The sequence below is a fragment of the Anarhichas minor genome, unplaced genomic scaffold (genome assembly GCF_050575085.1).
Source record: "Anarhichas minor isolate MPS153535 unplaced genomic scaffold, ASM5057508v1 ptg000011l, whole genome shotgun sequence".
Taxonomy (NCBI): Eukaryota; Metazoa; Chordata; class Actinopteri; order Perciformes; family Anarhichadidae; genus Anarhichas; species Anarhichas minor.
Window position 1 is genome coordinate 17,277,962 of NW_027466457.1, and position 144,179 is coordinate 17,422,140.

Consider the following 144,179-nt stretch of genomic DNA (forward strand, 5'->3'; position numbering starts at 1 on the left):
TCACGTTGACAGAAGATAGATGACAGGCGATGAGGGGGGGGGGGGGGGGGTTGATGCAAGTAGTCAAAATTCATTTTCATAATTAATTAATTTTAAAGTCATTTTTCAAGCAAAGACACTCAACATTTACTTGTTCCAGCTCCTCAAATATGAATATATTTTAGTCCAAAATGTTTAATGATCTGAAACCAACGGCTGCAAAACAATACATAAAGGAGGGAGGTGATGACGGTTTCTAATAACTTCTCTACGTTAACGTCAAAGTGTTTTTCTTCTTCTCTGCTGTTTATGTTCGTGTGTTTTGAACGGCGGTTTCTCTCTCTACACAGCAAACAGCTGCCGAGCCATCAAGGTCCAGTCCATCATCCTCAGCTTCATGTTAACACACCGCCACTGCTGTGTGTCTGCGTGTGTGTGTGTCTGTGCGTGCGAGTGTGTGTCTGTGTGTGTCTGTGTGTGCAAGTGTGTATGTCTGTGCGTGCGAGTGTGTGTCTGTGCATGTGAGTGTGTATGTCTGTGCGTGTGTGTGTAGATGGAGGGTCTTTATCCCTCTGATATGGAGGGCTTAGATGAACAATGGTCGTATTGAGGAGGACGTTGCCCCGCGTGGCCTGCCGTGGATGGAGGGTTATGGAGGGGTTTGTGTGTGGGGGTGATGGTTTTGGGGGGGGGGGGGCCCTGATCCCTGCAGCTGTCGCCTGGCACGCTCCGGCCTCGGGGAGGACCGACAGCTCACGTCACCGCCGAGTGTCCCGCTGCAGCCGCCGGCGGGTTGAGATGGAACGTGTCACAGTTGTGAGCGTGGAGCTGTTTAATGCCGCTCGCGCCGAAGAACCAGCAGCTGTCAATCTCACTCGCAAAGTGGGCGACACATAAGCTCCTCCCACCTCCGAGATGGACGCTCATCAAGAGACTTACATCTTACCCACAATGCTTTGTGATCCCCTCTCATTGTATCTGTATGACAGCACTCAAGACATAAAGAACATGGTGACTGGCTCCTCCAGCTTATTGGCTGATCCCTCCACGTATTACATCACCGCCGTCCGGATCGCGTTGCTCAAAAGTCGGAATATTCACGGCGACATCTGTTCAATTAACAATCCGAGGCCTGATCGATGTGTGCCAAACCGCGAGTGCAGAGGTTTAACCCCCCTCCTCCTCCTCCTCCTCCTCCTCCTCCTCATGGCTTCTTGTTCTCTGTTCCTCGGCTCACAGTTGGTTTATTATTTATCTGCCGCCGTCGAGCCAACAGTTGCTGCTCGGCCTCTCGGCCTCTGTGACGCCACCTGTTACTTCACTTCACTTCACTGTTCGACTTATGAGAAGGTTCCTTGAAGGTGTGAAGGTTCCTCAGGTTGAACTGGACAACGTCAAACATTACTAGACCGTGGCCACAGAGACCCGTTCTGGTCTTTTTTTAGGAGGAGATAACGAGTAAACAGTAGACGCCACAATCTGAAGATTGATTTGAGATGCAGCTCAACAATGTGAGTCAAGTTAAAACGAGAGTTGTGAGAGGATGGGGGGTCCCGGGCTTTTGTTTACGAGCCCCCAAAAAAAAGACAAGCAGAGAAAAGCCGCCATAGAATCAATGGGGAGGAGAATATCTGACCCTTTGGTTGATTGTCACTTCTTCTGTTTGATGAACCAGAACCGGATCTTTTCATCGCCGGTTTCCTAAACTTAACCAGAAGATAAAACTCTCTCGCACGAGTCTCTTTGGACGTCCTGACCGAAGAGGAAAAGGTCACTCCGGCTCTGACGACCCGATGAGTTTTGACTTCCCTAACAGCAGCAGTTGTCCTTCTGTTAAAACCTTAAACATCACCACAGAGACGCCAACATCTACCTGATCCTCATACCCATCTCTTCGTCTCGGTGTCTTCAGAGGCCGTAAAGCTTCCTCCCTGTGTGGTCACTCGTAAACTCGTCCTCGTGTCGGCCACTCGCCCAGCGTGTTAAAACACATCTCGTTAAAAAATAAAAGGCCGTTAGCTTTGGGACGGCGTGGCGCTCAGAGAAAACAACATGTCTCAAACACACAAACAGATGGTTTCCACTTGTGGGGCGAGTCCTCGATAAACAAATCAGCAGGAAGACAAAGAGCTTTTCACAGCTGACGAGGTTTCATTCGCCCGTTAAAGAAGCCAGAGCGTGTTGCGTTTCAGTCGGGACACATAACGTCTTTGCATCCTCACTAAAGGAGTCTTCTTCTGTGGTGGTTTCCCTTTTAATGGAAACCAAAAGCGTGTGGAGGTTTAAGAGGACGAAGGAGAGACCAGATCACTCCACCGTGTGTGTGTGTGTGTGTTTTTATATAAATAAAGTTGTGAGTCTTTGAACAATAAAGAGGCTGAAGTGTGTTGACCACATGTCGTCCGTCCTCCTCAGATTGCTGCAGACTGAATCAGAGGTTCAGTTCACTCACGGAGGCGATGACTCGGTTTCACTGTTAGAATGCTTCTTGTGTTTGTCACGTTTTGAACGTTTGAACCGGACACTGAATGGTTCAGCTGTGAGACATCATGAAGAGGTCATGTGATCGACATAACTGACCCCACACACAGGAAACAAAGATGATCAGGAGGAGTGGGAGGCGGCTGAGGAAAAGGCTTCTGAATACTTGTGTCAATCTGATGTTTTAATAAATGAGCAAAGAAAGTCTAAAGTAAACTATTTATTTATTGTTCGTACCATAACAGTCTATGGTTTACACACACATGTATACACATAGTTTCGTCCGGTCTCTACTGATACGAGGTATCGTAGAACACAGACGGCTATGACATTATTTTCCTCCATAGTTTCAGATTCAACCACGTCAGTGATGACAGGAGGAGAATCTCAACGCTGATGCTCAAGTTTTGTGTATTTGCGTTACTTGCGTTGCGTCATTCGCCTCATTCGCTCTGTCCGGCGTGATCTCGCTTCCATTTGCATCTTTGCATTGACTCTGTAGGTAATCTCGACGTAAATTAAGGTTGCGTGTGGTGTGAACACAGCACAAGGATTTCCCTCATTATTAACGGTCTGAACAAACTGAACCAGATCTGCTGACTATACTATTATTTTAAAGTAGAGTTGGTCCATTTCTGGGTTTGCCGGGTCCAGTCCGGTCTTAAACCGGTTTGATTAAAACCTTGTAAATTATAACATGTTCTGACAAATGAAAGAAAGCAACCTGTCCCCACGGCCTCACAGCTGTACATCCAGGTGGAGGTGATCTTCACCGTATCGAGCTGAACAGAGACGACAACAAGACATTCCTGACTCCATGACCCCCCCCCCCCCCCAGAGGCAGAATAAACGGACCACATCGAGCTCTCTTTCTTCAAACTGTCACTCGAAAGGATTCCGACTCGGCCCGACGCTCAGACTCTGAACTCACTGAAGGAAATAAAGCGAATCCTGAGCTCAGAGACTTCAATGTGCTCATCATCACGTTAAACGCTGAATCACTGAAACGTCTCTCCGTACAGATGTGTGACATCGTGTGATTTGTCACAATAATCCGACACAGGAAGTGATGTCACTGCAGCAGCACTAAAAAGCTGAACAAGAATTGATGAAGGGAATAGAAATGCCTCTGAATGTGGAGTCGTGTTGTTGGCTCTTCTGCCTCTTTGGTTTCTTCTTATCCTGATGGATTTGTATGTTCTGTCAGACGTCACATCATCTCAAACCCGCTGGATCAAACATCACAATGAGCTCGATGATCCCGACAAAAAGATCAGAGAACCGACGGGTTTGTTTGATTATTCTGAGATCTTTTGATTTCATCTTGATCAAAGATATAAAATCATGTAGCATGAAGTTGAGGTTGTTATGAAGTCACACCGATCAACATGAAACGTTTAACTTCTTCTGTTTGAATGTTTCAGAGCTTCTCTGCGTCCTGATGAAGAAACACGTTCTTCTCTTTCTATAACTTATTCTCCCAAACGTTTACTAAGTTTACACATAAAACTACACAAATGTGTGTATTTCATGAACTCTCCACAGCTGCTGTGTTTAAGTGAACTGACTCTGGAGAAGCTTCACTTTAAACACAATAAACTGACTCAGACAGTTTGTGGAACATGAAGTCATGAAAAGTGACTTTGAATGGAAGTCAATGAGCAGAACTTCTTCTTTAGTTTTTGTCTTTTCAGTTTGGTAAAAAGATAAAAGTAATGTTTAAAGAGTTAGAAAGACAGTTAAACGTTCAGATCCTGGTCCAGGACCTGGAGGACCTCTGACTGCACGGGGTTAACGCGTCCCAGGACACACACACACACACACACACACACACACACGCACACACACACACACACACACACACACACACACTTCAGCCGCCTAATCCCCCCAAAAAGCAGCAGCTTTACTGTAATTCACGCCGCAGCTGTCCGCTGCTGGAAGAATCGAGAAATTGTCCTGCACATGTTCAGCTGCAGGAACAAATGTCACGGAGCGAATGAAAAAACAAGATGGACTCCTGAACACACACACACACACACACACACACACACACCAGTGTTGGCATGATGTGCAATCGGGGGGGGGCAAGTGGAGGCTGCCAGAGGTTTTATAGCAATGTGTGTGTGTGTGTGTGTGTTGGGGTTGTTGAGGTCGTGTGGCTTGTTATCAGTTGACTGCCGTTGAAAGTAACTTCTGTCCAATCAGATCATTAGATTTGAAATGACATCACAGAGGTAACTCAAAGATCTCCTCTGGAGGATCAGGTAGAAACCTATATCCTGGTTTCACAGGAGGTTTGATGTAGAATCAGTGAAGAGACCATCAGAGAGAAGATGGTCTGTTTCTATAGAGTTATTCTTAATAAGACCGGTCCACCGTGGACAGACCCAGGTCCTCCAGCAGAGAAAATGATTAGAGTAGATGCTACTTCATGATTTATAGAAAGTCTGAATAAAAACACACATCATAACTGCAGGTCAGGCACCAGAGTGACGAGACGTTCAGGTGTCTCAGCTCAGACAGGATTCTTTAAATTTAAATTCAGACAAAACATTTCGTCCTCGTGTCTCGGACTGATAAACCCAGAGAGAGGCCTGCAGAGTGTGTGTGTGTGTGTGTGTGTGACACATTCCCAGCATGTCCTTGGTCTTACTGAGCATTAGTGGACACATTTACCAGCATGCCAGAGGACTCATGAAGCCGGCTGCAGTGCTCGGCTCCTCCTCCAGGGGGAACCACTGAGCTGCTACTGAGTCTCTGGATTCAAACTGTGAGGGTGTTAAAGTCTAAATAAAGCTTCAGATAACAGTCTACAAAAGCATGTCTGAACATGTTTGTGTTTTCCAGGCACAGAAGAGGGTCTAACAAAAAGATGCATTATGGGAAATGTAGAATCCAGTGTTTGTTGAGTTTGAAAAATCAGGATGTTTTGTTTTGCATTTCAAACGCCCTCTAAACCTCATTTTAAAGATGTCACCAGAACCGAAGCTTCTGCCCCAAGTCGATGCCAAATGTTCTGAAAACGTGATGGTACTCGTTTTTCTACGGTAGATCCTGAGGATCGGGATCAGGACTTGAGACGATACAGAAAACTTCCTTTATAATGTTGTGAACAACAAATCACAACATTATAACTCGTTCTCAATAGTGGAGGAACTAATCCTGGGACAACCAGAGAAACTCATTCCAACACTGGTTACCCTGTTAAGTGGGGCCATCTCAATCCCAACCGACAAAGCCGAGGCTATAGTGAGCTGCATGGCCACCACAAAGCCCAGCATACAGCATGGACGCCTGAGAGTAGGCCAACATGACATTGTTATTCCCGCTGGCCAGGTCGCCTGGATAAAGTGCAGAGTTCCATCCAACATAGATCCATCTGACCGCCTTGTCTTGTTTGAACCAGATGAAGACAGCGTATCATTAGAACAGCTAGATGTGGGTGAAGGCTTGCTTGAAGTCCAAAACCAGAAGCGACCATATTTGGCTGTGCCAGTAGGGAACAATACAAAACATGACATCACCCTGCCACGAAAGACAGCTCTGGGTAATATTCAACCAATCGCTAAAGTAGTTGAAACTTACTCACCTTGCCAGGACTCAAAAGACCACTCGAAACAGAATGTGACAATCAACAGTGCCACTGCTCCATCTACTGGTGAAAGCCCATCATTGTGGCACCCACCAGTTAATTCCAGCGTGAGGTCCGTTACGTGGGACGACTGGTATCTGCGGAAGGAGTGAAAATTGACCCAAAAGACCTGGAAGCGGTGCTGTTGCTCAAAACCAAGACACCACAGACAGTGGGTGATATCAGAAGGATCCTTGGTTTCCTAAGCTACTACCGATCCTACATTCAGGATTTCTCATGGATTGCAAAGCCTCTTTACGAGTTGCTGCAGGTGAAACATGGAATGTCAGGGACTCCAACACACAGAGGGAAATCCAAGGGTCCCCAACTGTCCTCTAGGGCCCCTGTGGAATGGTCGAAGGAACATCAAGCAACACTAGAGCGACTCGTGGACATGCTCACAAGCCCACCTGTGTTGGCATACCCGGACTTCAACTTACCGTTCGTACCGCATACTGACGCATCAGAGCAGGGCCTCGGGGCTATCCTTTACCAGCAGCAAGATGGGAAGTTGAGGGCCATTGGTTATGGATCGAGAACTTTGACACCGGCTGAGAAAAATTACAATCTACACAGTGGGAAGCTGGAATTTCTTGCCTTGAAATGGGCAGTGTGCGAGAAGTTCAGGGATTACCTGTACTATGCCCCGCATTTCACGATCTATACAGACAACAACCCCCTCACCTACATCATGAGCACAGCAAAGCTAAATGCTGTTGGACATCGTTGGGTAGGAGAACTCAGTGATTTCCGATTTGACGTGAAGTACCGGCCTGGGAAGATTAACATAGATGCAGATACATTGTCTCGCATCCCGCTGGATATGGAGAAATACATCACAACCTGCACTGAGGAGCTACCCCAAGATGTTGTGTGTACGACCTGGGAGGGAAACAAAGCAGCTCAGAGAAAGGATGTTTCCTGGATCGCTGCCTTGCATATCGCTTCTCTTAACACAAGCCAAGAGCCGCTTACACTCCTGCCAACAATAAGTCACGATGAGCTTGTTCGAGCACAGGGAGAAGACCCCACCATCGGAGAGGTCGTGAGGCTCAAGGAGACAAGCGCAGTCCCTACTGATGAGACACGGAAAGCAACAAATCTACTCACCAGAAAACTCTTACACGAGTGGAACAAACTACACCTGGAAAATGGGCTCCTGTACAGACGGACTGATGAAAGACAGCAGCTTGTCCTCCCTGCAAAATACAAGCATGTGGCATTGAAACATCTTCACGACGAGATGGGGCATGTGGGAACTGAGAGAGTGATCCACTTGGCTAGGGAACGGTTTTATTGGCCTTACATGAAGAGAGCGATAGAGGACTATGTCACAAGAAAGTGCCCATGTATAAAACAAAAAAAACCTGTCACCCACACGCGTGCCCCCATGGGTAGCATAACCACTAGCTCCCCTCTAGAGCTTGTATGTGTCGACTACTTACATCTTGAGACCAGTAGAGGAGGCTACCAATACATTCTAGTGGTAGTTGATAATTTCACACGATTTGCCCAAGCATACGCTACAAAGAACAAATCTGGACGGACTGCGGCAGAGCGCATATATAATGACTTCATACCCAGGTTTGGTTACCCATCGAAACTGCACCACGATCAGGGTCGTGAGTTTGAGAACGAGTTGTTTCGGACGCTTCAGAAGCTGTCGGGTTGGTCATTCCAGAACGTCGCCATACCACCCACAAGGCAACCCAGCTGAGAGGTTTAACCGCACCCTACTGCAGATGTTGCGAACGCTGGCAGACAAGGAGAAAGAGCGTTGGAAGGACCATCTCCCACAAATTGTACATGCGTACAATTGTACCCGACACGAGTCCACTGGCTACTCGCCCTACTATTTGCTTTACGGCCATCATCCACGCCTGCCAATCGATCTTTTATTTGGCCGGATGGGGGAGACAGACTTAGTCTCACCCAAGGGATATGCACAAAAGTGGGCAAAGAGAATGTCTGATGCTTATCAGATTGCAAATGAGAACAGCAAGAAGTCAAGTGCTAGAGGCAAGTCCTATTATGACAACAAGATGAAAGGAGCAGTCCTGCAGCCCGGAGACAGAGTGCTGGTAAGGAACCTCAACAAGCGAGGAGGGCCCGGAAAGCTAAGATCCTACTGGGAGAAGGCAATATACATAGTCAAGGAACAGGTATCTGAAAATCCTGTGTACGTTGTCTATCCAGAGGCTGGAGATAAGCTGAAAAGGAGAACTCTACATTGCAACCTGTTGTTACCTGTGAGCGACCTACCTGTTGAAACTCCTCTTTGTCCGGAGAAGTCAGCACCTGAGACACGACAGAGGAAAAGGCTGGCAAGAGTCAGTGATTTGGAGGAACAGACAGATAAGAGTGACAACTCAGATGATTCAGAGGATGAACAGAGCACTGGAGGCTATTGGCTACGAATACCAATGAGCAGAACACAACAGAGAGGTTCAGTCCAAGTGCCTGAAAGACCTGGTTCAATCCAGAGAGGATCAGCCCAAGGATCTGTAAGAGATGAAACCTGGGGTGAGAATGAATACTTACCTGATCCAGTTACAGTACCTACAAGGGAAGAGCAAAGACAAACACAACTCACTGAGAATGAATACTTACCTGATCCAGTTTCAGCACCTGCAAGAGACGAGGAAAGACATACAGAAAGAACGCATGAAAATGCACACTTACCTTGGTCAGTCCAAACAGAAGCAGGAAATGGACACGAAGAGAGACCAGTGACCCCACCTCCAGCAAACATACACACAGAGATTAGGTGATCTGCTAGGGAAAGAAGGCATGAACATGTTGACCTATGACACACTTGGCCAGCCTTCATTACAACCGAACCCTACAGTTAACACAGGGTGGTGCTTTTTGCTTTGATTTGGGCAGGCGTTACGACAGTAGAGTTAGATAGACTACAACGGCGCGATGCTGTTTCCTCATTCTGACGAGCAGGCGAGATGAACAGACGTGAAATTGCGCTGTGTCATTTGTGTGTCCTGTTTACAGGTGGGTGAGGAAGAATTGAATACTGAATGAGTCGGTTTAGATAAGCCTATTGTTAGCGGCTAGGTAGCTAGGAGATGGATGTCTGAATATATATGTGTTTGTGTGGGTGTCTAGCTTGATTGTCCGTTGTGCTGTGTTAGCGAAAATGGCGCGAAAGTATTGTTTGTGGCTCAGTGAACATTTCGTGTGTAATATTGTCTAAGACTGTTAAAATGTGTTTACCATATGTTTTGCACCTTGTGTTGTTTGGTAAATAAATAACTCATTCTGACGAGCAGGCGAGATGAACAGACGTGAAATTGCCCTGTGTCATTTGTGTGTCCTGTTTACAGAAACTTATCATCTGGCTATTTGGTACCAATCCTGGTACCTGTAACACTAACTTCCTGTTAGCCTACAAAAATACGTTTGCACTCTATTCTGGCTTCCACTAAACATACAGCATTTGTTATTTTGAGCACAAGAAGAGGAGGGTAACGCTCCGTGTTTATGAGAAGAGAAATAAGACCCGTGGAACAAAGGTAGTCGGTATTTTTTGATGACGCAGCTGACCCCCCCCCCCATAGATTCATCAAACTGGTCCTGACGCATCTCTTCCTGCCCCAACATACCCAGAGAAAAGGTCTCATACCCGGGCTGCCGGACCCTCGGTGTGATGCTCCAGACTGAAATAGCGTCACAGAGTAGGCCAAAGGGAAACCACAGAGATGAAACCCAACCCAGCGGGGAACATCCCAGAATACTCCTGGATCCACACTCGCACATTTTTTTGAAGTGTAAAGTTTTTTTCAGTTCATTTCTGCAAAGGTCGACCTTAAAAATAGATAATTACATTTAGTCAACTTCATTTTTTCTGTCTTAAATTACATTTTCAGATGGTGCGTTCAGGAACACTCTGACTTCTGAGGCCCCTTTAAAAGCAGTGACGTGATGTCAGTAAATCAAACCCAAGAGACAGAATATAAGTAAACATGTTTTGACGGGAATGATTTAGTTGTTTCTTCCATCAGAAAGGGTCAAAACTCAGATATCAGCGTGTCCTTGAATGCACCAAAACAAAGCCTTTGTTCACAGATGTGTATAATAATGGTAAACGATTAAGGCTAAAATGTTCCCTGTAATGAACCATGAATAAATTCACTGAACATGAGCAGAAGTCAGCAGACTACATGTCACTCGGTTCATGCGCTATAATAATCATTTAAATGCAGCACTATTTCTGGAGGTGTGTTCGAGAACACCACCCTGGCATCAGATATTTGGGGCTCCTGCTGAACAGCAAACCTTTAGAATTAAAAAAGAAGCTTTATTTATAACTAGTCTGTGCTGCTTATTTTTGTTTCTGTCTTCAGGGTTTGATTTTGACCTTCGCTAAGCCCCGCCCACTGTTGATAGGCCTGTCAATCATCACAATAAGGCCTTTTTTAACAATAGTAGTGAGAGATTTATCAACGGAAATAACGTCAAATTTCGAGGGATACTCCGATACCACTTTTTTTAAGTACTCAAAAAGACCACTTTTTGAGTACTTTCCACTACGTAGTACCAATACGAGTACTTAATAACTTTGTTCCTGACATCTCAACATTTAATAGTTGATATGAGTATTTTAATTTTTATTATTAATATTCTTATATTATTATTGTTATTTTTATTATGGTTATTATAATTATCATGATTGTTGTCATTGTTATTACTTATATCATTATTATTATTAGTCTTATTGTTGTTGTTTTTAACACTCTGGTATCAGATCGGTTTCTGTATCGTCCGCTGTTATAAAACGGTCTCTGAACTCTAGAAGCAGCTGGTCCAGGACCAGGTTCGGGTCCAGATGAGTGATTTGGGTCGGGTAGCATCGACTCTGACAGACGAACAGGATCACCGCTAAACACAGAACTCCATCTGCTTCCACTCAACTCCACGCTGTGAGAATCACCTCCTGACTTCAGACGCCTCAGAGAGAGAAGCTCCTCCCGTCTGAAACTGAGCCCAAAACAAAATGAAAACAAAACAAATCAGCAGACACTTCCCAGGCTCCATTCATAACCATCCCATAAGAAAATAACAAAGCTATTAGTGCTGATCATCAACCGTAAACATATCAAACAATCGGCGTGGCCCAGATGGGGAGGATTATGTGGCCTTAGAGTCATTACCATCACATCCTCTCCTTAAGCTTTCCAATTCCCTCCTCTCAGCTGCGTTGTAATTCCTCGTCTCGGATCCTTTTCCCCGTATTAAAACTCGCTTATTAATGCTTTTGTTTCGGCCCCCTCCACTCCCAGCGTGGTGAATCAAGCGGGTCGCAGCGCTGTGGAAACACGGCGGCTCTGGCGGGGTTTCTCCCTAGGTGGCGGTGTGACGAGTTGGGTTGTGTTCTGTCCTCCTTTGAAGTGAGGACAGTGCATGTTTCATGGTGAAAGTGGCTGTCAGAAGTTCGGGGCCCGGAGCTTATAGCAGGCCGTAACCTGAGAGCGAACAGGGGCTTAGGCTTCCCCCCGCCGCAGTTTTGATATCAATTAGATTTGTGGTCACCTGATACGGCCGAGGGCCCGGTGCTGAACATCTGCACGGGATAATGAGAGGAGGAGGAGGAGGAGGAGGAGAAGGGTCGGTGGTACCTCGGCACTGCAGCAGCACGAACATGAAAACATCAGCCCAACTTCTGTTCTCACAGAGATGAAAACAGAATGAACGATAAAAAGACGTCAGAAAACAGAGAAATAAAAAGTTAAAGGAGACGACGGCAAACTGCTCGTCTGACATCAGAAACCAGGTATTTGATAAAGAATATTGTGATATTTCATTTCATCCATAGCTCGCTGTCCAACACTCAAGATTTTCATTATTTTGAAGACCAAAACTTGCAGCCAACAGCATCCAGCTCTGTTATCACTCTTAATGAAAACAACAAAACAATCAAATTTTATTTAATCTAGTAAATGTGACACGCCAGGAAACTAGATACATCAGCAGGTGAAAGCTGCTGCCTTGCTCAGAGGCTCTCTGGAGGCGCTGCCTTGCTCAGAGGCGCTCTGGAGGTGCACGTTTGCTGTAATAGTCTCACGAGTGTTGACGGGAGGCAGGCGGAGCAGAGAACTACGTCTCCCAGCAGCCACCAGGAGAAACAACCACAACACATTCAACAGAAGAGCAGATTGTAGCAGCAACGTCCTCCTCTTCTGCTCCACTAGTTCTGGAAACTATGTTTTCACAAATGTCCCTCCAGGAATTTACAACCTTGTGAATGCAAATTATTCCAATTTAGTTTTTGCCAATTTTTGGAAATCCCCACAATTTCCTAATTTATCCTAAATGCTATAGTCAAGCATGCATCACTTTACATTTAAAGTTACCCAAATTGTGTGGGTGTTCGGTTTTTTTCCATTCTGGGATTCAGATCTTCGTTGTTGTTGTTTTTGAAACTCGTTATTACAAAACATACTTAAAACATAAAGGAGAATGTGTTTTATTCAATAACAAATACTAGTATTAAAAAAGCAATACTGCAAAGTAACAGTTCCCCTCATAATGAATGCCTTTGATTAAACACAAAGACGTATTTTATGCCGTAAACCTGTCGACAAACAAACAAACAAACAGAAGTAATAAAACTAATGAAATGATTTTGAAAACCAGTCCCATAATTAACGTCCTCCATGTTTTCTCTGCTAAAAAACACTCAGACGGTCTGCAAACAACTCAACGCCTCACGTTTCAAAGTCAAGTCCTCAACAACAGCTGGAGAGTTTTAAACTATCTAATGGTGAAAGAGAGAGAGAGAGAGAGAGAGAGAGACAGACAGACAGAGAGACAGAGAGAGAGAGAGAGACAGAGAGTGAGAGAGAGAGAAAGTGAGAGAGAGACAGAGAGAGAGAGACAGAAAGTGAGAGAGAGGGAGAGAGAGAGACAGAGAGAGAGACAGAGAGAGAGGGAGAGAGAGAGACAGAGAGAGAGAGAGAGAGGGAGAGAGAGAGACAGAGAGAGAGACAGAGAGAGAGAGAGGGGGAGAGAGAGAGAGACAGAGAGTGAGAGGGAGAGAGAGAGACAGAGAGTGAGAGGGAGAGAGAGAGAGGGAGAGGGAGAGAGAGACAGAGAGAGAGAGACAGAGAGTGAGAGGGAGAGAGGGAGAGAGAGACAGAGAGAGGGGGAGAGAGAGAGACAGAGAGTGAGAGGGAGAGACAGAGAGAGAGGGAGAGAGACAGAGAGTGAGAGGGAGAGAGAGAGAGAGAGACAGAGTGAGAGAGGGAGAGGGAGAGAGAGACAGAGAGAGAGAGACAGAGAGTGAGAAGGAGAGAGGGAGAGGGAGAGAGAGACAGAGAGAGAGAGAGGGGGAGAGAGAGAGAGAGACAGAGAGACAGAGAGAGAGAGAGACAGAGAGAGAGAGAGAGACAGAGAGAGAGACAGAGAGAGAGAGAGAGACAGAGAGAGAGAGAGACAGAGAGAGAGAGACAGAGAGAGAGACAGAGAGAGAGAGAGACAGAGAGACAGAGAGTGAGAGAGAGAGACAGAGAGAGAGAGAGACAGAGAGTGAGAGAGAGAGAAAGTGAGAGAGAGACAGAGAGAGAGAGACAGAAAGTGAGAGAGAGGGAGAGAGAGAGACAGAGAGAGAGACAGAGAGAGAGGGAGAGAGAGAGACAGAGAGAGAGAGAGAGGGAGAGAGAGAGACAGAGAGAGAGAGAGAGAGACAGAGAGAGGGGGAGAGAGAGAGAGACAGAGAGTGAGAGGGAGAGAGAGAGACAGAGAGTGAGAGGGAGAGAGAGAGAGGGAGAGGGAGAGAGAGACAGAGAGAGAGAGACAGAGAGTGAGAGGGAGAGGGAGAGAGAGACAGAGAGAGAGAGAGAGGGGGAGAGAGAGAGACAGAGAGTGAGAGGGAGAGACAGAGAGAGAGAGGGAGAGAGACAGAGAGTGAGAGGGAGAGAGAGAGAGAGACAGAGAGTGAGAGGGAGAGAGGGAGAGGGAGAGAGAGAGAGGGAGAGAGAGACAGAGAGAGAGAGACAGAGAGTGAGAGGGAGAGAGGGAGAGGGAGAGAGAGAGGGGGAGAGAGAGAGACAGAGAGTGAGAGGGAGAGAGAGAGAGACAGAGAGTGAGAGGGAGAGAGAGACAGACAGAGTGAGAGGGAGAGAGAGAGAGACAGAGAGTGAGAGGGAGAGAGAGACAGACAGAGGATGGAGGAACGATCAAGTTTGATAAACTTCAGATGTCCTGCAGGATAGAACATGAAGCCTCTCTGAGCATTAACAGCAGACGAGCTAACGGCTGACGGCTAACACACCTTCAGCGTGGTGGAGCTGAAGGTGTAGAAAGATGTGGAGGATTTATCTATCATAAATAACAGCTTTAATAGTTTCTGTTCTGTAAGACTTTTATAATCACAGAAAAAAAGTTACATTTAGTTTTAAACAATTTCAAAAACAAAAGAGTAAACCCAGAACCATTATCTCTTCATACATGTTACAAGTGACATGAGAACAAATAAGGCAGCGACTCATGATAATAGTCTTTGTTCGTTACGCAGATTATTTCCCTAATAATTAGTTTAATCATCTGGTCATCTGGAATAATGAACAACATGTTATTCACAGTTTTATTTTGTCCGACCGACAATCAAAAAGCCCAAACTAAAGAAATAGCAACTCTGGAAACCCCCAAAAAAATCAATCATCGAAAGGACTAATTGATTAATTGATTAACCATTAAAATAAGATAATCCTAATTATTATAAGTGCACAAACAAGAGACAACAGCAAAAACAAATACAAGTATAATTAATAAGTAAACAAACAATAAAGGTAAAATAAATAAGTAAACGTGAGAAAAAAACAACAGAAACTAAGATATAATCTAAGATATAAGACTGAATGGGTTTCACATTATGAAGTAGGAAATATGAAGTATTTAGATTGCAGCTCTAACTTAAAACACTATGTTAATAAAAAATACTTGTTCTTAATTAAATAATATTAGAGTCAAGCTGCCGATTAGCTGCTGAGTATTTAAACCAGATTGTAGTGTTTAGGAGCAGCCGGTCACTCTGCAGGTGTTTTGTTCCTCCTCACATCTTCCCTGACCTTTGACCCTCCCTCTCCTAATGAAGCTGTTCTCCGTCCCGGCGGCCATCTTAGCTCTTTTCCCCCTCTGATCATCTCAGCACATCTCTTTCCTCTCAGCGAGCCAATTAGAGGAGCCGAGGAGCTCAAACTGTGTCAGACGTGTCAACAGCTCTGTTTTGATCGGAGGGGATGAGAGCGTCTTGGTCTCCCAGCTTAAAGGGGATTGGTGAAGAATGTAAATTTCGGGTCAGCGAGGACAAAAGGGAGGAGGAGAAGGAGGGAGGCTAAGGTTACCAAGACAGGAAAACACCAAAGTCAAGTGTAAAGTCTGAGCCGGTAAAGTCTAAACGCAGCACGCAGATGTTTACGGTCTCTGAATGAACGTGCAGTTATCACCTTTGTTTCAGTTAGTCAGGTGCAAAGACGTATTTCTGTACCGAGGCTGTCAAATGAATATCTTGAATATCTATTTTTTGTGCATAATGTCCACGACTTTGTGTCCTAACTGGTTATGAGCTGAACTTTTATCAGACACCTCGCTTCTATTTCTTCCTGTCGCTCGGATCTGAGAGCGCTACAACGGCCGAGGAGCAGCTGATTGGTGGAGTCGTATCTGTACGATATCTCCTCATGTCACTACAGAAACCTAAACCACTGTCTGTGTCCACAGACCGTCTTCTCTGAGCGCCAGCGTCTGTTTTATGTTCCAATGAGGAGAGACAGACACTAACACCATAAAGATTCATATCTTTTGTTTCACAACATCATACTCTGCTCTTTAGTAAGTTGCATTGTGACATGCTGTATTGTTATACGTTGTTAACGTTAACCATCAGAGTGTAATAAAGTTTAACGTTAACCATCAGAGTGTAAATAAAGTTTAACGTTAACCATCAGAGTGTAAATAAAGTTTACCGTTAACCCATCAGAGTGTAAATAAAGTGTTACTGACTCAGTAGAACATGTGTTTCTAGTCTCTGATCTCTGATCATGTTTCTTTGTAAACAACCAATCAGTGTTTAAAGCAACAGGAGGAGAGCTAGTAACGTTAGCAGCACCGCTAACGGCTAAACCAACAGGAGGAGAGCTAGTAACGTTAGCACAGCACCGCTAACGGCTAACCAACAGGAGGAGAGCTAGTAACGTTAGCAGCACCGCTAACGGCTAACCAACAGGAGGAGAGCTAGTAACGTTAGCAGCACCGCTAACGGCTAACCAACGGAGGTTCACCTTCAGTTACATGATGATGCCTTCAGGCTCTGCTCAGTGAACATGAGTACTGGCTGAAGGTACATTATAACGTTATCATGATGTGTTCACATGTCATCTGTAAAATGTAGTTTTGGTGATAAACTTGAATAAATCCAGTAGTTTGAAGGAGATGTTTTCAGATATATAATCAAACAACAAAGGCGACAAAAGAATCGTGATCAGCAATCTAAAAGTCACGATGTGTGTCTCCTGTCGTGCGGTGCGTTCAGTGTCAGTCAAACAACACAAACCACAAGTTATCTGTTTGGATCTCAACTTGGTGGTTTTTCCTTTTGTAACTTCAACTTTCAGGTGGTTGCCAACTGGCTGGTGACCTCTGACCTCCCTGTGAAGAGTGGAAAAATAAAAAGTATGACATGAGATCCATGTCTGAATGATGACACTGATGAAGTATCTGAACTGAGAACTGCTCATCACATTGATATCAAAGCTATGACAGGGTTTCTCATTTCCAGCTTCTATCCAGAGGGATGAAGTCCTCTCTCTCTCTCTCTCTCTCTCTCTCTCTCTCTCTCTCTCTCTCTCTTCTCCTCTCTCTCTCTCTCTCTCTCTCTCTCCTCTCTCTCTCTCTCTCTCTCTCTCTCTCTCCTCTCTCTCTCTCTCTCTCTCTCTCTCTCTCTCTCTCTCTCTCCTCTCTCTCTCTCTCTCTCTCTCTCTCTCTCTCTCTCTCTCTCTCTCTCTCTCTCTCTCTCTCTCTCTCTCTCCAGCCAGGACGATGACGGCAGCAGCAGAAGCCTCAAAGCCTCTCTGAACATGAGGAATACTTAGCGAGGCGTCTAAACCACCAAACCTCAAATGCACCGTCACCTCTCTGTGTGTATCAGACTTGTTTCTGTTCTGGTTTCTAATATTAATGATACTACAGGGTTTCCCAGATATATATTTACGGTATCCAATGTACATGACTCAAGTTCAGAGCTGACATGATCACTCCATTAACTGGTGAGTGGACCGACAAACTATTTTGATCATATCACTTTGCTGTATTTGTGTGACTGAATATCTTCAGACCAAACATTATGTTTAAAGGCCAAACGATTAACCACCAATATAATCAGCTGATATTGTGTATGTGGTTCCACTTGGAGAAAAACTGGAATGCCCCGATCACACCGAGACGCGTCACTAAAACCCTGTCGCAAGAAACCCGATGCTAGAAACCCGGCGCTAAAAACCCGACGTTTAAAACCCGGCGCTAGAAACCCGGCGCTAAAAACCCGGCGCTGAAAACCCGACGCTAGAAACCCGGCGCTAGAAACTCGAGAAAAGTTTAAATATTCTCAACTTCTTAGCGCCAGGCCAGGAGTCGCAGCCAATCAAATCGAGCAAGAGGCGGGCTTTACTCCTTTACCACTGAGTTCTGGTTTTGATGGCGGTAGATGTGGAATATCATTTTTCTCCTCACTCAACAGCAGAGCAACAGCACCATGTCTGCATTGAATCCATCTTTTATTTACATTTGATCTCCTGGTTGTGGACGCACCCCCGCACCACAGGCTCATCAGCTGTTTTGTCCGACCCGCTTTTCCATAGGGGCGTTTTGTCGGTGTGATCGGGGCCTAAAACAGCATTTGTCCCCGTGAATGTGACCTTTCATCAGTGGATCAGAGGCTCAATCACTATTGTGGGAACTCCTTCACCGATGGGCCGTTACTTAACAGTCTCGTGATGGTGTACTCCGTCCTCTGTCCTCATGTAAAGTGTGTCCGGATCACGTTGTTACTGAGAGCTTCCGTCTGATTGGTGGCCTGGTGTCTGCGTGCTTGAGGCCTGACTGTCATAAAACTCACTCTAATCAATTAAAGCATACAGCTGTGGGGTGTTGAGCTGATCGTGTTTCCCGCTCGGAGCACCTGCTATCGGCCGTGATCGCACAAAAACACACTGACTCACACCAGCCAGTCCGCTGACAGGGCGTCCACACACACACACACACACACACACACACACACACACACACACACACACACACACACACACACACACCAACGTATCAGCTTACACCGCCGCGTGTGTGTGTGCGTGCCAACAGGCTAACGTGCTCACTTCACGCGCTGCCCTCGCAAACGTTGTCATTTTTATTTTCGTGCCCGTCACAATTTCACACGTCTTTTCCGGGCATGGTTGGATAATCCCTTCGTGGGCCTTCGAGCGCCTGCAGAGTGCCGGGCCGAGTCCGTCACGACTCCCAAAAAAACAAAACACTCAAAAAAAACCGTGTGAGCCGAGGTGAGGAACACTCGGCATTCTGGGTGCTTTCTTGGTGCTGCGACGAAACTTCATTTGACATTTCTAGGAGCTTTTTTTAGAGATTTAAAGAGACAGGAAATATGACACGAAGAGTCGTATCGATACATCATTTACAACAAGTTTTACCAAAACATGCATGAAACTGATACAGTAACAGTTTGATAGGGAACACTACCGGGGTGTTGTTCCATTTCCAGCTATAACATCTTTTTTCTTTTTTGTTAAATAGTAAGACAGTTGAGAGTTGCTGAATCTTGTTCTCAGAGTTTAAGTTGTTATGTATTGTTAAGACTATGGAGGATAAATATTAATAGTATCTATTAAACCAGGAATCTGAAGGTCCAGAGCATCTTGACATTGGACCACAGTGAGTCGAATTAATGCTGCAACAAGAAGTCAATAATTCGATTAGTGTATCGACAGAAAATAATATTTAGATTTATTGAGTCATCTTCTTTAATCACACTCTGGTTGCAGCTTCTCAAATGTGAGGATTTGCTGGTTCCCACTGTTTCATATTATTCTAAACTGACTTTTGGACTGTTGGTGGGACACGACATGACTTTTGAACACCTCATTTTAGACTCTGGGAACTTGTGATGGATGGATTCTACTGTTTCTAGAAACTACGAAGCAATTCGGTCACTTAATCCCAAAACATGTCCTGCAAATGGCAATAATTGTTGAAGTTATAGTGATTATGGCAGTTAAGTGTAAAAACTTTAATAAAGGCACCAAAAGTCATGAACAGTTTTTGTTTTTTTGCCAAGATGAAAAAAGAGCCCGTTTCTCACTGATAAAAGTAAATAAAAGCCTTAAAACTATTGTCAGGAGAAGATTTAAAGACAAAATTAATAACAGACAAAAGAAAATGGAACATAATGACGTGATTTTCAGACACCTCTCTACCTCTAACTTAAAGACCCCCCGACGCCCCCTAGTGGAGTACCCCAGTATGACTGCATGTACAGTGAATGCATGTTCTCTGCATGAATCACAGTGAAAGCCTCCCGTTTGTGGGACTCTGGAGAATCTGCTCCAGCAGTTTGTCTTTTTTTCCTCTGCCGTTACATCTCATCGCTGTGAAACGCGCTCCTGCTCGTTAAAAACAAAGCATTACCTCACCGATTGTGCGGTAAAGAGAGGCCGAGCGCTCCACAGAGACATTCTGTCCAGTTCAGTGCCGGGACGGGAATGAGCTCGATGAGCTCGATTTCAAAAGCCAGAAGATTTTAGAAGAGCCGGAGTTTAAAGATGCTGCAGAGACTGAAGCTGCTCTGGTGCTTCATTTGGCTCCTGATTCTGATTTAGTCTTTTTATGAAAATGTATTTTAGTTTTAGTCCAAACAAACTTCAAATTTCAGTCATTTAATTTTTGTTATTAGTCGATGGACAGTTCATCAGGGATTTGTTTAGTCTTGTTTTTATCATGTATTTTTAGTTTTCATGTCTCCTTAATATTCGGAGGCTACAGCTGTCGCCATCTTTGTTTTGTACGGTTATACTGGTTAGTTACTGGTTCACCCACAGACAACGTCTCTCTGCACTGAGCAATACAACAGACTGACTGTCCACAGTGAATCCAGTCATCATTAACAAGCTCTGGCTGTTCTGGTTATTTATTTCTATTTTGGTATCAGAAACAACTGTAAACAAAATGTACGCGGCTGAAAGCCATGTTATGTATTTAAAACGTCTTCTAGCTTTAGTAAAGCCTCTGTTCACGTCCTGCTCAGCAGCAAACAGCAGACGGACTCCGTTAGAGACCAGCTGGTGAACAAAGTGGAGCATAGCAGCTAAAGAGTCAGATATTTGGAGGAGGAGACCAAAAACGGAGCTAAAAGAGAGAATACTGGACCTACAGTCATCAGACACAAACATAAAGATAACATAGGTCTGTAACCGCTGGATGTAGAAGTTAGCAGCTAACATGTTAGCCAGAACAACGTGATAACATGATAACATGTCAGATGTTTTGTGTACTTAAAGCTGATATTGACATCATCGATGTATCACGACGTCTTTAGCAGCATCTCTACTGTAAGAAGTATAAACTAAGCTTGAACCGACGATCGACTGATGATCACTGATTGTTCTTTCCTACGCAGATATTAAAGCAAATTGAACTTAGTATCAGAACCTCGATGTTATAAATAAAATAATATCTACAATCTGCGCCTTGCTGTGCATTTAGAGATGTTTCTGGTTTTCTTTGCTGAACCCCGATAATCAGAGATTGAGTGATTTTAAATCCTTAAACCTGCTTTCTGTCTCTTTCTGCCCGCTCACCAAAGCTCTGTGCTCCTTACGTTTATTAAAGTTATGGATAAGAGTTGTGTTGGGATATTAAAAATTAGATAATAATGTTAGACGCAACATGATGCTGTTATGTTATCACACCAAGCACCGATTTATTTCATGGTTAAATATTTACAATAAAATGTTTTACGTAACTTTAACTGTATAGCCTGCAGAAATTATTTTAAAGATCTCACAATGATTATTCAAAATCCAAATGAAATCAACGTCAACAAAAGATAAAAACAATGCTTCTTCCCTGTGAAAAGTAAAGAATAAATAAGTTATACTTGTCATCACAGGGAAATGAAGACCTTACTGTACTGCAGTGTCTCCCCAGTGGAGTCACCATGGGGGTGAGTTGAGTGCACAGGTCACGGGGTGACTCGGGGGGGGGGGGCGTAAACAGCAGTAGCGTCCAGGTTATATTTATGAAGCTGCAGCCGGGCCTGGGTCACGGTTACCATGGGGGGGGGGGTCGTTGTTAACGGGCCCATGGGGATAGGAAGTTGGTCATAGGGTCAGGGGTCGAGGGAGTGGGGTAAGGGGTGTGTGTGTGTGGGTATGGGGGGGGGGGGGTCGGATCGACAGGTGGGACGTCACACCTGCCCCGCCTGTCAATCAACGTCCAGCCTCCAGTGTGTGGTTACAGTCAGTGTGTGTGTGTGTGTGTGTGTGTGAGAATGAGATGACAGAGATACAGATAAAGAGATACAGTTTTAATAAAGCGTGTGTGTGTGTGTGTCTGTGTGTGTGTGTGTGTGTTTGAGACTTCTTATCCGAGACATTTTGACTAAATCAAACCTTTGAACTCTTAATTTAAGGCTTTTAGCTTTTTTAGAGTCGCTGCATATTTTAGAACAGCTGTGTCATATATTGTTATCTTCACAATAAGTACTCAGAAACTCTTTCATGGGCAGACGAGCGATATTTAAACTATAAATGCTTTGAGGTGGTTTTAATGAAAACAAAACAATACGTTTTACTTCATTTAAAACTCTTAATACTTGTTCTCTTTGCAGGTGAAGTTCGTCCGCAGCTTTTAAATGTGTGTTTATATCTGTATATGAATGGATAGATGCGAGTGTCAGTTTTCCAGTTTTGAAGCTGAACTCGAGTGAAAAAGGTGAATTTAAACTTGTGAAAAGTTACAATCAAGCTGCTGCATCACTGCTCCTGAGAGGACGTGAGGGAAGGAGGGAAGGAGGTAAGGAGGTAAGGAAGGTAAGAAAAAAGAAAAGAGAACGGTTATCAGTTATCTGAGTCAAATTATCAGCTAGCTGCCCGTCAGTTCCCAGCATGCATTGTAGTCGGTCAATCGGACACTACGGCTCCGTCTGTCTCTTATGTAGGCCGGCTGTGTGTGTGTGTGTGTGTGTGTGTGTGTGTGTGTGTGTGTGTGTGTGTGTGTGTGAGCGTACATTTGCTGTGTCAGTGGCAGGTGCAGATTAGACAGGTCGTCGTCCTGACAGTTGCAGTCGACCCAAAACAACACATGCAACACACACACACACACACACACACACACACACGAAGCGCTCCCTCAGTGAGTCAGCAGTGCGTGTGTGTGTGTGTATGTGGGTGTGTATGCGTGTGTGTGTGTGTGTGTGTGTGTGTGGGTGTGTATGCGTGCGTGTGTATGTGGGTGTGTATGCGTGTGTGTGTTTGTGTGTGTGTATGCGTGTGTGTGTGTGTATGTGGGTGTGTATGCGTGTGTGTGTGTGGGTGTGTATGCGTGTGTGTGTGGGTGTGTATGCGTGCGTGTGTATGTGGGTGTGTATGCGTGTGTGTGTGTGTATGTGGGTGTGTATGCGTGTGTGTGTGTGGGTGTGTGTGTGTGTGTGTGTGTGTATGTGGGTGTGTATGCGTGTGTGTGTGTGGGTGTGTGTGTATGCGTGTGTGTGTGTGGGTGTGTGTGTATGCGTGTGTGTGTGTGGGTGGGTGTGTATGCGTGTGTGTGTGTGGGTGGGTGTGTATGCGTGTGTGTGTGTGGGTGGGTGTGTATGCGTGTGTGTGTGTGGGTGTGTGTGTATGCGTGTGTGTGTGTGTGTGCGTGTGTGTATGTGGGTGTGTATGCGTGTGTGTGTGTGTGTGTGCGTGTGTGTGTGTGTATGTGGGTGTGTATGCGTGTGTGTGTGTGTGCGTGTGTGTGTGTGTGTATGTGGGTGTGTATGCGTGTGTGTGCTGTTTCGCTTTAATACAGTAAAGCCTCGTTATATTTCATTAGTGGTTCGTTCACCTCATGATCCGGTTCAGATTCAGAGGACGACGATGAGATTATAAAAGGATTATCATCAAAACAATACTTTTCTGTACGTTATGATATATCTTCCACAGCGTTTCTGTCATGATGCATAGTTAAAAATAAATACGTTTGTGCCTCAGGGCTCGTCCATGAAGCGTCTTTTTCTGGCAGAAAAAGCGTCCGCAGGGCACTCAGATGAGCTCGTCACAACTCAGTCTGACAGCTGGAATGTCAGAGCAAGGCGACAACAAGTCCTACAGGAAATAAAAGCACAATGTTCTCCAGGAAAAGCCAGAGTCCGGCCGGCCGATCTGCTCCCACAAATAGGGTTATCGGTCTCTGTGATGATAGTCTGAAATATGAGGTTCAGGGCGCTGCTTAAAACCTGCAGTCTCTCTACTGACCAGCAGGGGGCGACTCCTCAGGTGGTACAGTTGAGAAAAAGTCGCTATGTGGACACAGACATGGCGGACATGTTGACGTCCCAAAAGGAATCAACGACCCGTCTTACAAATCACAATGTTGAGAATTTCTGATTATTGACTTCTCTGCATCGAGACATAATCTTTATTAAAGAGTATTTGACTGTATGTCGGCCTATTTTAACATCATTAACTACTTAAATATATATATTTACAGCACGTTACAATGCAACTTACTAAAGAGCAGAATAAGTCTATTTTAGTAAAACAAAACAAAAAGAATACTCTTATTAATAACATGATTATTAGTGTTGATCTGATCTTGAGGTTTTGTTCATCCTCCGCTGAGGAATAAAAACATGAAAGACGAACACGATGCTCCTTCAGAGGAGAAAACAAAACTACTGTCGTCTCTAGAGGGCGCTAATCCTGCTGTACTGCCAGTGTGTGTGGGCGAGTGTGTGTGTGTGAGTGTGTGTGTGTGTGAGTGTGTGAGAGTGTGAGAGAGAGAGAGAGAGAGAGAGAGTGTGTTTTGAAGGCCATGAAGGACCCATGGGACTCTCCAGTTGCAGCCCTGCAGACTGGCTGGCACCCTCAAAGTAGCTTCTTCATCCTGGAGACAGCTGTTGTCTCCGTGACGACACGATCGGCCAATGAGGGAGTGTGTGTGTGTGTGTGTGTGTGTGTGTGTGTGTGTGTGTGTGTAAGGCTGGATATGAGGAGTGGCGAGGATCAAGTAAAGTTTACTTTGAATAAATACAGAAAATAATGAAGCTGAAGAAATTAAGATAATTACATGAACTGTACGAAACACAGCGTGTGTGTGTGTGTGTGTTGAGGAGTGTGTGTGTGGTGAGGAGTGTGTGTGCGTGTGTGTGTGTGGTGAGGAGTGTGTGTGTGTGTGTGTGTGTGTGTGTGGTGAGGAGTGTGTGTGTGGTGAGGAGTGTGTGTGCGTGTGTGTGCGTGTGTGTGTGTGGTGAGGAGTGTGTGTGTGTGTGTGTGTGTGTGTGTGTGTGTGTGTGGTGAGGAGTGTGTGTGTGTGTGTGCGTGTGTGTGTGTGCGTGTGTGTGTGTGCGTGTGTGTGTGTGTGTGTGTGGTGAGGAGTGTGTGTGTGTGTGTGTGTGTGTGTGTGTGGTGAGGAGTGTGTGTGTGTGTGTGTGTGTGTGTGTGGTGAGGAGTGTGTGTGTGTGTGTGTGTGTGTGTGTGTGTGGTGCAGGCCAGTTGGCTCGGTGCAGTAAACACCATTCCTCGTGTCCCTGTGGCTGAAGAAAAGACTCCATTTAGACTGAACAACAAGGAAGCAGAGCAGAGAGAGATGCTGCAGTCAGCAGCTGGACGAGTGAGAAACACTCAGGAATAACTGTGTTCAGAATGTAACGCGCAGAAGGAGCTTTGTGTTTTAAGTTTTCCACCATCGATGATCGACAGATTAAAGAAGATGAATCTGAAACATCGTGTTGGTGTCTGATAATAACAATCATCCTCAGATTGAAGCTGGATGAACGAGCTGCGTTCCTTTGTTTTCTATGAATATAAATATATTCTATTAATGTATTTGGGGTTTCTCGGGACTTTTGTTCAGACAACACAAGTAATCTGAATACTTCATTTTTCAGTTTTGCTCAAGGACACATCGACATGCGACTAGCAGAGCCGGAGCGGGGGATTGAACCGCCGACCCTCTGATTGAAAGACGGCCCTGCTATCCACTTAGCCACAGTAATATATATGTATATTGTACACAGTAATATTGTATGTATTGTAGTTCTCAGTGTTATCCCTTTACTCTGTTTAAGTTCATTTTAATGGTTATTTTAATAAACACACAATCATTCGATTATAAAAGATTGTATGTTATTGATTAAATGAGTAGTTTTAATGATGTATTAAACATGACTGTGGCTCAGTAGAAGAGCGGGTCCTCCTTTAATAAATCAGAGGGTCGGCGGTTCGATCCCCGGCTCCGCTAGCGCATGCCGACGTGTCCTTGAGCAAGACACTTAACTCCCGTGTTTCTCACCACAACTACATGTTACATGATTACATTTCAACACATCACGAGAACGTTATTTTACTCATTTTCTGAACGCATCATAATGTAACTGACCGTTAGCCGTTAGCGGTGAAGCTAACAGCTAACTCGCTCTCCTGCTGCTGATTTCAACACAGGTTTTAGTTCTCGATGTAACGTCCTCCGTTACACCACGACTATGAACGCTGGTACGACCACGCCTTACCTTCACATACTAATGACGTGGACATTCAGTATGTGCATTGTTAAATACATTGTACACAACTCGAGAGGAAAACTGTGGATGTGAGGATCTCTGAACGAGCACCAGGACGACTGATGGAGATCCTCCTATATATAGATAGAGACGTAAGAAACCTTCCACCAGGTGAGTGGAGGAAGAACGAGACGTGAAGTGATCGGCCAGATGAAGCTTGTGAGAGAGGAAGTGACCTCATCACCTCTGAACACATCAACAATGATGTGTTTTCAAGACGCAGCTTCACTGCAGAGAGACAGGTGTGTGTGTGTGTGTGTGTGTGTGTGAATGTGTATGTGTATGTGTGTGAGTAGGTGTGTGTGTGAGTGTGTGTGTAGGTGTGTGTGTGTGTGTGTGTGTGTGAATGTGTATGTGTATGTGTGTGAGTAGGTGTGTGTGTGTGTGTGTGTGTGTGTGTGTGAATGTGTATGTGTATGTGTGTGAGTGAGTGTGTGTGTAGGTGTGTGTGTAGGTGTGTGTGTGTGTGTGTGAATGTGTATGTGTATGTGTGTGAGTAGGTGTGTGTGTGAGTGTGTGTGTAGGTGTGTGTGTGTGTGTGTGTGTGTGTGTGTGAATGTGTATGTGTATGTGTGTGAGTAGGTGTGTGTGTGTGTGTGTGTGTGTGTGTGAATGTGTATGTGTATGTGTGTGAGTGAGTGTGTGTGTAGGTGTGTGTGTAGGTGTGTGTGTGTGTGTGTGAATGTGTATGTGTATGTGTGTGAGTAGGTGTGTGTGTGTGTGTAGGTGTGTGTGTGTGTGTGTGTGTGTGTGTGTGAATGTGTATGTGTATGTGTGTGAGTAGGTGTGTGTGTGTGTGTGTGTGTGTGTGTGTGAATGTGTATGTGTATGTGTGTGAGTGAGTGTGTGTGTAGGTGTGTGTGTAGGTGTGTGTGTGTGTGTGTGTGTGTGTGTGTGTGTGAATGTGTATGTGTATGTGTGTGAGTGAGTGTGTGTGTAGGTGTGTGTGTAGGTGTGTGTGTGTGTGTGTGCAGCAGGCAGTGTTTCCGGTTTTTCTGTTGTCTTCAGAGACATTTTCAGACATTATTTGTTGATTTTTCTAAATATAAATATAAACCAGATTTTTTTTTTTTACAAAATGTAAATTTATATTTTCTATGTCGACTGGTTGAAGCTGATGTTTTACTGTGAAACCATGGATCTTGGTTTTGACTCGTGTTCCAATCATTTGTTATATTAATAACCACAGATAAGAAGAACAGCTGATGGTCTTTGTTCAGTTTATTGAAGCTTTAAACATTTAAATATCTTAATCAAGAAAAAAACCCTGCAGATTGATAACGGGACAGTGCATTGCAGCTCTTTCTCATCAATTAACAAGAATTAATGTTGATAAAATGATCCTTTTCTGCTTTAACTTAATCTCTGTCCTCTTCATCACTCTTCATCATGACTTTGTTTACGTGAAGCCAAATTTAGGCTTCCTGAAAGCTGTGAGCAGTTAATACTTTAAGTATGACGTAGTGAAGTAAAAAGTACAACATGTACCTCTGAGATGTAGTACAGTAATAATACTAATAACTTTATGTATAGAGCACCTTTAAAAACAGAGTTTACAAAGTGCTTTGACAAAGACAACAACAACAACAGAAAGCTCAGTTTGATATGATAAAAATAAAAAATAAATAAAAATAATTTAGTAAAATCAACAAATAAGAATAAAACAGAAAAGTGACGACATCACATGAAAGCCAGTCTGTGTTTTAAGAAGTGATTAAAAGAAATGGAGCCTCGTCTCCTCATTCATCTCACTCGGGGGAAAGAGAACTTCCACTTAGCAACGAAACTCTCCGAAATCCTGAGTCTCCTCTTCACAGACGGATTACCCACAAGCCACCCCTCCCCCGCCTCCGCTGTTCTGGGACTTCCTGGTCAGAAAGTCATTTGTCAGTATTAAGGAGGATCATGTCGGGAGCCATCGTAAGGTACCGAGGTTAGGACGCAGCAGTTGAGTCAACATCGGTGTCGGGGTATCGCTTTCAGTCCGGCTGCTGGCCTCACCTCAGGGTAAACACACTCCAGAGATCCAGGACCACCACTCAGGTATCAGACTGACCCCAGACCCTCACTCAGGGAAACCCTCCTTTCTGTCAGACACTCAGCTGTTTAAGTCTCCTCTCTGATAATCGTCATATCTGGTGTCCTCGTCTGAGTGGAGCTTCACTGCAGGTCAGTCTGTGACCTGCTGGACCCGGATCACCCCCAGAAACCAGCAGCAGGTCTGGTACAGTTTGATCCTGGTCCAGGTTTGATCCATTGGTCGGATTAAAACACGGCGACAAAGACTACGTTCTGGCATCAATAATAACGCCGTGCGTTGAGGAATAAAACATTTTCTTTGTCACTGAACAACAACAACGTTGTGCAATGATTTGACAAAATGTTGATTTAAATCATGAACCACCTGATCAACGGATGAACAAACAAGATTACAAACTTCTTAAGCTTCCCACATTCACTCATATTACATATTATCCTTCAGCGTATTTAAGTATTAAAGTAGAGCGGGTTGCATTCAAATGAAGCTCAATAAACTCCACATTAGTTTGAATGACTTCTCTTGATTATTGTGTTTTAAGAGGCTTCAGCTTTGAGGGACGAGAGGAGAGAAATCTATCAGCTGTGACACAAAGATAAGATATTAATGTGAGCAGAGGCAGCACATCACAACACAAACGGCCACAAAGTACTTTCTAAGTATTTATTAACTTATAATAATAATGCTTATTGTCCCCGCATTGACAAAACAAGCTTCCTTCTGCTCCTACTTTTCACAATAAAAGCCCGAGCCATAAAACCAGCATCGCTGTTTACCAGCTAGAACCTTAAATCACAGAGAATGTAGATAAGACACAACTCAACCAAATCATTACACAATATCTATCAATTACAAGTTAAAACAATGTCGTATTTGTTATGGACGAGGTCCATTAGCTGCTCATATAAAGGGAATTATCATCACATTTATCTTTTGATAAAAATATGAATTTTTCTAATAATAATGAAATCAAACGTGGATATTTATATTATATATATATTGTATAAAATTACATTAATGTGACACTAGTTGTCATCCGTCTCTACTGGACTCTGTCCAATAAAAAGGCAGAAAATGTCCCAGAAATCATTTCTAAAAGCTCACAATCTGACTTCAGATCAGTGACGCTGTGTTATTATCGTGGCTGGTTTCTGTTCCTGGTCAGTGAGTCGGAAGCTTGTTTAGTTTGCGTGTCTGAATTCCCAGCTGGCTCTGAAGTATCCACTCTGTGAAGCCTAACCAGAGGAACCGGTCAGAGGTCAGAGGTCGGGTTCACGTCCAGTCAGGAGGTCAGGAGGTCAGGGGGTCGGGGACAGTGGAGGAGAGATTCTGTGTTTGTGAGCATCAACACACAAGTCTGTCAGGAAGTAACAAAATAACACTTCACCTGCTCGTTAATCTACAGATAACTCAATATGTGAGATCTATAAAAGCTCAACACACTCACACAAACATGTTTAACATTCAGTTGAGTAATTGATTAATTGTTGTTAAAGTTTCTTAACTGGTTAAATATTTAACGTTACTTCAGAGGACTGACTGCTCATAAAGGCTTTTGGACTGTCGGTTTAGAGGGTTAGAAAAATATTTCTTATTATTTTTGATATATTCCGAACAACAAATCATCACATTAATCAATTATTAAAAAGAACAATGTTAGCAGCACTTTTATTCCATTACGTTTGCTTTAATATTTGTTGATTTAATCACTTATTTTACATTAAAATGTTTTATTTTTTGCAGTTTTTTTGTTGTCAGAGCTCCTCAATTATCACATTTAATAAAGGATTCAATAACTTTTTCTAACGATCTTTTGTGACGAAGGAAAGCTCTGAATCCTAAATCACTCCGGACATGAAGATGAAGAACACAATGAATACAGAGAATGAGATAAAAACCTCCCGTTATCGGCTGTTTATCTGGGATTAAAACGTCTCAAACAGGCTGAATGAAGCTCTGCTGTGCACATGTTTGGTGGAACCAGTTCTCTGTGAGCACCACACTGAGTTATCTGCTGTGCACATGTTTGGTGGAACCAGTTCTCTGTGAGCACCACACTGAGTTATCTGCTGCTGCTCTGGTCTGCCGTTGAACTTGGCGTCCTCTCCACTGTTTGACACTAAACTATCACGTTTCCAAAACAGCGCTGACCGATGAAATATTCAATGATTCTTGGGTTTCAGCTCTTCGCCGGCCTGAATCCTGCGGATCGTACCACGGCGGCGTCCCCCCCCCCCCCCGGGGGGTTTGGACCTCGTCAGTAGGAAGCGGGGCCCCCGGGAGCCATTTATAACCCGACCCCCCTGAGCTCTGCCAAGTGTTAAAAGAGAGCTTCTTTTCAAAATGGAGCAGCCGAATGTACCGCACTCTGGAGCTTTAAATGAGCTTTTTCATCGGGGGCGGGGGGGGGGGGGGGGGGGGTTCTCCTCTTACAGCCCAAAAGCACTCAGAGAGAACGAGGCCGGACGCCTGCTGACAGGTCGGCCATCTTTGAGGACTTTGCTGGTGCTGTGTGGCGTTCGGGGGACAGTCACTAATCCTAACTTTGTTGGTATATTAGCTTTATTATATAGATATACTGATGGTTACAGCACCGCCAACAGCTCCTATAATGCCTCATTACCATAACTACCGCCACAACACGTCACATAGAATTAAGCCACGGTTGCTTTAGACCCTGTGCATATTTACAAGCTTTCTGCATTTTAAAAATCATTTTTAACTCTGAACAAACAAAGGAAATCTGAACATATGTATATATATATATATATATTGGTGAATAGGTGCATAGATAGTTAGTGAAATAGATAATGTGTTGTGCATTTAAACAGGTGAAATGTGTAACATCTGGCCACATGCTCTGAAGAAGTAGAGGGCAGTATTTCACCTCCAGTACTGACACATTAAAGTTACAGTTATATTTCATTTTCAAAAGCAGGAATATGCAAAATTATACCAAGCTTGTTCTCTAAATTATTAAAACATTTTTAGTACATGAGCGCTGCATGCACATGCTTTTAGCCTGTCTTATTTTAATTAAAGATTTTAAATGACATGTTATTATAATAGATAACGTAGTAATACATTTTATAACCCTGGAGGAAGTGAATCTGAACCACTGCTCTTTACTAGTACGTGTTTGCTGCTTTATTAGAGCTCTGAATGTCAGATAACGCTCGTCAGCTACTTTAAACTTGGTTTTGTTTTAGTTCATTTGATGATATTTCTCAGTTGACTATCTTCAGAAGTTGCAGCATACAGTTTGTTTTTGGCGTAAAGTAGTCGGTACTAATAGTCATTCATTTTACCATAAAGCAAAGGAGAGTAAATGTGTAACCCTGGAAGAGAGTGAAGCTGTGAACACACCTGGTGAGATGGGGACAGACGTTGAGCATCAACATGAAGGGTTGGGGTTGGTCTGAAGAACAGACTGAACAGAGTGAACTCTGCTGGACTCACTGAACTATTCACAGGAAGCTGTGTGGAGAAGGAGAGGACAGGAAGCTGAGCAACACATACTGAACATACTGAACGTCTACACACTAACTATATAATCATAATCATAATCATAACTAGAGCTGCAGCTGTCATAAAACTCACAGATCGGATCAGCACACAAGAAAAAAGGAACAAATATCACTTATGGATCACAGATCAGGTTTGTTCTTCCATCGTCCCAAAAATCATTTTATTATGAATCTAAAGTCAGTAAAGCATCAAAAACTCTAAATGTTCTCCTTTACTTTACTATAGTCATGTACAGGGAGGGCTTCCTCTTCATAAAACACACAGTTTAAATAAGGAAATAAAAGATTGTAGTTTTATTGATTAAAACAAATCTTGTCATTAACAGTTTTAATGATTATTATTAGAGTTAAACAGCTCATAATTCATCTCTAATATCTATTTTATATTCATATCTTCCTCTCTTCTACTCTTCTCCTCCTCTCCTTTCTTTCTCCTCTTCTCCTCTCCTTTCTCTCTTCTTTCTCTCCTCTTCTCCTTTCTTTCTCCTCTTCCTCTCCTCTCCTCCTTTCTTTCTCCTCTTCCTCTCCTCTTCTTTCTCTCCTCCTTTCTCTCTTCTCTTCCTCTCCTCTCCTTTCTTTCTCCTCTTCTACTCTTCTCCTCCTCTCCTTCCTCTCTTCTCTTTCTCCTCTTCTTTCTCTCCTCTTCTCCTTTCTTTCTCCTCTTCCTCTCCTCTTCTTTCTCTCCTCTTCTCCTTTCTTTCTCCTCTTCCTCTCCTCTTCTTTCTCTCCTCTTCTCCCTTCTCTTCCTCTCCTCTCCTTTCTTTCTCCTCTTCCTCTCTCCTTTCTCTCTTCCTCTCCTCCTCTCCTTTCTCTCTTCTCTTTCTCCTCTTCCTCTCCCCTACTCTTCCTATCCTCATCCTCTCTTCTCCTCCTCTCCCTCTCCTCTACTCTTCCTATCCTCTTCCTCTTCTCTCCTCCTCCTCCTCTCCCTGTCTTCTACTCTTCCTCTTCTCCTCTGCAAAAGTGAATATCAGGAGTTGGTGCCTCGAGATAAAGGGAGGACACTTCTGTGTGTCTCATGTACTGATACTGAGGTTACCGTCTCCTGACGTAACAACAGGAAGTGTCTGAGCGCTGTGACGGTGAGTCGTGGGATAAACGCTGCGTTCCCAAAATACGGCCGTGACGTCCTGAGTGCCTCTGGTCTCTGGTCTGGAATGTGAGCTGTGGACTCTAAGCCCTCCTTAGAATAGAGTCCTGGGTGAAGAGAGACGTCCAGAGGCCACGGAGATGCTTTCCTGCAGGAATGTCCTCCTCACTTAATTGGAGGTTTCTTCACAGCTGAATATCTGACACATGTGAGCTTATGAATAATTAATCAGAATCTGCAAAGTAACTTTAAAATAAATGTGCAGTAAAAAGTATAATTGTACCAGAGTATGCTACTTTAAACTCCACTACACCTCAGAGGTACATATTGTACTTTTTACAGATTCAGATTAATGACAGGAAGTCCATCCATCCATCCATCCTCCTCCTCTTATCCGGGGTCGGGTCGCGGTGGCAACAGGCCCAGCAGGCTGACCCAGACCTCCCTCTCCCCCCCAACATGTTCCAGCTCATTCTGGGGGATCTCGAGGCGTTCCCAGGCCAGCTGGGAGATGTAATCCCTCCAGCGTGTTCTGGGTCTTCCCCGGGGTCTCTTCCCAGTTGGACGTGCCTGGAAAACCTCCAGTGGGAGGCGTCCAGGAGGCGTCCTAATTAGATGCTGAATCACCTCAACTGACTCCTTTCGACAGGAAATATAATCAATAAATAAATGATGATGTAATATTTTAGATTAATATACTATTGTATTCATCCCCACTTTTCCAGAGAGTAAGTTTACAAGCTACGTAACTAGCTTACTTTTGAGTACAAGACCTGAGTACTTCAGTGACATTAAAAACACAAGAGCCAGGAAATAGACGGATCCCCTGACATATTAACCAGCAGTAAACCAACTCAAACCAGCGACTACACAGACCCGGAGAGGCTCATTAGACTCACGTCGGTAGAAGAGGCCGTTGTGTTGGTTCTCCGGTCCTTCACGGAGGGTTATTGGTCCGAAACCACAACATGACGTCCCGCTGAACTTGCTGCTTTGTTGGTGACTTCACGGTGACCACACCCGAGCGTTCAATGACTCAATGGAGGCGAGCTTCACCTGCTTTCTCTCTCTGTCAGCACACCTGGACCGGGGGCCTGCAGTACCCCTGTTTCACCGCTGTCATTGGTCAACATGTACCTGCCGTTACAACCCAGAGAGGCGCTGTTTCACTCATTTAAAATAACACCAAATGTTTTATATTTTTTAAATAATTTGTGTTACAAAACAGTGAGGGAATAAGTACTGAGATGTTTTACTGAAGTAGAAGTAGCAATACCACATCATGAAAAATAACAGTAAAAGTCATGTGTTGAACATTTGACTTCAGTAAAAGTAGAGACGTATTGGAAGCAAAATGTACTTAATTTATCCCCAAAATGATTGTTATATTATTAGTGATGCAACAACATGTAAGAAGTATTTTAATGTTGTCAAGGTGGAGCTGTTTTTATTTTATTTAATATGTATGTATATGTATTAATTTTGAATGTGTATATGTACGTATACATATACACAACATGTTGAAAAGTAGCAAATAATCAACTATATATCTAGCTATCCATTCATCTATCCATTTATCCATCCGTCCATCTGTCCATCCATCTCTCTATCTATCCATCCGTCCATCCATCCGTCCGTCCGTCTGTCTGTGAGTTGAGAGCTTCCTGAGAGGATCAGATCTGTTATGTCTTTCACAGATGGACAGACACCTGTCGTACCGAGACAATGACCCCGTGTCAGCAGGTCAGCAGGTCACATGACTACACAAACACATCGGCCTGCTTCTGAAACGTAAAGACGCATAGATCGTATCAATCTGCATCATTTTTACAAACACAATAGAAGAGGACAATGTTAACGGCAATGAATATTTTTGTTACCTGTTAATTTGAGGAGACGAATTGAGTACAATATGAGAATTAATATAACTAAGCATAATTCATTTAATGAAGCAAAGATATACAGTATTAAAAAAGAGCACCACTAAAAACATTTTTTTAAATTTAATGATAAAACAAGGAAATAAAATATATGTATATGTTTTCACATATAAAGACAAATACATACCCAAACTGTATGCATTATAAAACATATATATATACGTATATATATATATATACACACAAACAGTTTATTATTGTAAAGTAGATATATTTATTAATCTGATCTGAAAATTGCCTCATTGGGCTCTTGAAATTATATTTTTATAACATTTAATAAGAAGCGCAGTGATGCATATAGTTTTTACAACTTTACCGGATTGTGAATATTTCTTATCAGACTCGTTGTTTCTTAAGAGATATATTATGAAGGCAATGAGGCTTTTAACGTGTGAGGATTCCTGTTTATTTATTGTAACTGAATGTCTTTGAGCTTCAGACGTCAGGCTGTCTGAACAGTTTTTACTATTTTCAGACATTCTACACATTTAACAATATTCCATCCATCCATTATCCAAACCGCTTATCCTGTTGAGGGTCGCGGGGCGCTGGAGCCGATCCCAGCTAACATTGGGCGAAGGCAGGGTACACCCTGGACAGGTCGCCAGTTCATCGCAGAACTTAACAATATTGATTGATTGAAAAAAATAAGAGAGTTTATTAGAAATAAGAGATAAATCTGAAGCGAAGGTGTGGCCAAGGTAAGTCGATACTAACCTGAGGACTCAAACGACACGAGAGACTCTAAAAAAGAAGAGGAAGAGAACATGTGACTGCGTGATGACGTCCTGAAGTCAAACCAACACAATAAATCGTGGACTTGAGGACCCTCGTAGAGACCAGGAGCTGCACTGTCAGCAGTCCAAATGCTGGTGGAGCATCTGGAAACGTCATCCACTTCCACCTCTGACACTGCTTCCACCCCCCCCCCCCACACCCCTCATGGACTGCAGGCTGGGACTCTGCAGGGTGGAGGACAGCAACCTGAAGGGAAGTGTCCGGGGTGGGAACTCCCACGGGGGGACAAACGATCCTGCCATGTTACCGAACGGGACGCCCTCGACCTGGAAGTCTTGTTTTCTACATCAGACTCAATGTGGTAGACCAATCTCTCCTCAGCCGCCCTGGGAACCCAAAACACTGCAAAGTACGAGAGAAAGTCTGTCTGCTGGAAGCACCAGAGAAAAGCTCAGAGTTTATACTTTAATGATGTTCTCATCAAATCAATAACTTAGTCTTAAAACATGAAATGAAAAGAATACAAGAACGGGTCGAAAGAGACAAGGATTCTAAAAAAGACGCTGACCGGTTAAAAAAATGGAAAAACACCTCAAATCCAAAACAAAAACATGAAAACAACAATAAATACTTATCCATCAGAAGTATTCACATCATACTCCACTAAAAGTAAGAGTGATTAGAAAAGGTAACTAAAGCTGTGAGACAAATGTAGTACAGTAAATATTTCTCTGAGATGTAGTACAGTATAAAGTAGCATAAAGTAGAAATACACAAGTAAATTACCTCATAATGTTACTTAAATACAGTACTTGATTAATTATGAAATAAAAAGACAAATCCAGTTCAAACTTTATGAGTTTTTATTGTGTTGAGGATCAGCAGAGAGGAGGACTTTATGAAATACTAATAACACGATACACAACTTTTCTTCTCTGGTCACAGAAGCTGAATGTTTCATGATCACATTTTGTTGATTCATTTTCTACAAATATGAATCAATAATTCATCTTTTATTGACCCCTAAAAACACACCAGACAGCAGGGGCGTTTCTAGGATTCAAAGAAAGGGGGGGGCTTAGCCCAAGGGGAGTGGAATGTTTACGCGCTTAGTGCGCGGCAATTGCTTTTGGGGCCCATTTGGGGCCGTGGATATCCATTGTTTCAGACATAGATTTAGTTCATAGATTGGTTCAATCAGAAAGAGTGTGATTTTTCTCTGTAGCTTTGCTTGCATTCAGTATATGATAACACAAGAGACAGAATTTGACGGTCATAGTGAAATTTGACAACACAAATATGAACTTTTCTCAAATAAAGAATATCCGCGTCACTCCCAAATCCTAATTCTTAAAGGGACCGCACACAATGGATGGAGAATGGACCTGACAGTGTCAACTTTATATCGTTAAGTATGATGATAGGCTGTTGGATTGTAATTTGAAGGGGGAGAAAACATACAAACCAGAACGCACGCACATATGTAGCATGTTAGAGTTATAAATAACTTGTTCATGTGAGAAACAATAGTTTAATTTAATGACATCACCAAAATAAAAATATATATATTTTTTTCTTCTTTTTCTTTTTTAAAGCCAATAATGCCAAATTATTTAGGGGGGCTTCAGCCCCCCTAAAATAGGCCTAACGACGCCCCTGCCAGACAGAGATCTCTTGATTCTTCTGTTAATTCTAAAATGATAACACCTTTTATTAAAATATAAAATAAGTGGTTCATGACTTTATCCAATAATGTGTTCCAGTAATCATAAGTTATTATATACACAATAATCAGACAAACATTTTCATTTGGCACCCAGATATTTAAGGAATGTTTAAATGCTTCTTATTCCTGAGTACATTGTTTCTGATGATTCAACAGTGTTGAAGGCAGGTTATGCAGTTATTAGAATGAATTAGACGACATTAGATCATATCAATCAGTGGCTTAATGTCTGTGTGTTGGAGTAGAACAACATTTACAGACAAATAGAAAAAACCCATTGATCAGAATGTGAAGAATCAATAATGTTTACACCGTAAATCACCAATAATATAGATTTGTTACATTAAATGAAAGAGTCTCTCTGTAGAAGATCAAGTGTTTGTTCTACTCAGTGTGATTGACAGGAGAGATGATCAGAGGAGCAGAGTTTCTACCACCATTATTATTACATGGACTAAAGAATGGGTAGAGTTTCTCAGTGAAGCAGCAGCCAGTAAAGGAGTAGATAAGAGCTGCAGCATCAACGTCATAAAAGGAGACCAGACCCTCCTCATAATCCACAAACACCCCCACCTTCTGAGGCTGAGACTTCAGAGAGAGACGGACTGGAGGGTCAGCAAGAGCGTAGTACCCAATCTCTTTCAACGACCATATCGTCCAGTAACCATCCTGAGGAGACAGTGTGATTTGTCCCTTCCTGTTGATCGACTCTCTGGCCACTCCTAACTCCCACTCAGTCTTCTCTTTAACTTGAACCTCGTAGTAAAATCTTCCTGAAGAGAAACTCTGCTTTGCTAAAACATTAACCCAATCATCAAATCTCTCTGGATTGTCTGGGAGATTCTTCGTTACATCACTATCATGTACTTGTTTTCCATCATCAGACAGGATGAGGTTGGGATGTGCTGTATCAGGATCAAGTGTCACATCCACTGCAGACTGCTGGACCCTCTTCAGCTCGACCTCAAACAGCTTCTCCATCTGTTCACTGAGCGTCTCCTCCAGCTGATTCACAGCTCTCCTCACAGTCCCCTCATATGAAGGTGGACTGACTCTGACTCCTGTCCAGTTCTTGGTGGGTGTCGCAGTGTTCAGGGTCCTGAAGCTCTGGAGGAGGTGGAGGTGGTCTTCAGAGCGTGAGAGCTGCTCCACCTCAGTGCTTCTCTTCTTCAGCTCAGAGATTTCCTGTTCCAGCTCTTTGATGAAGCCTTCAGCCTGTTTCTCTGTCTTTCTCTGCTTCTCTTTGATCGTGTTGATGAGCTCGGCCTGGCTTCTCTCAACAGACTCCTTCAGAGCGGTGAAGACCTGAACACCATCTGCTATCTCTCTGTCTGCATCTTCCTCACTGATCTCCACTGAGTGTTTGATCTCCTGAATCTTTATTTCTCTCTCTTGGAGCATCTGCTGGATTTCAGTCTTCGTCCTCTCCAGCTCGGCCTTTGTTCCTTCATATTCTTCTTTCAGTAGAACAACAACATGTGTTTTGTGGTTTAAAATTATCCAGAGCATGAAAACACACATCAGACCCAACAGGTAGAGCATCCAGGGCTTCAGTTTGGTTCCAGTGCAGACGTCACAGGGAACTTCTCCTGGTTTGGCAGCTTGTTGCTCTGAGCTGCTGCTGCTGGCTTTCTGTTGAGCTGACTGTCTGAACTGAGCAGCCATCTCAGAGATGAAAGTATTGACCCGCAGCTCAGGTCTGGTGTTGAAACCCTTTTTACAGTTGGGACACTGATAAGGGGCATCAATATCCCAGTGTTCAGTGATGCAGGCTTTACAGAAGTTGTGTCCACATGGTATGAGGACTGGATCAGTGAACACATCCAGACAGATGGAGCACAGAAACTGATCTTCAGTCAGCAGACAGCTGGCAGCAGACATATCTACACTCTGAGGACAAGTGTGGAAAAACAAAACTGTTATTACATATCGTTATTTTTTTTGTTCAATCAAATCATCTCGTGGTTAGTAGAATATAACGAGTCATCCTCAATTATGCTGTTATATTATATTACATTTGCTGTGAAGAAGAGCTCAGATATAAATCTGATGTCTTCAGCATTGCAGTGATAGCATCCTAAACCCTCTGGTTCTTGTTAATATAATTTAAATAAGTAAAATCACAATAGCATTAAATTCAAACCCCAAAAAACACAATGTGATCCCTAAAGTACTGTGACATCACATATTAAGTACGATAATAACACTGCTACCCTGCTGCTTATACTGTTATTAAAGTGAAAATATTTAGAAATTTGACAAAACGTTTTAAATATTGAGCATAACACATATATAATAATTTACTGTGGTATATTTAAGCAGTATTTGACTGTTTTATTGAAGCGTCTGAGGGAGCAGAGCAAAAGAAAAATCACTTTCTCTGTCTAAAGATCTCTAGAGTCAAAGAGTCAGTTTGGACAAAGAGGAGGAAGAGAGAGAGGATGAAGATGATGATAGAGAGAGCAGAGAATCAGACACATTAAATGTGCAGAATAAAAGATGGAAGCTAACTGCTCCGGACTGCAGGATATTATATATAATATTATTTGTCTTTACGAGTCTCACGACCTCCGATGGAGCTCAGTTAAACATTTGCTCTGAGTTGAACTTCCTGTCTGAGTAGAGCTGAGGTTTTGAGTTCAAACAGGAAACAGGTCTGTGAATTAGCTTAATGCTAATGCTAGCTGTGACTGTATTCTGTCTAACCTTTAACTGGCCAGAGTTCAGTCACTGTGGTTTAGTTTCTACCTCTGATGGTTTTATATAAAATGACACATTTCTATGTCTTAATATTCTTTATATGATAAAACAAGATCTAAAACAGTCAGATTCTGGTTTGAACTAAACTTGGACTAAATATTTAGTGAGTGTATTTAGTCTGTAGAACAGTTTACTCACCAGAGTTTGTCAGAGACTCTGTTGTGTTGTTGAGAAAAAGCTGCTGGATTCAGTTGAATGTTTCTTTAGAGAGAAACAGAGAGACTTGTCTCGACTGCAGCTCTGCTGTCGCTCAGACTAACTTTACTTATATTTCAGGTAAAGTGACGTTGAAGCTCCTCTTTCAGTGTTGCTCCTCCTCTCAGTGAGGGAGGGGTGGAGGAAGTATTCAGATCCTTAACTGAAGTAAAAGTACTAATACCACACTGTGAAAGTATTCCACTACAATTAAAAGTCCTGCATAAAAACTTACTTTTATACCAGATTTTTCTGGATTAATATTTCTGCTGCATTAATTGGTGACGACCGACCGCCATTTGGGGTTCGAGCGAGACCGTTTAGCGTGGTAGCGTGTTGTAGAATGCACTTTTCATAAACAAATATAATGAATGCTCCACACATATTATATACCGAATTAACGAAAAAAGTCTGGGCAAAATCATCATACCAGCCATTTTACACACTGCAAACACAATTATACACAAACTAATATCATATCTAGAAGATTTACCACAATATCACGTATTTTTCGCCACAAATCGGCGACCTATGCACTCCGTTTGCATCTCCCAACACAAAGCTGGCAGCTATCATGGCGGATGGATACATGATAAAGCACGAGGATTCGACCGCGAGTCGCATCACAGCTTTCAAATTTTTCTCCGTGAAACCATTCAAAAGTTATATACATAAAGCCAACGAACAACAAACTGCTCCCCAGCAAAAAATGTAAATGCATCGTACCTTTAGGTGATTTTCGTGACGAAAAATGCTCGAAATGGATTGTAATCCATTTCAGCCATATAGTCCGTCTCCTGCACTATGTGCCTGTAAGAAAATGAAGGTCCTGGGCAAAACTATGACGAAATGGTCAGCATTTCCCTGCTGGGACAATGATTTTACGCATGGGGGTTGCGCCGCACAGATCAGGATTTTTAGTGGCTAAAAACTCTGTCAATCTACTAAATAACCCGCCTACTGCTTGCCTGAGTCTCTTCCGCATTGAACAAGGTGTCACATGATGAAATCTGCCAATCACAGGCCTTAAAAAGGTCTCCACCGACTCAGACAGAGATGAGAAAATTCCATGGAGGAGAGATATGAGATCTCAAAATGGCTCAAAATGGCTCAAAATGATGCCAAACTGCTGTATTAGGATGTATTGAACACTAGTAGTGATACAACACGTGAAATATATAGTTAAATAGTATATAAAAGTACAATGGAACAGGTTCCAAAATGACAAATCAGCTTGACCTCCCGCGACCTCTCTGTACAAAACAACTCTATAACTTTTGTTTGCTTCACTTTATCAAAGCCAAATCTTTTTATACAGCGCTGTGTCATGTTGTGTTATGATTTGGGATAGTTTTTAGCTTTCACCTGCATCATTAAAAAAAGATATTCATGCTTTCAGTGCTTTCTTTTCAGGCGAACCTGAAACTTTTCAATTTGAGCTGTGTGCCATCTTCATTCACTATTAACCAGTAACATATACACATTTACACATCTCAACACATCTCACAAGTGTTACCTGTATTTTAGCATCAAAATTATTAAAATAGGCCTTGTAGTTACAGATGTGCAGTCTTTTTTTCGAGCAGAGGCCTAAAAATAGGGCTAGGGTTTAAAAGGTGTGTATGTTGCAGTTCATCACAAACATTCAACATCAACACATCTGGAGGAAGTATTCAGATCCTTTACTTCAGCGTCTCTATGTCACTCCTCCTCAGTCCTAATATGGTCGCTTCCTGTTCACTGGTTGGAAAAAACAACATGGCTAAAACGCCAAACTCGAGGGTTCAAAACAACAGTCAACAAACCAATGAGTGACGTCACGATGACGACGTCCACTTCTTATATAAAGTCTGCGGTTTTGATAGGTCACGTTTCTAGGTGGACTTTTCTGCCAAATTTGAATTTCAAGGAGATATCTCCAGAGGGGGAAAGGATGTGAGGTCACGGTGACCTTTGACATTTGACAACCAAAAATGATAGATTTAATTTTGCCAAATTTGAAGATATTGTCTCCAGATGTTTGTGAGATATCAGGAACGAAAATGGGCTGAAAATATAAAACTGCTGTCGCTGGCAGAGGCAATAAAAACAATAGCTCCATTAAGAGCCAAAGAATATATATAGTGTGATAAGAAGGGCTCTTCACTCACAGGTACAGTCACAAACAGATTGATCTTCTTTGGTTTTGACTTGTTTAACTCCACATACTTTTGTCCATGAAACATGAAGCAATATGTGGACGATCGTGGATTCTTAAAAGGTTAAAAAAGTTGTTCAAATATTCCAGAAACTCTGTGTGCTCTGGCAGTCAGACAGGTTTGTCTTCTCTTTCATCATCTGGACCTCACACTGCTCTCTCTCTAGAACACACACCCCTCTCAGATGGCCCTGTTGGTCTGTTCCTGCTGCTGCCGGTTGGTCCGGATCGGGGGGGTTTGGACCCCCCACCCTGTCCTGGCTGAGTGCCGGTCTGCAGAGGGCCGGGACGGCGCCTCCGCTATACTCTCCGGGTTCACAGCTTTCGTCTGTGAGTGGAAAACGGGATTATGTCCTGCGGTTTTGTCTAAATCCTCTGACCCGGGGAAAAGAAAATGTCCGATTAAGAGCCTGAAACACAGCATTACAGAACATGTGAGGTATTCAGCAGAGCAGGTGGAGCTTTATGGGGCTGGAACTCAAACATGTCAATGATAGAAACACTTCAATGTATCAATGGACGGATATCTGACCTCGTTTTTTAACTGAATTAATTGATAAAAAAGTAGTCAGATCACTTCAGTAGAAGTGAAACACCACAAAGATACTCCTTTAAAAGTAAAAGTTCTATATTTCAAATGTTACTTTAAAGTGTTTTCAGCAAAATATACTTAAAGTAGCAAAAGTAAAAGAAACACTCCTTTCAGTGTTGTATCATTAAAAATACATTATGTTATCGGATGTTATTCAGTAATGTTGAAAGTGTGCAGCCGTTTGTAGATACATTACTAAACTCTTCGTATGTTTTGTGTGAAAACTCTTAATTGGAAAGTAATTAAAGCCTCCAAAATAACTTCAGTGCAGTAAAAAAGTACAATATTTTCCTCTGAGATGTAATACAGTAAAAGTATAAAGTAGCATTAAATGGAAATAGTAAAGTAAAAGTACCACAAAATGTTTAGACTTTAAATTCTGCATCTCTGTATTCTTTACTTTGTGGGCGACGAATGAATGAGGTTCATCAGACGCCATTTTGGATGTTGACATTTGCAGGTACGGTGGCTCTGAGTGTCAAACAACTATGACAGATGCGCACCCCCCCCCCCCCCCCCCCCCCCACACACACACAGCTGGACTCTGTGTCACCGTGAGCATGTTGGCATGCTAATGTTAACATTTAGCCTCCAGCTTTGTTTACGTGCAACGTAGTGAGAGCCACGCACAGCAGCGTTTATGCTAAACGTGCTGTTCGTTACATTATTCCCCAAAAAACCAGAGGGTGTATAAACAGACCGACACCGGCAATAAACCAAACCTCCACGATCATATCTCATATTCATGGACTACTTTATTGCCTTTATACAAACCCTGTAAAGAAACAAGTTAAGTATTACATGTGTTATGGAGAAACAAAGGTTGAATGTCCTGTAAACTATTTGATTTGGCTGCTGAATATTTACTCAAATGTAGATTTTTTTAAGACTTGTTGTTTCCAAAACATTTAAAAATGGATTGTCCTTCTGTATACAAATCCTCAGTTATTTTAAAAGTGCTTTTATTAGTGAGCTATTTGGGACAGTCTGAAAAGCTGTGATTGCTAAAACTTAGCGTCACATAGCCGTTAGCATGACTGCAGACTCTTAAACAACAAGATGGATTTGTCCGTCCTCTGTAACAAAAGTATTGTCTCATATGTCCGGAGCGAAGCACCTTGCAGCAGTTTTAAGTGCAGGTATTTGCAGCCCCAGTGGGACTCAAACCCTCGACCTCAGCAGGCAGAGTGCCTTGCTCTGGGGCTGCACAGGACACTTGATCCCGGTCATATCGGAGGGGTTTAAATGGGTTTAAATTAGGGCTCAGGGGAGTGGTGAGGGGGTGAGTGGTGCGGGGGGGGGGGGGGGGAATGGCTGCCGTTGGGAGCAGCAGAGGGGCATTCTGGGAACTGCCATGCTGAGGCCTTCCTTATGGCTCTCTATGAGAAAAGGAGGGAGTGTGACAGAAGCCAAATGGAGCTGACAGCCAACTGGTTTGACTTCCTCCAAGACACACACACACACACACACACACACACACACACACACACACACACACACACACACACACACACACACACACACACACTCCACTTCTATCTTCTTCTTCTCCTCCTCCTCCTCTTCCATAATTTTGTTTTGGAAAAACACGAGCTCGTGTTTCGTCTCTCTGAGAGCCACCAGCTCTCTCCAACTTTCATGTGTCCGTCCTGCTCTGACCCTCCGCTACTTAAAGACCTTTTGTTTAGGGGGGGGGGGGAAGCAGAGTTTTGGCAGGCGGCAGGTGCTGATAGGGACAAACTCCATAACGCGGAGGGAACCGTGTGCCAAGAGGCTAATGGCAGCCTGAAAAAAAAAAAAATACAAAATACAACAGAGTGCGTGTGAGCTGGTTGAGCTCATCGGGAGGAAAGTTTCCTCTCTGGACAGCAGTCACAAGTTAAAACCAGAACCATGATATCAGCTTTCACTCTGTATCATCATAGAACTGTGGTTACAATAAAGTTATCAATATCACATATTGGTTTACAACTCTGCGTCAAAATACAAACTATAAATCTGGGAACAAAATATGAAAAGTAGTCAATTAAAAGTGCTATTTATTAAAAATAACAATGTAGAAACTGTCTTTAATAATCCAGAATACTCAGATATTATATTTAAAGCTACTGTGAGGAACCTCTAACTGGTCCTGAACCAGTCTCAGTGTAGTCCTGATCCTCTATATGAACCAGTCTCAGTGTAGTCCTGATCCTCTATCAGACCTCCATCAGTACAGAGACCATCAGAGAGAAGATGGTCTGTTTCTATAGAGTTATTCTTGATGCTCCAGCAGAGACCGGTCCACCGTGGACAGACCCAGATCCTCCAGCAGTAGACCGGTCCACTGTGGACAAAACCAGATCCGGCTTCATATACAGCCTTGGACCTGCAGTCGGAGCTCCGGAGGGAGGAGAGCTCAGCTCCCGGCAGGAGCAGCGTCTCTTCTTCTTCTTCTTCCTCCTCTTCTTCCTCCTCCTCCTCCAGGAGCAGAGCTTCTCCTCTCTGGGAGTCAACAACGACACCACGCTGCTGGAGACCCAGAACGTATTGCTGGACCTGCTGGAGGGAAGGGAGTCATGGGAGAACCAGAACCAGGACTGAGAGGGGCAGACTGTCAGACCTGCTGCAGTAACATGAGAGGTTTTCTAAAGGGACTCTGGTGCTCAGAGGCACTACCACTTTAGTCCACAGGGGGCGACAGAACCAACAACATGAATGAAGAGTATTTCAGCATTCCGCATCCAAAATCCTACTTAAGTAAAACTAAATATTAACAACAAAATGTTCTTTATGTACAGTAAAATGTTAGAGCAGTATAGCTACTTTATACACAGTCAAATAGTTTAGTGCAGTGGTTCCCAACCTAGGGGTCGGGGCCCTCCAAAAGGTCCCCAGATAAACTTGAGGGGTCGTGAGAGGATTAAAGGAAGAGAGAAGAAGAAGAAACTAATAATACACAATGTTTCTTTCCGTTTCACTTCTTTGGGACTTTGAAGTCATTCAAATGAAGATATTTCAGAAGCTTGGAGGAGAAAATATGTCTTTGGTGAAACTGCTAACGACTCATTGATGTACGAAACACGACAAGAAGACACAACTAGAAAACTTTTTCTAATCTTCAACAATGTGTCATATTTCATAAGTTAATCATGTTTTTTTAACGCATAAAGCAACCAACATGTTGAATAAATGTAGCGACTAGCGACTCTGTGGAAGCTAATGGGAATCCAAGTTGTAGTGGAGTAAAATCTAAGAACCTCAACTTGTACTTAAGTACTTTAGTGAATAAACTGTAATCCCCCCCCCCCCCATATATATACATATATATATATACATATATATATATATATATACATATATATATATATATATATATATATATATATATATATATATATTCGGTCACTTGATTTCCAGAGTTTTATTCTCCTCTCCGCTCCTTCTGCTGCTGGTTTATTTGCTGTTAACAGCAGTTTGTGTCTCCACTTGTGAACCTCGGGATGTAGAATTCATCACGGTGCTGAAACCCGATCGCCGTCCGTTCCTGGGGGCCTCGCCTCACCCCCCCGTCCTCCCGGCGCTCTGCGTTTATGGCCAGCGTGCTACAGTTACAGCTCGGCGGTTCGAGGCCAGACGGCTCTTTAACTGCAGCCAAACAGGCATTCCTCTACTTTTGTCACAGCCACGCTCCTCCACAGCACCGCCGCTGACGGAGGAAACAGAAGAAGAAGAAGAAGAAGAAGAAGAAGAAGAAGAAGAAGAAGAAGAAGGCAGGAAGCTGGAGGATGCTGGGAGCTGGATCAGACTCGGGTTCAGTTTCCATAACTGAGGAAATTCTTCAGCCGTGTAGAAAGATTATAAACAGCTCTGCTGACTCACGAGGAACACGTCGGCCTGCAGATGATCACGTTTTACATGTTTGACCCGGCTGACCCGTCACTGCTGTGACCAGTGATACCACGGCCTCAAGGTACAAGTACTCAAGTACAACTTCAGAAGTACTTGTGCTTACACGACGGCGTCTTAGAGCCATTGTAGCTCATTTTCTTTTCTATTTTTAAATTACGGAGCCTTCGGAGGGGGTTAATATTCTCAGAAAAATAAATCGGAATTTTCCGATATTAAAGTTGTAAATTTACGAGAAGTCACAAGTTAACGAGAATTCTATTTTTAAATTCTCTGAGATTAAAGTCACAGATTTGAAAGAAAAAATGTCATATATTCTCTCATATATTCGCTTTGAACGAACCAATGGTCTAAAATCTGAATCCTCTCCATGCGATCAATAGTACACACACACACTGAATACATCCTTTCAAAATAAAAGCAAAGCGTACATTCAGACGGGGGAGATGAGGTGTGAATGGATCTCCTGTTGACGACTGATCTGGATGGAAACGACCAATGAGACGCGTCGAAGTGTCAAACAGGAAAGCAGAGGTGATGAGTCCTAATTACAGCAATTCAGAGGCAGTTAGACAGTTGAGTCTCAAAGTACATTTACTACAACTTCAAGTACAACTTCAAGGTTCTTGTACTTTAATTGAGTATTTCCATTTCATGAAACTTTATATGTCTACTTATGACAGCATTGTTGGGAACGTAAAGGAGCGTGTTTGGTTATCAGCAAATATGAAACTAAACTATCAACATCAATGGAGTTATTAATATCAATAAGTTAATTAGTAATTACTAATAATAATGGGGCACCACCCTGCGGACAGGGACCAATAACCAAACTATAAACTAAGTCTCATAATTAGTGGTCACTCACGATATTAACAGTCTGAATACTATTACACGTTTGGAGTGCGAGTGAAGGGTTAAGTTCGAGCACAGGCCACTACATCCAGTTGTTATTACACACTTATGCACAAGTAATCACAGACGACTGCTCTTTAAAATATAACAGAGTCTATTAAATCAAAATAATATATCGATATCGATATCTATCGATATATGTACAAGTATGTGTGTGTGTGTGTGTGTGTGTGTGTGTATGTGTGTGTGTGTGGAAAGAAAGGGGGGGGGGGGGGGGGGCCTACTCAACAGTGATGGTGGGTAATCTCAATAGGGGCATGTGAGCCTACAGGCCAAGATGGCGGAGTCTAGAGACCGGCGACCAAAATGGCGGAGAGGTGGCTGCTATAACCACGTGGGACGGTGTACCATGTGGGTTGGGGTCAGAGATTACGTAATCACGAGTCTGAGAGGTTCACCCAAAATCAGTGGCTCTAACTACGTGTGTGTGCGGGTTAGTAGAGGGAGAGAGAGAGAGAGAGAGAAAATCGAGCTCTGAGCGCGGTGCTCTGCGCAGTAGTGAGGCAGTGAGGAACAGCACGCTTTTACGGTGATAGTTGCGGTTCTAGATCTCACTCGCAGAGCCGATTTAAAGAGGAGAGAATAAAACCAAAAACAAAGTAAAAGAATCCCCAAAACAAACAGATCTTTGTCACTGCGGTGAAACGCGAGTTTGTCTCCCTATCACCCCGAAACTCGGTCGGCCAGACGAGAGTCGGCCACCGTGGTTTTAGTCTTTAAAGTGATAGAATCACAAGCTCCACATCCACTAACAGCGACGGATCAAATGCGAACGGTTACAGCAGGAAATACACAATATAACGGGACTCCGTGGTCCGCGATGCTGGCGTAATAACACGTTATAACACGACAGTAACTTAACACAACAAGATACAGGAATAACAACGACATAAACAAATAGTCCAAATTAAGCTAATGCTAAGCTAAGCTAAGCTAGGCCCAGATACCAGTAACTCTTACTTTGAGAAGCTTCGTTCGGCAGGGTCCTTTTCCCGTGGTGGGAATCATTCAGTCCTCGGGAGATGAGGGGTCCCGGTGGCGCGGCTAGTGGAGCTAGCGCAGACTCGATCACCTCGCTGCAGAGAGGGATCTTCTTAACGTCGGAGGCGTGCGGGAGTCGCTCGTCTTTGGCCGGAAATTTTCGGCTCTTTAGGGGCTCAGTTGCCCTCTTTTGCCGGCAAGGTGTGCACTAAAGGGTGGGAGGACGGGTCGTAGAGATTATCCGTTCTCGCACTACGGGATCCAAAACTCTAAATAAAACACAGTCTGTAGTTTATACCAGCGAATGTAACATGTGACCTGATAGGGTTTGATGAGGCCGCGGCTCCTCGTGAATCTTCTTGTTGCCAGGACGAGGTCCGGAGGGAAGAGAGCGAATGGCGTTTCCTGCTCGCTTATAAGCCAGGTCTCGAACCCAGTGGGGGGCCACTTCTTGGCCAATGAGGGGCCAGGATCAAGTTTTGGCTGTGCTGGGAGGTGTAGTCATTCATCTTGGAGTTTCCATCAGACGTTGTATGACAAGAAGGAGCATGGGTGCTTCTAGACTAGAGCCAGATCCCAACAGCATGTTAGGGCCATTGGTCATTTTCAATTATTTTTCTTTTGTAACTGAGGGAGAGGGAGAATATTCTTTTTAAAAATGTTTTTATTATACTATATTTATCCCTTTAAGGGGGAAATTTGTCTCTGCATTTGACCCATGCCTGTATCATGGGCTGCCCATGACAGGCGCCCAGGGAGCCGTTAGGGGGACAGTGTCTTGCTCAAGGACACTTCGACTCAGAACACGTTCCAGCCAAGGATCGAACCGTCGTATTTGTACGAAAACGTCCTATTTGTACGATAATCAGCTTCATACTGTTCGATTTTCTCTGTTATCACATGTGTTATAACAATAAAAGAATCTACTATTTCTGAAGTTAACTCAATTATCAGCTGACTAAAAAATCAAATAGATTTTAATAAGTGATTTATGATCGACCATTGTTGTGAAATGTCTGCTGGTTTAATCTCCGACCATTAAAGGTTAAATGTGATGGAGATTATTTCTGCCATTTTATTAACAATTAATCCAAACTATAATCCTTATTTCATCTGATAACGATAGTTGCAGCTTTATATTCACTGAACAAACACATCCAGCTTTTATTTAGTGTGATATTCAGCTATTCATCTCAACAGATCAAGAAACACTGATGATTCATTGATTTCTTGATTTTGTTATATGAAGACAGAAGAGTGAACTGAACTATCTAGAATACAGAAACACATTTGATTACATTTTACAGATGTTTGTGTCTTCGTCCTCAAACGTCTCTGGAGAAGTTTGGTGGACAAAACGTTATTTTCCTCTGAACCATCTCAGGAATGTTTTCGTCCAACTGTCAACGCTCCGCTCATCAGATGGCGTTTGCGGAGGCGTCGACGCTCCTCGGATACTTCACCATTTGACCAGAAGAAGAATGTAACAAAGTGAGCGGACCACCAGCGGACAGGACACCTCGGAGCTCATCGTTACAGGAGCCCACCGTCCACAGGCCGGGTCCAGAATCTGAGAGTCTCAGCTGCTGGTCCCGTCAGAGACCCTCCGTCCACTCTGGGGAGTCTCAGCTGGACGTCTGAGGAGACGCAGGGAATCAAACGGCCGGGCGAGGAAGGTAAACACTGAGCTGCTGTGATCTTAGCTGAGGTCTGCTGGTCTCCTGCAGGGAGGAGGAGGAGGAGGGGGGGAACCAGTCTACAGGGACCAGACCAGCCTGGAAACCAGTCTCCTTCATATACAAGTTATTCTCCCAATTAGAACTCATGTCGGGTGTATTTAAACAGCCCGATATCACAAACTGGCCTCAAGGAAGCTTTGGATGAAGTTGAGTTAGTTGAGTTGAGTTAATTCAGAAGAATAATATGAAATATAATAACAATATAATCCTCAAATAAAGAATGATGACGTGTTAAAAGGTCTCAAGCTATCCGGCAGAATATAAAGTCATTAAAGTGATGAACACATGAATGTGTCAATAAAGATCAGAGGTGGAAGAAGTACTCAGATATTTTACTTCAGTAAAAGTAGATATACCACAAAATACTGTGATACAAGTTAAAGTCCTGGATTCAAAATGGTACTTAAGTAAAAGTACTTTTAACGAGATGAACAAAGTACTCTTTGTGAAGAATGGCTCCTTTCAAAGTGTTGTATTAGTATAGAATATTATTCTGTTCTGTTGCTGTCACTTATCAAATAAAATTACTATAATAATAATAATAATAATAATAATAATAATAGGAAGAAGAAGAAGAAAACTATATTTCCCTCTGAAGTGTGGAATAGAAGTATAAAGTATCATGAAATGGATTCAAGTAAAGTTCAAATATGTCAAAATTGCACTCAAGTAAAAGGACTCTACTTGTATTTCTCTTTTCTAGTCTTCCGACCACTCAAAGCTCTTTAACACTACATGTCATCATTCACCCATTCATATCCGAGCTACACCTGCCCGTCACAACTACCTAACATTCACACACCGTAGGCAGAGCTACGGGAGACATTACGGGTTAAGTGTCTTGCCCACGGACACATCGACATGGACCAGCGGAGCCGGGGATCGAACTGCCGATCCTCTGATTGAAGGACGCTGAGCCACAGTAACCTGAGTAAATGTGACTTTACTGTAGTATAAATATCTGAGTACTTCTTCCAGCTCTGATGAACTCTTTAAGAAACTTGACCACGAGCTGAGAGGACGAGGATGGTGATGAAGATGATGATGATGATGCTTTAAAGTGAAGAGCAGCAGCAGCGTGTTGACTCAGACTGTGGAGGCTCCTCAGGCCTTCAGGTTAAAGGGTGACGGACCACACAGAGAGGCCACACGCACACGCGCACACACACACACACACACACACACACACACACACACACACACACACACACACACACAGTGTAATCTGAGTCTCATTAGTCTGTGATCTGCTCATCACAACATTAACTGCTGTTTAACACACAACTTAACACACAACCAGCAGAGTGTGTTTACTGCTACCTGTGTGTTCAACACACACACACACACACACACACACACACACACACACACACACACACACACACACACACACACACACACACACACTATAAAGGACTGGATGTCACTCAACTTTCTTCAACTAAGTACTTCTTTTTTTCTCTTCATTTTTGGCTCTGAAAATACATAAATAAACAGATATTTGACTGAAAATGCTGCTGCCGGGAGCTGAGCTCTCCTCCTCCCTCTGGAGCTCCGGATCTGGGTCCGTCCACGGTGGACCGGTCTCCGCTGGAGGATCTGGGTCCGTCCACGGTGGACCGGTCTCCGCTGGAGGATCTGGGTCTGTCCACGGTGGACCGGTCTCTGCTGGAGTCTGAGCTGAAGGAGGTTCTGGTGAACCTGCATGAATTCATCTGGTTTCACCAGCATCAAGAATAACTCTATAGAAACAGACCATCTTCTCTCTGATGGTCTCTGTACTGATGGAGGTCTGATAGAGGATCAGGACTACACTGAGACTGGTTCATAGAGGATCAGGACTACACTGAGACTGGTTCATATAGAGGACCAGGACTACACTGAGACTGGTTCATATAGAGGATCAGGACTAAACTGAGACTGGTTCATATAGAGGATCAGGACTACACTGAGACTGGTTCATAGAGAGGATCAGGACTACACTGAGACTGGTTCATATAGAGGATCAGGACTAAACTGAGACTGGTTCATATAGAGGATCAGGACTACACTGAGACTGGTTCATAGAGAGGATCAGGACTACACTGAGACTGGTTCATATAGAGGATCAGGACTACACTGAGACTGGTTCAGGACCAGTTAAAAGTTCTTCTCAGTAACTTTAAGTTGTACTTTCTATCATCTCCAGGGATCTGGGTGCTGAAGTGCGTTGCATTGAATGTATTTTTGAGGTTTTCCTCTTGTGCTCTTTGTTATCAGGTGCTTTATAAATAAAGTGTTCTTCCCTTAAACAGACAGTTTCTGGTTCTATTTAAAGCAGCATTGGTTTCCCTCTGAGAACTCGTATAACTCGAGTTATATAAACAAAGTTGACACTGAACGTCTCACGAGTTCAGATGTATCAGATCTATATTCCTCTCACTAGTAATCTAACTGGTTCCTCACTATTTCCTCGGTCTGGACCAGCAGATTCTCCTGATGTGTTCTGAGTGACGCAGATATAAGAGACGTGTTGATTGGTTGATCTGTGTGAGCGCTGCAGGGTCAGTTCAGGAGACAGCGATCTGCACACGATATCTGGGTCATCGTCACTATTCCCTCCATGTGGAGGAACAGGAGACCTTAATCTGTGCAGAGATCAACACATCCGTCTACAACAACCTGCTGGCTGCATGAAAACTACTCACTCACATCCATTACACCTTCAACTGGGAAATGAAACACACACATTTTGAGTATTTCTGCACCTTTAACACGTTACCCCCGACACGTTCAACCTTGTTTTGTTCAGCTGATCAAGTTCTCATGATTCAGCGAGCAAGAGTGCTTGACAGGCCTAGCAACGCTAACCGAGAGGGGGAGGGGCTTAGCGAACGCCACACCTCCAGATTATTTTACTTTGAAAAGACTCGCAGTCGTCAACCGACACTGACTGAAATAGCTCCACAACACCTGGAAACACAAGCTGATGTTTTCCTCTTCACCGCATGTTTACAGGTCACAGGTGTAGTACAAGTATCAGTAGTATTACTACTGTGAGAGTACTGGTGGAGAGTACTGTGGTATTAATGTTAAAATTAATATCTTTCTGAGTTTAAAAGGCTGAAAGAAACCGACCTGATGCCTGACTTTCCTTCATCACGGTGGTCCGATTACCCACAGACACCGAACGCCTCTCATGCGTAAAGAATGTGTTTCTGCCATCGCTGGAAATAGTCGTGCACCCCCCCCCCCCCCTTCTCTAAGCGTCATCATTCATCATTGTTTAATTTGTGCCACATAACACGAGCAGCATCCATTTACCCTCCGTCCCTCACTGGACCACGCCGCGCTATATCGGTCTCTTTAATGAGCAAGGGGGGCATTCCAGAGGCTTTCTGGGTAATCACAGCGTCTGGCACAAAAAGGCATCCGGGGGGGGCCTCACTCTCACCGGGCCTCAGCACCAAACTCAGATTTACTTTCCTCCCATTTCAGAGGGCAACAACATCCTTCAAACGGCCCGAGTTCTGTTGTGTCCGATGAAGTTTACAACAAATAGAAAGCGGTAGCAGAGTGTAGACGGGGTGTCGGTCCCCGTAACGAGGCAGACTCTGGTGTCGGGTACCGGCTGTGAAACGGGGCACCACTGCAGGCTCGGGTGTCCCGCGGTCCGATCAGTAATTGTATTTACCTTGTCTCTGTCTTCCCTCCATTAAGGGCGGTAATGAGCCGAGTTGTGAGCTGAGGAACTCGCCGCTGATGACGGTCCGGAGGATTCTTAATAGACAGCTGCTGGTGTGGAGAAGAGAAGTCCTGCTGATCTGTTTGACAGCTGTGACCCGCTGCAGGCCGGGCCAACGCTGAGCAAACGCCGGGCCAACATGGTGCCAACATGGTGCCAACATGGTGCCAACATGGTGCCAACATGGTGCCAACATGGTGCCAACATGGTGCCAACATGGTGCCAACTTGGTGCAAACGTCAGGCCAACATGGCGTCAATGATGGGCCAACGTGGTGCTAATGTGGTGCCAACATGGTGCCAACATGGTGCCAACTTGGTGCCAACATGGTGCAAATGTCAGGCCAACATGGCGTCAATGATGGGCCAACGTGGTGCTAATGTGGTGCCCATAACTAGTTTTTTTTCGTAAATTTGTGACTTTAATAATCTATTCTGTTCTTGCAGATTCAGGACTTTACAGTCTCAGAGAATATTCAAGTTATTTTTCTCGTAATTTTGTGAGTTTTTTCTTGTAAATTTCTGACATTTATCTCAGAGAATATCCACGTTTCTTTCTTATAAATTTAGAAATTATATCTTCGAAATTCAGTGTTTTTCTGGGACTATTACCCTTTCTCCGGCTCAGGAATTAATTATTATCATTATTGTTTTCTACTTACAATGGCCCTCACACGCCTTCCTACAGAGGAAATATTCAGAAAGGAAGAACACAGTGAATCTCCCGCCCAACTATCGGCGGTCGAGCTGCATTGTGGGTAATGTAGGCCGCCAGATTTTTACAATGAAGAATGTGGAATAAAAAAGACGACGTCTCTGGTTCTGCTTGATACTTTTTGATGTCGTCCATCACAACTCTGAGTGCAAAGCTAAATTGGTGGAGTACTATTTCAACATCATCATTCCTAAACGAGCATAACATTTAAACTCATTATGATCCTACAGACTACATAAAACTATATTTCTGATTCTAATTCTATTTCGCACAAGACATGCTGTTATTAAACCTAAACAGCAGTAAAATGTTTAAACTTCTCCAGTACTTCAGGTCCAAAGAGCCAACGAGCCAGGTCCCTTATTTCCGGGTCAAACCTGCTCAGGAGGATGTGGTTATTAATCTTCAGGACTGAACTCATTCATAAAAACAGGAGTGAACATCAGATCCTGAGCAGCGTCCGTGTGTCCCTGCAGGCGATCTCTTTTTGTTCTGTTTAGAGCAGCAGCTGGTGTGTCTGCAGCATTTATAACTCCGGGTCATGTGATGAGAGACGGGAATTCAAAACGAGGGACGGCGGTCGTGAGCGGCGTACGCTGGAAGAAACGCCGGCGTTGTTTTTCTCTTCTGTCACCTCGGTCGGAACCTCGATCGAGGTGGAACCAAAAAACCTGTAATCACGATGTCAATCACCGTGTAGCCCCGCCCTAAAGCATCCCCTGCTTTATGGTCTGTTTGACTCTAAATGGACCATAATGTACTAAATGAACATCATGCTGTATTGAAGAAGACTTGAAACTAGAGATTGAGACCATAAACTCATGTTTACAATGTTTACTGAGGTAATAAATCAAGAGAGAAGTAGAGTCATTTTCTCATAGACTTCTATACAACCAGAGGAGTCGCCCCCTGGTGGACACTAGAGAGAATGCAGCTTTAACACTTGAAGCTTTGACTTCACTCTTAAGAACCAGACGTTGCTGCCTGTGTGGACCAAACAATGGAACCAAGACCGCTTGAAAAGGTGGGTCTTAGTCTGCTTGCAAGTGGACTCCGGTGCAAACGAACCAACCACAAGACTTTATGATTACAGATTTGTGATTGTAGCGTGATGTCAAAAGCTAAACTTTACTAATAAATCCATCTGTTGATCTGGAAATCTGTTCAGGAAGCGATCTGTGTTTAGAGTTTATAAGTCCAGGTATTTTCCCTGATTAGGTCAAAAGCTAATAAAAGAACATCAATACACACACCAGAAGCATTAAAGTGCTGCATAAATCTGTTTTACATTGCACATCTTATGTTTACTTATACTATTCCTTTTAAAAACAGATTTATTGTACATATTATATTTTTTTCTTGACCGTAGCATTACTTTAAAAAAATATATATATTTTTTTTCTGAACTACTCTCATTATCTCCTTAAAAACAGACACATTGTACATATTTGTTGTTAACTTGTGTTCTGTTTTATGTTTCTAGACTGTAGCAGTACTTAAAAAAATTAAAAATAAATATTATTCACTGACCGGTCAGACTGGTGCTCAGAGAGCTTCATTCGATCCGAACTCTGTCCTCAGTCCACAAACACAACAAACCACACAACTGTCTGCAGAGCAGTAAATCTGCTGCAGCGAGGTAATCCAGCTCTGTGTGTGTGTGTGTGTGTGTGTGTGTGTGTGTGTGTGTGTGTGTGTAAAGTAATCTGCCACCAGTGCAGGACAATGCAGTCGTTGTAGTGTTGGTGGTTTACAGCAGGCAGCAGGTGTGAAGTCCGACACCTCCGCTGTCAGTCTGCAAGTTTTAGGTTTATTAAGTGCTTCGTGTGTGTGTGTGTGTGTGTGTGTGTGTGCGTGTGTGTGTGTGTGTGTGTGTGTGCGTGTGTGTGTGTGCGTGTGTGTGTGTGTGTGCGTGTGTGTGTGTGCGTGTGTGTGTGCGTGTGTGTGTGTGCGTGTGTGAGTCCTGTCTCGTTATTGTCGTGTGTTTATCTGTATTTTTCTCTTTTGCTGCTCTGTAAAGTTAACAGAACTCAACATCACATATTGGAAATTAAAATTAAATATATTATACACTGTAAAAAATATCTTTAATTCTACAGAATTTTACTTTTTTATTTTACAGATTTTTTTGTTCAATAATTTGCGACATTGAATATTTATTCTGTATCAGTGACTTTATCAGCAGATTACAACACATTATATGCATAACAATGAGATTTAGAGGCACTGGATGGTGTATTTTGTTTCTGACAGAGCCAGGCTAGCTTTTCCCTCTGTTTCCAGTCTTTATGCTAAGCTAAGCTAGCAGGCTTAGAAATCTGAATAAAGAAAGTGAATAAACGTATTTCCTAAAATGTTGAATTATTCCTTTGATGATATATTTAATGCGGGATGTCCTGGTGGTTTAGAGGTCTAAGACACAGACCGTGAACCTGATCTACAGTCCAGTTTAACTGAGATCTGGATCCTGGATCCGTTCTTCAGCAGCTCCTCCTGGTTCAGAGTCGACCCCCCTGGTTCTTCCTCCTCTCCTGTTGCAGGATGAGTGACGGGAGGGGCTGGCTGCTCCCAGGGGGGTCAGCTGGTCCAGGATCCCCGGAGCACCTCAAGGGTCAACAGGACCCCGCACCTTTGACACAAACCACCCAGACCCCCTCAGACAGCTCGGTAATCACCTGGGCTGGACCTCACTGTAACAAATTACAGACTCTCTGCAGGAGGGGGGTCAGCTTCCACATGATGCTGCACAGTTAGAGACCAGATAGAGGCCTGATAGGGACAAGATAGAGACCAGATAGGGACAAGATAGAGACCAAAGAAAGAAAGAAAGATCCCTGACAAAGACCCGACACATTAGAGGAAAATGCAGAATATAAAAACTGTTTTTAGTTCATCAGATCTTAGTTTCTTCTTTTCTTCCATTAATTATTTCACGACCCCCTCAGATTTGTCTGGTGACCCTTTGGAGGACCCCGACACTTAGGTTGGGATCTATTAGACTAGACTGACTGTATATAAAGTCAGGACGAAACAAGTCCTTTTACTTTTGATAATTTAAGTACATTTTGTTAATACTTTTCTACTCTTATGGATGCAGGACTTGCAACATAATGAAGTATTTATACACTGTGATATAGGTACTTTTACCTTCATAAAGGATCAGGAGTACTTCTTCCAGCACTGAGCTTCACATTACGGCTACAGTGAAGCTGTCATTGTTAAAGCAGCTTAATGCAGCTGATCCTTCACTGTAAACACTCAGTGGACTCATGACAAGAGGAACATAATATTTATCTGTTCTACAAAATAAAAGTGCATCGAGAAACGTCTGATGTTAAAAGGAAGAAAGCAATAAAAGGAATCATGTGTTTTATTGTTGATCTGATTATTATTCTGTAATAAAGTTGTTGTTTTTCTGTGGCTGCACCGGATGAACTTGAGCAGCTGACCGGGAAACTGTTGATCTCTGCGGGCTAAATTTATCCTCCGATGACGGTTCAGGTCTTCTGGAAGAAAGACGCGTTTACTGTCCACAGACCGCGGGTGTCGGGTCGTTTATTGCGCGTGATTCACCGCTCAGGTTGTGGTGTTTATGTCAGTTACGTGTCCTGGACCGAGCTTCTCGCGGTGACCGGGCGGTGACATGACCGAGCCCGCAGGAAAGAGGCTGAAGGGCAGCCTGCCGCTGTGCAGAACGCACCGGAGCTCCGCGGGCAGCCGGGTCAGACACAACCTGCAGGCCGCCGTGGAGGAGGCTCTGTGCGGCGTGAGCAGCCTGCTGTGGGACGGAGAGTACCGGCTGGAGGCTCTGGTAGGAGACACATGGAGGTCTGCTCTGTGGGACAGATACATGTACACAAGTAGTCCACTGTATCAAGTAGGCCTAGAAACACCAGGTACTTGTACTTTCATTGAGTATTAGATTAAAATATATGAAATATTGTACTTTTTACTGTACTACATCTCAGAGGTGCATATTGTACTTTTTACTGTACTCATCCCCCTTTAATCCCAAAAGTATATAAAAAGTTTAAAACAGTAGTAAAATGCAACGTACACAGTATCGCAGAATTTATTAGAATTAAATGTAAAATTCTTAAAAAGGCCAGAACACCTAAATATATAAAGGTACAAATCGTGATGTTTGACTCAGCAGGTAGTGTGTCTCCGATAGTGTCCTGATGTAAATGAGACGGACAGCCTCCAATTTTGAGCTGTCGACATGTGCGCAGTGCATTGTGGGATACTGAGGACCAAAGGGCTCAGGATGCAGTTCTCAGAGCATTTGTGGCTTGTTTACCTTTTATGATCCATTCAGTCCTGAAATGCAAAAGTCAGAAAGTGAAGCCGCTGTTTGCTAAAATCACAGTTGATGATGTTGACCTGATGATCAAAAACTAAGAACAGAGCTTTAAGATGAGCATGGAAACAATTATTTTATCTCCTGTCAGAATAAACAGTAACAAGACGTCGATCAGGAGAGGGCACTTACATCTCTTTGCTTCCCTGCAGGAGTTGCTCCCATTGAAATGAATGAAGGCTGAAGTGATGGAAAATAGACTAAATAAACTTTCTAGTGAAACGTCGACACAGTTTATTGTTGAGTCTCCATAACTCCTCACGATGAGGTGGTTATGTGACGGTTCACTGTGATCATCACTCGTTTTCTCTCCTGCAGGCCCGTGTGTTTGAGCGCGACGATGCCGCTCTGCCCCGCGCCGCTTCCTTCTTCCACCAGGAGGCGCTGAAGCAACGGCAGGAGGCCGAGGCCATGATGGGCTACCTGGCTGAGAGGGGGGGCAACTACTGCGGCAAAGACGTCCAGGTACTCGCTGGTACACCAGTTTAAGTTCACTTAACCTGCCGTTTAATACTGCTGTCATTGAGGCGGAGGAAGTATTCCTCTACTGCAGTAAAAGTACTTATACAACATGGTAAGAATACTAATACCACACTGTAATACTCTGTGACAGTTAAAGTACAAACACGACACAGTAAAAATACAATGTCACAGTAAAAGTCCTTATACAACTTGGTCAGAATACTCTCTTACAATAAAAGTACTAATACCACAGTGTACAATTATTCTTTTACAGTAAAGGTTTTGCATTCAAAAATACGCAGTGTACAATCAACAAAATGTACTTGTTATGTATCAAAAGTACACGCAGAACGTCCCTTTTATTAGTGTTTAAATATTTGAATATGTATTATGTTTTAGTCGGTGTAGACGAGGCTCATTTAAATTACTGTATGTAAAGAATCCACAACTCATGTTTTGAGTATATAATCTGAAACCAGAGATAAATGTACTGGAGTACAAACTGTGCAGTACTTCAGTAAATGTACTGAGTTACTGTCAGAGGTCAGAGGTGAAGCGCGGGTGGGGGAGGGGCGGTTCAGCCCTTCCTCGTTTAGATGATCCGCTACAAAGAAGTCGATTTGAAACTAAATTTACGATCTGAACTTTATCTGTGAGACGGAGAAGCTTCGGTCTGTAACAGCGTTCTCCTTTTACTCCCCAAAAACGTCCCATCAGCAGGATTTATCCGTTCCTCCTGAGCCGTCCTTCATCCTGTCAGAGCAGGTGTCTTCATCGCTTCTTGTTTTTCCTCGTCTTCATTCAGAGGGAGGGCGGGGGGAGTTACGAGCTCACGAGGCTGGAGGAGGAGGGAGGGGAGGTTAGACCCCTGGAGACCTGAAACCCTGACTCTGGCCTAAAGCCAGTCAGGGTGTACATTTCCCCTCCCCCCCATGCCCCCGGAAAATTGGCGAGATTAATGCTGCAGCAGAGGGACAGTGGTTGCTGATGGCGTTTCCAGATGGTCCAGCGGGCAGCGGGCGGCAGCGGCGTTGGCGCGTCGCAGCGTGGCCTCCGGGTTTTATGACTCGTGTAAAATCGTTTCAGGGCCGAGGGCCCCCGAGTCCAGTCAGCAAGCAGTTTGGGACACCTCGTTATCCGTCTCTCAAAGCGGACCTCAACGAGACGACGACAGCCTCGCTTCACTTCAGGCTCCTTCTATTCTATCAAAATAAAAATGATGCTGAGTTAAGAGAGTTAATGTTCCAAGAGACGGATCGACTAAACGCTGAAATGTTCTGGTGTTCAGACCAGGAGACAACCTCCGGTTCATTAAAGTGAAGCCAAAGCTTCATGTGTTAAAGCTGCATTCTCTCTAGTGTCCACCAGGGGGCGACTCCTCTGGTTGTATAGAAGTCTATGAGAAAATGACTCTACTTCTCTCTAGTGTCCACCAGGGGGCGACTCCTCTGGTTGTATAGAAGTCTATGAGAAAATGACTCTACTTCTCTCTTGATTTATTAAACATTGTAAACATGAGTTTATGGTCTCAATCTCTAGTTTCAAGTCTTCTTCAATACAGCATGATGTTCATTTAGTACATTATGGTCCATTTAGAGTCAACAGACCATGGAGCAGAGTTTAGGGTATAGTTGATTTAACGAAGGTTAGGTTGAGGCAACAAAACCACCAACAGTTGAATATTCGTCTTCTTGGATATTATAGAGTTCATCACTCGCTCTGACTCGTGTCGCTGAACACAAAACCAATAGCTTCCATTTCGTGACTATTTCACATCTGCTCTGCCACTGGGCTGGTTGATCATACGACATGTTTGATCTTCCAGAACCCGCTCTGTGAGGCCGTCTGCTCGCTGTTACCGGCTCTGGAGCTGCTGCTGCTCCAGCTGAAGGAGGAAGTGGGCGTCCTGGTCGAGCTGAGCGAGCTCGCCCGCGACCACGGAGACCCGCACGCCGCCGGTGTCGTGAAGAACCGCTTCCTGACGCCGCGGGTGGACCGCCTCAAACTGCTGGGAGACCTGCTCACCAGCGCCCGGCGGGTGGGCTGCACCCAGGACCAGACGGGGGGGTTTGGGGAGTTCATCCTGAATGAGCTGCAGGAGGAGCTCACCAGATGATCGGTCGGATCAGTCAGAGGAAGTCTCCGTTGATTAGAGATGATACTCTATCGTTTTCTGTCAAAGTTAGAATCTGATTTTCTCCAAAGGACCAGGTGGCATTTTGGGGAATTAGCTTGTTAGCAATCTTCCCCAGAGTCCAGATGGATATTTGTGTCATCTCACTGCCATCAACACAGAGCTGTGTTCTACACATGTTATTTATTCTTTCTTTAAAAACACAGTCAACCCCGTTAGCTACCATTAGCTCATGACACGTTAATGTTGTTGAATGTCTTGTGGTGTGGGTTTGTTCTCTGTGACGTGTGATTGGAGACGTTGATGAATGGTTGATCATGATTGATGAACATGCAAAATGAGGTTTAGCTAACGGAGTTAGCTCCGAGCTCAAATCCGACAGGACAATTAGCTCCGGCGCTCCGAGCAAAGTCACAAAATAATTATCAGAGGAAGTTTAAAACAAATAAATAAGTATTCAAACTGTCAAAATTAAAATCCAAACACATGGAGAATTACATTGACATATATGGGAAGAATAAATTCATGTTTTGCAAAGTAAACGTATGTGCCGGTCTGGTCTATAAACAACATAAATGTTTAAAATGATTTGTCCGAAGATCTGAGCAGGTGATCGATGCTGATATGAATCATTTATATCGGCACATTTTGAACAATACCAAAAAAGTGTTTATGTTTGAAGTAGTTTGTTGGTCGACATCATTTGTAATCAGTAGTATTTATACATGTTTCCTGCTGGTACACTGGTACTCTGCTTCTTCTGTTTGTGAACTTGTGTATTCTAACATATAAATGTGTTTTTATTTTGTATTATTTGTCCACCTTGTATTCAGTGTTTCATTATATTCTAGTTTTGTGACTTTTAAGTCGGTCAGACGGAGCTCCGTGTGAAGGAGAAGACAGGATGTGTGATGTTTGTTCTGCACAATAAAATAAAGTTAGATAAAGATTTATAGAAATTTGCATTTTTTTGTCATTCAACTTTTTATTGAAAATGTTTGGATTTGTCAAACAATATAAAAACATTACAACCATAAAGATAAATAGATAAAAAAATACATATCAGCACATGAACAGCAACAACGCTCGTCATTTGATACTACATACTGTTACCTTTACATCTCAGCTATGAAGGATGTTAAATATAATCACAAGATGCTTATTTTAAGTGAACTGAAAAGTCTCAGAAAACGTTAGACGATAAAGTTAGAAAAACTGATTTTCGGCAGCCAACTTTCCCCTGAATCAGCACCGTTTCATGTTTAAAAAATAACTATATATGTAAATTTAAAGGGTCATTCTGCATTTTCTGACCTAAATGATGTTTAGGAGCATTACTCTCATTCAAACAAACATTTATTAGCAGCTAAAAACAGGAACAGCGTGTATTCAGTTGTTAGTCTCCTGCATTAAAAGACCCGTCAGTCATCTTCCCGGAGTGATGGTGCTAATCCTTTGAGCAGAGCGTTTGAATATCTTCTCAAACACTTGAAGCGTCCACACAGTCCGAACCGCCCGTCCCATGTGCGTAGAGGAGCTCTGCAGCGCCCTCCAGCGGCATCACGGGAGAACTGCAGCCAGCAGGAACTCTGCTGCACGTTTTATTAAAATCAATAATCTGCATTTATAAGGTTTCTGGAAGGAGTCGGTGCAGTGATGATGATGAAGAGGAGGAGGAGGAGGAAGGAAGCGAATCTCTGGTCTAAAACTAAACGTTATTACTTTATTACTGAGTTTACACGTTCATTCAGTATTTACGCTCTTTAATAAATGAGTGAACATGAATATGAGTCATGCATGAAGTCCTTTCTGCTCATGTTGGGTGTGACAGTCTTTTCATACATTCATTTTTGGGTTTTTTTTCTTCAGTTTTTTCATTTCCGTTCAAAAATGACAAAACAGCCACGAGGTCAAAGGTCAGCTGATCTGTATGATAGGAACCTCAACTTTAAATATGATTTATTTATGAACAGGAACAACTTACAACTTTGAATATATATATATATATATATTTTTTTTTTTTTGCCCAAACCTGATTACTTCAACAAGACAAAACAACTTTTTAATGTTTGTTTAGTTTTGATTTAGAAACTTTTGTTTGCTTTCTTTTCTTTTAATAGAACAAATTAGAAATTTAGATTTCTTAAACATCAGATGAGCTTTTATTTGAACTCTATTTACTGTTTACTGTTTTATTTTATGCACAATTTTTTTTATCACAACTTCAATTATCTTTAATGTATTTAAACGTCTTTGTTTCCCTTTAAATGCATTATTTTATTAGTTTCGGCCTCTGATTAAATTCTTTTATAATTTTTTCCCAGACAGGCCTCATCAATTTCTCAGACAACCTTTTATGTAAATACCACGTTTCTTTATGAATGAACTCGGTGTGTATTTGTCCACAATAAGTCATAAATAAGAGTAAAAACATTGAGGTACTTTATACTTCTTCCCCCACTGAGAGCAGCAGTATATTACCCTGCTGTTACTGCTCTGTTACGGGTAATTGTACACTAATTACCGTGAAGTTGTAAACCCCTCCCGCTGCCAGCTGATTGGTCAGACCCCAGATGACCTCACGGGGCTGACCCCGCCCCCCCCAACTGGTGTCGCAGGTATAAGAGGCTCCAGGTCAACAGCTGAGAGGACAGAACAGAGTCACAGGACTCCACATTCCCAGAAACAAACACACTGACAGCTCCACGTCCTCCCACTTCTTCTTCTTCTGTCCTGGATTTTTCTTCTTCTTCTTCTTCTTCTTCTTCTTCTTCTGTGGTGTGTGTGTTTTGGGACTTGGAACCATGGAGCTGTCGGATATCTCTTTCCCCATCCCCGCCGCCGATGATTTCTACGACGACCCGTGCTTCAACACCAGCGACATGCACTTCTTTGAAGACCTGGACCCGCGGCTGGTCCACGTGGGCCTGCTGAAGCCGGACGACTCCTCCTCCTGCTCACCCTCGCCCTCCCCTTCCTCCACCTCCTCTTCGTCCTCCCTCCTGCATCTCCATCACCGCGCCGAGGCGGAGGACGACGAGCACGTCCGCGCGCCCAGCGGGCACCACCAGGCGGGCCGCTGCCTGCTCTGGGCCTGCAAGGCCTGCAAGAGGAAGACCACCAACGCGGACCGGAGGAAGGCGGCCACGCTGCGCGAGCGCCGGCGGCTCTGCAAGGTGAACGACGCGTTCGAGAACCTGAAGCGCTGCACGTCGGCCAACCCCAACCAGCGGCTGCCCAAAGTGGAGATCCTGCGCAACGCCATCAGCTACATCGAGTCCCTGCAGGCGCTGCTGCGCGGCGGCAAGGACGACGGCTTTTACCCGGTGCTGGAGCACTACAGCGGGGACTCCGACGCGTCCAGCCCCCGGTCCAACTGCTCCGACGGAATGGTGAGTTCAGGGACCGACAGGTGTTTCTCCCGTGCGTCTTTACGCACGGACAAGGTGCGAGGTTCACTTTGGTTTCGTTTAACTCAGTATTTACTTTGATCTTTTCTTTTCTTTTGTTTCAATCATTTTGTTGGATGTGTTCTCTAAATGTTTAACTATTCCCACGCGACATTGTAGCTCATGAAACTCTACTTATATTTATGTTTCAAAAAGATATATATTTCTTTCTAAAGGATCATTTTCTCTTATTTTGGTGGTCTACAGCTGGTATAATCCTCCAGAGGTAAAGACAGTCTGCACTCTTATTCAATCTAATTTAAGAATATCTGTAGTTTAGGGTCAGAAGGAAAAATACATTAAAAAGTAGTTTAAATGCAACATTCCTCAACATGTTTTTCGTTAGATCTCATAAATGTCTTAAATCAACAGAGGGCCGATCTACATGTTCAGGTGTTGTGTTTTTAAATCGTTTTAAATGTTATTTACGTTTTTGAGTTTTTAACGAATGTATCGAACACATTCAGAAGCTGCGTTTTGTTTTTAATTATTTGATGATTTTTATTTTATTTGTTCTGCAGTAATTCAAACCTTTAACGAAAATAAACATTATATATTAAAAAAGACTTCACCACCAAAACGGAAACAACGAGTCACTAGTTTGTTTTCACTTTGTTTCAAATACATTCTGCCTTTCTAAACGTTTTTCTAAATAATTTTTTTACCTTTTCGGTGTTTTTTTTAAACTCATTTGAACTTATTATCCACTTTTCTTTTGGAGCGACAGCTCAACATTCAGGCTTTGTGTTTTCAGAAGTTATGCAGAAATGTTACTGAAACTATTTATGAATTCTTTCCTTTTGTGTTTTTCTCTACAGACGGATTTTAACGGCCCGACCTGTCAATCAAACAGGAGAGGAAGTTATGACAGCTCTTATTTCTCAGAGACTCCAAACGGTAAGAAACCACAAAGGACTTATTATAATCATATTATTATATTATAATAATGAGGATATTATTACAGCTAACAGGACAACAGGCTTCTGATTGATGGTAAAACAAAGAGAGTGAGCTGAAGTCTAAATTATAAAAAGGAGATTTTTGTTTAAAAAAAACCAAATGAGCCGAATGCTTTTTTTTATTGGAAACATTTTGTATAAATTAAAATATTAGAAAAGCTAATTAGTTGAATCAGCTATTAATTTGTGTTAAATAATCATAATTTAACATTAATACTGAGCTTTTATTGGGAACTCTCACTCAACTTTTAGCACATTTTACTGAAACATCTTGTTAGAATAATCCAGATATGAATAAAGAAACTGTTTGTTATTATTATTATTTACAGTAAAACGATTGGAATCAAACAGATGAAGTGAAAGCAGCACAATAATAGAAACATTGACTTCTGTGTTAAACTTTAATAATTAAACTAATCAAACAGTTGAACCAACAGACAGAACAGATGTTCATGATGTTTTGAATCAGGATGTGTTTGTTGTGAAAGAAAACATTGAAATGTTAATGATTCCTGCTTCTGAATATTAACTGATGCTTTGTGTGTTCAGGCGGTCTGAAGAGTAACCGGAGCTCCGTGGTCTCCAGTCTGGACTGTCTGTCCAGCATCGTGGAGCGGATCTCCACCGACAACAGCAGCAGCCTGCTGCCAGCTGCCACCACCTCCTCCACCTCCACCTCCTCCGCCGCCGCCTCGGGCCCCGGGGCCTCGGCGCCGGACCCCGCCACCCAGGCAGCGGCCCCGGGGCCCATCCAGGTCCCATCCACCTCGACCGGCAGCCAGGACCCCAACCTGATCTATCAAGTCCTATAGACCTTCACACCCGGGACTTTACCACACACACACACACACACACACACACACACACACACACACACACACACACACACACACACACACACACACACACACACACACAGTGAAAATATACTTTTCATTTCATTTAATTCAATTTGAAAACTACTGAACTGAGTCTTCAAACTGTTTGATCAGCGTTTTATAATCTACAAACAAATATCTGTTTTTATTTCCTGAAGCTGAAATGTATGGAAGCTCATTCCTGACAGAAAATAATAATAATAATAATAATAATAATAATAATAATAGAGTGTGAAAGATCATTCGTGACTTTTGAACTCGTCAAAAAGAAATCTAAAAATAATCTTAAGTTACTGATGTTACAGAGTCTTCATCAGTAGATGGAGTTTGATATTTTATATCAGATTTTATAGATTTCTTAGTCACTGAACAAACTCCACGAGCTGATGAAGATCAGAGATATAATCGAAAGATCTGGAAATAAACCTCGAGGTTACAACAAAAACTTTATTTCCAAATATAAATTTTTAGTCTTAATATTTTATTATAATTTATTATATTATTATTATAATTTTTAGCGACAAATAATAATCACAAAATAAAATTTGAATTAAGTGATACTAATCGTTATTTAAACTTATGCTCTTATTTTGAAAAATAAGATTAAAAGGGGGAATATAGAAACTAAATGTTAATAAATGTCCAGTAAGAGTTGATGTCATCATTCCAAAGTTTCCGTCCGTTTTACTTCCTGCAGGAATGATCTTCCACAGCTCAACATGTTTGACCCCCAGATTCTACTTCCTGCTGTTAAAACAAGCACGTTTTATATTTAGTGTACAAACCACTTGAATGCTGGGAATTGTAGTTTGTTTTAAACTGATGACTACAATCAGTTCGGTTCTCTCCAAGTTATGAGAAAACACTTTAAAGGCTCAGTTTGAGTCGTTCAGACGGAGGCCAAAATATGACAAAACATCCGTTTACATTCCTCCACGTTCGTCCATCTGAAGTCATAAGAAGCCCAGCTGTTCATAAAACCAGCTGTTCATAAAACCAGCTGTTCATAAAACTAGCTGTTCTTAAAACCAGCTGTTCATAAAACTAGCTGTTCATAAAACCAGCTGTTCATAAAACTAGCTGTTCATAAAACTAGCTGTTCATAAAACCAGCTGTTCATAAAACTAGCTGTTCATAAAACCAGCTGTTCATAAAACTAGCTGTTCATAAAACTAGCTGTTCATAAAACCAGCTGTTCATAAAACTACATCTGCAGAAATCCTGTGATATTTTAGGACGATGTCATACAAACCTGCAGGAATGAATAAGTGGAAGAGTTTGGGTGAAGTCGGCTCAGACCTCCTTCCTGTCACTTTATTTAGGACCACGTTTCTGTTTCTGTACATATTATGTAAATAAGAGCTGATTTGTTCCAACTGGACGTATTAATTATGTATTTAATGTTTCTGTCTGTGCTTTTGTTTGTTGTGAAAATGTTAAACTTTATATTTATACATCTGAAAAACTGAGTGATGGTCTAATGACAAATAAATGAATCTGCTTATTTATACTAAACCACGACTCGGCGTCTTCATTTCTTTAGAGCTCTTATTTTATGATTCATTATTTACTTTCACTTTTTTATTTTTCAGGGAAATTAAAGTGTTTGTGGTGAAGTTTCACAATAAACATACAAACAAATATATTTTACTTTTTAGATATAATATTTAAGCATTAATTAAAATATAAATTTAACTGCTTTTAACAGAAGAACTCTGCTTTTAATATACATTTATAATTTAGTTTAATCATATTTACATTTTTTCTAAAGGTTCTATCTACAGCTCTATATATATTATTTATATATCTATATTTTATCTATATTTATCTATATTTTTATATATATATATATAAATATATTTTACAATAGCTGCAAAATAAATAATAATATGATTATTATCCGTCATCAGGAAAACGTTTTAATTTAGAATGAAGTGAACATTTAAATAATTGTTCACACATTGTCCCAAAGAGCTGCAGCGCCACCGTGCGGTTAAATGAAGAACTGCAGGTGTTTCAATCTCATTCTCACTGTAAGTTGCATTTATTTGACATTTAATTCTGTAAAAACACTTCACATGTTATAAGATAATTGATCGTCTTTCAGTGGAATCACATTGTGATGAAATCGTGTGTCGAGACACAATTCTACGTCGTCTAATATCTCACATTTCTCAGAAAATCTGATTAATTTACACTAAAGTTATTAATTAAATGAGAAAATACTTTTCATTGATCAAGTATTTCATTCACACAGGAGTATACATCACCATGTGGTTATTACATGCTGTGTATCATGATATATGTGTATCATGATACAAGTACAAGTGAAAAGTACAGATCTGGTGTACTAGTACTTCTACTCCACTAGTATTCAGAGGTAAACTACATTTATCTGACAGCTGTAGTTACTTTACAGATTCAGACTATTAAAACAATATATAGTCAACTAATAAATTATGTAATGTTATAGATTAAACTATCCAGCAGTATATATTTCTACACTGTAGTATTACTTATTTTACTGAAGTAACATATCTGAGTACTTCTTCCACCTAAACAAGAGCACAAACAAAACTTCAAACTACCACCATCATCATCATCATCATCCTCATCCTCATCATCACCACATGAGGTAATGTTTTTTAAGACAGTGTTAAACCCTTCAGAATAAACCCTTTTTTCACAGGAGACACTTTTCCCCGTCACAATAAAAGCTGAGGTGTTAATAACACTAATGATGTTTAAGTGTCCCAGTGAGTCGACACAGCTTCTGTTTTCAACATGTTTTAGTTTGGAAACACCAGGAATTCAGAAAATGTTGAAATATTGCAAAACAAACAAAATAATGTTTCACACTGGAGGAATATATGAAAGTGAAGATGTTCTGTTGAACCACGATGGAACACAAACGGCTTCGTCTCTTTTAGTTGTTGATTTGAGTCTTCTGAGCTGTTTTGTGTTTCTGTGTCATCTTCAGTCTCTTTGTCATTTTGTTTCTCTTTGAAGCTATTTTGCCCTTTTTCTTCGTAGTTGTTTTATGTTTTTTTTGGTAATTCTGAGTCTCTTTGTAGTTGCTTTGTAGCATTTTGTAGTTGTTTTAAGTCTCTATGTGGTTGGTGCTGTTGAATGAAGGCTGGGACACGGTCTTGAGCTATGAGGTCTGACAATTTGTGTCCAATTGTAATCGTTTAGTTTCTTTGTAGTTGCTTTAAAACTCTTTGTAGTCATTTTGTGTCCCTGTGGCTATTCTTCCCTTTTTCACAGCCACGAGTCTATTTGTGTCACTTTGAAGCCATTTTGCATCTTTTTAGTTGATCTGTCGTCTTTGTGTCTCTTCATAGTTCTTATGTTTCTCTTTGATCATTTTGTAGTCGTTTTATGTTTCTTTGTGGCTATTCAGCCCTTTTTTTTAGTTGTTTTGAGTATCGACTCTTTGAAGCTTTGAGGTCATTTTGTGTCTCTTTGTGGCCATTGTGCTCCTTTAGTCACAGAAAGTCTCTCTGCGTCACTTTGAAGCTGTTCTGCATCTCTCGTTAGTTGTTTTGGTGTCTTTGTGTCTCTTTGTAGTTGTTTTATGTGTCTTTATGGTCATTATGAGTCTCTTTGTAGTTGTTTTATGTGTCTTTGTGGTCATTAGGAGTCTCTTCCTGGTTGGTATTGGCCTATTGAAAGAAGACTTGAACACTTGAACTATTGGGTACGACACATGCTCCGTGGAGCTGTGATGTTGGAGGGTTGCAGCCGTCGGCTGTAGAAATAGAGACGTCGCTCATTCAGCTCAGTGAAACGTGTTGGTTGCATCAAAACTGAACAATAAAAACAAGCCAAGGTTGATTCTTGATTTTAAAAACCCTCTTTAAATTGTCTCACTCTCTCAAATCACTTCCCAACTAAAATCCTCACAGCAACCAAGCAGACGTGAAAACGAGCTCAACGTTCAGAGGTTTCTGTCGCTCCGAACTCTGAGCTTTATAGACTCACCTGAACACAGCTGAGCAGTCAGCAATCACACAATCACACACCTGTTTGCTGTTGTCTCAATCAGCTGGTGAGTAACGAGAGTGACAATTATTGGATTCAAGCCTCTAAAAAATAGAAATAGTAAAAGAATAATGATGAAATCTTATTAATCAGTCCATGAAGTGAGTTTTATGACCAACATCTGATGAATCTGTGTCTCTGTAGAGTTTCTTTCTTTTTAAATATATATCTTTTGCAGCGTTTGTACGTTTTAATACTAAAAACAATAATATAAAACCCTAAAAACATTATTCTTTACTTCTACTGCTGAGAGCATTTGGGTAAAATAAAGACGTTTGAGACTTTGCGCTAGTTATTTAAATGCAGAGCCTCCAGAAATCCTGCTGACGAAGTTCGATTCAACTCTGCAGTCAGAAAACAGTGTTGAACAAACGACTGTCTGAAAAATACTGAACTTTATTGATTTCTGAATGACAACAGCTCTACAGACATGGCTTGAAGTGTCACACTTTATTTACAAAAATTCTGAGAACCAAACAGCTGAGGGCGAGGAAGCGTGATGGCGAATCAAGTTTTTCTTTTTTTTGTTTTAATTCCTATTGAACAGCAGCTAAAGGCTCCTGGTTGCGTGTGTCAGGACGTGGGTTGAAGTCCACCTCAGCGTGACTGGCTTCTTCTTCTTCTTCTGAGCTACGACCTTTGTCGCCGCCGTGTGCGTTGTTTCATCAGGCGTGTGTCCGACACGATCGCAGTTGGCTTTCTGAGACGGTCTACTTTCTGCGGCGGGCGGCTCCCTTCTTGCTGCTGTAATACGAAAAAAAACAGGAAAATGTCAGAAATCTGGCGTGCGTTTAACAAATTTGTAAAACATCTAAAGGTCTAAAGTGCGGATCAGGAAACAGATAAACTATGACCGACACTGCTAACGAATGCTAACGGGATGCTAACGGACACAGAAAGCAGCTACAACGCTCGCTCTCCCTCTTGTTCACATATATTCCGTCAGCTCGATATGATGAGTATGAATTCTTCAGCTTTCTGTCTTGTTTGCATGTAACAGGTTTTGTTTGTATATTTATCCGATCGTGGGTAGCTAACGTAGCTAATGACTCGTTCCCGCACGGTAAACGTTTACCTGCTACAGTCAATTTAAAAAGTAAATGAACGAGGAAAGTACGTTTCACTTAATGGAACAAAATACAGTTTGCCAGGTGCTCCCGTGTTTTAAACTGCTATTATTAAAAAATAAACTGTCTAGATCACGAAATAGTACCATTTTAGTACTCAAGGACTAAAACAATCTCATTTTTACATGCGTGCCTTTTTCCAATATGACTTTAAAACCACATGCAAAATGGCAAAAAAAATGGCAACATTTCCAGTCTACAACAGTACAGTCAGATGTCTCTGTGGTGACGTCTCTGTGGTTCAGGCAGAAAAAAAATAAACAAACTCGTGCAACACTTACCTGCACATTCAATGCATCATGACCGAGTCCCACAGTCCAACACTAACTTACTGTGATTACCTTTACAGTTACTGTCGTAATGTCTCTCACACACATAGAAGTATAGGTGTCAGTATGAAGAGGAGCGCCCTGACATTTACACTGAAAAAAGGATGCACCATTTTGGGTCATAATTACACTTAAAAACTATTTATTTTGTCATTGTTTCATTTATTTTTCAGTCTCAAAGAGTTTCCACTATCTACATTTTATTGACCAATATTTGTTTAGAGGTCTATCCATAATGTTTCAGAGAATGCCAGGGAACACTCCTCACATAACCGACACTGGATGATACCAGGATGTTAACAGTTACCAATGGAAACAAAAGATATATAACACATAATATGTTTGGGACATTACGTATCTCAGGAAAAGAAAATGTAAAAATATGCACACAGATTGCTAAATCAAGCTAACCAATTAATAATAATATATATATATATATATATATATATATATATATATATATATATATTAATCTTCAGTCGATTTAGCAAACCATTTGCATGAAATTCCACAATTTGTCTTTTCTACAACATGAACTCAACAGTGTCTCCCTGAAGACGTACAAACAAGATTAGCATTTTAGCCAACAAATGTTTAATTTCAGGAGAGTAAAATCAAACTGAGGTCAACATTATGAAACCCTACTATTAGTTTTAAACAATTCAGTTCAGTTATACTTTCTAAGTTTTCTACATTAGCTAGTTAGCCTAGCTGACTTTCCATTATCAAGCTAGCCATACTAGCCTTCAGCTATATTAGCTGGTCAGCTAGCCTGCTGAATGTTCAAAATGGCGAAAGTAAAATGTTTGTTTTTAACTTTTAACATACGTTTTCTACGTTAGCTAGTTAGCGTACTTGGCCATATTAGGCTTCCGCTATATAAGTTGGTGAGCTAGACTTCTACAATTTTGAAATGACATAAGTAACATGTTTGTTTTACAAATCCTTTAATAAACTGTAACAATTCAGTTTATTTATGCTAGATTTTATACATTAACTAGTAAGTAATTATCAATCTAACCATATTAGTCGGCTATATTAGCTGATCAGCTAGCCTGCTAAACTATTAAACTGCAGCTTATTAGCCTGTTAATTTAATGACTTAATATTCAACGTGCTGCAGAAATATAATATTCCTAAATAGCTAACGTCATCACAGTAGTGGAGACAAGCGTGACATGACAACGTGACCTCTGAGTTCAGATTTTGGGCTATTATGTTGAAACTTAACAAACTTAAACAAAACAGTTTTATAGACTGAAGCTACAAATCTTCTCGAACATGCAAACATCTGCCTTTCCAATATCCAGTTTAAACATCAGATAAAACACATAAACCGTCTCTAATAAGGGAATGTTTCTGCCATAAACTGCCATGAAAGGTCATGACACTTATGTCCGTCTAAGGGAAGGTTCACGCAGACAGGTGGGAGTTAAGTTTTTGAGGATTAGCCCACCGGGTGTCAGGAAAACCCGGCAATGCCGGTACTTACTGCTTAGAGCACCTGAAAAACGACACAGCAGCAGCTTTAACACATTTACCTCCAAGGAAAAGGACTTCCCTCTGCTCTCCTCCAACCGGCTCCATGGGCTGAGGCATCATGGGAAACCAAGATGGGGGCCAATGCATGTGATCAGTGTTTCCTTTGTGTTCACGTTTATGTGATTTGTAATTGTAGAATGTCCTGAAAGAGCACTGAATGCTATCAATGCTCAAATCTGGGACTTACATAACTTCCTGATCAAACTATTGTCGATTATAAACCGTCTGATCATTGTTGCATTGAAACGCCCGTCGTGGTTTCCCCGACAAAAAGAAGAAACGTGGACATTTCAGAGAGACTCGGCTTCAGCTCGGCTCTGAAACCTCTGAAAGTCCGACTTACCTGTTGGACCGCTCGCTCACACACCTGAACCCAAAGCTCTGTGATGCTAAACATCCAGACCAGGGCAGAATGTGGATGAGCTCAACACCATATTTACGCCCACTTTAGATCATTAATCTGCTTTTAACTGAAGAGTTTGATTCCAAATTGACATTGCTAATTAAATGACAGTAAAGAAAATACATATAAATAGACCTTTGGAAAGGATGGAAGGTAACTTAACTGTTTCATAGAACAATTTCCTTCATAGTCTTTACATTCATTCAATTCAAGTTTGTGTAAATTAGGTACGGAAGCTCAGATGTGTCCTCAATTCTCCATTTTTTGTCTCATAAAAATATCTTTTACATTATAGGGAGAAGAACGTCTTCATATCAAATTTTGACAACAAATTCCTGTAGTTACACAACAGATAAATGCCCTCCTATTAATACAAGAATTTATATGGAAAGTTAATCAACTTTTTTCAATGCTGCAAATAAGAAATGCAAATTAGACACGTTTCAATCAACTGGTTTGGAGCGAATACACTCACATGTAGCTTTTCTAATGCAATACTTCTAAAATACGCATTCAAATATGTGAATCCAAGCAAAGAGTTTCCTTACGTTTTAACTAAAGTAATTTTTTTTGTTTAGCATTAAGAACATTTGGAGACTGACTCATGTGTGGTTTTGTTTACTTAAACCAAAGTGAAACTAAAGTTTTGATGCTTTCTTTAAAATAAACAAGATAAAGGGAATTTAACCTTCTGATTGATTATCTTTTTCCATAGCGGATGTTCAGGTTTTGGAAAACAAACTCTTCAGTTCCCTCTATCAGTCTTTTTTCCCTCCTGGTGGTGTGTCGTGTCCTCTCTCGGCCAGCGGGGGGCGCTGTGGTTCTTCATGACCCTTCATGCTAACATGCAGCGAGCCTTTAAAACCTCCCTGCTGCTCAGCTCTACTTACAATTTACTGAGCTCCTCCACTCTCTTACGCAGGGTTGTAACCTGCAGGGAATCAAAGAGCATATCGAGGGTTCAAACCCGGAGGTTTCGCTCGGCTGGATGCTCACCGTCATCATCAACAACAACAACAACAACAACAACAACAACAACAACAACAACAACAACAACAAAGAGCTGCTACAGTCTGGGCAAAGTGTGGATTCGTGGGTTTTAAATGTGTAGATCAGAGTACATACCGAGGACAAATCTGTGGAGGAATATGTTGATTAAGTGCATTGAAGGCTGAGTAATGATTCGATACCTGACAAAGCAAAACTTTTCTTCCATATTTTAGAAGATATATACCTTTTTGTTTTAGCAAAAGAAGCCAAAGGTTTCAAATACTCAACTTAATTAACCGCTACAACTCTCAACCACAAGAACAACAACTATAAATAAGGAATCTAAATATCCAGTCTAGCAAGTCAATACAAAATGACAAAAAGGACATTTTTAAAGTAAATCATTTTAATTGTACGTTCTTTAGCGCCGTTTTAAAATAGTTCCTTTAAGAAAATGGAAGATTGCTGTAGTAACATAGACTGCATTCAACAATTACCTGCAATAAAGATATTCTTAAGAAAGTAAAGATATTAAAGTATCGAAACTTAAATTGTAATGTATCATTTTCAGGATGAACTCTTCAATAAGCTCCCGTCTTCACATTATAACGATACTTTTTGTGTCACTAAGTATCTGTAACGGGGAAGTTAAAAGTAAAAGACAAAAAAAACTGCCTTTTAGCAATGTTGATATTAAAAGAGTTTCTCAACCTCTTCCAACCAATAATTTTGCTTTTAGCCCCAATAATTCATCCAGCACGAACAATAAACGTATTAAATATTATTACACAGCAGCAGGGGGGGGGGGGGGGGGTCTCACCTCGTATTTCTGCCTCTTCAGTCTTTCCATGTGGTCGAACTTCTCAGACTCCAGCTGGGTCATCCATTGGTGCAGCTCGGTGATCTTATCCCTGCAGGAAACACAAGAACACACGCACGGAAGATGAACAAAAATAACTCTTTTAAGTGCAGAGAGAGTTCGTTTCATCGCCCTGTGATGCTCTGAAAACGTGAATACTGAGTTTTGAGTCGTACTTCAGCTTGTCTTCGTTCAGGTGGTCGATGTTGAGCTGCTTGCGTCTGGAGGCCAGGATCTTCTTCTTCTTCTCTCTCTCAGTCTCTTTCTTTCCTCCTCTCTTCTGGTCAGCCTGTTCAGGTTGTTTACAGGTTAACAGCAGTACTTTCATCTCTAAGGAAAAGCACTGAATCTAACTCAGTACTTTATACTTCACTACATTCATTTGACACTTTTAGTTACTTTTTACATATATGCTGACATGATATGACGCAGTATTTGTAGTATACAAAGTATCTCAAATTGGCTCCACATTGACGAACTACTACGTGATAAAAGCTGAAGAGTAATGTCTACATAATAAATTAGCTTTTTCGGCACAATGAGTACTTTCCCTTTTAATACTTAAAGTACATTTAGTTGATAATACTTCAATTCAGGACTTTTGCTTGCAATAGAGTATTCACAGATGGTATTTCTACTTATTTAAATAAGTATGTAAGTATTATGAGTGTATTTAAAGTAAAACTACTGATTATAAGTTGTCATTTTTACAAGTTATACTATTGTAAATATGCAGCTGACTGAGATTAAGCTAGTTTTATCTGTGAGTATAGCTTTTCAACATCCTAATCTGAAAAGGAACTAAAGCTGTCAGATAAAAGCATTAAAAAGTACAATATTTACCTCTGAAATAGTGGAATCAAAGTGTAAAGTAACATAAGTACGGAAGCCCTAAAGGGACATGATTCAACTCGAGGAAACAAGCTTTGTTAGATAGCAAAGATGACCATATAACGATAAGATAATGGCAAATTAAAACCTTTAAAAAAAAAATCATTTTTAAATCATTGAACCGTTTCGAGCTTCCGTACCTAAGATCAAGATACTCGAGGACCTTAATGACTGTGAACCACTGCTGTGCAGATAAGCTACTTGTACTAGCAGGCGGTACTACTGTGTACTGACTTTCTGCAGGTGGCTGCTGTAGTTGGAGCCCATGCTGGACAGAGCCGACTTCTTCTTTGCGTCTTCATCTGACTTCTTCTGCAGGTCTTTCTCCTCCCTGATCCGCCTCTCCTCCTGGTTCACACCAAAGAAGAAAAGAAAAATGAAAACGAGTCAGAGTGAGACCTCCGAGTCCGACTCCACCGTTCACTCAGCCTCCATGAGACCACGAATATTATTATTTAAACATTATTTAGACCCTTGAAGCCCCCTCTGCTTATCAAAGAAAAGTGAAGTAGACAGACATGTATTTAAACTATCCAGTGGGTGTGTTACTATTATTTTAGTTATACATGTGCAAATAACATTTTTGATGACCTCAGAACAGACAGATCCCGGCGCACCCCATGAGGTCTTTGGTGCCCCCCCCCTGAGGGTTTAAGGGCTTAAGGGTTGAAGAAGAAGAAGATAAAACCACGAACCTCACGTTTGGCCTGGCGCTCCTTGTCCTTCTCAGACCGGACTCTCTGCTGCTCGGCTCTCTCAGCACGACGCTTCTCCTGCAAACAACATATGTAAATATTGTTGAATTTAGTTCTATTGTTTGCAGGTAAAACATCACGGCATGCGCCCTAAAATAAGGACGTTTCTGTTACATTATTCAAGTTACAGAAGTGAATTAAAATGAGTCAACGGTGACTTTTGAAAAACCCATGTCGTGGTTTCCTGTTCAGGGACCCAAATTGTCAGTTTTTGCGTCCCGAAAGTTAATTTAAGGCAACAAAACCACTTTGTTAGCTCAAGGAAAAAACATAATGGTTGGCCTTAAAATAACCAACAGTTCGGTTTAGTCAACAGAACCGTGCACATGAAACTAATAGACTGTTTTTGTGACTATTTCACCAGCTGCCATGATGCTGGGCTGAAATACGATCCCCTCCAAACATGACTGACCATTGTTTTGTATTAGGACGTCATTGTCAGGAGAGCAGACTTCATCATTAGTGGGGTTTAAAAAGGCTCTTGCTGAACACTCACAATCCTGTCCTTGAGGCCGATCAGCTCCTCCTCCTCCTTCTTCCTGCCCTCGAAGTGAGCATCGATCAGACCCTGCAGCTCCATCAGATCCTTGTTCTGACGTTTCTTCTGGATGTCCTGCAGGTCAGAAGTGCAGAAAACAAACCTTCAGCCAAAAACACGTCAAACGTCGGACAGAAACCCTTCAATCCGTTACTTCAGGTCCACTTACATCAAAGTCCACTTTCTCACCATCGGGGATTTTAGGAGCGCTGGGCCTAAAGGAGGGAGAGTTCTCACCTTGAGTGCACTGATTTTAATATTGTTTTATTGCTTCTTTTTTTTCAGCCAAATGTCTCGGGTGGAAATGTCTGCAGAAATCATGTTGAAGTGCACGAGAAGGAAACTTACTTGAACTTTGGCTTGTCCTCTGCAGGGTTAGGAAACGAACAGGGGACAAGTACATGTCATGGGGTTAGAAACAAAGCCGATTATTTCACTTTCTCTAAGCAGTACATGGATTAAACTGCATGTTTAAAAATAATTAAGATTAAAAAACAGCCGCAGCGTTTAAATTAGGGTTAGAACAACAGGTGAACACTGTAAGAGGAGCAAACAATTGAAAACTTCACGAATTAACAGAAGGTTTGTGGATATCAAAGAAGCATGTTGCTGTGAGTGACGTTACAGAAACACAACGTGGAATTATTACAAAAAAAAGAGCATCACTTCTCTTTAAAAAAAAAAGAGCCTCAGTTGTCTAAATAAACTGTGACATTTATGTACCGTACGATATGTGTCATGTTTTTATTTGGCTTGACCCCAAAACCATTTTACACAAGCAACACAAAGTCCCCCCCTCCCCTCCGGTTCATTCTCGTCTCTACACCCAGATTCTGGCGCTCCATGCCATGCAGAAGACGAGTGGCATAGCAAAGAGTTTAACGCTGGGGTCGCTGCGCAGTAAAGCACATGTTAGCATCTCGTATTCTTTCACCCTTTTTCTCCACTAGCAGCTTTAATCTGAAAACTTGTTCCATAAGGTTTTTAAAATTGTATTTTTAGTTTTTTTTGTTCAGAATTTCAAACTCTCAGTGCCAATTGGGCAGCGCTCCTGGATTTTTTGACAGACATTTTTGTGAACAGCAGGCGTTCCCCCGAGGTACAGACGTCAGACACCGTGGTCCTCCCAAAACCAGAATGAATGATTACAGATTCGTCAGAATTTTAGTTTTTCCAAATCAACATACCTTCCTCTTCCAAGGTCTCTGCATGCAGCAAGCATCCAAAACGAAAGAGCAGAATAGACAAAACGCATTAGCAAGAGCCCTGAGAGCAGCACATCAGTTTAACAGAGGAACTACAAAATGAAACAACTGTAAATTCTCAAATAATAACTGATATTATTAAGAGGCCAGCACGAACAGATAAAGGCTTTTAAAGCTTTGGAAGTTGCTTATAATTTAACGGTAGTTTAACAGAGATTAGAAATAAAAACTGGAAGCAACTGGGAAAGATAGGGAAGCTAAAAGGTGTCAAAATATACGTATAAAATATGGAAGTTTTTAAGTAAAAGCCTGTAATATAAGACTGATAAAGGTCAGTTTTAGGTAAATAAAAGGCCAATATTTGAGAATTTACCAAAGAAATATTAAAAAAATTATTATGAAGCCACAGTTTCACCTTCAAACAGCTCAACAAGTAGGATTCCTTTAACAATCACCTGAATTCACGTGCAACTTCAGAAATGTCAAACTAAAGCTGGAAAGTCGGGGTAGACATGTAGGATGCAGTGACAGTTTTGAACATGGCAGCAAATTACACCTTATAGGTGTCAAGAGTTTGGCATTAAACCAAACATTTTGTGGCATTAAATCAAACACGTTTTCTTTTTTAATGCAATTTTTCAACAAAACAACACCGACTTTCCCCCAGCATGTGAGCTTAATATCAGATGGTGCGACAGTGGAAAATTTATAAAAGAATGAAATCTGAGACACCATCTCAAGAGAAGCTGCTCAAGACAACGTTTGTCTTTAATCTGATGTTAAACTTCGTTAGAAGTCAAATAATGAGAAAGCAACCATGTACGCTAAATAAAAGTACTTAGAGTACATGTGGAACAGTAGTAGAAGTGGGATTAGACTGATACAAGAGGCCAACATTAGTCCTTTTTAAGAATTTAAACCCTCAAATATTCTCTGTGTTTGCAGTCGATATCTTTGTCCACTACGAATGCCAACATGTTAGCATGCGGTATGCTAGGCTAAGTTGTTAATTTACTAGCAGCCTGGATTTCTTTTGATATATTTACAGGACTCGTAAAACACGACATAAGCTAATAGTTTAAAAGCTAACAGAACAAAAACTAATTGAACAAAAGCTAATGGAAAATAAGCTAACGGAACAAAAGCTAATAGATTAAAAGCTAACGGGAAAAAGCCTAATGGAACAATAGCTAATTGGACAAAAGCTAGTGGAATAAGAGCTAGCGGGACAAAAGCTAAAGGTACATACGCTAACGTATATATAGTGGTGCAGGACTTTGGCTCTTTATATCAGCCTAAAACATGAGCTTTAGTGCAAAAAATATGGACTTTCAAATATTAGTCATAGAGTAACTGTAAAATGCTTTGGGTATGATCATCTCAACACATGTTTGTATCGATATAAGACGTATTCACATCCCAAATCCTGCCCCTATTTGAGCACTGCCTAAACGGGCGTCTTTGAATTTGTCAAGAGATGAAAGGAAGGTAGCGTTAGCATTAGCAGACATGATGAGCATGTGTGCGGTGTCAGGACTAGTGGGGTCTGTCTGGCTGGCTGCAGCCTTCGGACCTGTCGCCTGGGAAAGGATGATAGAATACCCCCTTCCCCCCTTTCCATACCACATACCTTCATACTCAGGCTCTGGTTCTGGCTCTGGTTCTGGCTCTGGCTCTGGCTCAGGGGCCGCCTCAGGGGCCGCCTCAGGGGCCACCTCTACTTCCTCTACTACCTCCTCTTGTACAGCTACACAACATGCAGCGAGTCACCAGGGGAGAGGAAGGGCGGTGAGATGGTTAATGGAAGCAAGTAGAGAAAAGGGGGGGAACAGGGAGAGAGGTGGTTCGGGAGGGGGGGGGGGGGGTGAGTAGATGAAAAAGAGGTTCATGGAGTGGCAGTTTGGGGGGGAAACTGCCACCGGATGGCGCTAAAGCATGTGAGACAGCAAGCAGTTACAGGAGGGAAAAGGTCAGTCATTGATGGATGAGATGGGACTGATTCCTGAAGACAAGTCGGCGTGGTCAAAGACAAAAAAAGAGACAAAATCTACCCTGATGGAAACGACTTCCCTGCATCCTTTTAAAAATGTATCTCAGTTAGTGTTAACCAGCATGCCACATTAAGGTTCAAGTGGGAAGTAGGCTACGAAAAAAAAACACGTTTTTACGGAAAAAAAACCCGACCGACAAATTAGTATCAGTGACATTAGATTTGACGTCTTACCATCGTATTCTTCACGTCCGTCCGAGAAAGAAAGGAGCAGAAGAACATTCATCAAAAGATCCCAGGTTTATACCCATTTTTGACAGAATATAGATTCAAAAATGTGGGTACACTGGGATCCATGCTAAGCAAACACAACACCGTCCTCCTGGGCTGATCAGAGCGGACAGACAGGACCTCAAAAGTGTCTTTTTAATGTCTTTGTCACCAGTGTCCCTTTCAGTCTGAGATGCTGGTCAGCTCAGGAGGACTGTGCTGTTGCAGGATTGTCATGCAGAGCTGCAGGATTTGTTGTCCAAACAGGGCAGTGCAGTTTTATTTATTATTTCATTTAAATTTAGACACTGTCCTGATGGCCAGCATTGGTGCCTGCAACCATGCAACAGCGGGGACGATACTATATCTCAGCAGATTTGCTTCAAAAAAAGGAGAGAGCATTATTGCACAACTTGAATCTGGAGGGAGTCAAGCCAAACCTGTGAACATACGGATTTGTCCAGTGCAAATACTTCTCTACAGGGAATGTAAAATCAGTTAGGCACAGATTCATTTAGCATGGAACTCCGGACTGTACCTGAAAAGCTCATTTGTGGGGGATTTTATTTATCTATTTATTTTTAAAACAGAGGCAATGATGATGCGACTTACCCTCGACCCCACTGCAAGAAAGAGAGGCAAAGAAATTCTGATTAATATTCAAAACAATAGAAAGTTCATGCTTGAGAATGTGCACAGTAGTTTGACTCAAGGTCCCCAGAGCTTTGAAATATATCTCTGTGGGCCTTGAGTTGACAAAGCGAGGAGGTGAAGATGTGTGGAAGTAAATGTGAAAGGACTTACACTTCCTCAGTGTCAGACATGGTGACAGTGGACTTTGCAACCTGGAGGCAAAAAAAGAAGAGAAGAGAAGGAGACTCAAAGTCTGTCTGCAAGGAGCGAGCGAGCAGCCCTGCTGTTTATTTATAGCTCGGGATTAAGTTGCAGATGTCTTAAATATCTGCTGCCGACCCCCCCACCCTGCCGCCCTCACATGCTTTAACCCCCCACCACAAAAAATAAGATCTGTATTAAATCCCGACATGTTTTTCATCGTCATCATTTGGAGGATGTTGTATTTGGAAAAATGTTTCCAAATTTGTCAAATCCCCAAAAATCGGTTTATTATTAGCAGTAAAACTTTAGGCTGAAATTCGATCCTCAGTCATGAATCTGCTTCTTTGACGATAAGTGAGAAGAGAGCCAAACTTAGATTTATGCCAACGGTCCGTTTACAACTGCTGATGGAGGAGTTTAATGTTAAAATGGGGGGGGGGGGGGGGGGTAAACGTTGGCATCCCATCACTCTGCATCGAAGGTGTTACAGACTTTTTTATCTTTAGAATCGCTCTTCTGGCAAATTCTGATCCCGTCTGTCACTCTCAGCTGTTACAGTCCAGACTGGATCTGATCAATGATAAACACACACGACCCCAATGTCTCCGTAATTTAATCAATCGAGCGATTAGATGTCAGATTAGTCGCCCCTTTAGTCAAATTAGCGTGAGGCCACCATGAATGCCGTCCCAACATCGCAACTATTTCCAACTGACAGCTGCGCAGTTTCCCAGATCCGGTTTCAGAGGGGGGGAACCCGAAAGATTGGGTTCCTTCCCCTGGACCCCTCTACCCATAATTCCACCTTCATCTCCTTATCTGGCCTTCTCGCGCTCACATGGTTCCTTCAATCATCTTCCCACCGCGGCTCCCTGCTGACTGAGGCCACTTTTGCTCGGGAATTAAAATAAACCCTGAAAGGCCACCGTGAAGGTTAAAGGGCTAATGCTAAAGGCTTCCTCCTATTTGCTCTTTGGAACTCGTAAATTCCAAATTTGTCTTTACACCATGATGTAATATTGGAAGTCGGGGAGGGTAAAAAGGTTTTTTGGCTCCTGTTCAAGATGTTAAAGTGTTTATCCTCAGGCTACGTGCGGCCTAAATGTACGCATGCCACGCCCAATTTACAGCTTCATCAGTGGACATCAGCAACAATATCAAACGTATCAGCCAGCAAAGCAAAACAAAGTGACCCCCCAGCCCCCTGAATTTAAATGTCAGAAATAACAACACCATTCACCGCCGGATGAAGTTGCATAACTCATTAGTATCGTCTTCTGTCTCCTGAAGCGGAAAGCTGCTTCAAAGGCTTTAAGCCATCTGTAAATCCTTCAGGTATGAACCTCCGCCTGGGGTCGCTGGACTCGGACCAAAACCAGCACGGAAACAACAAAAGCCCAAAAAGAGAACAGCGGAAGTCCATCAAGAATGTCAGAACTTTTTAAACCCGATGATTTTTTTTACATTTTAACGGTAAGTTTAAAAACTCCCCAAAAATAATAAAACAAATCTCATTTTGGAGATACAAAAATACTACAAGGTGTCAAAAAAAACAGCTTCTCAGGCGTCCTTTTCTACAATCGAACACCAAATTCGATAAAATCGCCGCCGAGCTCAAACGCAGAAGCATCAAACTCTCTCTGGGCTTCAGATGAAGGCCTGTTCCCGTCTCCCCCCCCCGACCCTCAGCCTCTTCTAGTCGTGGCAGTGATTCAGTGGACTCAGCTGTCCTCAGATTGGGTGGACATTTTTCTTGGTGGGGGAACATTGCACTTGAGCTTCCTTCTTCTGCCACACACACTCACTCACTCACTCACTCACTCACTGTCTTACCTCTGAAAAGCTGAATGAAGTGAGCTCCCCACTGCTGGCCGAGACTGGCTGTAAGGTTCTGCAAACTTACCGCGCTGATTATGTCCTTCTGTTATAGTGACACACGATCCGCTCGGCCTCCCCATTGGCCGGAGAGACGTCCCGGAGGCGAGGCCAGGCAGGGTCTGCGACATTCAGTGCCCCCTCCTCCCACCGCTGGCACTCAATAAGGAGATGGAAGGGTCGAATGCTAAGGTGGGAGGCTCAAGTTTGGAGAAGGTGGGGGGGCAGCCAAGATGCCCCTCTAGGTTGCTATTCTGGGGCGGCTGCATTTTAAGGCAAGCAAAATTCAAGTGGGGACCGAGAGGACGACGTCAGGGGAGCGAGGCAGGTGGTGATCCTGAACCTCTTGAAGAACTCTGGGACGCATGCACATAATGTACAGTCAGAGGAGGTGAGAAGCGGAAGAATTTGTCGATCCAAGCTGCAAAAACATCACGTTGATCCCTCTGATCCACTTGTTTTCTTTGACTCTCTCGTCCCCCAAGAAATCACTGGATCTACTTCAGACTGTTTTACTCCATCTAGGTCTTCAAAATTAAATAACAACTGAGAACGGTTCACACGCCTGCTATCAGCCTCAGTTTTTATGACATACGCTCCAATGCGATGAGATCAAACTTTTAATTAATAATAAATTTGTGCTGTACGCATTTGACAGCTTGACGTTCCACACAGTGTGATCTGTAATAGCAAACATATAAACGTATCTGTGTCCTTTAGTTATTATGTGAGGTATTTGCTAGTGGATGTTTGTAGTTTATGTTTAGATAGTTTTTGTCCTTAAAAATGCCGCATTAAAGATTGTATTTAATTGGAATGAACTCCGGCAGAGAATATTCTTCCAGAAATCAACCCCCTGCCTGATGGAGGACCAGTCTGATCGGTTGCTAATGTCTTTCAGTTTAGCTGCAAGTCTAAACGAGCTGCAGCACGAATCATTCAGCAAACTCCTCGGCTTCATTTACAAGCAGGATCTGTGATTCCAGTGTCAGTCTTGAACCGTCTCAGGGATCCTGAATGAACCCCCGTGATTTTCCTGCAGGGGGTGCTGCAATGACAGAATAACGAGCAGAGAGTCTTGGGGCTCCTCCATGTAGGGAGTTTCAAAACACAAATAGACAAAGAGCTCCTGTTTGATTGAGCTGTTGCTGATTTACAGTTGACCTGTCTACGCTCAAGAGACAAACCACTGAAACAGTAGTACACTGCACTGCATGCACTCTGCCAGACTGCAGGAGGAAAGGAAACTTAACCTTACACCTCCTCAAACACAATTTGAGCCCCATTAAGGAATGACCTGCTCCAGACCTGCTGATAGAAACCATAAAAAGACTCCTAAAATCCTCTTGAGGACACCTGGAAATCAAACAAGGCCTCATGAAAGCTCTCCTGAACCTCATAAATCATCTAAAATGACTCCAGAAATACTTGTGTATGCAGAGGAGATATTCAATGGCCTCATAAAGGACCATTAGGAAACCCCCGAAGATCCTTGCAACCCCATGAAGGATCCTTAAAACCTTCTGTTGGAGTACCTGAACATCTCAAAGACCTCATAACCCCCTACGAGGACCTCCAGAACAAAAGGACTATTCGTCAAAGAATTCAGGTACCACCTCGGTACATCGGTGCAATACTTCTACAAGTTAATCTTTACTACAGTCGTCATAAACATTCAGGTTTATACATCAAACTTGACTCTACATTTAACCCATCCGAAACATTTTGGAGCAGTGAGCTGCTGTGAAGCTCCCGGGGAGCAGCTTGGGGTTCAGTGTCTTGCTCAATGACACTTCCACATGCAGTAATGAGTCGGGGATCGAATCGCTAACCCAGCACCCCGAGGTTCCTCCTTCAAGGGGTCACATGAACCCCCTTGAAGGACACATGCCGCATTTATTGCCACGCCTATTTGATGTTTTTTTTCAGGCATGTCCACGACACACAGAGATTGGAAAAATCGCAATTTTTTATAAATGCAGCAAACGCACCACAGGTCATGTGACAAGAATTAAACAATCAGTGCGACAGGACTTTCTTCCACCCTTTTCCAGCCACAACATCCGGTTTAAAGGTCAGCCAAACTAATAAAGCTACTGTGAAGGATTTACGGTGCTGGAAATCCATTTATCTTAGTTTTGACTTTGGTTTAGTCAGTGAGGAACTTCCTCATCATCGTCGCCGCAATCGCAGCGTCCAGGCTTTGGTTGCTTAGTACCGGCAGGCATGACTGGAGCGCATACCTCCCAAGCCCCTCGGATAAAAGGATGAAGGCTGGCTGCCATTCGTTTTCAGACGCAATGTGTGAACAGTCCCTAAGGATGCCCTGGAACTCTCTCGTTGACTCCTGGATCCACAACATAACAGCCCCATGATTGTCTTCTGGACCTTGGATCCCTGGGTGTCATTGTCACTCACTTCAAATCGGGATGGGTTCTAGTGGATAGAACTCCCCTGAAACCTCCTTAAACTGAGAACCTCCGGAAGAACCCATAAAGGGCCCTTGAACGTTATAAAGGGATGGATGGTAGATTTCAACGAGTTCACGTAATCAAGACGATGGTTTGATAACAGAGTTGGTTTTGTGAGGATTAAAATGCTGCCAAAGAAAATGCAAAAACAATTAAATAAATAAAGTAAATTGGCCCAACAGAAATAAAAACTAAGAGGAGAGCCACCGAAGTCTAATAATAAATGATGTGTATTATTATTGTCGTACATGCTTAAAATACATTTATATATAATCTTTCAGGACCTTGAAGGGTCCATCATTTAACACTCGAGACATACAAGTACATTGGTCCACTGCTGGTAATATTTGTATGATTTTACTTCAATAGACTAGCTATGACAGAGTATTTTTACTATGTGGTGTTGTTACAAATTTATGTAAATGCTGATATATTTTAAATGCACAGTATTTAAATCCTCACACAGCCAACTCTGACCTTCCATCCTATAGACATGAACGCACTTAGAGCCGCGTTATTTCTTTAGAATCACATCAGTGATGCCTGACATTCAAATAGGACTCAAATTCTCTTAAAATCCCATCAAGTTCCTCTGAAAAGGACCCTCAGACCTCCCCAAGAATGCCTAGAACCCATTCAAATATTCTTGGTAGTCCTTGAAGAACACCTAACCACCATCATAACCCTAAATCACATCTACTCACTCCTGTGTTTTTTGGACCCATCCAGCTCCCGCCCCCTAAGCCTGGTCTTTTTGGATATTCTAAAGTACGTCACTTGCTCTTACAGTTGCTTAGTCACATGGATGCATTTAATTTGTGTCCACCACCAGTAAGGCTCCTAATTGACTTCCATTGGCATTATTTTCACACAAAAAAAACCAGACAATTCGTGTCCCTGTGAAACCAATAGATTGCATTTTGTGACTATATTACAACCTGCTATGATACTGGGCTGCAAGACCCACTATTTCCACAGAATTCAAATCATGTGAAATTCATTTTGTGGAGCCCCCACTGCCGTATCCCCAGTACATCCTCTACGGACCCCCGGGTGGTCCTGGGACCCCTACTTTTAGAACCCTGAGGTGGTGAAACCTAAGGTCCACTGGCCTGTCCGTGCAGCGTCCCGCCTCGATCTTGCTGTCACTCTGAGCGGCTCACAGGGCTCAGGATTTATTTTTGGACAACCATGGCGTCCGTTCCTTCCATTTGTAGGAGGGGGGGGGGGGGAGGGTCGAGTTGGGCTCAACATGAACTTGCCGCTCTGACACTCCGTGCTGGGACAAGCAGGCAGCAGCCGGGCCGGCAGCCCCCCGAGCAGCAGTCGTACAGGTAAACACACCGTTATTACACCGTTATTACACCTTTTATTCTCCAGATGAAGATGTTAGCAGCGTCGGGAAATGGGATGGGGGGGGGGGGGGGGGGGGGTCAGCTGCCGTTGAATGCAGAACACTCCCCCCCTCCCATCGGCCCCCCCATCGGTGTTTTGTGCTAAGTGTTAGCCTCACACTCTCTTTTCCTCCCTGTGCTCCACAACACACTCTCTCATGTATCTGGAATGAGGCATGACTGATACTTTGAGTTGTAATCTTCCTGCTGTGTAATTATGAAGAATACAAGTTTGATATTCTCTCATTGAAGCTGAATCTTCTCTCCTGTCCTTTCAAGGGGAACCTGCCTAGAGCGCTTTGAACATCGGCAACAAGTGTTTTTACCTGGTAGGTTCCTTCTTCTTCCATCTAAAAACTGTTTGTGTTGTGAAGCATCATAACTTTCGTCTGCTTTTGTGGTGGATTTATTCACTTAAGGAGGCCATTGTGGACTAGCTTGGTTTTTTCTTACACGGCTATTATTACCCTTTCCTCTTTTGAACTTGCATCCTGAAGGCGGTCTAAATACCGAACCTACCAGAGCCTTAAAAGGAATGGTGGGCTCTCATGTGTCGGATGGCATCAGGTTCAGGGAGGGAGGTGGAGGATTGGAGGTTTAAAAACACAACCAGCTCCGGCCTACATTTCACTGAGGTGACACACAGAATAAACTGAGGACATTAAACAGTTGTTTTTGTACAGACTGCATGGTCAGTTATTACCATAAACGTATATCTGAATCCTGATTGCACAAATGCTATTTTTAGATAAAGGACATTTCTCAGCGGGGTTGGAAACAAAAACAAAAACAGAAAAGTTCCACCAAATTTCTCAGTTTCTCCATCCTTGAACATTACATTCTTGTGCTCTCGTGTGATTGGGTGTTACTCAATGTTTCTGACCAGTGTCGCCGGGCTGTGATGTCATGAGGTCACATGCTCTGCATTCACTTTCCCCCCTCAGCAGATATATATATACACACACATCTAAATGAGTGGGTTTATGTGGGAAGAGAAACGAGAGGATCCTGACGAAGCTGAACGCCAGCCGTGAAAATAAACCTGTAACCTCACCGCCTACAAAGTTCTGATATATAATATCAAACATTTAATATAGATAGAACATTACCTCTTTAGAAACAAATAACACAACCCATTTAAGGTTTAGGAACGATAGGCGAGGGATGGAATATTAGCCAGATTTCCATTAAATTAACCATGAAATACATTTGGATTTGGACGTTCATAGTCCCCAGAGGATGGACCCTATTGGTTTCTGTTGACCTCCTCTCTTTCCTGTAGCATCATGTCACATTTTCCACTATCCAAAAAACATGAAGATAAAAACTTGCAGATTGGCTCGAAACGTTTTGTCATGTTCCAGCACCGCAGAGGATGAACCATTTTGATTTTAATTACTTTTTCTTGAGCATCATTATAAGGATCTAGATTTGGATGTTCATGGTCCCAGAAGATGAATCTTGAGGATTTTGTTGACCACCTCTCACTCATGTACCACTGTCATCAGGATAGTTTCCCACTTTGCTTATATGTGTATTGGTTTTGTCTATACGTTGCCGTCTGTTTGTCTATGAATTTTAGGCTGCCTTCAAACATCTGGCCGGGGACAGCAGATGAAAATGAGCCTCTCTGGCTGACTGTGGCTCACTTACAGTTCAACTGTTGATTGGTGTGCATTGTCCCTGCAAAATACATAAACAAACAAACAAACTTTAACACAAAAAAACATAAAAATATAAAACTTTCGAACCGTATTGCAGCTCCCCAGAGGATGAACAATTTTGATTTTAGTACTTTTCTTCTAGCAACGTCTTTAGCTCCACTACTAGTGCCTCCAACAACAGATAAATCACCTAAATGTTTGTTCTCTTCAATATTTTATTTGGGCGTAACTTGTATGGAAAAGACAACTGAACTTACACATTTTTAACGTTACGAATTTACATTTTATTACCATTTGTTGGGCATTGTCACCCAAAATGAAACCTAAAACCTTCATTATTTTATACATTTTGAGCATGGATCATAACTCTAAATGGATCCTAAAGACATGCAAAGCTGCCTACATGAAAACATACCAGAAAGATGCTGCACTCATAACAATAAATGTCAACTGCAGTTGATGCTGAAATATAATATCAGTTATTTTACCCTCGTCTTTCACAGTACTCCTCTTACGTGGAGCACGTTTCTGACGGCTTGCCTCCATCTGATCTGCTTCACAGCATTCTGATTTATTGTGTTTTCGGGGAAAGTGATGCGACTTGTAAAATGCCAGGAGTGTTAAAAAAAGCCAAGCAGGTGATTGGCAGCGACTCCTCAAACTAAAATTAGTCCGAGTGCAAAGCTTCAGCGGATCAGCTGTGAGGCGGTAACATCATCCAGGAAGAGTTCAGCTCGATTCTCCTGCTGATCTCTGGCTGTAATAACCAACAAACACGAGTCATCCTCAGTGCATCGGAGTTGATAGGACAGAAGTTCTGTAAACTTGATTTGTATTTATTCTGTGCTTTTACTGCATTTGATTACTAAAACTAAAAAAATGCATTTCATTTGATTTATCATATTATATTTAACTCTGATCGCTTTGAGTTTTTTTTGTAAAGCCCTAAATAACTTGTTTTTTGTTTTTAGCATCACCAGGCTGAAATACAAAGCCGTTTGGTGAACTAGTGTCAAAGTGCGGAGGCAGTGAACAGCTGTGCATGCTATAATTTTATTTAATGCCATTATCTCGAGATAACAAAGCTCGTTTGGATTTCTCATTGATCTGACGTTTTCATCTTAAATCAATGGCTACAGTTGTGTCATGGAGTCATTACACATTAAGGGTTCATCCTCTGTGGAGCACGAATGTAATCCAAAAATTACATTTTGATATTTCTTGTGTAGTAAAGGGAATGTTAGCCCGATAGTGGTGCTACAGGAAAGTTCGATGGGTCACCAAAATGATTAAAGATCATCCTTTGGGGACCATGAATCGATATTTAATGGAAATTCAGCCTGTTGAGGATTTTTTGCTCTGGACAAAACTTACATTATTGAACATTTCAGATGTAGAGGGTATCATCTCGTGTTCAGGCTGCAGTTGATAGTTAAACAAATATAAAAACAAAATGGAGATCAAAGCTACATTAGAAAATATTGTTTTATTTATTGAAGAAAAGGGATTAAAAACAAACAATCAGAAATCTCAGTACATGGATATTAAACGTGAGAAACGTCTGCAGTAGTACAGAGACAAAGCAATAGTTTGATTGTATAGATCAGGTAATAAATGCTGAAATGTAACAGATACCAAATCAATGTCTATGTTTGGGCTGCAACAAGTGAGCCAAGACATTAAAATCTCAGTTTTCATACTTTCAGTGTTATAATTATCATCAGTATAAACTCTGCTGTAACAGGTTTGGACAAAGTTCCCAAAATCAACCATTCAGATTGTTCTTAAGCCAAAAGTTTAAGTGCAGAACAGAATATATAAAAAATTGTGATCCATCAATTACATGACTGGAAAATGTAAACTTTTTCTATTCAAAAGACTTTTAGGTTTCCCTACACACCATCATACAAGGATCAACCGGATATTAAGGTTCAGCTAAACACTGTAGAGAAGAATACAGAGTCAGATATATACATCATAATAAAAACTGAATGTCAGAAAATACAAAGAGGAAATTTAACAACATTATCGACATTTGGCGATCAAATCTTTTGCACTTGAGCTGTTGGTTTGTAGTCGTCCAACTGAGTCAGAGAAAGTGATTTATTGGATATAAATGAAATATTGAGTCTTGCTGCTACTGACAGAGCTGAAGAGACGACGCCTCCTCAGTAGTCATGATATAAATCTGCAAAAGACACAAAAATAAAAAATAGTTAAATATGCAGATGTTTTAAAGTGGTCCAAATGTCAGTTTAGTTACCTTTATTAGTTTTCTTAAGTTTTAGGTTTTATTGGTTCATAAACGATTCATCAACTAAGATTTGAAAGAGTATTGTTGCATTTCCTGTTAACACATTTTGGGATGTTTATATGATCTTTAAAAAAACATCCGACGATAGAAAAGCAACTTTCAACCCACTGAAAGGCTGCAAGACCGGTTTAGTTTTGCGCCAGAGAAAAAGTTCACAAAGACATTTTAAAACCTTTTGAAACTTGAAAAATTCACTGCCAACATGACATGCAAATAATACAAATATAAATAATTTAAACATAGTACAGCTGCAGTGATCGTAGCAGCAAAAGTGAAGTACAGGTCCAGAGATTTAGTCTTGGAAGTCAGACAATTTGGCCTGAACTTATTATATTCTTTATATATTCTGACAGTTGTTTTTTTCCCTCCACAGCATGCTGAAGCGCTCATGGCTGTCGCATACGGTGCCCTCGCCCAGCCGGGCCTGCTTTCCCTGCATTACCCCCCACCCCTGCTGCCAAAGCCTGGAAAGGACAATGTTCGGCTTCGGAAGGTCCTCAAGAGAAGCGCCAAGAAAAAGGTCTCCGCTCAGGTATCGCAGCCCGCCGCGCTTTTCCGCTCCAACCTTTCCCCCGTGAACGAAGCGAGCCCCGACCTCGAGCACAGCGACCACTCCACCCCGCCCAAGACTCCAGAGACGCCGTTCAGCCTCTACAGTGATCAGCAACCTCCACGGTTCACCGTCAGGCCGCTGTATCAACACGTGGCGTCCCCTTACCCGCAGCGTGCTGCTTACGGCAGAGGAGCGAGGTTCTCACCTCAGACGGTGGGAATCCCGTCGTACTCGTACTCGCAGCATGTTACTACGGTTTCCTCATATTCTGCATCGACCCACCTTCCTGGAGACACAGTTCCAGGGCCAGTTGCAGAGTTGGTGGTTCCAAAAATATCTCTGCCAGCCTCTTTTGTATCTGAGGCAACAGTACCAGCTGCTGAAGTGAAAAAGCCAGCTTTTAGCACGTTAGCTGAAACTCATGCCGGTGTGAGACCTGCTACAGCTGGAGAAACCCTAAAGACAAAAAGTCCAGGTCTGACTCCTTATTCAGCAACAGCTGTGATTCGTCCTCTCACTGTGTTGACCCTGCACGGCAGATCCAAAAGTCCACGTCCAACGTTCAGAGCAACCGAACATTCTAGATCGCCCAAACCGATGTTTGATGTCCCTCAAATTAGGATGTACACAGCTAGCACATCGTTTTACGAGTTATCCAGGACCCCACCGGTGTATGACACAGCTGGATTAACCGCTATTGGCAGCACATTGCCTCATAGTAAAACCCCAACAGAAATAAAACTAGATTTGACTTCAGCATCTGAGGTCAGAAGAGGTAAGACACCGACGGCTCAGCTTCCTTTAATGGGCACGGATCCCAAGAGGAAAACAGCAACTTCAGAAACTAAAAGAGGCACTACACTAACAGTGGAGATGAATGCAGTCATAACTCCAACAGTTGAAATCAAAAGAGCAACCTCAACAGCTGAAATCAAAAGAGCAACCTCAACAGCTGAAATCAAAACAGCTACTCCATCAGCTGAAATCAGAGTTAAAACACCAACTTTTGAGTTTCAAACATCAAGAACTTCAGCAGGACGACCTAGAACCCCGGCATACCACTTGTCTCGCCCTACAACGCCTGTCTTTGAAGTATCAAGACCCAATCCTCTCTTATTTGCAGTGTCGCCAATCACAGTAGAACCAGAGAGATCAAGAACGCCCAAAACTGTTCCTGCTATGGGAAGTTTGTCTGCTTCCCAAAGTGTCAAGACTATTGAACCTAAGCCTACTGAAACGATACTGAATGGGGACATTCATTCAGACATCACTCCTGCTGTAAAACCAATCCAACAAAGCATCACAAAGTCCAAATCAGAGCCTGATCTGACAAGAACTGCTCCAGCTGACTCTCAAACACCTGAAACTCCAACATTTGAGCCGAAAACACCGGTATTGACTTCATACAGTAATCAGAGGCCCAAGACTCCAACATACGAAGCATCCCGACTTATGACCACTTCACCTGGCTTTAAAAGACCAAAGACACCAACATATGGGACATCACCTTCTGGTGTATCCCCTGTAGCCTTTCAGAGACCTAAAACCCCAACCCAAGTGGCTCAAAAGTCAAAGTCTGGCTACCGTGGATTGACACCAGCTGAATATGCTGCTTATGGCGGAATAAGAACTTACTCTCCAGCATTTGGTATCTCCGGTTTCAAGATGCAAACTGAGGAGGAGGCTAAAGCTACAATAGAGGAATCAGCAGAATGTAAGACAACCAGCCAAGAACAATCTGTGAAGATGTCCGAGGTTTCTAAACCCAAAGATGTAGATAAACCCCATGTGGGAGATAAAAAAGTTGCCATCACCCCTTCAATCCCTACTATTGTTGTTTCGGAAGCATCTGACACCTCAGGAACAACGCCAACACAAGAGACAAGTACGGTAACCTGTCGGGTTGCAGCAAAACAAGAAAAAACGGTGATTCAAGAAACACCAAAGGCTATACCTCCAACAGTAGAGGGTAAATCTCTTGAGAAACAGAAAGCCGAAACACAAGTTCAGGAAGTCGCCAAACCAAAGACGAAACCTTCGGAAACCAAACATCCTCTGCCCAAAAGTAACGATCAGGATCCTTTGAAGGCAGTAAGAAAGCTTTTAGGCAAAGATAAAGTCCAGAAATCTGGAAATGAGACAAAAGCTGACATCTCACATCAAAAAGAGCCGGCGAAACTTGCGGCCGCCACCAAGACTAAAGCCGAAGGCTCGAAGCAAAGCACTGCAGCGCCCGCTCTTCCTGTTCCGACGTCTGCAGTTGAGCCAACAGGAAGTGAAGGCAAAGATAAGAAAGCAGAATCAGCTTCGGCAGTTAAATCTGCACCTGAGAAAAAGGAAGGCGATGAATCCCTCCCGGCCGAACCCCTTCTTAAGGTCATACAAAAACCAAAGGGCATGAAATCTAAAGTGAGCGGTTGGTCCCGACTCAAGAAGCACATGGTTGTAGAGCAAGAGGAGCCAAAATTTCCAGAGATAAGCTCTCAGAAGGAGGCCACTGGGCCGGACCAGAGCGAGGTGCAAAAGGCCGACGAGAAGGCCGTCGACAAGCCCGGCACTCAGGACGAGAACGAAACCAAAGACGCTCCCGTAGCAGCAAAGATGTGGAACGCCGTCCTCTTCCAAATGTTTTCCACCAAAGAGAACATCATGCACCAGATCGAGCTGAACAAAAGCGAGGCGGAGGAGAAGGAGGAAGGGCAAAAGGACGAGTCGAAAGAGATACCTTCGTTTGCGCACCGGCTGCCTCTGCTGCTTTTTAGTCCAAAGTTTGACGCTAAAAGGCTCAAAGAAGCGGCGTCGAGGCCGGTGATGAAAATTGCAACTGTTTTTGAAATGGGTTTGATTGGGCGCAAAGGTAAAGACGAGGAACCAAAAGACTTTAATAGAAAAGCGAGGGGGTTTGCCGCTACTTAAGCTAATATAATATACTTAAATATATATAATATATAACTGCCAAGATGAAAATGTAAAGGAAAAAAAGATACATGTTCAATGTACAGTTGCAGAAATCTTAGTCTCTGTGTTAAACGAATGACGTTTGTTTGTAGAAAAAGTCGGCTTGAACTTTATACTTGACAAATGCTTCGTGTTGCATTTGTGTGACTGGTTGTCTGGATGTTACGTGTTTGTATTTGTGGATTAGCTGGAAAGAGAGAAAGAGAGAGACAGCTACATTTGTCTTAAAGTCATTCAGACGTCACATTTAAGATTAAAACGTTTATGTTTTCAGTAAAATCAGAGCTTCTCGTTTCTTTCATGTTCACAATAAAATACAGATTAAAGTTATAGATTTGTAATAATTGATATTTCTTTAAAATGTCTGTATTTTTATTGGTGAAAAACAAGTATTTTTTGTGATAGAGGAACATTTGTTTGTCTTTAATGATCATTCAAATTCAAAAATTCTAAATGGTGCTACTCACCTCAGGGTGAAAACCTTGTGCGTAGAGAAACGTGATTCTTGAGATATTCTTTTTAGGCTGTAGATGGTTATAGTTTTGTGATTGAACTTTCTTAACGTCGCAATGAAAACAACAATTTGGTAGCGTCATAATTTGCCCTTCTTCCTGTTCCAACAACGTTCCTTTAACATAATAACGCAGATCAATTAAAGAAAAAAAAGAAATGCACCAATTAGAGTCAGTGAGACGCAAAAAGAGAGAATGGCAATTTTGTTGGCAATCTCTGCACGAAAATATGTATGAATGTATTAGTGTCCTCTCACACCCAATCACGTTAATCTATAATCTAAAAATATAAAACGGAAGACTGTAAATAAAGTGCAAGTTTCTACAAGTTTCCCTAAAACTCCAATTTAGAAATAGAATGAAAAATGAGCCGCTAACAAAATGTTTGATTTCACTGTGACTTGAGGAGCCGACTGACTTAAAGTTAACGTACGTTAGAAGAAGAACGATGAAGAGCAGAATGACGGTGAACTGTGGGGTCAAAGGTCAAGATATTTATAGTTAGATGACTGTGAAGCAGCGTGGGAAAAACATGAAGTGTATTCTTCTAGTTTTATTTTTGTTCTTTTTCTCTAATGTTTCTATAATGTGTGCGATGGGTAAGATGCCCCCCCCCACACACACACACACAGTTTTCTAGCTCACAATGTTGGACAAAAAAACTAAAAATACAAAAAAAAAATCTCAAGGTCCAGTAGAACATTATAAAAACTAGTCTCAAAACTATTACATTTTTTTAATAAAACTTTACATTCACATGTCTCAAAAAAATAAAAATAAAAAGTTATAATTCTTAAAAATAATAAATAAAACTGATGAGCCTTACAGTCCATCTGCACGATGAAATACTGCTGAAGGTGTATTTTACTAGCTGTGATTAATGTGTTTGAGTCATCTTTTATCTGTGTTGTTTTCTTGTGAAACACTAACAAACAAACGTGCTGCGGAATAAAGTTTGACTTTGATTCAACATTTCTCTCTGTTTCAGTTTGTGCTTCAGTTCAAACGTCAGAATCAGATGAAGATCAGATTCACCTGTTGAATGAGTTGAGGCTCAGAGACACAGGTCAGAAGTGATCAGCTGAGGCTGATTAAAGCTGCACTCTGGCCTCTCACACTTTACTTAAATGGATCTGTGATTTAATCTAAATCAAATATATCACACAACCCCTCGTCATTACACCTTCAAGGACAGGTTGCACTGCTCAATTTACAGATTTTGTTCTATTTTTCTTTCATAACTGGTCATATTCCATCTCTATCGGACTCTTTACTTTGATTCTCCTCCTCAGATATCCTGATCAGCACAGAAAGGATAAAACGTTTAATGATGACTCTTCATTTATTGAGCCGCTGTATTTATGAAACCCCACAAGAGGATTAAAACTTAAATTATGTTCAAGTGTTGACATGATTTCATTGATAAAAACACTTTTCCGACGTTCTCACCAGACTCTCCGTCCGTGGGGATCTTCTCATATTTTCCGTGACCGGTGACCACAAACTTGTACTTTTTACCAGCTGCTGAGCTCTGAAGGAGAGAAGATCAATTATTTCAGTTCCCTTACATGTTTATTCACTTATTAATCATCCTGTAACAATTGTAGAGTAAAACTCTGTATCAAGACAAGAACTTTATTCATCCTGTACCTGGTACCAGGGAAATGTACCTTTGATAGCAACTCAAGAGTCAATCAATCAATCAAATCAAACAAATCAATCTGTTCATGATGTCAACAATAAAAGAGGATCACAGAGGAAAAGTGTGAAGAAAAAATAACAAATTAAAAAAATGTACTTTAATAAAATGTAGCGATTAAAAACTGTATTCCGATGATTGAATTATGATATAATCACATACTATTAAGTGTTTGTCACAATAGAGGCAACATCCGCATATAAAAAATATAAAATGAACTGAAATAAATGAAGAAAAATAACTATAAAAACTAAATAAATAAAAGTTCATCTGGAATATTCATTTGAATTTGTGTGTGTGTGTGTGTGTGTGTGTGTGTGTGTGTGTGTGTGTGTGTGTGTGTGAGCGCGCGCTCACCTTGTCTCTTTGGTCCGGCCCTCCTGTCGAGTCTCCGATAACCTCCCACATGTTCTTTTTCTGCATCACATCTCCGGGCCTCACATCCTGACAGATCGATCAATAATCAATAATCAATACAAGCACGTCAACATTCTGTGTTCAGAAGACACAACTAAATAATAATAAAAAGAAAGGAATAGTTCAACATCTTTGGGAAATCAGATCAGATCCGAAGTCAGGACGCGCTTAGCTTAGCCTAGCTTAGCATAAAGACTGGATGCAGGGGGAAACAGCTAGCCTGGCTCTGCTTCATTCTAGAGAGGATTAAGTTTGTTATTAATAATAAATAAATGAAGAAATAAATAAATGAACAATAAAGAGGCAATGCAGAACTAAAAGCCTCAATTATTAATTTGAAAATAAACAAATAGACTGAAATAGAAAGAAAATTGATTTGATTATTTGACAAATTACTTATTTTGTAATTCAGTCAGATTAATGTTCAATTCAATACATCCTTTTTATTTCTATGATTTCTCTATTTATGAATTTCCTCAATTATCTGCACATTTGTTTGATATTATAAGTGTTTATTTCTTTCCGTTTTATTTGATATATTCATGTATTTATTGAGTCTTTTGTTTACTATGACGACAGCTTTAGTCGTGTCGTGTTTCACCAGAGACCAAAACCAAAGACCTGAGCTCACAGAAGTAGGCGGAGGGATACACTGCTGTTTGTCAAGAAATAGTTCCAGTGTAGAGATTAAACAAACAGTAGTTTCTGTCTTTCACTGTGTAGTAGTAACATGCAAGATACATAACAAAGATAAATACAAATACATACATGTGTATTTAAGTTAAAAAGGATTCCTAAAAGTAACTTTTACTTTTTTATTTTCCAACCGTTTCTCAATGTTTTTCCATACATTTTAAACTATTTAAACTTTCATCTGTTTCTGGTCCACTTTATGAAATAAATTAACTATTTCTCAAATAAAAGAAGTAAGAGAAATCCTTCAAAGTTGAAGCAGAGGAAGACTTTTGTTTTGATGTTGTCGTTTCCTCCACAAGAAGGAAACCTCATATTACTGACTTTTAAGCTGCACCTGAATCCAGCTGCACATCTCATCACATGGTGTTCCATCAGAATCAAAACATACGTAGAGTACCAGCAGTAGAAGTACTCATTGTGCAGGTACATGTCTCCTGTGACTGATATCTGATTCTATGTGACATTATTAGATTATTTATTCTGAAGCATTGATGTGAAGACTTTTAACTACTTTATACACCTTTATTTTCACGTTGTGTTTGTGACTCACTGTCGGTCTGCAGGCCGACTGTCTGCTGCCGTCAGACGGACCCTTCACCCACTGAGTGATCCGGTTGGCCACGCCCACCTTCAGCCCCTCAGCGTCCTGGTTCAGAAAAGTTTCGGTTAAAACTGTGGAAGCCCATTAGTGCCAAAACAATAAGATGAAAAACAAAACCCCACAAGTCATTGTGATGCTTAAATATCTTGTCAGGTGAAAGGAAAGATGGCTTCCAGATAAATGGGATTTGGTGTGTGTGTGTGTGTGTGTGTGTGTGTGTGGGGGGGGGGGGGGGGGGGGGTTCTTACCTTGCAGGTGGCTCCCTTGGTGGGACTCTGGCTCCAGGCTTCACCGGCCTCAAACAGGTTTTTCTTGGAGGTGACGACCTCAGGTGAGCTGGGCAGGTCGGCCAGTGATGCCTTCACTGCCCGGACCTCCTGGGAGTTCTGCACAACAACAACAACGACAACAAACAACCGTGGGTTAGTGTACAGTAAACGTGTAATGTGAAAACCTCGTAAATTTCATGTTTCAAGCTATATGTCCACAGAGAATACTTACTTCTGGTTGGACAGAAGGTAACTACGCTATCATATATTAATTATAAATTAAAATTAGGTCAAATACTTTTATAGTTCAGAACTAAAATAAATAAAGTTAAACTTTGTCATAGTCGTGTTTTATTTTTCTCGACTGTGAAGCCTCTCATTGTCCTGAATCTCGCTAATATGACCGTTTTATTTTCATCATAAATAAATTAAAAGCAGACACAATTCAACTTTAAAATTCAAATTTCCAATTTTATTTTCAGGTTTAAGTTCTCTGCTTTCTCCGTCAATCTCCTTCCCAATAAGTCAGTGTGATTTAATTATAATTTTGGTACCAATTCTGCACTTTCAAATAAGAAAATTTAAACTAAACTTCAGCATTCAGTTTGATGAAATGTTTGCACCCTTGGACTTCCGTACTGAAAAGCGCCATAGGTGAACAATGTGAGAATAAGATATAGAGAGCATCTCAACACTACTTTATGGGGAGAATATTCTTCCTTCTCAACACCTGCATTTTTTGTATTTTATTGCACTTCATGTCGAAGCTGCTTTCTGTTTTTAGAAGCTCCCCTTAAATAAAAGTGTCTTTGCGTTAACCTCGTCGTTAACCTCGTCGTTAACCTCGTCGTTAACCTCGTCGTTCACCGTGCGGTGCGTCGGCCTGAGGTGAGGAGTGGAAACAGGGACCGGATATCGTATTTATATATATTTCTGTCTGAGATAACAAGAGAGCGCTGTAGCGTCATCGACCCGGCGCTGACGGAGACGTGCGACCTCGACACAAAAAAGGTCGGAGCTGCTCTTTAACCATCGGCTGGTTTTAAACAATGAGAGTCCAAAAGCTCACCAGCAGCTTCTGAGTGTGCAGAAAACACCAGAGAGGGTTTAAGAGGAAACACAATCCGATGTTGATGTCAGTCCATTAAATATAAGACTACAACCAGCAGCCTGTTAGCTTAGCTTAGCATGAAGCTCATAGTTAATGAGTTATATCCGACTTATTAAAAGTTCTTCTCTCTTGATTTATTACCTCAGTAAACATTGTAAACATGAGTTTATGGTCTCAATCTCTAGTTTCAAGTCTTCTTCAATACAGCATGATGTTCATTTAGTACATTATGGTCCATTTAGAGTCAAACAGACCATAAAGCAGGGGATGCTTTAGGGCGGGGCTACACAGTGATTGACAGGTCTCTACTATGTTTTAGTGTGCGTGTGTGTGTGTGTGTGTGTGTGTGAGCTGACCTCCACAGCGTGTGCGTGTGCGTGTGTGTGTGTGAGCTGACCTCCACAGCGTGTGCGTGTGCGTGTGTGTGTGTGAGCTGACCTCCACAGCGTGTGTGTGTGTGTGTGTGTGTGAGCTGACCTCCACAGCGTGTGTGTGTGTGTGTGTGTGTGAGCTGACCTCCACAGCGTGTGTGTGTGTGTGTGTGTGTGTGAGCTGACCTCCACAGCGTGTGTGTGTGTGTGTGTGTGTGTGTGTGTGTGTGAGCTGACCTCCACAGCGTGTGTGTGTGTGTGTGTGTGTGTGAGCTGACCTCCACAGCGTGTGTGTGTGTGTGTGTGTGTGTGTGTGTGAGCTGACCTCCACAGCGTGTGTGCGTGTGTGTGTGTGTGTGTGTGTGAGCTGACCTCCACAGCGTGTGTGTGTGTGTGTGTGTGTGTGAGCTGACCTCCACAGCGTGTGTGTGTGTGTGTGTGTGTGTGTGTGTGAGCTGACCTCCACAGCGTGTGTGCGTGTGTGTGTGTGTGTGTGTGTGTGTGAGCTGACCTCCACAGCGTGTGTGCGTGTGTGTGTGTGTGTGAGCTGACCTCCACAGCGTGTGCGTGTGTGTGTGTGTGTGTGTGTGTGAGCTGACCTCCACAGCGTGTGTGTGTGTGTGTGTGTGTGTGTGTGTGAGCTGACCTCCACAGCGTGTGTGTGTGTGTGTGTGTGTGAGCTGACCTCCACAGCGTGTGTGCGTGTGTGTGTGTGTGTGAGCTGACCTCCACAGCGTGTGCGTGTGTGTGTGTGTGTGTGAGCTGACCTCCACAGCGTGTGTGTGTGTGTGTGTGTGAGCTGACCTCCACAGCGTGTGTGCGTGTGTGTGTGTGTGTGAGCTGACCTCCACAGCGTGTGCGTGTGTGTGTGTGTGTGTGAGCTGACCTCCACAGCGTGTGTGTGTGTGTGTGTGTGAGCTGACCTCCACAGCGTGTGTGCGTGTGTGTGTGTGTGTGAGCTGACCTCCACAGCGTGTGTGTGTGTGTGTGTGTGTGTGAGCTGACCTCCACAGCGTGTGTGTGTGTGTGTGTGTGTGTGTGTGTGAGCTGACCTCCACAGCGTGTGTGTGTGTGTGTGTGTGTGTGTGTGTGTGAGCTGACCTCCACAGCGTGTGTGTGTGTGTGTGTGTGTGAGCTGACCTCCACAGCGTGTGTGCGTGTGTGTGTGTGTGAGCTGACCTCCACAGCGTGTGTGTGTGTGTGTGTGTGTGTGAGCTGACCTCCACAGCGTGTGCGTGTGCGTGTGTGTGTGTGAGCTGACCTCCACAGCGTGTGTGTGTGTGTGTGTGTGTGTGTGTGTGTGTGAGCTGACCTCCACAGCGTGTGCGTGTGCGTGTGTGTGTGTGAGCTGACCTCCACAGCGTGTGTGTGTGTGTGTGTGTGTGTGTGTGTGTGAGCTGACCTCCACAGCGTGTGTGTGTGTGTGTGTGTGTGTGTGTGTGTGAGCTGACCTCCACAGCGTGTGTGTGTGTGTGTGTGTGTGTGTGTGTGTGAGCTGACCTCCACAGCGTGTGCGTACTTCTCCAGCTTGTCATCGATCTTTGGCAGCAGGACGAGAGTCTGCGTCTTCTTAAAGCTGTTACTGGTTCAGTCAAGACAACATGAAACACAAACAGTTAAAACAGGTTCAGGATCAGATCAGTGACTGAGGATGAAGTCCACACCTTGGGATGACATCAGAGACGCAGCTGATCTCACACGTTTGGATCAAGACCCAGAGTAAGTTTAATACCTTTTTAGTTTAAAATGTAAAATGTATTACATTATATTTCAGTGACAAGAGATGAGAACGAGGCACCAACGCTGCTGCTTCAGCTTCCTCCTCTGAACACATTTCAAAATAAAAGCATAACTCTTGAGCGCTGCAGACTTCCTGTTAGCCTCCAAACTTCAACAACCACCAAAACAAATATAGAAAACTGCGTCTGGACGGAGTTCATCAGAGCCATGAAGCAGAGGGAGAGGAGAAACTATTGATGAAGATATTCACCTTTTCTTCAGCGAGCGGTTCAGCGACTCAGTTCTCTCTGAGATCTGAAAAAGAAGACATTTATTTTCATGTCGCCGCCTTGTTTGTTAATTACAGTTCGGCCAACGACTCGTCCCAACACAAACAGAGCCGAGTCTTCTGGCCTCCATCAAACTGTACGAGTCATCCAGCAGCTGTCGAAGCAAAGCATGATGGGAAACAGAGCACGAGACGGATGTACAACGTGTGATTTTACTGCTTCCTCAGCTTGTTGTCAGGTGCTTTACATTAAGCAAGTTAGGTTTTTAATTAATCCCATCTTTACATTTTGTATTTCAGTTTCAAGTTTTACTGGTGAGTTACTTTACTGTACTTCCTCCACATCAATGTCTACTCGGCTCACAAATACATGTGAGCATTAGAACTTTATCTACAGATTCATCTTCTGTCAAATTGTGCGTATTTGACAGAAAAACATGTTTCATCTTTAAAGTGGACTTTTACCACACAGTTCAAAGTCTGGTTCTCATGTGGATGACTCGTGTAAAGTTATGTTTAAACTTACGTGTCTGTAAACGCTTATTTCAATGTGGAAAAATAGAAACCAGAACACACATGCAGCGTCATGCACACGACCATTCCAATCAAACATCACCATTAATCACACCGATGTCATTTATCAAATATCCAGCAGAGAGAAGGTAAAGAGACACGTGTTGTCTTTAAATCTTGTGAGTGCAACATAACAAAGTGTTTATTATTGCACAAGATCAGAAAATATGAATTGTTCATCAGTGAAAGAGTCCACCTGCAGCACTGTGGGGAGGTCACTGTCCACCAATCAAACTCACACACCAAAATCAGTGAGTGCACAACTGCGCGCACACACACACACACACACACACACACACACACACACACACACACACACACACACACACACACACACACACACACACACACACACACACACACACACACACACACACACACACACACACACAGAGTTTACTGAAGTCAATCAGCAACGAGTCTTAATGGACCGCGTCCTCGTCACACCGCAGTACTTCCTGTGTGATGTGAAGTCATCAGGCTCGATTTGAAAATCATCCCAGTTTACATCATCACGGAGAGCCAAAGTCATGATGTCACTTCCTGTCTGGCCTCTGCTCTCCACTACATGCATCATTTCACAGATGACAGAAACCGTTTGTATCTCGCTTGAACACGATGTTCACTGGTGTGAATGAGATCTGCTTCTGCAGAGTTTAACCACGTTATTGATATTATGATATTAAGACTTTTCTGGATTCCTGTTCAGAAGCTTTGCAGCTGCAAACATCTCACATGACTGTATCTGAATCTTCTGTTGGTCAGAACAGAACGCAGTCTCCTGATATTCACCTTGTGAGTGGGACTTTTGGGACTTTTGGGACTGAAGACCTCGTCCCCGTCCACGCTGGACGTACTGAGGCTCTTCATCCTCTCTGCCGCCTCCATCCTCCTCCTCTCCATGTCCTCCTTCATGCGCCTCCTCTCCTCCTGGGAGTCACATCACAAGTTAAACTCCACACTTCTACATCAACTGCACGAGTCTGATCAGCTGTCAGTGCTGCAGAAAAAAGCCTCTAAACATAAAAGATAAGAATCTTTTTGACCACTAGAGGGCGGATGAACTCTACATCCAGCTAAACAACACGTTGTCTTATGATACGCTGGTTAACAGCAGTGTGCTATTCACACATCTCAGCTCAGACGCCAGGAAGAAAATGTTGTCGTTGTACGTTTCTGCAAAAAAAAGTTTGGTGAAGAAGTTTTGCATTTGATCAGAGAAACACGAAGACGAAGAGCAAGTGAAGCATCATATAGAGCGGGGGGGGGGGGGGGGGGGTATTCAATCAAAACTCCAAGAGGTCCAGATTGACAAAATCTCCTCGTGCAAAGGTCCACACACACACATATATACACACACATACATATATATACATATATATATATATATATATATATACATCCACTAGTTTAGCAGCCAATACGATGGTTATACAGACATTAGGACTCTAGAGATGCTTTTATATAATCTGAGCCATGAGGTTCAACCCGCAGTGGCAACAGGCCTGCTTACCTCCTCTTTGGCCAGCCGTTGCTGCTCCTCCTCCTCCCTCCGACGCTCCTCTTCCACCCGGGCTCGACGCCTGTCCTCCCTCCTCCTCTTCAGCTCCTCCAGCTCCTGCTCGGCCTCCACCTGTCGGTGTCTGAGCTGCTCCAGCTCCTGGCTCCCCTTCTGCTGGAGGCTCTGCCGGATCTTCTCCAGCCGCTGCTCCGTCTCCAGGATGGTCTCCGCCTCCTCCGGCTCCACGGCTCTGCTGCAAACGCCGGGGAGGTGTGTTAGATATTAGGATCTGCTGTTATTACTGACCTGAGCCGAGTCCGTTAGCTGGTGAACTGCCCTTTGAATCCATTCTAGACTATATGGCCAAAACTATGTGGACACTATAGTCTATGATAGTCAGAGACATTCTGTCTTTGTAAATACTCTGTTTTATGGCTGTAGATAACATTTATTTGGGAACATTCACATAAAACACACTACACACCTGGTGGACCTTCTTGTCTTGTTGTTCTTGTACGACGTCACTTCCTCTTTGGTTGCGTCTCCGTTGGTGTTCGTGGGTTTTGGCTCTTGGTGAAGGAAAACCTTGGTCGTGTAGGAGATTTGAACCTCTTTTCTTTTCTCCACCTGAAGAGTTCAACAGATCTTCTCTTCAGTCACATTCTGTGTCATTTTAAGTCACAGACATTAAAAACCTGAATGCTGACTTGTAATTTGCTTATAAAGACTTTATCTGACTTGGACTAAAATAACATGAAATAGAAATTAGACGAGTCTCACATAATTGTTGTCAAACGTGACGTGTCTTGAATAACTTTGAGACTTGAACAGACTTGTGTGGAACTATTTTGACTTGACTTTGACGATACTTGGACTTGTTTAAATTGATTCAGACCTTTCGTGAACAACTTGAAATATGACTAGTCTTCTCTTGAATTACTTCAGACTTGACGTATATCTGTCTCAGATGACTAACTTGTATTAAATAAGATTTGACCAAGTCTTCTCTTTAATGATTATAGACTTGAGATGCAGACAAGTTTAGAATTAACTAAAAACTTTAAAAAAAATCACACTTGTTTGGAGACAAACTCTTACCTCTGTATTCGGCCTTTGAATCTCCTCCTTCCTCCCGTTCGTCGCCTCCTCTCTCTTCCTCTCCTCTTCCTCCCTCACCCTCTCAGTTTGAATCTTCTTTTCATCGCGCTCCTTCTTCCTCTCCATCTCCACCCCGTCTTCTTTGAGGTGCTCCTGTCTCTGGAGTCGGCTGGAGGACGTGATCGAGGCCTGGACGGTCTTGACGGGAACAGCTTTGTTTATCCTGTCCTCCTCTTCGTCCTCGTCCTCCTCGCCTCCCTGGCTGAGCTCCTGCAGGCGCTGCTGCCTCTGTCTCTCTCGACGCTGAGTCCAGTCGCTGAAGCCCTCGTCCTCCTCCAGAGCCAGAGAGCTGCTCGGCTTCAGGTCGCCGTTGTACCTGAGGAGGAGACGGGCGAGGAGCAGGTGGTCAAGGTTTCAAAGTAACAAAACAACAACAAGCTGCACCAGACTTAATGAGGAACCACCAGGCAGCAACCTCCGGAAGTCCTAAAACCTGCATTCTCTCTAGTGTCCACCAGGGGGCGACTCCTCTGGTTGTATAGAAGTCTATGAGAAAATGACTCTACTTCTCTCTTGATTTATTACCTCAGTAAACATTGTAAACATGAGTTTATGGTCTCAATCTCTAGTTTCAAGTCTTCTTCAATACAGCATGATGTTCATTTAGTACATTATGGTCCATTTAGAGTCAAACAGACCATAAAGCAGGGGATGCTTTAGGGCGGGGCTACACAGTGATTGACAGGTCTCTACCAGAGACGTATACGGCGTCTCTACGTCACTCCTCCTCAGTCCAGATATGGTCCCTTCCCTTTATCGGTTGCGGAAAAAAAACATGGCGACGGCCGTAATCCAAGGTTGCGATAGCGAAATTTCCAAACTTGAGGCTTCAAAACATCAGTACACAAACCAATGAGTGACATCACGATGACTACATCCACTTATATACAGTCTAGGGTTTTACCCCAAAACACAATCTTTTCTTAAACCTAATCCATTTTGGACCGGAGGCTTATTTCCTCTCTGGAACATTTGACCTCATCACATGTTTAAACCTGCAGCTGCTCTGTGGCGGTTCAGTACCGATCTGAACCGATCTACGTTGATCCAAGGATGTGTGGAGAAATCATCCATCAGCTCCGGACCCTCTGCAGCTCTGCAGGGAGAAAACACTGCAAAACGCAGTATAATATTTATGTATAACATTTGACCAGGAGCGTGTTGCATATTAATCAAGTGTTAAGTGAACTTGTGATTGGACACATTCTCAACAATTAGCACAACATCTCCTGCTGCTTCCCCCGCTGAGTAAAAGTAATGAAAGTGTGTTTTGTGTTTCCAGGAGCTGGCGGAAAGGAATTCACTCAGCATTCCCCAGATGATTAAGACGGCCCCCGCTGCATGATGGGAGTCTCTCAGCAGCTAATCAACCTTAACGAGCAGCGACGTCTCCGTGTCTGCGACACCTGAACGGATTCCTGAGCCGGAGCGAGTGAGTCGAGGTCGAGACACGTCCGTCAGGAAACATGTCCGCCTTCTCTGTTTCACCTTATTACTCTCTTCTTATCGCGCTCAGATTTCTGTCATCGAGGTCAAAGTGAGAACATGACGTGCTTCACTTTCGTGCTAGCAGTAGGAAGATAACAGAATACGTAGCATATAATGTTATATTTGATATTTTAGCTGGAAACAAAACATTTCTTGTTAAATTTTTGTATTTTTCTCGAGCATTTGTTGAGAAACAACTGCAGCTAAACCACGACTTCCACATTTCTGTTTGTGTACAAGTTAAACAAACATGATACACAACGAGCCAATCGGTGAGCCGTTTTTCCCCTACTTCCAGTCTTTATGCTAAGCTAAGCTAACGATGTCCCGACTCCAGCTGTGTACTAATGTCAAGAGAGAAGTAGAGTCATTTTCTCATAGACTTCTATACAACCAGAGGAGTCGCCCCCTGGTGGACACTAGAGAGAATGCAGGTTTTCACTCAGCAGAACTGGAGGTTGCCGCCTGGTTCAAGCTCTGCCAGAACTTGACCTCTGACCTCCTTGGATTCCGCAAATCATGCAGCAAAAGGGGATTTCAACGCAGCGTTACATCACTGCTATGTCTTGTAGAGAAAAGCTTTCAATTACAGGCTGCAGACCAGCCGAGTCACCGCAGCCTGAAAACCAGCTAAACCCTGTGATGTGATGGAGGAGAAAACTGTCATTAAAGTTAAAGTCGGCTACAAGCTTTGACACGGCGGGAGGCGCTTTGTAGTAAACATTCCTCTGCGGTGGTGTAATGAGAAAGCAGCTGTGTGTTCGTCTTCAGACCAGCGGGAGGGACGAGGTTGTTTGCAGCTTCTCCCAGTGGAAATATTTGTTTTTACGGGAAACCTGCGTGAGCCGAGCGAGCGACGATGAGGAGCTTCGAGTTTCACAGCTGGGAAACGTGACGACAAACTCTTTAAACACTGGCAGTCGTCACCAGAAAGAATAACAGCCACACAGTGAGCATCTTGTACAGGAAGTCGCTGGACGTGAGGCGAGTGAGTGAATGATGTTCTGCACTTAATAACTTCCTGAGTTCACATGATTATCACGACATGGAATTCAGCTTCTTTAACATTTACAGTTTTTTACGACGAGACAGAGAAAACATGAAATCGTCCTGGTTCAAGCTCGTAAAGCTTTTTTTACCTTTGTCTTGAAGTGATGTATAATTAAATGTATTATTATTCATTTAAACTGTTTGTCTGTACCACAGACTGTATATAAGAAGTGGGCGGAGTCATCGTGACGTCACCCGTCGAGTTTGGCGATATTTCGCTGTCATCTTGGTTTTTTTTGCAACCAGTGAACAGGAAGTGACCATATTTAGACTGAGGATGAGTGACGCAGAGACCTGTCAATCAGCGTGTAGCCCCGCCCTAAAGCATACCCTGCTTAATGGTCCGTTTGACCCTAAATGGACCATAAAACCATACGATTGAGACCATAAACTCATGTTTACAATGTTTACTGAGGTAATAAATCAAGAGAGAAGTAGAGTCATTTTCTCATAGACTTCTATACAACCAGAGGAGTCGCCCCCTGGTGGACAGTAGAGAGAATGCAAGTTTTAAGACACTTCCGCATCGGTTTCACTCTGCAGAACCGGAGGTTGTTGTCTGGTCTGTACGTACATGCCGTCCTCTGCCGGCGTCCTGTCCTCCGGTGACGACTCTCCGGGTTGCGATCCACCGTTGGACCAGCGCGACGCTTCCCGAGCTCTTCGGCGCTGCTCCCTCTCCACCTCCTCAGCATCCTCAACGCTCCTCTGAGCCGTCAGCCTGCAGACAGAAGAGGACACTGTGAAGTTAGAAGATCAGCTCTAATCCAGGGCTGCACTCAAGTTAAACTCAAATGTTTCTCTATTCATCATTTTTCCATATTTCTGAGCAAAATATTGGATTCGTGGTCTCTACCTCTTTTTGTGATTACAGATTTTACGTTCAGAGAATATTTATTATGAGATTATTATTGAGCGTTTATGAGGATTATCAAACGTGATCTCATGGGAAGGCGAAAGAGTGCATGAACATTGTAACACAAGTACAGAAAACACGTCACAAATGTCACTTCAAAATAATTCAACAACACTTTGACACAAACAGCCTCCTGAGTGAAAGTCCTGTTTGTTCAAGGTTGGCTTCATCAAGCGCACATCCATATCGGCACTTCCGTAGTTATTTTAACCGAAACTATAATATTTTTCTAAACCTAACTAAGTTTCCTGTGAAGACGGAAATACCTTTTTAAAAGACTGTATTCACGTAACGAGCGGCTTTGACGCGTGTTGCTGGACTTTCGCAGGAAAACACACGAAAAATGAGGAGAAACTTTTGGTAAGATGTCATAAGAACCGCTGTATGAAGATACGTTGGTTAGTTTGACTTCTCAATCCACTCCAAGTAGACATTGAGGAGTCAAAAACTGATCTTCAGCCATTAGACAGCTCTTCATTCAGCTCTTTATCTGTCACGTAACTTGTGTACTTCTGTGGTCCTTTTAACCCAAACCACCATCTCCTCCTAAAACTAACCGAGTACTTTTGTTGTCTAAACATGACGAAGTTGTTTTTTAAAGACTTTATTCATGTAACGAGCAGAAATTTACTGTTAAGATGACAAATAGCTGGTTTTGTTAACAGTTCAGAATTCTAAAATACTCAGTTTACAGTGAAATAAAGCAACAATAATCACATTTAAGAAGCATAAAGATTGTTTGTTGTTGTTGCTTAATTTTTTTTTATCAATCAACTTTTTACAATATCTACAATCATTTTTTTTACTGTAAAAGCTCAGAAAACAGGCAAATAATTGAAGTTGTCTCTCAGCTCGATGACACAATCCCCCAAAATCCCCCAAAATCCCATCACTTCATCTCTGACTTCTACTTGTAAAGAGTACTTTTCCATTGTGGTTCGTGGGAAACTATAAAAGCTTAAAATGGGAAACATTTGTCAGGAATCACACGCGACACACAGTGTTGAGACAAAGACTAAGTGAAGTCAAGAGGCGGCTCAGATCCGACCTGAACAACATCTGCCAAATGTTTATCTGCAGGATGAACGCAGCGTCGCTCCACAGTATTTATTACAAACAGTTAATCTGTGTTCATCCAGAGGAAATGTACCAAACATGAAGACATGAATCCATGAATCCTCTCAACCACGACAGCTTTAATCCAAACACTTCAGCCGTACATGGTGACGTGAAGCAGTTATTTGTTCACTTTAAAACATTTTAATGTGTGTTTGATCATTAATATCTACATTAGGAGATGTGACTTTTGGAAATAAAAAGAGGATTTCTGATTTTTGGTTTGGTTTGAAACATGTTTTAAACATCTCAGTAACAGATCAGCATTGAGAGAACAGTTGTAACCACATGATGAGAGCGGATCCCCGTTAGGTTTCAGAGGCTTATATACCAACAGAAGCAAGAAGACGCCTGCCAGCTGCAAACTCAGATCTCTGAACTACATTTGTATTGTTTTTACAAACAATAGAAATAGAAGTAAAGAGATTCAACATGTTGAATCTTTTGTTTAGTTTGGGTTGAAATAACTGTGGAAGTGACGTTACTTAAGTACAGAAGTCACGTGATAAATAAGTCAACAAGCTGGTCTGTGGCTTGTGGAGACGCTTTCAGGACTAACGGCTCAATAAGATCCATCTGGATGCTCAGGTGTCCAGTTACTGGACTCACATGTGGCTTCTGGGTCACCAACAGATCCCCAACGGCTCCATCTGGTCCTCCACTTTCTTTAAGAGGGGGATGGAGGAAGGTCGGACACACGGTGACCTCAGACCCTCATCACCAGATTCATAAATGACAAAACTCATCATCTCCTGCAGCTCCTCACAGTTGACAGCTTTTATCACATTTTTAAATGTTCTCCTTCATTTCTTTTGTATTTTCAAAGTAATTATTCTGAACTAAACATGACGAGTTGCAGAAACGAGCACCAGGTTTAGTTTCTAGCTGGTGAAGGAGGAGACGTTAAAGATATGAAACAGGACCGGGCCAGATCGTTGTTAGATCCACTGAAAAAGCACAGAGGTCTGCTGCTGATAACAAGACCACTTTGTCAGCATCAGCATCACTTCCTCCTCCGTGTGTCTCCGTCCTTCCTGAGAGGAAACGAATGAAGGGACAGAGGTGGAGAGGACGGAGGACAGCTGGATGAGGGTCAGAATCTCTGTGATGGAGGATGGGAGCAGCAGAGAGGCAGCGGTCACTACGTCAGGACGGGATGTGCAGCTACAGAGACAGCTGACTTTCAAAATAAAAGCTTCTATTCAGGTAACATACGTCTAAGATGTGTTTAGTGGTGGAAGACCTTTGTTTGTTTAACTAGTTGTGAATCAATCTCAAAGTAGTATTGCTGGACCCACTGGAGGGAAGGGAGGCACGAGAGAACAAGAACCAGGACTGAGAGGGGCAGACTGTCAGACCTGCTGCAGTAACATGAGAGGTTTTCTAAAGGGACTCTGGTGCTCAGAAACACTACCACTTTAGTCCACAGGGGGCGACAGAATCAACACTACATGAAAGTTCCTTCGAGTGACTTGAAGTAAAAGTATTATCAGCAAAATGTACTGAAAGTATCAGAAGTAAAAGTACTGATTATGCAGAATGGCTCCTTTATTACAGAATATTATAATATTCTGTTTTTATCACCGATAGTCGCAAAACGACATACATCACTTCGCTAATTCTTGCGATGCTTTTGGATAGTAAATGTGTTCTTCAAGCTCATCTGTTTGTTTGATTGGAACGGATTTTTCAAGATTCAAGTAAGTAGAATCCCTTAAATACAAATCAAATATTCTGTTGTGAAACGACAACATTGAGAAGTTGGAGGTAGGAGGTCAGTGAGGTCAGTGAGGTCAGTGAGGTTGTGCAGGTGTTTTTCTCTTGTATTGTACATTATACATACGATGTAGTGTTCCTATGTGAGCCAGCGGAGCGTACGGTGCAGTCGAGCCGGTTTTATGTCTCTATGTAAACTGACACCAGAGGCAAGACTGAACACGCTGCCTACCAACACCCCCAACACGTCCTCAGATCAAAGGCAGACGACGTGCCCTTGAGCCCCGGAGGTCAGAGTGATTGACATGAAGGTTCAGACCCGAGGAGTCGACGCGAGGGAGCAGAGAGACGAGAGACGTCTAGATTTAATGTAAAGAAAAGGCTTTTATTTTGGTCTCTCATGAGCCGTGTTTCCATTCATGTATTTTTATGAAGTATCGCGTTAGAAAAGATGCAAGGCTAGCAGTCAACCCCTGCTTCCAGTCTTTATGCTAAGCTAAGCTAGCAGTCAACCCCTGCTTCCAGTCTTTATGCTAAGCTAAGCTAGCAGTCAACCCCTGCTTCCAGTCTTTGTGCTAAGCTAGGCTAGCAGTTTCCCGACGTCTAACTTTAAGAAAATGAAAAGTGATACCCTAAAAAGCCGGCCTGTTTTTTTTAAGGAACAAACAGCCTTCCAGTGTTTTGGAGACACGGCTGGTTGCTAGCAGATTTGCGGCCACAAAGCCTTCAATAATTCAGTTCTGTGACCACCAACATCAGAAGCAACCACCAGAAACACGACACACACACACACCGGATAAAAGAGCTGCACCACCTGCCAACACACCACCTCCACCACATACTGTGGTCCTCCCTCTGTCTGCACTTGTTCAGGCCTTCGGCTTTATTGTCCGCCGACGTCTGAAGACTGAAAGAGGGATTCACTGTCGAGAGGAGAACAAGGTGAAAAGTATTATCTGCTCTTTTGTGAGTACACATGCTGTCAGCGCAGGGATGACTCGGTTGAATGACACAATAATAACACGGCTTGCTTTCAGCCGGGGGGGACAGACGAGGACGGTGGGAAGACGTTTGTGAGATGAAGTCACCGTTGTGTTGAGACAAGTCGGGGCAGCGACTCAGATTCACTGAATGACTCTCACAGAATAAACGACAAAAAGACGACACTTCCCAGAAAGTAAGTCAGCGGACGAGTGAGAGCAGATCTGTAGTCAAACCGCTGTCAGAGGTAAATGAATACGTCTCACAGGTTCTGTGGCTGGTTTAAAATGAACAGCAAAATAATACGTTTTTAGCACGCAGGTCCAGCTTTGGTCTATACTGAAATATTTTCAACATAACAATTTTATATATTTCCATTCAATTACAGACAGACATTCATGGTTCCCAGATGACGAACCCCACTGCTTTTGTTCATCCCGTGACTTTTCCTTCTTGTTGCTTTTGATGTTTTATGTAAAACAGATTTGAAATGCCTTGTTGCTGAAATGTGCTACATAAAAAAAACTTGCATTGATGGTTTTGTTTTTGAGTGAAATGTCTCAGCCACTAATTGATTGATTGCCATTAACTGTCATACAGACATTCGTGGTTCCCAGATGACGAATCCCTCTGATTTTGTTCAGAGCTGGAGACATTCCCATCAGTCACAGCTGTACTTGTTTAGTGCTAATCTGCAATTCCAGCAAATTCCCTTTTACTTGCAATGAACTTTATTTAGAAACGTGTACTTCCTCTCTCTGGGTAACGAGTATCACTATTACACAACGTTTAACCGCGACGAGCTCCGAATCCACTAAACCAACATGAAGAAGATGAAGAACGTCTGTGGGGCAGAGCAGATAGTTGTCGGACCCCGTGATTGGCCAGTCTGTGTTCAAGAGGCGGGGCTTAGCGAAGGAGGAATTGTGCTGAATGTCACAATCTGCTCATCTCAAAATACTGAATCAAAAACACATCTGTAGACTTCTGAGACGTTTAAAAAGCTTCTTTAGTTCAGAATAAGAGAGACTTTCAAGAAGAGATTCTGGTCAGTTCATTGGTAATAATTGGCAGATTTAATAACAAGTATTACAGATGTTTCTCTTTTCAGCGACAGCAGAGGAAACTTATCATGATAAGGGAAAGAAGTGATGCAATAGTCAGTCAGTATATTGCTACATTACAGCACAAAAGCAGTCAGACTCTCGCTGTAATGACCAGAAGTCCAACAAACCCCCCAGAGACTTCAGGCAGACGGTAACCCCCCTGTTACTGTTATGGCTGCATGTCTGGGTGTCTGACCCCCCATGCAGAGCATGAAAAGGGCTCCAGATCCCTGAAGTCAAACAAACCCTGCAGGTTTGTTTGACTTCAACTGTGAAGGACAGGAAGAGACGTGCAGTCAGAATGACTGGACAGACACGAATGACCTCGTTCCAAAGAGGACGACAAACAAAACTGGGTTTTTTTTAGATCGAGAGAAGTTTAAAAGAAGTTGCCGAGCATCAGGGCAGATGATAACGAGGGCATCTTTCTCTGGGAAGTCCAAAAGAAAACAAACTTTGAATCCGAAGCTTTATTTTTCTTTTAAGACGTCAAAAAATCAGAAGCGAGCAGAAGGTGGAGAGGTGAACGTTTCCCTTGAAGTATTCTGGTTCATGGTGAGCGCAGAAATGTTGGCTGCAGTTCCCACATTAGTAATAATCCCATTGAATGAAAGTTCAAAAAGTATAAATCGTGACCTGTAGCACTCACATTCCTAAAATCTATGGTCAGAAAAAGTGTTTCCATCGATGGCGTAAAAATAAGAACGAAAGACAAACATTTTTGGCAAATTATTGCAAAACTGATCATTTTCAGTTGACGAATATTTTGCGTGTTTAGTCGTAGGAGGGTCTGCAATTCAATGCACAAGCATAGCGTAGCATAGATGTGCTAACACTAGTTAATGATGCGCTAACGTATTCTGCTAATGTTAGCTCCACGGGTTTTTAGGTTGAAACGTAACGTTTTAGAAACGTATACATCTCCTTCAAACCTCTCCGGGTAACGAGGATCACTACAGCGTGGTGATAGCTGAGAAACCAATTCATCAGAAGATGAACAGAACCAGAGAGGAGAAACAGGAAGCGCCACTCTGTTTACTTTCCCTCCGTCCTTCTGATGCAGACAACCAGTTCATGGGTTGCCCCCATCACTCATCAGCTAACTACACCCCCCACCACCCCAAAAACATTCCTCAGCCTCTTATCTCCCCGTATCGTAAACACCGAGGACACCCGGCCTTTTGTGGGGGGGGAGTCAGGGGTCAGAGGTCGCAGCAGGTATGCCTCCTGATGACATCACCCACAGAGAGCTGATTAAAAACAGCCGTGCTGTGTGCCGGCCTTGAACCGCCGGCATGAACGCCACCATCTGATAACAACATGTTTTAGATACTGTGAGACTGTAAAGAGGACGATACACAGGACAACACAGCAGTATCAGTGTGGTAGAAGTACTCCTTTACTGCAGTTAAAGTACTAATACCACACTGTAAAGAAAACGTCATGAGTTCAAAATTTGAGTTCAGTAAAAGTATTGATTGCTCAGTAAAATGTTTTACTTTTATAAATGTTACAAAGTACAATATTTACCTCTGAGATGTAGTGGAGGAGAAGTAGAAAGTATGAAAATACTCATGTACAAGTGCAGTATTTTAGTAAATGTACTTATTATCATTCAACCACTGAAAATACAGCCACAGTGCTGAAGCTGTTTCCAATGCTCAGCATCAACACACAACAAAACTGGTCATGTGACTTGGCCACATCCCCAAAATATGTTGAAAACAAAGGCAGGTGGTGCAACAAGAGTAAAGCTGTTCTAGAAGAAGACATCTGGTCGAATCAATGAGCACAAATAGAAGGAAGCGAGACATTCTATGAACGCTATCAGGGTGTGCAAATCAAACGCCTCTCGTTCATCACCTCTAGTGGCTTTAATGCTGTTAATCTGAAAAGGAACGTTAGCTGAAGTGGTGCAGAAGTATAAAGTGACAAAAATTTGATACTTTAATATAACTACCTTAAAAATAAATAGTAAAAACTTGCCTTAAAAAGTCAACAAAACATTCAACTTTTCCACCAGATTAATTTACATTATTTAGCAGAAAGCTGTCAAGTAAAAGGTCCAAAACCACAAGTATAAAAACTATGAAAGGGTCATTTTCTAATGACAATAATTAAACAAATTGGCTGTAATTAAAACAGTTTCTAAGCAGCTGGAAACATCCTGCAGCACCGCCGGCACCAAACTAAACTCCTTTAAAAGCCTAAAAAACGGTGAACGAATCACGCCGTCTGATGTTCAAACACGTCATGTTTTCAGAATGATGTCACCGCCGATCCTCCAGACCGACGCCATCTGCTGAGTTTATGAATCACAGTGAGACGCCGCCTCCTCCAGCTGCTATCTGCTTCATAAACCTCACTGTGACTCACTCATTACAACACTTCAGAAACTCTCAACCCACAGAGTCGTTCTGTGGAGACACGGAAAGTTACACCGATTCTAGTTTTAGGTTCAAGTCGCACAAAGATCGACTGGAACTAAATCATTTCATCTGAGAGTAAATGTAGACGAGAAGAAAAACCAACTGACGTTCATCAATCAATTTTCAAAATAAGAGACCAAAACACAATCAACCCTAAAACAAAGTATTATGGATGACACTTCCCATCAATGTCAAAGAACAGCTGCTGGAAACTTATCTCTAGTTTTAGAGGAATCCTTTCACGATCTGAAGGCTTTAACAGGTGGAAATATTGACTCGCTGTGAGGCTTAGATGAAACGTCAGAGGATCGTTAAAGTCATCGAGGTTCATCCTCCTTTGATTACGGCCGTCGCCATGTTGTCGTTTTTTGCAACCAGTGAACAGGAAGTGACCATATTTGGACTGAGGATCATACGAAACATTTTAAAAGGATTTGTTGTCAAAAGACAAAAGTCCGGACAAAAAGACAAACGTGTTCTTGTTGTTTTACGACTTCTACGAAGGGTTGGTTGACGTCGACCAATCGGAGCACAGCCTGCTCAGGAGGACCGATGTCATCCCCACGTTACTCTCTTATCTCTTATCTCATCACAAACCACTGGAACCCGACACAGGATGAAATGAAACAGACAGGACGGGTCGCCACCCGAAAAACAAAAGAGTGACTCTGGTGACCTTTCACCTCTGACACAGGTGACCGACACCACTTCCCTCTCTGTGGAACGAGCCTCGGGCGTCCAGCTCTGCATTTATTTTAACCGCTAATACATTTAGAAAACAATTAAAGATTACCCAGCTGGAAATGGATTATTAGTATAGTTCTTTTGTTATGATTATTGCATGTGAGAGGAGGTTAAGTCGATTAACCCCCCCCCCCCCCCACAAAACCCTGCGTGACCCAAAACACTCCCAGTAATCCCACTGTTCCCATTAAGACGAAACACACACATGAAAACACTCTTCATCCTGATGTGGACACATGAGATGCTTTGTTGTTGTTCTCCAGATCTCAGGAGTGAATTAGTTTCTTCTAAATAATAAAATAAAGGTTGTTTAACTGAGTTTAAATATTAACTTCTGTCTTTGTGTGAACAGAGAACGGATCGATCACATACCTCATCAGGTTTTGTAAACCCTGTTTGCTGGAGTTTCTCCTCAGCAGAGCGTTGGACATGTTGGCCTCTTTTCTTCTTCTTTTTCTTCTACTACTACTTCTAGCTCTTCTTCTTGTCGTCTCCTGGTAGAAACAAAAACAGATGAACTTCTTCTTCTTCTTCTATTCCGTTTCCAAGTCGACACTGAAGGCAGCTTTTCTGTCCTGCAGCCGCACCGAAGCCCAGAGCTCAGACTGAGGAGAGAGTGTGTGTGTGTGTTTCACTGTTAAAGACTGCTCCGCTGGTTTCACACAAACACACAAACACCTCCCCTGCAATGCTAGTTGGGAATGTCAGTGGTGCTCAGAGACTCCCTCCTCTTTTGGAGGCTGGGTTTCTAGTCATTACACTGCCTGCCTGCCCCCCCTCCACACACACACACACACACACACACACACACACACACACACACACACACACACACACACACACACACACACACACACACACACACACACACACACACACACACACACTCTCTCTCTCTCTCTCTCTCTCTCTCTCTCTCTGTCCTACATGTGGTTTTCATTGGGGAGCTCAGAGGCCGGACATCTCTCTCTGTTTCTTTCTTTGCTGCCTCTCTCTGTTCTGCCGGGTCATGTGGTCTTCTTCCCTGAGGGGGAATGAAAGACGATATACAACCCCCCCCCCCCAAAAAAAAAAAATAATCCACAACTGAACAATAACCGTCTCCTTGTCAACATTTGCCAAAGCAGCAGATTATCAGAAGACGTCTGTTTGTTATTTCTCTCCATTCATTAATAATATGTATCAATCATCATGTTTGTTTCTATTCAATTGTCTTTCAATTTTAAGAAAACTTTTGAAATGTATGAAAAATAATTCATTAAATTAGGTTTGTTTCCATCAACTGGTTTGGAGGAAATAAACTCGGCTCTTATTTTTAGTAATTGATCTTCGTCAAAAGTTCTCTCTCTTAATTTTGTCATCTGTTTCGTTATTTATTTAATGTGAATAAGTAAAACAAACGTACATGCGTACTTGGGTAAAGACACTTCTGTAGTTATTTTAACCCAAACAAGGATCTTTTCCGAACTAAATAAGTCACGATCTTTTCATAAACCTAACTAAGTATTTTACGATATTTTCCTAAACCTAAGTATTTCACTATTCATCTAGCGAGTGGATATTGACACATGTCGCTGGACTTTAGGGAAACGCAAATGTTCAGGAATGTTTCCTCAATCGAGCTGTTCAGCCAAATGTTGCTCAGATTTATAGAACTTTATTTTAAATTGTAATGACAAACCAAACGTAGTATTTATTATGGAATAGTACATTTCTTGAATATATATTTGATGGGACTGTGCAGCCATAAAAACAGAATTATTTTCTGTGCGTTTCTTTTCAAGCAGAACAATATTTATTGTAATAATGTAAACGTCGCCTCTGAAATGATAAAGATCCTCTTTAATCTCGACGTGTGACATGCAGCTCGTTACGTCTTTGTCTCTTCGCTGCCTGAAGCCCTCAAACACAACGCTGTTACCACAGTAACCCACTCATCGCCATTCACCCCTGGAGTGTTGGTAAGCCTTGCTCGGTGGCACGTCAACAGACAAAAGGGCATTCTGGGAAGGAATTCATGGCTCGGACGCCCTTCTTGCTCGTGCTCATAAAACAGAGCTGCTGTTTCCAGCAAACACGGGCTGACCTGAACACAACCTCGACACTCAGACGCTCTGAAAACAGACAGCAGCTGAACTTCTTCCAGCTACGCTCACAAAATACATCTCATCTTCATATAGTTACAATAAATGTTTGTCTAAGAAAGAAACGCGGATATGATGACGAGAGACACGGCGCTGCTGCCTTCAGAGGAAAACGGTGAAGCCACAATGCTGAAGTTACTCTACTGTGCTGTTGGAAGAGATGAACATGATACAGATTTAACTATCAATCATTGCTTCTTATTGTTAAGCCTGTAAATAATGATTTGCAGCTCTGAACTCGACTCCCTTTGTAACGTCACACGTCTGTCTTTATCTCCTCCAGCTTCTCTGCTGGAGAACAAACGTCTCCGTCCATCAGCAGAGAGACGCTCTCCGTCTGTCGCTTCGCTTTCAGCTCAAAGCAAACAGCTCGTTTGCTTTTCTGCTTATCAGCTGAGGTCAGGATGCAGCTCGGCCTCCATCAGCCCGCTGCTGTGGGACCTTTAAGAGCTTCCTTCAGGTCTCACGGCTGGATTTAAGGAGTTAAAGTCACAGCTCGTCTGACTTTACTACACGACGACGTCTGAGAAGAGAAATGTTTCTCTTTTTATTCCTGTGATCACATAACAAGTTCATTAAATCTCCATACAACTGTCAGTGTGCTTCAAACAAGCGTTTGTACCGCGTGTTGTTGGTGGAAAGTAACTAAGTACATTTACTGAAGTACTATACTTGAATATTTCCATTTTCTGCTCATTTATACTTCTATTCTATTACATTTCAGAGGGAAATGTACAGCCGTAGCTACGAAGTACTTCATAGATTAATATAGAAAACTGTGTCTAGTTTGTTTTCTCCCTCTGAACTTCTCACACGGTTTTATTTTAATAACTGTTTGAAGCAAAAAGAGGCTAAAATTATTTTACAATAACGCCAAGATTGAAGAATTAGTTTGTGTGTCAGAACTTAGTGCATCATCTCATGACCCCTCAGATTCATCTGGTGACCTTTGGAGGGGCCCGACCCCTTGGTTGGGAACCACTGGACTAAACTAACTGTGTATAAAGTAATTGAAAGTATCTCAGCTACAACAATAACATGCTGCTCTAACATTGATGCTCCTGTATTCATTTTAAATGCAGGACTTTGAATCGTAATTTCAGCCTAAAGTTAGTTTAGAGCTCGTTGGCTTCGTTACGATGTCGTATCCTCATGCTGATTAATTACTGCGTATAGTGGACGAGTATGGAGTCATAAGAGTGACATAAAAAACAAATCTCAATGATTATTGAAGAAGTTCTATAAATCTTTTATACACAAACTTCATACTTGGTATCTGTGGAAACTTAAGGCATCAACAAATGTAACTTTTTCTTGAAGTTTGATTCTCGAGGCTCAGCTTCTGAACTTCAACAGTTTTTCAGGTTAAAAAAAAAGAAAGAAAGAAAAAGTCTGTTTTGCTTGTTTGAGTAAAACCGGATTAAAGCTGCAGCTCATTGCTGCAGATCTCCTCCCTCCTGTTCGATGCCAGAGCCGCTCTCATCACCTCCCACTCAGCGGCCAGAGATCTCCTCTCCCGACACCGAGAGCCCAACAACACCGACGGGTGAGTTTAACTTTACCCGCTGGAGTTCAGTCACAAGTCACTGGAGGACGGGAGTCAACGCGTCAGCAGGAAGAGATGTTAGAAAGACGGTTAGAGTGTAAAGGTGAGAAAAAGTCTCTTCTTTTTAAAACTGCTGAAAAGTTCAGAAGCTGAGCCTCGAGAATTAAACTTCAAGAAAGAGTTACAATTTCTGATGCCTTAAGTTTCCAAAGATACCAAATATACATTTTGCGTATAATTTTTTTTCTACAAAACTTCTTGAATAATCATTATATAACTCAGAACTTTAGTTTTGGATGTTTAAAGTACCAAAAGTAAAAGTACTCATTATGCTGAATAATATATTGTCATACTATTGGTTTATGATTATTAATCATAGACCTTATATACAAAGTGGACGTAGTCGTCATCCATAGGTTTTTGAAATGATGTTTTGAAGCCTCAAATTCTGCATTTTGGCCGTCGCCATCTTGTTTTTTTGCAACCAGAAGTGAAACCAGGGTGGAGTTAAACGAACAACCAAGCGCCGAATAAAACATTCATAGGCGACCAAAATGTTACTGTTAACTTTCATGAAGTGAAAACACTGAAAGAGTTAAAGTTGTGAGATGAAAACACGGACGACTCTCAGACCAGACAAAGTCGTGGTAGAGACCTGTCAATCACCGTGCAGCCCCGCCCTAAAGCATCCCCTGCTTTATGGTCTGTTTGACTCTAAATGGACCATAATGTACTAAATGAACATCATGCTGTATTGAAGAAGACTTGAAACTAGAGATTGAGACCATAAACTCATGTTTACAATGTTTACTGAGGTAATAAATCAAGAGAGAAGTAGAGTCATTTTCTCATAGACTTTTATACAACCAGAGGAGTCGCCCCCTGGTGGACACTAGAGAGAATGCAGCTTTAACACGTGAAGAACCAGAGGTTGCCGCCTGTTATTGATGCATTAATGTGTTCATCTCTTTAATGTTGCAGGAACAACAGAGAGTCAGCTGAGTATCTGAAGGATTCAGTTTCACTTCGGATGATTAAAAACGAGGACAAAGGAGCTGACGAGGGCAAAGAGAGATGTGTGTACTGTAAACACAACGACAGTAACTCACTTATTTCATGCAGATTTTTGTGCTTCAGGCTTTTCTTCAACAACATGATCACTTTGTTGTTGTTTTCTGCCCGAAGCGGTAAATAAAGAGCGGCTGCCATGGCAGCAGAGATCCGCTGACACCGGACTCGTGATGAAACCGTCTCAGGACACAACGGTGGATTCTGGATGTGCAGTTTGTTGTGCAAGTGTGTAACTCATGAAATACTGGAGAGAATCAGAGGTGGAAGAAGTACTCACATGTTTTACTACACTTAAAGAAGTAATACTACAGTATAGGAATACTCAGTAAAAGCACAAAAGCATCAATCGGCACCAAAAGTGAAAGTACTCAGAACAATATGATGTATATCATAATTATTGATGGATTAATGTGTTCATCACTTTACAATTGGAGCTCATTATAATGACTTGATATAGTGCTGGTAGTTCAATCTATAATATTTCATAATTTATTATTTTATTGTATTTGGTTTTAATAAAGACATTGTTGACATTTTCAAGAAGCACTTTTTATTTTAATTTTAAATGTAAAAATATGAAAAGTGCAAAATGCATACCTTCTTTCTACCACTTTTATTTGTCTTATTCGTAAACTAAGGTTTTCTGTTTTTATTTATTTTAAACTGTAAAACCCTTTGAGCTACATCATCACCAGAATAATATTTGTGTTATTATTTACTATTATTATCTGAACAATCTGAAGCCGTCAGTAAAAAGTAATACATTTAGAAGTATATAAACAATAAAATATATTTATATAAATACATCGTAAACATATGTACAGCACTTGAATAGATTTAGTAAATAACATTAATAAGAAATAAAGTAGGTAGTTACTTTCCATCGCTGGAGAGAATCAAACAAAATGATTTTACACATTACAAATGCTTGTCAATGCAATTATTAATGTGTTTAATAAAGTTATTTTTGAATGAACATATCAGAGTGATTTACTAACCTTATAAATATCTGCAGAAGAAGAATCCAGACATGAAGCTGAATCAGCAGAGTCCACTTCAAACCTTCTTCATGTGGCTCAGAATCACAGAGCTCTGATTGACAGTTCATTGAACTCAGCTGTTCACCGCTGACAGAGACTCACACAGCTGACTCATGTTCACCTCATCAGAGAGAGAAATAATTCATCTTTCATGTCTGATAACGCTCGTCACTCCAAATCTACTTCTGAATATCCAACGCTGGAAATCCTCTCAACACGAGTGTGTATTACTATTAAACAAAGTACACACATGTAGTACTTTGTTCCCTCAGGGACCATGATAAGTGTGTTTACTTGTTCCCAAACAGCTTCAGCTGTGTGACGTTCAACTTAGACTCAAGGAAATAAATCATTGAAGTGAACTAATGATGTTGAGTAAAGTTGACTAATGTGGACTTAAATATGTCGACTTCACCCGTTTAGTTTCTCCTTGTGTAAAAACTTAAATATTCTAGTAAAATCAACTCATTTGGGACGAGAGTGTTGAGACGTTAGTTGTCGTCATGGAATCTTGAGGGATTTGTCTGCAGCAGCTCAAATTTCAGAGCACCTGAAGTAAACACGTACCTGGAGAACCGTAAAACCAAAGCTGTGTTCGCTGTTCCTTCACGCTCCACCAGGTGTTTACGAGCTCCGGTCAGGACGTCTGTACCGAGGGAGCGATGCAGCGCCGATGATCCCACAGTCAGGTGGAGGAATGTGGCCTCATTAAAAGCAGCAGAGAGAGCAGGAACGACGCAGAGTGAGGTGAAGCAGGAAGCAGATAAAACATCCCGCACACCCTTAATATGATTCAACCACAAACTGCAGAGTTAAACTGTAGGAAACAACTCGTTACACTGCGATGTTTGAATAAAAAAAAGACGTTTTAAACCAAACACAGAGACAGATAAAACTAAATGTAGTAAAAGCATCTTCACTAAAGCATTATACAGCTATCAGTGTTCCTCTAACGCCTCGTGCAGACCACACAACCTTCTTCATCATTCTCCCGTCCTGGAATCATTTTCCGTCGGACCGCCACTGATGCTGCAATCCGTTGAACTCGCAAAACAAAGAGACACTGACAACTGCAATGGAACGGTTGTTCCAGTCGGAATTCAAAGTCCCTGAGGAAATCCATCGAGACCGACTCCACAGACGTAAACTAACCTGACGTCACAGCGGCAAGGCTCAGTGGAATCACGCAGAAGGCTCCAGACCTCCTCCCGTCTGATTGGGTGACTGCAGATCCTTTCACTTGAATTCTCTTTGCTAATGACGCCATCGCTGTAATCAATGTCGGCCCCCCAAGGCTGGTCTCATACAGCTCCAGTTCCTAGCTATACCAAAGTAATATATATAATATATCCTATGAAATAGTTTCCTATGTTATCTACTTAATCTCGAACGGCAGGGAGATGGATGGATCTCTCCTCCAGGTTCGTTCTCTGTGTGAAACAAGAAGTCAACGTTTATTTATTAGTCACGTAACTTCAGCTACGGTACTTCTTTAGTTATTTTTAACCCAACAACAATATTTTACTAAATAAGTAGTTTTGTTGAGTTGTTTCCTGCAAAGACGATAGTTTATTTTGAAAAGACTGACGAACGTAAATCGACACGTGTTTGCTGACTTTTGTAGGAAGACGCATGAAAAACGAGTCGTAACTTCGTTGTAGGATGTCAAACGTTTGCTGTAGATGCTTGAGAGGCTCCGAGATTGTCAGACAAACATCGCTTTGCTGAGCAGATGCTTTTGGACGAATTTAGATTAAAAGTTGGGAAGTCTGAGGATGGAGGTCAAACATGGGACTTTCACCAAGGAGACCGATGTTTGTGTCTAGTGTGAAACCAAAAGTCCTGTAAATATTAGTTTACCTCTTTGATATGAATAAAGACTTTACTATTTGTTTTTCGAGATCACAATGCTGTTCAGCCACTTTGAGTGAACGAGCTGTTCTGTACATTATAAACCTTGTTCTGGTCACTTGATCCACGCTGCTCTTTGTGGACCAGAGAGACTCAGCTGGGATTGTGTTGATGAGTCATTAGTGGTTGAGGACCTGAATTATTCATCAGGTAACTGGATCGACATGTAGCAACACAAAGATGACTGCATTTTGATGCAGGTCTGAATCCTTAAGCAGAACATTTGTTATCAAATAACTATAAAAACATGAATAAGATTGTGTATGAACTCTCAGCTTTGTCTTTGTAAAAGCAGGAAACTTAAGAAAGTCTTATTTTAGGAGGATTCAGGTCCAACACGATCAGCATTAACTTACTGACTGTGTTTTAAGGTAACTTGTAGGTTTTCTAAGTAAGATGCAGAATTCAATCTATGTTTTCATTATTCACTCACTTCATTTTTGATGTTTGAGAAACCAAAGATTGTTGCACACAGATGACCACACACTAAACGTCGGGAGTAGAAGAACTGAACAGAGTGGGAAGAAGACGGGTGTTAACATCAGAGTTTTGGCCTCAGGGCCTCCTGACCTCCTCCAGCCTCTACTATCAGTCGTCTTATAGGACTCAGTTTCAGGGATGTCTTGTATCTACAGCCGCAGCTCTCTGGACGGTGACAGCGCTGTTTGAAACCTGGTCTCCGATGTGCAACCCCTGCAGGTTGGGTTGCGTTCAAGAGCCCGCCAGGTAACGAAACCAGCGCTCTCTGCAGAGGAGCATGGGCTTTTGGTGGAATGCAGAATTCAGAAAAGAAATAAATCACCCATCCAGATTTGACAACAAGTGTGCAGAGAGGCTCAACAAGCCTGTGAGCTGAAAGTGAAACCATATGGGACGAACAGGGGGGGAAGTTAATGAGATTTTGAGCAGGCACTAAATGTTATGGCACCCCTTGAACTTTAACGACGACCTCCAGCGGGCTGGACGTAATAACCCTAAATGACTTTACAGCCTGGGTCGGTTATGAGGACGTGCTTGGGTTACAGTGACGAGGTCTGCAGGGAGACGGCAGGACAGAGCGATAAATATCTGAGTCAGCAGAGTGAGATGATGGAAAATGTGAATGGACAAAAAGTAAAATATGAAGTGGTGGAAGAAAGAGAGAGGGCACGGGAGGAGCTTTGGACTGTGAGGCTGAAGTTAAACTAGAGAACAACAAGAAAGTTATAATTACACCAAGACGGCACAATCCAATACAATATTTAAAAAGATTCTGAAATATGCACCAAAAACTAATCACCTCAAACTTTCCACCAAATCATTTCCCCTCAAAAAAGGGCAACATATCCTGATATAACAATTCATATGATATCTTACAAAAAATACTCACATTGTTTGTGCGTTTTCCTCCAAAAAGTCCAACAATTTCCGCTCTTTACAGACAGATTATTTTGAAAAGACTGGATATATCCAGTCTTTTCAAAATAAACTCCTGGTTAAAGGATCGCTGGTTGTTAGACACATCCAACGCCTCTCCCACACTGTGTGGACTTTTCGCGTCTTTATACTTCCTCGTTCATGATTACGTTGAAAACAAAATTTCGTGGGATGTCTACGATTCACGGCGCATTATGTATCGTAGCTATATCTACGAACAGCTGGATGAGACCAGCCTGTCCTGTTATGTGAAGTAAGAAGTGCTGCAGATCAACTTCAGCTGTTTCTGCACAATATGATTCCTCTTCTATCACCCAAAAGACATTCACTTTATTCTCTTATACAATCAATAAAAATAGTTTTAAAAGTACAACAATAACTACAATATATTGCACTTGACTTGCACACAATCCTCTAAAATCAACCTGAGCTTCTGTTCAGAGCTGGAAACAGAACCAACACGCCACCTAGTGGTCGTGAACCTGCAGGACGACCTCAAACAGCTGATCTGAGGTCTGTTTCAGCTTGTCTTCCTGCAGGGAGAAACCAGCGAGGCTTTATAATGACGTTCCTCATGTGTTCAGAACACATTTGTATTTTGTCCTGAAAAGCTCCAAATTCTAGTGGGAAATAGTCACACTTCATCCTTCAGTTTATCACAAACATTCATCATCAACACATAAAGGAACACTTCATCCTTCAGTTCATCACAAACATTCAACATCAACACATAAAGGAACACTTCATCCTTCAGTTTATCACAAACATTCAACATCGACACATAAAGGAACACTTCATCCTTCAGATTATCACAAACATTCATCATCAACACATAAAGGAACACTTCATCCTTCAGTTTATCACAAACATTCAACATCGACACATAAAGGAACACTTCATCCTTCAGTTTATCACAAACATTCAACATCAACACATAAAGGAACACTTCATCCTTCAGTTTATCACAAACATTCAACATCAACACATAAAGGAACACTTCATCCTTCAGTTTATCACAAACATTCATCATCAACACATAAAGGAACACTTCATCCTTCAGTTTATCACAAACATTCATCATCAACACATAAAGGAACACTTCATCCTTCAGTTCATCACAAACATTCAACATCAACACATAAAGGAACACTTCATCCTTCAGTTTATCACAAACATTCATCATCAACACATAAAGGAACACTTCATCCTTCAGTTTATCACAAACATTCATCATCGACACATAAAGGAACACTTCATCCTTCAGTTTATCACAAACATTCAACATCGACACATAAAGGAACACTTCATCCTTCAGTTTATCACAAACATTCAACATCAACACATAAAGGAACACTTCATCCTTCAGTTCATCACAAACATTCATCATCAACACATAAAGGAACACTTCATCCTTCAGTTCATCACAAACATTCAACATCAACACATAAAGGAACACTTCATCCTTCAGTTTATCACAAACATTCAACATCAACACATTAAGAAACAATTCATCCTTCAGTTTATCACAAACATTCAACATCGACACATAAAGGAACACTTCATCCTTCAGTTTATCACAAACATTCAACATCGACACATAAAGGAACACTTCATCCTTCAGTTTATCACACGTAAAGGAACACTTCATCCTTCAGTTTATCACAAACATTCAACATCAACACATAAAGGAACACTTCATCCTTCAGTTTATCACAAACATTCAACATCAACACATAAAGAAACACTTCATCCTTCAGTTTATCACAAACATTCAACATCAACACATAAAGGAACACTTCATCCTTCAGTTCATCACAAACATTCATCATCAACACATAAAGGAACACTTCATCCTTCAGTTCATCACAAACATTCATCATCAACACATAAAGGAACACTTCATCCTTCAGTTCATCACAAACATTCAACATCGACACATAAAGGAACACTTCATCCTTCAGTTTATCACAAACATTCAACATCGACACATAAAGGAACACTTCATCCTTCAGATTATCACAAACATTCATCATCAACACATAAAGGAACACTTCATCCTTCAGTTTATCACAAACATTCAACATCGACACATAAAGGAACACTTCATCCTTCAGTTTATCACAAACATTCAACATCAACACATAAAGGAACACTTCATCCTTCAGTTTATCACAAACATTCAACATCAACACATAAAGGAACACTTCATCCTTCAGTTTATCACAAACATTCAACATCAACACATAAAGGAACACTTCATCCTTCAGTTTATCACAAACATTCATCATCAACACATAAAGGAACACTTCATCCTTCAGTTTATCACAAACATTCATCATCGACACATAAAGGAACACTTCATCCTTCAGTTTATCACAAACATTCAACATCGACACATAAAGGAACACTTCATCCTTCAGTTTATCACAAACATTCAACATCAACACATAAAGGAACACTTCATCCTTCAGTTCATCACAAACATTCATCATCAACACATAAAGGAACACTTCATCCTTCAGTTCATCACAAACATTCAACATCAACACATAAAGGAACACTTCATCCTTCAGTTCATCACAAACATTCAACATCGACACATAAAGGAACACTTCATCCTTCAGTTCATCACAAACATTCAACATCAACACATAAAGGAACACTTCATCCTTCAGTTTATCACAAACATTCATCATCAACACATAAAGGAACACTTCATCCTTCAGATTATCACAAACATTCATCATCAACACATAAAGGAACACTTCATCCTTCAGTTTATCACAAACATTCAACATCGACACATAAAGGAACACTTCATCCTTCAGTTTATCACAAACATTCAACATCAACACATAAAGGAACACTTCATCCTTCAGTTTATCACAAACATTCAACATCAACACATAAAGGAACACTTCATCCTTCAGTTTATCACAAACATTCAACATCAACACATAAAGGAACACTTCATCCTTCAGTTTATCACAAACATTCAACATCAACACATAAAGGAACACTTCATCCTTCAGTTTATCACAAACATTCAACATCAACACATAAAGGAACACTTCATCCTTCAGTTTATCACAAACATTCATCATCAACACATAAAGGAACACTTCATCCTTCAGTTTATCACAAACATTCAACATCGACACATAAAGGAACACTTCATCCTTCAGTTTATCACAAACATTCAACATCAACACATAAAGGAACACTTCATCCTTCAGTTTATCACAAACATTCAACATCAACACATAAAGGAACACTTCATCCTTCAGTTTATCACAAACATTCAACATCAACACATAAAGGAACACTTCATCCTTCAGTTTATCACAAACATTCATCATCAACACATAAAGGAACACTTCATCCTTCAGTTTATCACAAACATTCATCATCGACACATAAAGGAACACTTCATCCTTCAGTTTATCACAAACATTCAACATCGACACATAAAGGAACACTTCATCCTTCAGTTTATCACAAACATTCAACATCAACACATAAAGGAACACTTCATCCTTCAGTTCATCACAAACATTCATCATCAACACATAAAGGAACACTTCATCCTTCAGTTCATCACAAACATTCAACATCAACACATAAATGAACACTTCATCCTTCAGTTTATCACAAACATTCAACATCAACACATTAAGAAACAATTCATCCTTCAGTTTATCACAAACATTCAACATCGACACATAAAGGAACACTTCATCCTTCAGTTTATCACAAACATTCAACATCAACACATAAAGGAACACTTCATCCTTCAGTTTATCACAAACATTCAACATCAACACATAAAGGAACACTTCATCCTTCAGTTCATCACAAACATTCATCATCAACACATAAAGGAACACTTCATCCTTCAGTTCATCACAAACATTCATCATCAACACATAAAGGAACACTTCATCCTTCAGTTTATCACAAACATTCAACATCAACACATAAAGGAACACTTCATCCTTCAGTTTATCACAAACATTCAACATCAACACATAAAGAAACACTTCATCCTTCAGTTTATCACAAACATTCATCATCAACACATAAAGGAACACTTCATCCTTCAGTTCATCACAAACATTCATCATCAACACATAAAGGAACACTTCATCCTTCAGTTCATCAGAAACATTCATCATCAACACATAAAGGAACACTTCATCCTTCAGTTCATCACAAACATTCAACATCAACACATAAAGGAACACTTCATCCTTCAGTTCATCACAAACATTCAACATCAACACATAAAGGAACACTTCATCCTTCAGTTCATCACAAACATTCAACATCAACACATAAAGGAACACTTCATCCTTCAGTTCATCACAAACATTCAACATCAACACATAAAGGAACACTTCATCCTTCAGTTCATCACAAACATTCAACATCAACACATTAAGAAACACTTCATCCTTCAGTTTATCACAAACATTCAACATCAACACATAAAGGAACACTTCATCCTTCAGTTTATCACAAACATTCAACATCAACACATTAAGAAACACTTCATCCTTCAGTTCATCACAAACATTCAACATCAACACATTAAGAAACACTTCATCCTTCAGTTTATCACAAACATTCAACATCAACACATAAAGGAACACTTCATCCTTCAGTTTATCACAAACATTCAACATCAACACATTAAGAAACACTTCATCCTTCAGTTCATCACAAACATTCAACATCAACACATAAAGGAACACTTCATCCTTCAGTTCATCACAAACATTCAACATCAACACATTAAGAAACACTTCATCCTTCAGTTTATCACAAACATTCAACATCGACACATAAAGGAACACTTCATCCTTCAGTTTATCACAAACATTCAACATCAACACATAAAGGAACACTTCATCCTTCAGTTTATCACAAACATTCAACATCGACACATAAAGGAACACTTCATCCTTCAGTTTATCACAAACATTCAACATCAACACATTAAGAAACACTTCATCCTTCAGTTTATCACAAACATTCAACATCAACACATAAAGGAACACTTCATCCTTCAGTTTATCACAAACATTCAACATCGACACATAAAGGAACACTTCATCCTTCAGTTTATCACAAACATTCATCAACACATAAAGGAACACTTCATCCTTCAGTTCATCACAAACATTCAACATCAACACATAAAGGAACACTTCATCCTTCAGTTTATCACAAACATTCAACATCAACACATAAAGGAACACTTCATCCTTCAGTTTATCACAAACATTCAACATCAACACATAAAGGAACACTTCATCCTTCAGTTTATCACAAACATTCAACATCGACACATAAAGGAACACTTCATCCTTCAGTTTATCACAAACATTCAACATCAACACATTAAGAAACACTTCATCCTTCAGTTTATCACAAACATTCAACATCAACACATAAAGGAACACTTCATCCTTCAGTTTATCACAAACATTCAACATCAACACATTAAGAAACACTTCATCCTTCAGTTCATCACAAACATTCAACATCAACACATTAAGAAACACTTCATCCTTCAGTTTATCACAAACATTCAACATCGACACATAAAGGAACACTTCATCCTTCAGTTTATCACAAACATTCATCAACACATAAAGGAACACTTCATCCTTCAGTTCATCACAAACATTCAACATCAACACATAAAGGAACACTTCATCCTTCAGTTTATCACAAACATTCAACATCAACACATAAAGGAACACTTCATCCTTCAGTTCATCACAAACATTCAACATCAACACATAAAGGAACACTTCATCCTTCAGTTTATCACAAACATTCAACATCAACACATAAAGGAACACTTCATCCTTCAGTTCATCACAAACATTCAACATCAACACGTAAAGGAACACTTCATCCTTCAGTTTATCACAAACATTCAACATCAACACATAAAGGAACACTTCATCCTTCAGTTTATCACAAACATTCAACATCAACACATAAAGGAACACTTCATCCTTCAGTTTATCACAAACATTCAACATCAACACATAAAGGAACACTTCATCCTTCAGTTCATCACAAACATTCAACATCAATACATAAAGGAACACTTCATCCTTCAGTTTATCACAAACATTCATCATCAACACATAAAGGAACACTTCATCCTTCAGTTTATCACAAACATTCATCATCAACACATAAAGGAACACTTCATCCTTCAGTTTATCACAAACATTCAACATCAACACATAAAGGAACACTTCATCCTTCAGTTCATCACAAACATTCAACATCAACACATAAAGGAACACTTCATCCTTCAGTTTATCACAAACATTCATCATCAACACATGAAGGAACACTTCATCCTTCAGTTTATCACAAACATTCATCATCAACACATAAAGGAACACTTCATCCTTCAGTTTATCACAAACATTCATCATCAACACATAAAGGAACACTTCATCCTTCAGTTCATCACAAACATTCAACATCAACACATAAAGGAACACTTCATCCTTCAGTTTATCACAAACATTCAACATCAACACATAAAGGAACACTTCATCCTTCAGTTTATCACAAACATTCAACATCAACATATAAAGGAACACTTCATCCTTCAGTTTATCACAAACATTCATCATCAACACATAAAGGAACACTTCATCCTTCAGTTTATCACAAACATTCAACATCAACACATAAAGAAACACTTCATCCTTCAGTTTATCACAAACATTCAACATCAACACATAAAGGAACACTTCATCCTTCAGTTTATCACAAACATTCAACATCAACATATAAAGGAACACTTCATCCTTCAGTTTATCACAAACATTCAACATCAACACATAAAGGAACACTTCATCCTTCAGTTCATCACAAACATTCAACATCAACACATAAAGGAACACTTCATCCTTCAGTTTATCACAAACATTCATCATCAACACATGAAGGAACACTTCATCCTTCAGTTTATCACAAACATTCATCATCAACACATAAAGGAACACTTCATCCTTCAGTTTATCACAAACATTCATCATCAACACATAAAGGAACACTTCATCCTTCAGTTCATCACAAACATTCAACATCAACACATAAAGGAACACTTCATCCTTCAGTTTATCACAAACATTCAACATCAACACGTAAAGGAACACTTCATCCTTCAGTTTATCACAAATAAATTGTTGTAAATTATTGTTTTGCTGCATTGTATGTTGTACGGTTTTGTTGACATCTGTTTTGCATAACTCACTGCTGGTTTCATAAATTTACCACACACACACACACACACGCTGTCACACTCCTTGTATGGAGCTCTGAGCTCTCCGGCCTCTAAGGTTTCCTCAGTTTCTAACTTTATCCTGTCGTTCTGCAAAGGGTTGGGGGGGGGGGGGGGGGGGGGGGGGGGGGGGTACGCCTCAGAGTTAAATTTGGATCATGTGACTTCACCAAGAAGATGCGTTCTCTCTTCGTCAGTCTTCAGACTGAGGTTTAAATTTAGTATGAAACGTCTGGAGTTCAGCTGAACTTATCACATCCATAAATGTATAAATATAATATTTCAAAGCAGTTTTAATATTTAAAGCACGATAAGATACGGTTTGACAAATAATATATATATAAACATAGTCCTTTTTTGGACTTTTTATTATCCGTGTTTAAAATTATAATTTTACATTTCCATAATGTATATATATATATACATACATACATATGTACTGTATACTTGTATACACAATCTCATACATAACAATTAGTTGTGACAAAATGTCAAAAGTAACATTTATTTCAATATATTTATATATTATTTGAATTCGAGTTTGATTTTCTCAAAGTATTCCAACAGCGTTCAAATATTTAATAACTATGAGGTTACTAATGAGGAATAAAAGACGCGTTCAGTGTCTGTTGGTAGTTTTCATACCGACACTAATAAAAATAATGATTTTATAACTGAACTACCATTTTCTTTTCATTTTATTTCAATTTCCGACTGTATGGAAGTCAAATGATGTCGTTGTACAACTTTCTACTACAAATTAAAAAGAAATATCCATTTATTTTTCACAGATATTTTGACTGAATGAATCATAGAATAAAAATAAAAAATATAGAAAAATAACAAAACAAAAAAATATTAAAATATTTTCAAATTAAATATAATATTTTGGAGACAAATCACATTGATTTTAATAACAAAAAGAAATAAATACATTTTAAAAATCCAATAATTCCTGTTGAAGGCTTTGAACCCGGATTTAGACCTTTTTGTCTGTATAATAAAATAAGGTAAATTAATACAATATTATTTTACACTCACAAACTACAGAGACTTTATCTTTGGTGCCGGATAAAACATTTCTGTTGCTGAACAATGCAAATAAAGACACCAAAATAATTTTCTTCCACATTTGACTTTATTGTTTCTCTTGAACATGGTTCATGTTGCTCTGAATGTTTCCCTGAATGTGTGGAGTTTAAGACTTGCCGTTGTGTGTTGGTGTGTGAACCTCCTTCCCCCCAAAAAAACTTCCATCCAGACAAACAAACAAATTAAAAACGAAATCCTCAAACGCAGAGCGACTCCTCTCAGACTTGCTAAGCTGCTGCAGTTCAGCTCCGTCTGCTTCAAACCAACACAAATATGACACGTGGAGTTCATAAAGACAGAAAGACGAACAGCAGCGATGCGTTCTTTTAGGAAGTCTCGAACATCTTCTTCCTGTCGGCCTTGTCCTCGATGTTCTTACGCCAGTCGCCAGCGGCTTCTTGTGGCTGCAAAGGAGCATTTTTTAACATTATTATAAGTTATTTCAATCAAAAAAAATATACAGAGAAAAACAAGTAATTTAAATGCAAAAAACTAAACATATATATCGAATGTATAAGGACGTAAATGAAAAAATAAATATTATTTTTAGTTATTTGTATTCCTATGTACACATGTTTTTATTCTTTTAAGTATTTTGCTTCAGTATATTACTGAGCATGGTAGACTCACCTCCTCCTTGACCTCCTTCTTGACCTGCTTCAGGTTGGCCCTCAGGTCCATGTTGACCGTGTGCTTGGAGCCCAGCAGAGCCTTCAGCATGGTGTCGGCGGACATGCGTACTTTCCTCAGAGCGGGTTTCTTCACTCCTCTCAGGTCCACCACTTTGATGTTCAGGTCTTCAATCTGAGAGAAGAAGGAAAACAACGATAGAAAGGGTCGTTGTTAACACTCACACAACAAATCATCAGTCAGATACCTAAATCAAGACAAGAGACCATACCAGTACACATGTTATTATGGTAATATTAGAACTCCTGCCAAGCACAAACTACAGGTAGAATGAAATCTAATTATTGAGGATACCTGAGAAGATATCTGTATGAGTAGCCACAATGATATTAAAAGTCATCTGTGGAAAGATTTGATTTGAAGGTAAACACGTTTGTTTTTAGGACTCCATTGATGGCTTCAGTGTTTGATAAAGGTTCAGTATCAGTCGCTTCCTGTTGGAGGAAATGTGCAACGACTGGAGAACATTCAAAGATCTGGGACTGTGCAGCTCTGGAGGGATGTTTTGGAAATAAGATTGAAAAAATAATGAAAATTGCCATCCTAATATTTCGACTTGGAGAACCATCCCTACATGTAACGGGAAAAACACCAACGATATGAACTACCAATACTTTCACTCATTGCCAAACAAACTGTAAATGTGAATTGGAGGAAATTAAATAAATGACAGCAAAACTGCAAATACAGATGGAGCTTATTCTTCAAAGGACTCCTGTTACGTTGTTATCTTGTAGTATGGAGTCATAGGAGTGCCATAAAAATAATGAATCGGTAAAAGAATAGGACAAATAAAAACATATGAAAGAACAATCATACGTATTTTCATTTATTTTCACATTTTCTTGTTCATTTATTTCTATCTATATTTCTGTATATATTTTTTATTTAATTTAAATGACAGTATATGTGTCGGCCCGCCCAAAGCCGGTTGATGGAAAGATTGGCCCTTCACAGAATATTAATATCAACAGAGAAAAGCAAAAACAATAGGGAACAAAACAAGTAAAAGTAAAGGGCTGAAAAATTAAACATATTGTAATATACAACAATAAATAAATAAATAAAATATACAGAGAAAAACAAGTCATTTAAGTGGAAATAAATAAATAAATAGTATATTTTCAAAATATATATAATGAATGTATATGGACGTAAATAAAATAAATAAATACAATTTAATAAATAAAATGTTTATAATTGCGACTACTTTTAGTTATTTGTATTCCTATTTCCACACGTTTTATTCATTGAAGTATTTTGCTCTATGTATTCCTACTTTTTTATTTAGCTATTAGTTCTTTTATTTATTCCTCTTTAATAATGTATATTTCCTTTTATGGCACTCCTATGACTCCATAGCCGGGCAATCATACTTGAAAAAGGGAAAAAAAGGAAGAAAGAAAGAAAGAAAAGCCTGTTTAACAGCATTTATGTTTTATGTCACTGACTTTTAAATTTAAATAAAGTTTTTGTTTTAGTTATTAGTGATGTCAGAGAGCGGTCACCTCTTTGTCGGCCTTCTGAACTTTGGACAGGATGTCGTACCTCTCCTCGTCGATCCTCTCGATCCTCTCGTTCATCTTCTTGATGTATTCCTGTTGAAACAAGCAAACACACACAGTTCTCGTGTTACACACATGTACATTCACCTGTACACCTGTTTCATGTACAGTTGTATTTACATACAACTGTACATGAAACTACAGGTGAGCTGACATGTGTCCAATATGAATTAATATCTGAAGATAAAGTCACTACCCCTTTAAATACAAACTAAGTTTAAAGTTTATACTATTAGTTTCAGTGGTGCAATGTAACTAAGTACATTTACTCAAGTACTGTGGGTATGTACAATTTTGAGGTACTTGTATTTGAGGTACTTTACTTGAGTATTTCCCTTTTATGCTACTTCCTACTTCTCCTTCACTACATCTCAGAGGTACATATTGTACTTTTCACTGTACTACATCTCAGAGGTACATATTGTACTTTTCACTGTACTACATCTCAGAGGTACATGTTGTACTTTTCACTGTACTACATCTCAGATGTACATGTTGTACTTTTCACTGTACTACATCTCAGACGTACATGTTGTACTTTTCACTGTACTACATCTCAGAGGTACATATTGTACTTGTTACTGTACTACATCTCAGAGGTACATATTGTACTTTTCACTGTACTACATCTCAGAGGTACATATTGTACTTGTCACTGTACTACATCTCAGAGGTACATATTGTACTTTTCACTGTACTACATCTCAGAGGTACATGTACTTTTCACTGTACTACATCTCAGACGTACATATTGTACTTTTCACTGTACTACATCTCAGAGGTACATATTGTACTTTTCACTGTACTACATCTCAGAGGTACATGTTGTACTTTTCACTGTACTACATCTCAGACGTACATGTTGTAGTTTTCACTGTACTACATCTCAGACGTACATGTTGTACTTTTCACTGTACTACATCTCAGAGGTACATGTTGTACTTTTCACTGTACTACATCTCAGACGTACATGTTGTACTTTTCACTGTACTACATCTCAGACGTACATATTGTACTTTTCACTGTACTACATTTATCTGACAGCTTTAGTTATTTAACAATTCTTTACATGTAAAGATACATTTTAAACATATGATGAATTTCCATTAATTAGAGAAAATAAGAACAGTATATTAATGAGTATAAGTAGCTTGACATTGACTTTAGAATGCTGCTTACATAAATGCATCAATGATAATATTTTAATAATATGTATTTAATTTAAATAACAACCTGTGTTCCTTCTGCAGCAGAAGTACTTTTGCTTTCGGTTCTCTGAGTATATTTTAAGTAACATTTTGAATTCAGGACTTTTTTCCTTATTTTTCCGTTGTTGACTGTTCCTCCAAGATGGCGGCTCTGTAACAAGCCGTGGCTCTGAGGCTCTGGGGCTCTGAGGCTCTGGGGCTCTGGGGCTCTGGGGCTCTGAGGCTCTGGGGCTCTGGGGCTCTGGGGCTCTGAGGCTCTGGTGCTCTGAGGCTCTGAGGCTCTGAGGCTCTGGGGCTCTGGGGCTCTGGGGCTCTGGGGCTCTGTGGCTCTGAGGCTCTGGGGCTCTGGGGCTCTGGGGCTCTGGGGCTCTGGGGCTCTGAGGCTCTGGGGCTCTGGGGCTCTGGGGCTCTGTGGCTCTGAGGCTCTGGGGCTCTGTGGCTCTGGGGCTCTGAGGCTCTGGGGCTCTGTGGCTCTGGGGCTCTGGGGCTCTGTGGCTCTGGGGCTCTGGGGCTCTGTGGCTCTGAGGCTCTGTGGCTCTGGGGCTCTGTGGCTCTGGGGCTCTGGGGCTCTGTGGCTCTGGGGCTCTGAGGCTCTGGGGCTCTGTGGCTCTGGGGCTCTGGGGCTCTGTGGCTCTGGGGCTCTGGGGCTCTGTGGCTCTGGGGCTCCGTGGCTCTGGGGCTCTGTGGCTCTGTGGCTCTGGGGCTCTGTGGCTCTGTGGCTCTGGGGCTCTGTGGCTCTGGGGCTCTGTGGCTCTGTGGCTCTGTGGCTCTGGGGCTCTGTGGCTCTGGGGCTCTGAGGCTCTGGGGCTCTGTGGCTCTGGGGCTCTGGGGCTCTGTGGCTCTGTGGCTCTGGGGCTCTGTGGCTCTGTGGCTCTGGGGCTCTGTGGCTCTGGGGCTCTGTGGCTCTGGGGCTCTGTGGCTCTGGGGCTCTGTGGCTCTGGGGCTCTGGGGCTCTGTGGCTCTGGGGCTCTGGGGCTCTGTGGCTCTGGGGCTCCGGGGCTCTGTGGCTCTGGGGCTCTGTGGCTCTGAGGCTCTGAGGCTCTGTGGCTCTGGGGATGCTGGTCTCACCATCAGGGCGTTGTGGTCTCCGCTCATGACGGGGGCGGGGCAGTTATCTTTCATGTAGGTCTCTTTTGCCGCCGCGTCGTCCAATTTCTCCTGGTCCAGCCATTTCTGAGCGATCGACAGGATCACACTCTGCAGGACAAACGGCATCATTTCATTATTATTATTATTATTATTATTTCACACGCTGAGAACTCAAACCGCCACAAAATAATTAAACTTAAATTAAAAACAGGATCTGAAACACTTTTTAAAGGATGAACACCAAATGCTGATTAATCTGCTGCTGAAAAGAGATTCACGTGTTCACTAAATTAACTCATTATCTATAAATAATATTATCAGCTTAATATCTGTATAATGACCAATTCATTGACAATTAATGGGAAGTTAATGTCATAGAATGCAAACAAGCTTTAAACTATTAAATTTAACACAAATTAACAAAAATGTTAACGATTTCAGTGATTTAAATATATAAATATTCATAAAGATGTATTTTTAAACACTTTTTAACAATAATTCAGATCATATAATGAGCTTATATTATTATGAACACCTCATTTTTTAACCAGGACTGTAATAAAATGCCCCGATATTTACCTTCAGGTGATGCCTGCGGCTGGAATTCATCTTTTTGCTGTTTGAGAGTGAGATCATCATCATCATCATCATCATCATTCATGCTTTTCTTAGAACAAGTGACATGTTATGTTTAAATATGCAAATGAGGCATTATGTAATGGTGATTTTTGGTGAATTTAGTAGAAATCTACAGACGTAAATAAACAAAGTAAAATAAAAGTTGTCTTCATTACTCTTAAAGAAGACGAGTTATGGAAGATAAACAGACCAACATCACTACATTTGTGTCTGAAGTGTCACTTTAATGGATTGTGAGCCAGAATCTTGAAGAAGGCAGATTTCTGTCGTGATTTCTGGATAAAATTGTAAAAACAAAACAAAACTTTCTACAACAATGTCTTTTGTCTTTTTACAGTTATTTCCAGAAAACAGTCTGTGCTTGTAAAAGAGGATGTTTTTCTACTAAACCTGATCTAAACCTGGTGGATCTGATCAGAGAAGGTGATGTTCACACTTACTCAGACATCTTGGCGTTTCTTTCTACGGTTCACGACCTGCATGAAGACACACATGAGAAGACAGTGAGCGGAGGACACATTTGGGTCTTTTTGACCTCTGCTGACCGCCGTAGCGTCTCAGATCAGGATGTCAGTGTGAGGTTCTCTGAGATCAGCAGGTTCTGCTGCTCCGATGGATGTCGGGAATATTTGAGCCGTAACGGGATCCCAAACCACAGCTGAAGAGCAGCGACGTCAACTGAACTAAACTGGGACGGTCGGGATCCGGTGTCCGGTCTGGACGGTTTACGACCGGATTGGGTGAAGAGTTAATTTAAAGAAATTCTCCAGTGGAATATCGTTAACTTAAGTTCATCTTCGGCACCTTTAACTTACTTTGAATGTTAAAATACTGGCTCCAAATCAGGTGGAATGGAAGTTCACATTAAAAATTCAGCTTTTCAAAGAGTGACTTATCGGTGATTTTACCACCTTTAAAAGTTGTACCATTTACATTTTCTTTTAACTCAAGTTTCTTTTAACTCAATTTTTACACAAAGAATAAAAGAGGTGAGCTCCAAGAAATGATACGACCAGCCGCTAAATCCTGCAGAGGAATAAATTAATTTATTAACCATGATTAATAATCTGTATTAACGAGCAATTAATTGAAAATGAATGACCAGTTGTTGTCATAAAACACCACCAATAAGCTTTAAACATACATGTTCACGTCCCATGTAAAAAATAAATAAAAGGCACAAACTTTGAAAATATCCGTGATTCAAACAAATAAATTTGCTCTTATTCAAAAATATGTTTTGTCAAATTCTTTCTCACGATATTTGTCTCACTCCAAACCGTTTTTTAAAGAATAAGATCTTAACAATAATTCAGACGACATCCTGACAGGATGGTATTTTAGCTGAGTGCCACAGTGTAAAGACTCTGTGGGATCGCAGTGACTTTCTACCAGCGAGCTGCAAACAGCTTCAGGACCATAAAACACTACTCAGTGCAGCTGAACGGCTCCCATAAATTTAGGTCTTGTCAGGAAAAGGTCACACGTCGGCAGAAACATGTAGAAAGTGAGTTCAGGATATCAGGAAGGGTCAGAGGTGGAGGAACCAACAGCCACCATCTCAACCTCTTAAACGAGGGATTTTAGAAACAGTCTGGTTGATGTGTGGCTGCTCGGATTAAATAAAAAAAGATGCTGCTCCCAGAGAAGCTCAAAAACAAGAGACAAAATAAAAATAAAAAATTCTCACCTATCGACAGGAGGAAGAAGAAGAGATCCACGACACACTTGTGGATGAAAAGGAGACACTGCCAAAGCCACACAGGGAAAAAGGAAATAGGGTTTATATGGCGGGTTGCGATGCCTCAGCAAAACGCTCAGATCCTCTTTATGGAAATGGTCCCGAGCAGACCAATGAGCCGACGAGCTCCTGAAATACACCAGACCCAGCCCCGCTCCTCAAACACCCCCCCTCCATCCCCATGAGTCGACTTCAAGCTTCAAGATGCAGATGCACACAAGGGAGTGTGTGTGTGTGTGGGGGGGGGGGGGGGGGGGGGGGGGGGGGGGGGGGTGCTATGTAGGGTTCTATCTAGGGTTCTTGGAACCAGGACCAGAAAAACAACTTTCTGATTTCAACCTGAAAATATCCCTTAAAGGGCCAGCGTGTAGCGTTTAAGGGGATCTTTTAGAAGACATGTAATAAAAATAATCAGTGTTTTTGTTGCACCGCCCACAGTACCCCAGAACAGACAAACATAACACTGGATCTAGAGAGAGAATTTTCACGTTTTTTTATGTCACCTTAAGGCCACCGTAGCCACAATCTGCGTATTTTGTTGGTGGCAATCTGCAAACTCACCACTAGATGTCACTAAATCCTTCACACTGGACCTTTAAGTAGCTGTAGTGCTGTTCTCTGAAGTTTATACATTGAGATAAATATTTAAAAAAGAATGATATTTTCTGACTTTTATTTATATTATTGGCATTTAATCACTTAATAAACAAAGTAATAATAATTCTTCTGAAAAAGACTTCATTGACTATTTGATTCGTTGATCAATTGTTTTATTTGTACCTCTGCAGGTGAAGAGACTCATGCAGGAGAGCGTCTTTTCTCTGCTACAGACAAAAAAGAACTAAACTCAAGGTCCACTTACTCCATTTATTTCTGAAGCTCATCTAACGACTTCTCTCGTGTCACAGACTGACGACTCTCCTGAGTCATATTTTGAACAGAAAGTACATTTTATCCAAGTAAAGACTTAAGCTAAAAGTCTAAATATTGCAACGTGTAAAGAATTCAGAATCGAAGTGTCTGTTAGGTGTAAAAAACAAAATAAATAACGATTCCTCAGCGGATAAATGTAACAGACAAATGAATCATTATTTCCAAACATTTATTTCGAGTGACTCTATGGAAACCTGTACATTTTGAAGTGATTTTTTCTGGCAGGCGTTTTTAACTGCGTACATGTTGACGTTACTTTATTTCAGCTCAGTCTCTCGGTATCACAAAAACAACAACAACAACAAAAAGTGTCTTAGCTGACGGAGACGTCGACGCCTCAAGAGGGTTTTTAGGAAGTCTCGAAC

At 41.7% G+C, this 144,179-nt stretch overlaps 8 protein-coding genes and 1 pseudogene across 9 annotated transcripts in view; 3 read left to right on the top strand and 6 right to left on the bottom strand.

Moving 5' to 3' along the window:
- Window positions 1-36,966: 36,966 nt before the first annotated feature.
- On the bottom strand, window positions 36,967-40,015 carry LOC142947847 (E3 ubiquitin-protein ligase TRIM21-like). Its single transcript, XM_076089717.1, has 2 exons — window positions 39,889-40,015; window positions 36,967-38,880 (listed from the first exon to the last, which is right to left on the bottom strand). Exon 2 carries the CDS (start codon window positions 38,869-38,871, stop codon window positions 37,375-37,377), a length of 1,497 nt encoding a protein of 498 aa, XP_075945832.1. The 5' UTR covers window positions 38,872-38,880; window positions 39,889-40,015; the 3' UTR covers window positions 36,967-37,374.
- An 18,194-nt stretch (window positions 40,016-58,209) lies between these two features.
- On the top strand, window positions 58,210-62,459 carry LOC142948140 (ferritin, heavy subunit). Its single transcript, XM_076090021.1, has 3 exons — window positions 58,210-58,506; window positions 59,374-59,520; window positions 61,343-62,459. The coding sequence occupies exons 1-3, from the start codon at window positions 58,339-58,341 to the stop codon at window positions 61,631-61,633; spliced, it is 606 nt and encodes a 201-aa protein (XP_075946136.1). The 5' UTR covers window positions 58,210-58,338; the 3' UTR covers window positions 61,634-62,459.
- Window positions 62,460-64,455: 1,996 nt separating this feature from the next.
- Window positions 64,456-66,871, top strand: myod1 (myogenic differentiation 1). The gene is made up of 3 exons (XM_076090022.1): window positions 64,456-65,043; window positions 65,919-65,997; window positions 66,609-66,871. The coding sequence occupies exons 1-3, from the start codon at window positions 64,456-64,458 to the stop codon at window positions 66,869-66,871; spliced, it is 930 nt and encodes a 309-aa protein (XP_075946137.1).
- Window positions 66,872-71,559: 4,688 nt separating this feature from the next.
- On the bottom strand, window positions 71,560-81,370 carry tnnt3a (troponin T type 3a (skeletal, fast)). 2 transcript variants are annotated; one of them, XM_076090023.1, is made up of 11 exons: window positions 81,251-81,370; window positions 79,603-79,620; window positions 78,764-78,782; window positions 78,585-78,630; window positions 78,374-78,490; window positions 77,818-77,895; window positions 77,357-77,470; window positions 76,408-76,520; window positions 76,193-76,283; window positions 75,273-75,313; window positions 71,560-71,725 (listed from the first exon to the last, which is right to left on the bottom strand). In XM_076090023.1, the coding sequence occupies exons 5-11, from the start codon at window positions 78,455-78,457 to the stop codon at window positions 71,692-71,694; spliced, it is 555 nt and encodes a 184-aa protein (XP_075946138.1). In that variant the 5' UTR covers window positions 78,458-78,490; window positions 78,585-78,630; window positions 78,764-78,782; window positions 79,603-79,620; window positions 81,251-81,370; the 3' UTR covers window positions 71,560-71,691. The 2 variants fall into 2 exon arrangements, with proteins under 2 accessions (XP_075946138.1, XP_075946139.1); XM_076090024.1 differs by lacking the exon at window positions 79,603-79,620.
- An 11,453-nt stretch (window positions 81,371-92,823) lies between these two features.
- prr33 (proline rich 33) lies at window positions 92,824-94,582 on the top strand. Its single transcript, XM_076089817.1, has 2 exons — window positions 92,824-94,380; window positions 94,517-94,582. Exons 1-2 carry the CDS (start codon window positions 92,824-92,826, stop codon window positions 94,580-94,582), a joined length of 1,623 nt encoding a protein of 540 aa, XP_075945932.1.
- A 478-nt stretch (window positions 94,583-95,060) lies between these two features.
- LOC142947949 (uncharacterized) lies at window positions 95,061-97,291 on the bottom strand (annotated as a pseudogene).
- lsp1a (lymphocyte specific protein 1 a) lies at window positions 96,377-118,839 on the bottom strand. Its single transcript, XM_076090026.1, has 12 exons — window positions 118,781-118,839; window positions 109,975-110,121; window positions 106,803-107,178; window positions 106,189-106,331; window positions 105,717-105,957; window positions 104,996-105,133; window positions 103,613-103,656; window positions 103,123-103,204; window positions 100,120-100,257; window positions 99,821-99,916; window positions 98,515-98,601; window positions 96,377-97,989 (listed from the first exon to the last, which is right to left on the bottom strand). Exons 1-12 carry the CDS (start codon window positions 118,837-118,839, stop codon window positions 97,846-97,848), a joined length of 1,695 nt encoding a protein of 564 aa, XP_075946141.1. The 3' UTR covers window positions 96,377-97,845.
- A 16,695-nt stretch (window positions 118,840-135,534) lies between these two features.
- On the bottom strand, window positions 135,535-143,049 carry LOC142948145 (troponin I, fast skeletal muscle-like). Its single transcript, XM_076090027.1, has 7 exons — window positions 142,831-143,049; window positions 141,581-141,616; window positions 141,081-141,117; window positions 140,481-140,609; window positions 138,148-138,237; window positions 136,580-136,753; window positions 135,535-136,353 (listed from the first exon to the last, which is right to left on the bottom strand). Exons 2-7 carry the CDS (start codon window positions 141,586-141,588, stop codon window positions 136,276-136,278), a joined length of 516 nt encoding a protein of 171 aa, XP_075946142.1. The 5' UTR covers window positions 141,589-141,616; window positions 142,831-143,049; the 3' UTR covers window positions 135,535-136,275.
- Window positions 143,050-144,163: 1,114 nt separating this feature from the next.
- Window positions 144,164-144,179, bottom strand: part of LOC142948146 (troponin I, fast skeletal muscle-like) — a 6,692-nt gene continuing 6,676 nt past the window's right edge. The window contains exon 6 of the mRNA XM_076090028.1: window positions 144,164-144,179. This exon is cut by the window's right edge and continues 59 nt beyond it. Within this exon, the coding sequence (XP_075946143.1) occupies window positions 144,164-144,179 (16 nt within the window).

Bases quoted from the DNA above. Each gene is read 5' to 3' on its own strand.
- LOC142947847 (XM_076089717.1), bottom strand. From the start codon at position 38,871: ATGTCTGCTGCCAGCTGTCTGCTGACTGAAGATCAGTTTCTGTGCTCC.
- LOC142948140 (XM_076090021.1), top strand. From the start codon at position 58,339: ATGACCGAGCCCGCAGGAAAGAGGCTGAAGGGCAGCCTGCCGCTGTGC. The intron at 58,507-59,373 runs GTAGGAGACACA...TCTCTCCTGCAG, and splicing joins AGTACCGGCTGGAGGCTCTG to GCCCGTGTGTTTGAGCGCGA. The intron at 59,521-61,342 runs GTACTCGCTGGT...TTGATCTTCCAG, and splicing joins ACTGCGGCAAAGACGTCCAG to AACCCGCTCTGTGAGGCCGT.
- myod1 (XM_076090022.1), top strand. From the start codon at position 64,456: ATGGAGCTGTCGGATATCTCTTTCCCCATCCCCGCCGCCGATGATTTC. The intron at 65,044-65,918 runs GTGAGTTCAGGG...TTTTCTCTACAG, and splicing joins CCAACTGCTCCGACGGAATG to ACGGATTTTAACGGCCCGAC. The intron at 65,998-66,608 runs GTAAGAAACCAC...TTGTGTGTTCAG, and splicing joins TTTCTCAGAGACTCCAAACG to GCGGTCTGAAGAGTAACCGG.
- tnnt3a (XM_076090024.1), bottom strand. From the start codon at position 78,457: ATGGAGCTGCAGGGTCTGATCGATGCTCACTTCGAGGGCAGGAAGAAG. The intron at 77,471-77,817 runs GTTCGTGGTTTT...GGTGTGAACCAG, and splicing joins AGCGCCAGGCCAAACGTGAG to GAGGAGAGGCGGATCAGGGA. The intron at 75,314-76,192 runs GTGAGACCCCCC...GATTCCCTGCAG, and splicing joins TGAAGAGGCAGAAATACGAG to GTTACAACCCTGCGTAAGAG.
- prr33 (XM_076089817.1), top strand. From the start codon at position 92,824: ATGGCTGTCGCATACGGTGCCCTCGCCCAGCCGGGCCTGCTTTCCCTG. The intron at 94,381-94,516 runs GTATTGACTTCA...TATCCCCTGTAG, and splicing joins CATTTGAGCCGAAAACACCG to CCTTTCAGAGACCTAAAACC.
- lsp1a (XM_076090026.1), bottom strand. From the start codon at position 118,839: ATGTCCAACGCTCTGCTGAGGAGAAACTCCAGCAAACAGGGTTTACAA. The intron at 107,179-109,974 runs GTACGTACAGAC...TCTCCTCCTCAG, and splicing joins ACGCCGGCAGAGGACGGCAT to GTACAACGGCGACCTGAAGC. The intron at 106,332-106,802 runs GTAAGAGTTTGT...TGAACTCTTCAG, and splicing joins TTCAAAGGCCGAATACAGAG to GTGGAGAAAAGAAAAGAGGT.
- LOC142948145 (XM_076090027.1), bottom strand. The intron at 140,610-141,080 runs GTAAATATCGGG...TTTGTCCTGCAG, and splicing joins GCCGCAGGCATCACCTGAAG to AGTGTGATCCTGTCGATCGC. The intron at 136,354-136,579 runs GTGAGTCTACCA...GCTCCTTTGCAG, and splicing joins AGAAGGAGGTCAAGGAGGAG to CCACAAGAAGCCGCTGGCGA.